Genomic DNA, 144,179 nt, shown 5'->3' on the forward strand with positions numbered 1-144,179 from the left:
TAGTTTCCAAAACTTGCAGATCATAATATTTACCTGAGAAGTTTTAAAAAGTAGAAATGTCTAGGTCTCACTCCCAAGAAATTTAATTCAATATACATTTGGGATAGGTCCCAAGAATCTATATACTTAATTTCCTGTAATATAATAAAAAAATATTGATCCTTATCCCCAGTTCTTGGCAAAGAACTTCCAAAACTCATGGGCTGAGGGTGGGTGTGATAAGAATGTCTTTTGTTTTGCATAACAAGTTCGTGTCAAAAATACCTGAATTTGTGTTAAAGAGGTGAGTCTCAGTGAGCCCCTAGATAGCTTCAGATGGGAACTTGGTCCAAGGAACCAAACCCCATGAGAAGAAGATTGGAATTTTCAGCATCAACTTTAGACCCAGGGAGGGGAAAGGGCCTGGAGATCATGTTCAGTCACCAACAGGCAATGATTTAATCAATCATGCCAAAACAATGAAAGCTCCATAAACCCCCTACCTGATGGGGTTCTCAGAGCTTCCAATTTGACAAACATCCATGTGTTAAGAGTAGGTGTATCTTGACTTCATGGAGACAGGGTTCAGGACCTTTCCAAATCTTGGGGCTCCTCTTTCATCCAGCTGTTCTCTTATATCTTTTACCATAAACTTCAATATATAGTTTTCCTGAGTTCCGTGCATTACTCTAGATAATCAGTCAACAATCTTTGACTGGAGGGGGGATTATGGGAATTCCATCTTTATAGCAAAGGTTGACAGAAATACTGATACCCTGAGGAACTGAGAGTAGGAATGGCACCTGAAGTGTGCCATTGATTTTATGTGTGCAGCAATTTTATGGAACTGGGTTGTCAAATCTGTGGAGTCTGATGCTAGGTATATGAATTATAGGACACCCAGTTGGTGTCAAGGAATCTGAGAATTGGTTAACTTAAGGGGTTAAAAAAAGAACTTGACTCTGGCTGGCGATATATCTGTCAGTAGTGTTCTTGCCATGTATGCACAAGGCCCTGGGTTCAGCCCCAGCACCACCAAAAAGAAAACCCGATTTTTGTACCCCAAAGATTCCTATGATCATTGGGTTTAATGATTTTTGCTGAAGACATTCAGTTACCTGGAAATTCTCATAAAGGGTCATATGCCAGACTTTAAAGCTTCACAGACCCTTGAGACTGTTGAGTAGTGACTGGGTAACTTGAGAGGAACCAAATACCAACAAAATAACACCTACAACCGCCCCTTGTTCTGGTTATCTATTACTGCATAGCAAAACTTAGTGGCTTAACAAAGCAACAAACACTTAATTTGCTCAGAAATGTGCATTTTGAACAAGAGCTATTCTTGAATAATGTGCTTGAAAAGGGAAGGTTTCAATGGAGCCACTTTTCAGTTGACTCCAAAATGTAGTCTGTCTGCAAAGGCTGTGGACCAGGGTTCTCATCTCTTCCCTACCTGCATGTCCTACAGAGCTACTTAGGATTCCTCACAGCACATCCTCTCAGTGCCAGGCATCATACCCAGAGCAGGAAGTGGAAGCTGCTGGGCTCTTAAAAATGGAGACCAGAAACTAGCACAGTGTCATTTAGGCAGGCTAAGAAGAGCTACACAGATTCAGAGGGACGAAAAGGGTATCTACCTCAAGGTGGGAGAAGGGCTAAAAAATTGCAGCCTACCCTGCCCTTTAGTTCTCAGGCTTCTCACCTGTGAAATCAGAGTCAATTTGGATTATCTTTAAGGTCTCTGCCAATCCCCAAAGGCTGCAGATCACGGGTTCTGATGTATAATTTGCTGACTGACAAAGAAGCCCAAATGTGAAGCTATGTCTTTGTACACTTGTATGTGGTGACAGCTGAACTCAGTCATAGAGATACATGGAGCTCATGGGATGGCATCCAAGTCCTCTGCATTTCCCTCCAAACTCACTGCTGTCTCTTACAAAGCAAAAACCGTATTCTCATACCTGGAACCTGACAGTAGCTACCTTGAAGCCTTCCTAACTATCTATATCAGTCCTTATTTTATTTATTTATTTATTTATTTATTTCCTTACTTATTTGAAATAAATTTATTTTATTGAATTAAACAGAGATGTGCTTTACCACTTAGCCACATTCCCTTTTATTTATTTATTTATTTATTTATAAACCCAGGGGTATTTTACCACTGAGCTATAACCTCAGCCCTTTTTATTTTGAGACAGGGTCCTACTAAGTTACTTAGGGCCTTGCTAAGTTTCTGAGAATGTCTTCTAACTTGCCATTCTCCTGTCTCAGCCTCCTGAATTGTCGGGATTAGGCATGCGCCACTGTGCACAGCTGCATCATTCTTTCCCTACCTCTTGGGCAGTAGCTCAGAAGCTAACCCCTCAACAAGTGGACAAGAAATTTCAACAAGAAGCCAGCAAAGCTCACAATGAAGGGGTTCAAGAGTGGACTCGAAATGCTTATCATGTGGTTGAAACATTCCCAGCATCATCATCTAGCTATTAGGCCTCAGGCGGAATGACTTCACCATTTTTAATTTCATTTTTTTCTATTTTTAAAATGATGAAATAAACAGCACCTCCCCCAGAGAATTGTGGCAAGGGTTACCCTGAGATAATGCAAATAAAACACTGAGCACAGAGCTCACTCCATAACAGGCACTTGATAAATATCAGCCATTGTTTTTATTGTCATAATGCAAAGGAGACTCTGGTCATGACTCCTCTTGCATTCCCCAGAAATAGAGAGGATAGATTTTTCTGGAGCAAGCAGTAAGAGGCACAAGAGGGTCATTCTGCAGTGGGTCTGGCCACTGGCCACAGGGAAAAGAAGCATCTGCTGTGAGTGTCTCTCCTGCTCATCCAGCCACATGACGCCAGTCAGGCCTTTCATGATCCCAGTGTGGACAAGTGTCTCAGATCCTAGGCCATCTAGACCTAGGAGATAGGTGTTGAGTGCTACCATGAGCCAACTGGACGCTGGGGTACACTGGTGAACAGACCAGTCAGGCATTTGTCCTCATGACAGCATGTTTTGTTGTTCCACGCTACTTGAAAGGCACATCTTCAGAGACCAGGTCCTCTGCTGGACCCACTCTGGTCTTTACTCACCTTCAGTCTCACATTCTAGAATCCACAGCTTTCTCTGATACCTGGAAGCTGACTTGGCAGCCTGTCTCTGGTGGGAGTGTGGGATAGCAGGGTAAGTCTATATACACCGCGGACAATGCTTGGTGTGACCATGTAGGGATATTTGGGTGATGCACTAAAGTGCAACTCCTTAGTGTTATTATAAAACGGCCAGCTCATTTCTGAAGAAACACAAAATACAAACAAGCCAGCCTTGTTTGCTTCATCAATGCCACACTGTAGTGCTGAGTTTAGAGAGGCGGCTGCCCCAACAACATCTTGTAATAACCCTGCTGACTCCTTTGGGAGATGCCCTCAGGGCTCCAGTGCTTCCTGCATAAGGGAGAAAAGCAATTCTGAATATGAGGCCAGAAATTCAGAGGTGAAAGAAGCAGGCAACAGAAAGCACAGAGCATGAGTCACTAGTGCGTGAAGGCCAGGTCCCAGAAAAAGAGGGATGCAGGCTGATTCTGTCACAGCTGTGTGCACAGGGTCCCTCGAAGACATGCACACTCTGGCCCTTTCTTGCCTGTTGCCTCCTGAGTGGGATCCTTAACCATGACTGCCCTCATCTTTCCCTTCTCAGGTCACTTACCTACCTGCCATGATCAGCCCATGCTGTATCTTTGTTTGCAAATCCTAAATAAAGATAAGCAACCCAGACCTCTCACTGAGCCCTCCCCACCAACCTCTCCAGAGGAGGCCTGGACATCTCCCCCTAAAGGTCTCATGGCTGTTTATTTATTTATTTACTGTGGTACTGGGCATTTAACCCAAGAGTGCTCTACCACTGATTCACATCCCCAGTCCTTTTAAACTTTATTTTGAGACAGGGTTTGCCTAAGTTGCTCAGGCTGCCCTGGATCTTCCAATTCTCTTGCTTCAGTCTCCAGGGATTATAGGCATTCACCCCAGAACCCTGGAGCCTGGTTTCCCATGACCTTTCAGATGCAAACTTCAAACTCTGATGGGTTGAGTTGTGTCTTACTTTTAAATAAGAAGTTGAAGTCTTAACCTCCAATACCTGAAAATTGGGATCTTACTTAAAAACAGAGTCTTCGGAGATATAGCCAAGAAGTCATTAAGGGATGGGTATGGTAGCACATGCTTGTAATCCCAGTGACACGGGAGGATGAGGCAGGAAGATTGCAAGTTCAAGGACAGCCTCAACAATTTAGCGAGGCCCTGAGCAGCTAAGCAAGACCCTGTCTCAAAATAAAAAAATAAAAAAATAAAAAAGGGCTGGAGATATGGCTCAGTGGTAAAGTACCCCTGGATTCAATTCCTGGTACCCCCCCCCCAAAAAAAAAAGTTTAAAAAGAAAAAAAGAAACCATTAAGGGTAGGCCCTAATCCAATATGACAGCAGACTTGTAAGAGACGTATGCCTATAAAGATGAAGACTGCAGGGAGGAGTCCACATTGGACCAAGGTAGAGCTGGAGGCTGTAGCTCCACCAAGCAGCCAACCAGTACCAGCCATCACCAGGAACTGGGCAGAAGACCCCAGAGAAGTGGGCAGAGCAGGGTTAACCCTGCCTACAACCTGATTTTGAACGTGAAACCCCAAACAGAATGAGAATAAATTTATCTTGTTTTAAACCATCTAGTGTGTGCAACTTTGTTTTTCTTTGTTCTAGAAAATGAATACGTTCAGCAGGGTCCAAGTCAAGTCCACTCTTCTCTACTTTTCTCAGACTGACTTCTCGTCCAATATTTCTTGTTATATTAAGTGGGATAAGTTGCCAAATCAGAAATTTAGGGGGTCATTTTGATGCTCCCCGCCCCTCCAGCATCACATCATGTCAACTGGACCTCCCGTGCTTCACCCGTCCCTCATGCCTGGAGTCCATGGTCCCCACCCTAGTTCACCTGGTAACCTAGTGTTGGGGTTCAGATGTGATGTCTCCCCAAAGCTCACCTGCAAGGTTTGGAGGAGAAATGATTGGTTTATAGCCTTAACCTAATCAGTGAATTACTCTCTGATGGGATTAACCGAATGGTAAGTGGAGGCAGGTAGAGTGAGGCTGGAGGAAGTGGTTCATTGGAGGCATGGCTTTGGGGTATATATTTTGTATCTGGAGAGTGGACTCTCTCTCTGCTTCCTGATCACCATGTGAGCTGCTTCCCTCTGTCGCACTCTTCTGCCATGATGTTCTGCCTCACCTTGAGCCCCCAAGGAATGGAGCCAGCCACTTATGGACTGAGGCCTCTGAAGCGTGAGCCCCTGAAAAAACCTTTCCTTGTCTAAAGTTGTTCTGGTCGGGTCCTTTGGTCACAACAACAAAAAGCTGACTAAAACACCTACGTAGCAGGTAGTAGCCTTCTCTCTGCTGTGCTCCTGGGAAATCCCCCTTATCTGGTATCATCTCCTGTCCCCACCCTAACTCATCCTTGTTCTTGGTCTGAACCTCTCTGGCCACACCCTGCTTAAAATCTTCCTGGGCAGATCTCTCTATCTGCCCACCTATAAACTCTGAGCTTGTGGGCATTGCCTGCAGCCCCTTCATGAATGACTTGATTTCAAACTGCCTCGCTTTTTATCTTTCATATGCTCCTTTCCCCAACCTTGAACTTTGTGTTCAAGCAATACTAAATCTCTCGAGGTTTTCAGAATAAGTCACGCTTTTTCATTCGGCTGTGCCCCTGTAGGAGTTGATCCTTGGACCAGAAACATTACTTCATCCCTTATTTTCCTGGTAAATGTCTGTTCATCCTTCAAGATTTTGATTAAATGCTTCCTCACTTGTGAAACCTTCCAGACTTTCTCCAGGCAGTTTTAAGTAGCTTAAGTTCCTTCTGTCCCATGACAATAATTATCTTGTATTATAACTGGGCTGTTCACATGCCCTTCTCGCCACCACACCATTTTGAGGGCAACAGACTGTGTTTTCTTTGTATCTCTAATGTTTGCATTCATTCTTCATTCATTTCTCTCTTCTTTAGTTTATTCATTTAACAAATGTTTATTGTATTTAGCTCTTACAATGAACTAGACAAGGAAGGCCCTGGGGACATTCTGAGAAACACTATTCTGCCCTTGTGGAAGTTATGGTCCAGTGGGAGATAAAACTAAAAGAAACATGTGATTATGGGCCAGCAATGCCACCCAGAGACAGACAGAAGGTGCTGTATGAATAGGTAAGGAATAGTTCACCAGCCTCTGAGATTCCCAAGAGACTTGAGGACAAGGTGCACAGGGTGGGAGCCTGGTGCCAGAATGCCCCTAGTCCTGCACAGCTGGAGTACCGAGGGGAAAGAGCAGAACAAAGGGAAACACTGGTGCTGGATGTGGAGGCCAGATCCAGGGGCCTTGGAAGTCAGCTAAAGAGAGTGGGCTTTAATCTGAGGACCCAGTGAGTCAACGGCATATTCTAACTACTTTGTCTTTTTTTTTTTTTTCCTTTAAAATTGACTCTGTCTGATTGCTTTCAACTAAATAATAATAATAATAATAATAATAATAATAATAACAAAAAACCCTTGCAATAAAAAAAACAGCAAAGATTTTAAAAAAGCTAAAAATTATTTCCTTGCATTTCTACATCCTAGAGCAATTTATGCTGTTAACCACTTTTCTTGGAACTAGTATAAATATATGCAAATAGGAACAGGCACATATATCATGTTTTATTTTTCTCATTCTGCTTTTTAACAAAATGGAATAATAGTATACACATTTTTCCACAATTTTATTTTTCACTTAATATATTAGTAGCTCTCCATGTAAATACATTGATACCTAGAACTAACTCATTCATCTTTCCTTGTCCCACAGCATGGAGGTACCATGTTTATTCAGTCATTCTGTTATTGATGGATTCTCCTTTGCCCAATATTTTGCCAAAGTGGACAGTGCTTCTGCAAAAGCCTTATCAATATCATCAAAATAATCTTAAGGATTAGGCTTTTATATCTACTGAAATGATTGCCCCAAATGAGGATGCTAAGCTAGAGTATACATTTTGAACCTCAGTAGATATTGCTAGATTATTCTTCCCTAGAGGTTTTAGCCATTCCTAGTCCTACTAGCAAGGTATAAAAGTACTCATTCCTCTGTGTTCTAACACAGGATGTTAATGGCCTTGAAAATTGTTGCCAATCTGAAAAATAATTAATTTTATTTTATCTAATCCTCTACTCCATTTAAATTTTCTTTTCTGTAACCTGCCTGTTAGTATTTTTTCCTATATTCCTATTACCTTTTAACATTTTAATAACATTTATATGAACTTTGGACATATTAAAAAGATAATATCCACTCATTTGTGCTGAAATATTTATCTAAATCTATAGTTTGTCTTTTGACTTTGCTTAAAGTGTTTTCTTTCCTTATGATCTGAAAAAAAGTGTGAAAACATGTCGCTTTTCCCCGTCTTTAGGGTTTTTAGAAACTCCTTCCATTATTGAAAATATTCCCTCTATTCCAAAGTTATACAAACTTTCCAGTAGATTTGTGCTCTCTCTCTCTCTCTCTCTCTCTCTCTCTCTCTCTCTCTCTTTTTCTCTCTCTCTCTCTCTCTGCAATACTGAGGATTCAACCCAATGTCTCATGCATGCTAAGCAAGTGCTCCACCACTGAGCTACATTCCCAGCCCTTTTTCACTTTTATTTTTTGAGGCAATGTCTTCCTAAGTTGCTAAAGCTGGCCTTGAATGTGCTATCCTCTTGCTCCAGCAAGTAGCTGTGATTATAGGTGTGTGCCACTGTGTATACTATTTTTTTACATTTAGATCTTTAACCCAAGCCCATCTGGGATTTATTTCTGCATATGGTATAAGTTGATCTCCCTCCCTTTTGTCCCAGAAGGAGAGCCAATTAATCAACACCATTTCTTGAGTGAATCATAACTTTCCCACTGAATTGAGAGGTCCTCTTTATCAGATATTAATTATGTGAACATACTGTGTCCATTCCTGAATTCCAGACTGTTCCAGTGGGCCATTTATTCATGTGCCAGACACATTCTTTTGATGACAATCACTAGATCTTAAATTTTAATGTTTGGTAAGGCAAATGTCCCTGATTTCCTTTCTCAGAATTATCTGTCACAGTCTACAAAGCTACATTACCACACAAAACTATAATTATGCTTTTTAATTAAATTAATCTTGTGTTTCATAGAGGAAGTGGTTGAGAGTCTTGACTAATCCTGGGTGGCTGCCTGAATGAACGCCCAGTCACTCATGCAGCCAGACTTGCACCAGGCACCCCCGGTTGCACAGAACTGCACTTTGATTCCTGCCTACCAGGCGACCCCAAGTCCCCCAGAACACTGGTCCCTGATTGCAATTTTCCCCTCTTCTGCAAGTGCCAAGGATTGCTCCACCAGGTCCTGATGGGTCTTCAGCCTCCTGCCTTCCTTAGACAACTTATCCCAGGCCCTTTGATGCTGACCTCATGGGGTTTTCCTCCTTTCTAGGCCTCTGCTGTCTCTGACCACGTGGGACAGGACCAAGACTGCACTGCTGCTCACCCCTCTAAGATTCTACAGCTGGTCATGAGAGGTTCACATGCCATGCTGCTCTCCATCTCAAACCTTCCAACCTAGATATTTCTTTGCTTCCAGACCGTCCTTTGGTTCTCTTCGGGGACACTGTTCCCCACCCTCCCTGAGGTGGACCCATCTCTCACTTCCTTCTCATAGGCACTGCTAACAGCAGCAGGAGGCTGATACCTTCAGAATTAGTTTTGTGGGTTAAGTTGTGTCCCCTTAAAATTCATACATTGAAGTCTAACGCCTAGTACTTCAGAATGTGACCTTACTTGGTTGGGGCACGGTAGCACAGATCTGTAATCCCAGTGGTGGGAGGCTGAGGTAGGAGGATTGCAAGTTCAGAGCCAGCCTCAGCAATTTACGGAGACTCTCAGCAACTTAGAGAGAGCCTGTCTCAAAATAAAAATAAATAAATAAAAAGCACTGGAGAAGTGGCTCTGTGGTTAAGGGCCCTTGGGTTCAATCCCTGGTACAAAAAGAAAAAAAAAAAAAAAGTGACCTTATTTGGAAATAGGCTCATTTCTGATACAATCAGTTAAAATGAGGTCATTAGACTTGGTCCTCATCCAGTATAACAGATGTCCTTATAAAAATGGTAAATTTGGACACAGGGAGAATACAAGAAGATGAAGGCAGAGACGATAGTGGTGCTTCTAAAAGCCAAGGAATGCCATGGTGAACACCTGTAATCCCAGCAATTTAGGAGGCTGAGGCAGGAGGATTTCAAGTTTGAGGTCAGCCTCAGCAATTTAGTATAAACCCTGTCTCAAAATTAAAAATAAAAAGGGGATGGGGATGTAGCTCAGTGGTAAGGTATCCCTAGTTTCAATTCCAGTACCACACACATACAAAATAAAATAAAATAAAATAAAATAAATCAAAGCCAAGAAATTCTACAGATTGCCAGCACACCACCGGAAGTTAGGGAAGAGGCATGGAACAGAATCTCTCTCATAACTCTCAGAAGGAACCAACCCTACTGAGGCCTTGATCTTGGACTTCCAGGCTCCAGTCTGTGGTACTATGTTCAGCAGCCCCAGGAAACAAATACACATAGCAACCCAGTGCAGAAGAAGGCAGCGTCTTGCCTTACCTGAGCCCTTCTCTCAGCACTGCAGTGGTTCAGTAGGAAGTCATATCACAACGAGTTTCAAAAAGGGTTTGTGGTGCTAAGAACTCTGGTCTCAGTGCCTTGCCTGTCACCTGGTATGAGCTTTAGTAGAGTAACAAAGGGTTCCCATAGCCACCCTCAGCCTGGTCCTCCATGAAGAAGCAGGTTGAGGACTCTGCCTTCCTGGTGGCCAGCGTTGTGCCCAAGCTGTAGCAGTTCAGCAAGAAATAATCAGTAAACAACTGCTCTGCAAACTATCTAAGTAGGACATGCTGAGGTTCCCGTGGCTTATCCTCTGATGCACACCCCACCCCTGCATCCTTTTCCATCACACAGGTATCCTCACTTCTCTGAAATGTGCAGAGATGACCTGTGGGCGTTCATTAGGACTGGGTCCAAAGGTTCCTCCTGATGCCCAGTGCTGAGTATAGTGTCCATTTCACAGTAAGTCAATGCTCAGTTTTGTCTCTTGGGTGGACGATGGCCAAACACACAGGAGACTCTTCAGACTGTGCTTCCCCCACATCATGAGTCAACAAAGCAGCCGTGAAGTCATCACCTAGAGGAGCTTCTAGAAGCGAAGCCAGAGTGGAGTTGCCGCTGATCCCTGTTCTTGCCATATAAACCCTGCATTCTTGCTCATTCTTTCTGGGATCAGAGCTTCCCAAGTGCCAACCAGCACAGAAGGCTTCCAAGTCTCTTTCTATTGCTGCTCCCTCCCTGCAGCTCTTTACAGACACCTTCCCACAAAGGAGGTTTAACAGCCTCTGGCAGGTCTCCCTGGAATTCACAACCAACCTCCCTCACTCCAAAACCTTCCAAAGCTTCAGACAAACTCAGAGGGGAAACCCTGAACTCAAAAGAGGATCTCTTTCCCTGATGCTTCAACAGGCCTTCTTTTTAGAAAGCACAAGCACATCTTGAAATTATTGTCCCAGGGAAAACACACAAAGGGCAAAAAACCAAACCAAAACAAAACAAAACAAAAACAAACAAACAAAAAAAAAAAACCCCAAAAAACCAAAAAACGAAAAACACCCTAAGATTTCCATGTCATTATGTACCAGAAACTTTCACATCTAGGAACTGCACTGGGGAGGGCAGCTGCCAGAGTTGGGGAGAAACGTGTAGGGACAATGAGGGCTTGAAAGTGGGAAATGGCAAGAAAATGCCCTGAACTCTGGCCCAACTTGGCTCTTAAAAAGAACCCCACCACTCGTTAACTGGCCCTAAAACTTGCTAAGTGAAAAAAGAAAAATAAATGAGCTCATTAAATCCGGAAGAAGGGAAGACCTGGAGGCTTAACCAAGGAAATTCCCAACACCCACTCAGAAAAACAAGGGGGTGCTGGGCACAATTAGACTCACAGCCAGGAGTAGGGACTGGCCCCCAAATGAGGAGTTGAGTCATGCCCAGCACAGCACCGGGCCACCTCCAGCTCTGTAAGCAGACGCCAGAAGAGGGAACCGCTGCTGCTCACAGGGCGGCCGGGATGGTCACGGTGGTTTACCAATTCAAGTGGTCCATGTCTCTGGTCACGCTGATGGTGAAATGCGTTGGGAAATTCAGTGGGAAGTGCCAGGGGCATGATGAATCTTTGAGAGAATTATGACTTCAAGCAGACCGTAGTAATAACTGCCTGTGACAAACGCAGCCTCAGGTTTGGCTTAATAAAGGCTGTTCATCATCCTCCATCCATTCCTTTCCCATCCATCACCCACTTACTGAGGACCTTCTATGAGCTGGCCCCATGCCAGATGTCATCCATCCCTTCAGGACCGACTCACCAGGGTTGTTCTATCACCCTGTTGAGGGTACTGGCTCCCTGTCCCAGCTTCACTCCCTGATCACAGTCCTCTTTGGTTTTGGGGTTCTGCAGATTCCCTTTGTATTTTCTGGTTCTGATTGGGGCTCCAATCACTCCTGGTATCAGCTTTGATTTTGAGTGAAAGCAAACTCCCCTCCCACCAAGGAAACCCCAAGGCAATGCCTGTAGCTAAAATAATATCTGCACAAGATCAAAAGAAAGGTAAGGACAGGTGCCTAGCCCACCTGTGTGTGTGCAGAGGATCCCTTGGAAAGAAATCCTTCTTCAGAAGAGGTACCTCCACTGTCAGACTTTCCCCAGGTAGAGCTGGGTGGGGAGGGATGTAGGCACCTCCAAGTAGAGGAACAGTAGGGGCAAAGGCACCGACGGATGACAGGATTAACAAGAAACCCACCCACTGTCAGGGAAAAGAAGTGGTCAATTTTGTGATTTGTGCTTCCGCCCCTTGATTCTCTTCCCCCTGGGGACAGTATGTCAGAATGATTTTCATGATGACTCATAGACAGTACCTCACAAGGAACGCTGCAAGATGACAAGATGCATTCCCAGCTAACTTCTCTTCATCCTCCTCTTCCAACGTGGACACCATTCTCAAGAGGCAACATAAAATTGTGGGAAGAGAATGAGGTTTAGAGTCCAAAGATCTTGAATCTCAACTCCAACTAACTTCGTGGCACTGAACTGGCTAATCAACCTCTCTCAGCTACATTTTTCCTCATCTATAAAATGGGTGTAATAATATCTACCCAATAAAGTGATCATAAGGTTTAGAAATAACATACAAAGCATCCTTCAAAATGCTCTGCATGTAGCCCATGTTCAGATGGCAGCTGATATTTTCCCAAATTGTGAGCTGTATTGTCACCTTTGGAATCCTCTGCTCCCTGCAAGTAAGAATGGGTAGACCCTGGTGTGAGAGCCAGGTCTCTCTGTGACATTCAGCTCTGCAACAAAAACACCAGGTTCCCCACTTGGCATCTCCATGAAGTCTACCCTTTGCTCTTGAAAGCTTTGAAAACTAATTGTCATGCATGAACAAGCCCCTGGAATCCAAAGTCACTTCCTTAACAGGCAAAGAGGTCAAACTGCTACATGGATTTCAAATGTGCTCCCCGAGGTCTGTTCTCAAGGTCAGGGCTATGGACTGTTCGCTATATTAAAGCAGGTTAGACAGTTTTTTCTCTCTCTGAGGCAGCACGACTTACAAGATTAAGTAAAAGATTAAAAATCAAGTTTGTAGTTCCCTTCTCTGGTGAGAAAAGTGTCAATTACTTTGGTTTATAGACTAGGACAGAAAACCAACTTGACCTCAATAAAACCGGCTAGCCCGGGGTGGAGGGGGAGGGAGGGATAGAGGTAGGGCATCCCGGAGTCCCCTGGGGAATCACAGAGGGTACTTTTTCCAGAAGTCCAGATAGATGGCAACTAGCCCTGTTGCCCAGGAAGAGGAGGTGACAACTGGACCTTTTGTATTTGGGGTTGAAAACAAAGGATCACTGGGATTCCCGGGAGCCTGCGCTACCCTGGGACTCCTGGGACCAGCTGGCACCTGGAAGGCGGCTGTGAACGGAAACTGGCGGCAGAACTCAGCTGAGCTGCAACCGCGTGAGCTCAAGTGGGGGTTACTCCTGGCTGAGGTTACCGCTGAGGGAATGGGGTCATCCTCTCCCAGCGAACCTCAGCGGCTGTGCGGGACGCGGACAAAAGCCGCTTTGTAGAAGACCAAGGACCTCTAACAGCGCCACCGTGTGGCAGCCCGGGCAGCGGCGGCGGCGGACAGAGCGCATCGCATTCTCTCACGCACTGGGGGAGGCTTGGGCAGGCAAGAGGAGAGACGCAAAAGAGGCAGATTTTGTGATAACAGGTAGATATTTGCCACGCAACTGAAAAAATGAGAGAGATATGTCCATATTTGAACCCCAAGTGTGGAAGTAACTACCAGCATACTATGTCCATACTCTGTTGGTACTCTGTCGATTTGGTCCCAGCCGGTGTCACTTCCCACCGCTGAAATTCTTGACTTAATGATAATCCGAACTGTTGGAATAAGGACCGCTTAAGCATTAGGGATGTCCAGTCTCTGATAGGTTTCCAGGTCCCCGACCCAAGGAACAAGTGTCTGGTGAGTACTTGCGTGAGCCAGGAAATGGATGAGTAAATTGAGGATTTCCAATCTGACTTCCCTTTGTGCAAGGTGTGTACTCACGCTGTGACATTCTCCTTTCAGATGACTTTTCTTGTCTCAGTTTCAACCAAGGCACTGGTACCACTGAGTGAAAGCAAGCTCACAATATGTAGAATTTGTAAAAAACAAACAAACAAACAAAAAAACCCACTTTTGAACCCTGGTTCTATGATCCAGAATTACTATCCCTTACTTGAGAATATGGAAGGATCTATTAATATGGAGAGGAGAGAAAGGAAAAGAGGTGTGAAATGGTTTCTTGGGAGGGTGTCAAGTCCCCACTTCCCCTTTGAGGAGTGCAGAGGGGCTGCTCCTTCACTGGAGCCCAGGAAGGGAGCCTCTTGGGAACGCAGAGATCTTCCACTGCATTCCACGGGAGGGGTTCAGGCATAGGCAACAGGTGCCTGGCTCATACTGAGATGGCCTGGGCAGCAGAAGAGAAGAAGCTGCCCCAGGATTGGGCTGCAACTACCAGAATTCTTGAGAGCAAAGATGTGTGTTTCCCCGACCATCCAAAGTAGAAAAGCCAGGCTGCAGCTATTTTCAATTCTGGCTGACAGCTAAGCCTGGTCGACCGAAGGAACCCCAACAGTGAGATTGGTGCAGAGTGGGCCATCATCAAACCAAGAACTCCAGGTAGGAGACATCCAGAGGGTCAGAAGGCACTCCCCACATCAGAGGGACTATTGTCACCTCTGATCATGGCCAGAGGCAGGAGCCTCTGAAGAACCCAGGAAAATTTCACAGGGAAAGAGTCCACTTCAGATATTTGCCTCACAAGGAGCTACATCAGATACAGGTCCCCACTGCAGCAGAAGCTGCCCTTGCTCCTTAACAAGCTCAGCTCCAGCCCAGTTGCCAACCTCCTTAACAAGCTGGTGGGGCACAAACTGAGAATATGAGAAACTGACCATCAAACCTTCCCAGAAAGCAGCTTTTACCTGCCTTCCCCAGTAAGGAGGGGATAAGCCTGAGTTTTTATTATTACACAAACTAGCCTTTCCTTTTGTGCAAGAGATACTGTTTGTAATAAAGTGATTGCAAGATTATTGTTACCTGAGTGAGCAGTAAAGTCAACAGTCCAGGGAAAATATATTTTAAAAGGAACAAAATTAAAGATGTGTTTTGATTAAGACCCACTTGAGTTTATTCAGTACACTGGCTGCAGCACATGCAAATGTTATGTTATTAGACATTATATGCCCTTCCCGCAAAGGGGATGTATTAAAGACTTGGTCACCATCCTGTGGCATCATTGGGAAGTGGCTTTAAGAGATGGAACCAAACAATAGGAAGCTAGGTGATTGAAAGTGTGCCATTGAAGGGACTATTGAGATCCTGGTTCCTTTTTGTCTCTCTTTCTTTTTGCTTTCTGTCCACCACGAGTAAACCGTTTATTCTACCACACACCATCATGATGTACTGCATCACCACAGGTACCAAAGTAATGTGACCAAGTGATCACAGGCTAAAATTTCTGAAACCATGAGCCAGAATAAACTTTTTCTCCTTTTAGTTGATTTTTCTCAGGTAATTTGTCATAGCAATGGAAAGTTGACTAACACAGCAGAAAATCTTTACCTATACAAGTTTGTTGAGCAACCCTTTCTGTCAAACTCTACATACATGAATGTCCAGTCAAAATGCAGGGTGAGCACAACAGAAGAAAATGAATACAGAGAACTAGTTCTAATGGTGTAGGAAAAGTAAAAAACAAAACAAAACAAAACAAAAAAAAAAAACAAGCAGGAAACAGTAAAGCAACAGAGAAATAACAGGAGCAGGAAAGCATTACCATCCTCAAAGATGAAGGAACAGAAGGAAGAAGTGATATTATCAGAGCCAGAAGTAGTGACCACTTGGCAGGAACTTGAACCCTGAAAATGAGTTATCCAAAGAGCTGAAACCTTGGAGGACATATTGTCAGTGGTGCTACTCAAAGCAGAGGAAGGAAAAGAAATACCCTGGTCTGTCTCTTTTCCCACTAGTGCCTCTCATTGACTAAAGCTAGCAGAAAGTCAATTGGCAAGTGATCCTAAGAAGTGTAATCTGCAATGAGTGGCCTCTGTGGTGCAAAGCAGAGAAGCTGCAGGGATTTGAAAGAAAACATGCATCTCTCCAGCACAGACTCTGCTAGGAACTGGGGTGGAAAAAAATCAAACAGGAAGATACAGCCCACAAGGCATCCTAGCTATACAAATTGTTACAGTGCAGCATGGTCAGGGATTAAGAGATCTGTGCAGTCTGGGAAGAGCAGGGTGCTGGGAAGAGCATCCAAATCTGCCTGCCAGGAGGCAGGTAAATAGGGAGGAGGTAACATTCAAGCTGAAGCTTGAAGGATGAATCAGAGTTAAATAGATTAAAAGAAAGGTGGGCTTGAGGAGACTATTTCAGGGTAGAGTATGCTTGAAAGCAAGGAACTAGGAAAGATCATGAGCAATCATACCATTTCTCCACAAAGAATCCTTTGGTGGTTCCTTATTGTGTGTGTGGAAGACAATCTAATTCTCCCTCCAGGTACTACAAGGCCTTGCTCATTCCAGCCTCCGCCCCACCTTCAGTATGCCCTGAGACTTCAGGTGCCTTAGACCTTTTCCTGTACATACAGAGGTCATGATCTCCCCCTCTGTGCCTTTGTACAAGACTTTTCCTCTCATTTTCTGGAAAAAAAATTAGTACAAACATCAGCTGCTCTATAAACTTAGCTCTGCTTTCCCCAAAGTTACACATATCTAAGACCTATGTGTATCACCTGTACATGAACCTTATCAAATTTGTTCCTGTAGCTTATTGCCCCAAGAAACCGTGAATAAGGTCCTCACAGGTGACATCTGTATTCATCCATTAAGCATCCACAGTGCCTGCAAAGCACCTGGCAGAAGGCAGACACTCGAAAAACAGAAAGGGTGGAGAAAAGAGGAAGCAAGAGAGAAGCAGCCAAGATATGTAGATTTCAAGGTCACACTGCTGGGACTCTTTAAAGTACTCAGGTTTATGTTGGAACTCAGAGAACTTTGTAAGGTTTATTGTATAAGCACTTGACACTTTTGTGGATATAAATTTCATTTCCAAAGTAAATATTCTATTTTTTTTCAAGGTTGTATTACATTGCAGAATCTACACCAATGATGAACTCATCCTCAGGAGGATGGAAAGTCTCATGTTCCCCCTCTCCACCTGCTCCTAGAGGCCACTTCAGCAGCCTCTGAGATCTCACTGCAGGAACCCATTTCTCCCTTGCAGAAGGTACTTTGGCTTATTTGTTTTTCTTGCAAAATACCCAGATTAGCTCTCAAAATCGCAGCTAAATCTAAAGCAAATAACTTACAAGAAAGGCAGGCATGGACCACTGAATAATTATTACCTGATTCGTCCCCAGTTGCCTCTACCTCAGCCACATTCTCCAGCTCAGCTTGGCATAGCTTCAGAATCGCTCAGTCAACAGCCTAAATGTCCACCCACAGGGCCTCAGTCAAATGAAGTGCAGAGCAACCACATGACTGAACACTTGGCAAGCATTATAACTGATGTTGAAGGTGCATGTTCACTGAGGTGGGAGAACATTGATGACATCTTTAGTTTTAGGCTGATGTGTACTTGTGTTCTAATGCAGAGAAAAAGGTTTCTGGAAATACATAAACTGAAACTGTTATTTTTCTTCACTGGGTAGTTTCCAAATTTTTAACTAATTAAACTAAAATTATGAAAAAGTAGAAATTTTTAAATTGTAAACTTAATGAAGACATAGAAGATCAAATATATGTATTTTAGTAAGCTAATTGTGAGTCACCCTTACATTTATGACAATTTGGCTTAGGAGGATTTTCTAGTGCTTCCTTGCGTCATCTGACAAAGGGCCACTCCTATTTCAAGATTTAGTTGAATTGTTCTTCTTTTGGGGACCCTTCCCACCCAGATCTGTGTTAAATGCCATTCCTGACTGTTCTCCCAGCCCACTCGGACTCCAGCAATCACTGTATAGTATTTTTAAATGTTTTACTCAAACTGGGCTAAGCATTTTTCTTTCTTTCTTCCTCCCTCCCTCCCTCTCTCCCTCTCTCTTTCTCTCTCTTTCTTCTTTCTTTCTTTCTTTCTTTCTTTCTTTCTTTCTTTCTTTCTTTCTTCCTTCCTTCCTTCCTTCCTTTCTTTCTTTCTTTCTTTCTTTCTTTCTTTCTTTCTTTCTTTCTTTCTGCCTGGGATTGAACCCAGGGCCTTGTGCATGCTAAGCACACTTTACCACTGAGCTGCACCCTCAGCCCACACTAATCCTTTTGAGGAGGATTAGCTCCTTTGCCTTAGGTATAATTGACACACCATAAATAAATGATCCACACATTGATGCGTGACCTTGGGCATGTCATTGTCCTAAACCTTAAATTGGGGATAAGTGTGCCCATCCCTTGAGGGGTTGTAAGGAGTCCACAACATAGCTTCCTTCTTCCACCCCAAACTGTGGGCAATTTGCTAAGAAGACAGAACATTCACTTTAGAATGTCTTTGTACAACCAGTGAAGAAATGTGGGCATGCGTTTTGGTTTCATTGTGTTAAAGAGAAGATGGTGGCGCTTAAGCCACCAGCACTCCTGAGAGGACCCACCAACTGACTGCCTAATCAGCCAAGTGAGCGTCTGCTTTTCTGAGCCCCCACCTGGTTTGAAGTACTGGGTTCTTCAGATCACCACCAAGTACTGGTTTGAATAACAAAACTGTTTTATTTTGATTATTTCCAATGAAAAGCTTTCTGAACTGTATTATAAAACAACACAAAACTGTAAATAATTTTAAACCATTTCACACAAATTAATTTACATTTCTTCTGTTTTTTTTTTTTTTTTCTTTCTTTCTTGTTTTCTTTTTTGTTTGTTTGTTTTTTGGATTGAACCCAAAGGTGCTCTACCACTGAGCCACACCCCCAGCCCTTTTTTATATTTTATTTTGAGACAAAGTCTCCCTGAGTTGCTCAGGGCCTTGCTAAATTGTTGAGACTGACCTTAAACTTGTGATCCTCCTGCCTCAGCCTCCCAAACTACTGGGATTACAGACAGGCATCACTGTGCCTGGCTGTTTTGTCTTTCTAAATAATAATTTCAGATACAAATCTATTGATAGTTTGCATTCACTTTGGCCTTAGTATGATGCAGACACCCTTGCAAATATTGTGCATGCATTTGGTCATTAATCTGGCAATATTTATGGGAGATAGATGCTACTTTTACTCCATTTTCCCAATGAAGAAACTGAGGCCAAGAGAGGTTACGTGGGGTGCTCAGTCACAAAGCACAGCATATAAACCCTAGCACCATGGCTCTGGAGACCACATACTCAACACTGCACTACAGAGAGTCTGGTGGAGAGAAAGATTGGGTATGAAACAATTGGGATAGTGTGTTCATTTCCTGAACATGAGGTTTCCTTTATGATCTAAGCATAGATTGATTATAGAACATATTAAAAATAAAATAGAAAAAGGGGGAAACCCTAGGTCCACCAACCACTGTAAATAGTCCTCATTTGCTCATAATTATCCAACAGGAGAATATGGAGCAATCATGCATGTCAGTCAAACCTCCAGTTGATGTCTCGGTGATAGTGAAGTCAGTGTGGTAAGATTATTGGGGAAATGTCTAAAATGTCTATTAAAATTTTAGCCAAATTATGCTTAACAAGGATTGTGTGCTTTACTCTCTTTCCCTCCCTATCCCCCAGGAGATCACTGTGGGTAGTGTCCCCCACCCATAAGCACCTAAGATCATCCCTCAAAGATCCTAAATCTCCCTCTCTCATTTTCTCTGTCCCTGGACACACTGAGAATGCTCTCATGGTGCCTGTACAAAGAGCTCCCCCCTAGACTGCTGCTGCTGCTTGAAAATGCCCTCATGAATGCAGATCTGCCAAGTCACTTAGGAATATTGGAGGACAAATGTCCACAGTGCAGTGGTCACTCCTCACCCCGGCTCAGCACTCCTCACTCGGCCTAAGGTGCTATGCATTGGCTTTTGCTCATTCATTCATCCTTTCAGTGAATGCTTATTGAATAGCTACTGGGTCTCATGCCCTCAGCCCTCAAAGGCCCAGGGCCTAATGGAAGAGACAACGTTAAAAGGTGATGACATTGTACAGACACAGCTGTGAAGGAAAAGCACAGGCAGCTGTGAAAAAGACCTGCAGGGAAACCAGTTAAGAGAAGGGTAAGACCTCAAGAATGGGGAATGGGAAAGGGTGGAAGTTCTGGCAGACAGGAGGAACACATCTGTCAATCAAGAGACCCACAATGTGGCTACTGAAAAGAGTGTGTGTGGCGGGGGTGGGGGGTGGGGAGAGCTTGTAAAGAGATGCATCTGAAACAACAGCCAGGGGTGAGCACCTGGGGACATGGGGGAAGGCACAGGGCCCCAGACAGAACTTGGGATTTCCTTCTAGCTGCAAAAAGCAGCCAGTGAAAAGATTTGAGCAAGGAAGTAACATGAGAAAGAAAACACCATCCTACCCTCAAGGAATTCACAATGGCATAATTAGATTAGGAGCTCCAAAAACTTTAATTAGGCCTGGGTAAAATGATGAGAACACAGAAATCACACTAATATTTTACTAGAGGGCTTGGGAAGATGTAATCGTGTTGACACTAATGACTGAGAATCCATGTTCTGTCTGATTGTTACCTTTCTCCATGAAAAGAAGTACAGAGCAGGCAGGGGGATAGTTACGTTCTGGGGTCTGTCAGAGCAGAATGAAAAGAATACATGGGCCAGAAGGGGAAAGTTTTCCTTTAAGTTTAAATGGATATAGGTCGTTTCTTATTATCATAAATAAGTTTCTCTCTTCATGTTTACTGACAAGAATCCAGAAGCTTCGTGAGATACTCTGTATTCACTCTTACTTCTTATAGCAGCTAGATGTTTGGTATTTGACATTATCTTTGTTCTCTGAGCCATGTGTTGACAAATCTACAGTCCACGGGCCAAAGCTGTTCACCACCTGTTTTTAGACAATCCATGTATATTAGCCATGTGTTTTCTTTTCTTGGTTCTGGTGTTTTCATATCTGGGCTCTTGCTGACCCTGGAGGACTTGCCCCTCCAAGGATTAGTCAGTTCCTAGAGACAGCACACATGTCACTCAGGAGCATGCTTTCCAAATACAACCAACCAAACCAAACCAGGCCCACAGCCCAGCACCCCAACTGCCTCCTTCATTGAACTCTCACACTTCAGTCCTGCATGCATTTGCCTTAACCGCCCCAGGGCCAGATCGCAGGAAACCAGGGGCAGCCCCCAGGTCATGGTTCCCGAGCCCACTGATACCATTCCAGCTAGTGGAAACTTGTTTGCCCTGCCTTGCCTACTTCTTCCCACAAAGATCACAAAAAGACTCCAGCCTCCACTTTCCCCCTTTCCCTTTAACTCCTATCCAACTCCAATCCCCAACCCTCCCCACCAAGATGTGACATGCCCCCTCCTCTTTGGAACGATAACACCTATCTTTATGATGGCTATGGGCTTCACATCTGTTGGCCTTGCCAGACCTCAGGTCTTCTATTTAATACCCAGTATTTAAAACACTGTGAAGTCAGGTGCAGTGGTGTACATCTGTAATCCCAGCTACTTGGGAGGCTGAGGCAGGAAAATTGCAAGTTCAAAGCCAGCCTCAGCAACTTGGCGAGGCCCTAAGCAACTAAACAAGATCCTGTCTCAAAATAAAAAATAAAGAGGATTAGGGCTTGGGATGTGGCTTAGTGGTTAAGTGCCCTGGGTTCAATGTCTGGTACCAAAAAACAAAATACCATGAGTCAGACATGGTGGCACATGCCTGTAGTCCCACCTACATGGGGGCTACATACAGGAGACTGCTTAAGCCCAGGAGTTCAAGGCCAGCGTGGGCAACACAGAGAGACATACCCTGCCTAAGTAAAACATTGGGAGCTAAGAATGGTTTTTACATTCTTAAATGGTTGAAAAAATCAGAAGAATAATGTTTCATGATACCTGAAAATTATATGAAAGTCAAATTTCATTTGAACTCAGTCATACTTCTTCCTTTACATGTGGTCTATGGCCACCTTGGGGCTACAGTGGCAGAGATGGATGACTGTGACAGAGTCCACAAAGTCTGAACTATTCACTATTTTTACAGAAATGATTTTCTTATCCCTGTCTCTACCCACAGAAAAATTATTGTTATTTCATTTGCACATTTAACTAAAAGCTTGTATAACCCAGTGTTCCCTGTATCTGGTATAGTCTGAAAGTCTCAGAATCTCTAGTTCTAGCTTTCTTCCTTGAGTTTACCCCAAATAATTGAGCTTCTAGTGTTTTCCTGACTTTTAAAACTGATTCTCAGAATATTTTACACTGTGACTCGTGACACCCATATAGGTAACAGAAACAAATTTCATACATTATTCATTTTTATAATGTGTGGATCACTTCGGCGACTTCTGTTCTTTTCTACTTCATTTTAAAAATATACTGGCTAAGCTCTACTGATTTCACAACCCGCTCCTGGGTTGATGTGTACATGTTAATGAACATCACAAAGCTAACAGATTCAAATGTAAACAACGTGAAATGTTTCTCTTCTGCAGCCTCCTGAGGAAGACAGACAGAAACTCATGATAGCAAAAAAGCATAAAATACATGAGTTTTTTTTTTTTTTTAATGAGAGCTAAATTTTTTTGTTGTTGTTTTTTAGTTGTTGAGTAATTTAATCACAAAAGTAGGATTTGAAATGAGTCTTGAAAAATGGCCAGGAAATCCCTGGTAGAGAATCAGGAAGAAGGCACAATTCACTTCATGTCAGGATGACACGTCTGTAACATTAACTCCACAGGCTAAGGCTAGATCTTGTGCAACAATATTTTAATTTCTAGTTCTTAACATAATGTTTCACACCCAGTAGGTTTCTAGTAATCATTTGTTATGGGTCCACACAGAATCACCTCAGGATTTAGGTGGGCCTCACTCTGCCTCTAATTGTGTAAATTTGCATTCTGTGTCCTGTTTGTTTTTCACCACTTTTCACTTCTCTTTTTTTTTTTTTTTTTTAACGTCTACCCTGTCTGCCATGTTTGATTCTTAAGAAATTAATTGAAGACACCCACCAGTCAAATCCACATGGTATTGCAGTTTGTCTTCCACCTTGAATCTCTTTGTCTGGTCTACCATTTCCAGCCTCGAGGACCCTTCATTTGTGAGTTTATGGCCTAGAAGGGCCACATCAGATCTGCCTACTCCTCACTTTCTTTCCCAGAGCTTACCTGAGCTTCTCTCTTACTTGCCTCTTCTTATTCCTCTGAATCCAAAAAGAGGGAACAAATGAATTTCTGCCTCTTCACATTCATACCCAGAAGTCTTCGCTCCTATGTGCTGCAGTATAGAATTCAATGCCCTCTCCAAGATTCCTTAAGATTCTTCATGCTCTCTCTCTTTTTCTTCCTTCTTTTCTTTCTTTCTTTCTTTCTTGGAGTACTGGTACATGAATTCAGGACCTAGTACATGCTAGGCAAGCGCTCTACCTCTGAGTTACATCCCCAGACTCTTTAACTTTGAGTCCTGTCATTCCATGAACATGTGTTGTTTACTGAAAATTACCTTTTTTATGCAGCTAATTTTAGATTTTCTCTCCTTTCTAATTGTAGGCCTCTCTCTCTGCCTATCCCAAACATTCATCTGTTCTGGACCAAAAAGAAGAAGAAGAAGAATCAGGGGAGGGGAGGAGAGGAGTAGGGGAAGAAGTTGTTCAAATGGGGAAAGAGACAAAAAAGGGCCAAACATTCTATAGCAGAATTTTGTTACTCCATAGCATGTGGAAGGTTTCTGGAATCTTTTATTTATTTATTTATTTTCAACAGAACTTAAAATTATTTTTTTAATTATTTATTTTTCTATTTTTTACAGACTGCATTTTGATTGACAGAGGTGGGAGTGGGTTTCCTTGTTGGAAAGGCAAAGAGGATCAAGGAAAAAAGAGACCTACCACTGTGGGCTCCTCCGCTATGCTTGGCTTGATATGGGTAACTCATACATCCATCCCCCAGATAGGATTTGCTCTTCATTTGTGCCCAGCCTTACATGTGGCCAGCTACAATGACATGAAATGTGGCCTGCTCATCCTTGGTTGGATTCACAAGCTGCCTAATGACCCAGTGTCCATCAAAGACTTTATCCAGAGATGTCCACAGTACTTGCAGCACTGTGGGCAGGCATAGAGTGCAGGCCCCAACCATGACACCTGGGACAGTAGCCCTCAGTATGTCTGGTATCTAGGACAGAACAGAAACAGAGTAATGTAGCCCCTCTATCACCTACACTCTAAATTGTAGGAAAAGTCTAAATACTCACACTCTGGCACTACCAAGGAAAGGAGCTATTACTTCCAAGATCTGGAGGTGGAACTTTCCATACCTTCTTTATCTTCTGTAAGTTTTAGCATTCAGAGGGAAAAGGGCATCACACTCTCTGACCCAAAATGCAGAGGATACCCAAGGTCCTTCCAGAAGTAAACCCTCAGAATTCATTACAGTCTACTCCAATTCCACTATAGGATGATGAATTCCATGCATTATCTGGCCACATTCACAGCTCCCTGCCCTCTTCTCTGACTTTCCACTAATATCCCCCTTCACCTGAGTCTGAGCATAGTAACATAAGTCCCTGTTTGGCAAAACATCACCAATGTACTGACCACCAGTCGGGTAGAAGGTCACAGTCAGTCAACTACTAAGTTCCCAAAATCAGAGACTGCCAGGTTGCTGAAGGGAAATTAACCTATATCTTTGGATGCTGTGTTAGTCAGATTTTAAACACAGTGACCAAAATACCTGAAAAGAACAACTTAGATGAGGAAAGCTTTTTCTTGGCTTATGATTTTAGAAGCTTCAGTCAATGGTTGACTGGCTCCATTGCTTTGGGTCTGAGATAAGGCAGAACATCATGGTGGAACGGTGTGAACAAAGAATGCTGCTCAGCTTATGGCAGCCAGGAAGGAGAAAGAGAATAAGGGAAGAGTCAGGAACAAGATGTAGTCCCCAAGGCCATTTCCACAGTGACCTAATTCCTCCAACTCCACCTGCCTACAGTTTCTACCACCTCCCACAGTCCACTTAGTTATTCATTGGTCAATCCAATGATGAGATCAAAACCTTCACAATACAATCACTTCTTCAACCTCTGTACATTGCTGTACTGGGTACTAAGTCTTCAATAGGTGAGGGGGGGATGTTCTAGGTCTAACCCAGTACAGATACTCTAACAAGATAGAAAAGAACACCCCAAGAAATGATGATAATATTAAAGGTGTGTTTTAATTAGATACTCAGAGAACATTTGTAAAACTCTAGGGATGAGGAATCCTTCTCATGCAGACACAAAGTTCAGAACCAAAAAAGAAAATATAGATGTATTTGATTATTACTTTTTAATGCTTATGATAAAAGTTATCACAAAGAAAAAAAATTTTAAAACCAATAGAGTGAACAAAATGGGTGAGTTATTTAACATGACAAATAGGTTAGTGTATTTAATTACAATGACTGCCTAAAATTTTATTTAAAAACAGACTAATGGAAAAATGTTATGAACAGACAATTGATAAAAGTAAGAAGTGAAAATAACTAATAAGCCTAAAGAAAGAAATTCAATCTAATAGGAAAATGTAAGTTAATACAAAAATTAAATATCACTTTTCACACACAAGATTGACCCAAATTTTTATAACTTTAAGAAAATGTTCAAAAGAGCTACATGCAAAGAAGGAAATAGAAATGCTTACAATCATTGATGGAAAGTGCAGCTCTATAACACTTTGAAAAGTGATCTGATGATTTCTAATAAATCACAAATCCACATATCTGTTGGCCAAGAAATCTCATTTTGGGGATCTAGTCTACAGATACAAAACAAGCAGTGTTTAGATGCAAAACACCATTGATTTTAGTGGTTAAAAAAAAAAAAAGTTAATTGTCCACTTACACTTGTCCAGGAGATGAGAACACTGCTATTTCATCCCAATTCAATAAAGGACCATGAATTTGAGTGACCCTGGGAAGACAGACCTAGTTGATCTTTTGGAAGATCTTGGTTGACCAGTGAACACAGAAGAAGCATCTGGACTCATTGAATCCTTAATTAGCATACCAGTGTGACCTCCTTCTTTCTTAGTGCGTTCCCTCTGTGAAGTCGTAGTGAATTTCTTCTCTGATCTGTACTCCTTGTCTGGCTATATAATAAACTTTGTATTTTTCAATGCTCTGGTGCATTTTTATTTTATTTTTCAACAGGGAAAAAAAGAATGTTTGGAGATGCTGAATTCTAGTATGTACAGGATGTGTCCTGGGGTGATGTGGCCAGCAGTTCTAGGTCTGTACCTGGAGCTAACCAGGTGAATGAGGAAGGAATAGGTAAGATGCCATCAGCAAAGAAGTTCAAGTAAGAATCAGACCCTGACCAAATGGAATGTGTTTCCAGGAAAGATAAGACGACTTGGGTAAGAACCCTGAAATTTCTAAAAGATGCAGAAGCAGAAAGTCTGAGTGGTTGTGTGATCTTCCATTGAGGGTTGTATATTCATTCTCTGTGCTCAGTCAACCTCCAGTGCCCAGGGTCTCCTGATGCTTATAGTTTACACTGAGTGTTTCATATCTGTATTTTTTTCCCCAGGCCTCATTCAGGAAACAAGGGATTCATGATGAATTAGACAAGCAAAGATGTTCTGAGAAGTTTCATTAGTGAGCAGTATTGATAAGGAAACAAGACCTGTCTTTGTTTCAGGGAGGAATCTTAGTCCTAAAATTCATGTAAAGGGGATACATTTAGATTTAATTTGATTTCTATGCGGAGGCCCAATGCCACCACCTTTGCCACCTTTCCATGGGAACAGTTCGGGTTCATTCCTTCTCCACCCTGCAGAGGCCACCTTAGTCCTTTCAGGTGGAGAAGCAGCTCTCTGTGCCTTGGTCCAGAAGGAATTGATTCTCCTCCTGACATCTTGCTGCCTGGTGCCTGAGCTCCGTTCCCCTAACATCTCTCTGGAATCCCATTGCCCTTTGATCTACCTTTGTCTCCCAAGAACTCTGTTCAGAGAGCTTTCCAATGCTCTGGGACTTGGTCACTGGGAGGTTGTGATTATTCCTTTCCTAGATCTTCCTAACCCTAAAGACTTCAGCACTAGACTTCCTCTCAAACCCTCCCCACCCCAGGGAACTTAGAATATGATTTTAATCACAAAGGCACCCCCTTGATGTAATGTTTCCCTTCAGGGTATCTAACACACTCTCTTGGTGAGTGCTGACTTTAACCAGAGACCAGCAGCTGGGGCTCAGGCAAGTGTGTGTGTGTGTGTGTGTGTGTGTGTGTTGGGGGGACATTAGGAAGAAAAGAAAAGAAAATACACAAGAAGAAAAAACATTAATTAGTGCCTCAAAATAGTATTCTAATAGTTGGGTTTATTTTAAAAACACAACTCAGTCCAAAAATAGGTATGTTTGTGTGTATTTCCTTGGAAGGGAGCCTTGTGTCTAGCCCAGATCACTCCACTGTATCCCAAACTCATACCAATTCACCATCTCTACATAAATAAGAAACACAACAAAACAAAATTTTTGTCGTTTTGAGCATTAAATCTCTGTTGACACTGAATCCTGTCACAAAAGTATTAGAAATAACCCCCAAACTGCTTGTGAACAAAGTGTTCCTTACTCCAGTGGAACAACACCAACTTTCTGATACCTGCACCTCAGAAAGCAGCCCTCTACCAACTGGGACTCTGGGTGGAGTGAGGTGAGAGCTGAAGAACAAGGAGTTGCTCCCTGCCAGGGCTGGGGAGTTATCAGCTGGGTGATAATGGCTTCAGATGGTAGTTGGGGGAGGGGCTACTATGCTACAGGAAATTTGTGACTTTTCTTCAGAAATAATACTTAATGAAGTCCAGTGTTTTGTTAAGTCTGTGGAATGTAGTTACAATATATGTTTACATATAAATATAAAAAATATGTATAAATATTATGTAAGTATATCTTAAGGTCAGTGGTAATGGGAATGCAAGAGACACCTCCACCAACAAAATAAAAATAAACTTCTTAGTCCCAACGGAAGTCAATGGCAGGCACTCAAGACTATCTTTTGAGAGGTCACTTCTGTAGTATGTTTTTACAGAGTGTTCCTCAACTTGGGAAATAGCAATGAGCCGCAGAACGTCCTCCTGAGCAGAAAGTTTGTGGGTGGTGCCACCTACTGGCTTCTGCTTGCTACTGCATATTTCTCTTTTCCTCCTTTGGGAAGAATTAAGAGGGAAAGTAAAAAGCAGAGCTCTTCTTTCTGAAATAATTGCTCATGTTTTTTCGTCCTCTTGTGGTTTGCTCCCTGCACTTCAGCAAAGGGAAGTATCTAGCAGCTTCCTTTACTGAAATTTTCTTATATCAATATTAATGGCTTATTTCATATCAAAATTCTCAAAAAAGTACATTGAAGTTTTAACTCCTTTGTGGCTGTCCACCCTTTACCAAAAACTTCCTTTCTCAAGCCAGTCAGTTCTTTTTTTCTCCGCTTATTTTTTATATAACAGTATACGAGGACAGTTATTTTTGAACCTGTTATCTTCCCTCTGAATGTCCACGTTTGCATATAGTTATTTTTTTCTGCTGTGCAATTATTTTTTTGTTTTTTTTCTTGTGTAGTATCTTTCTTAAGATATGAATAAACCATAGCATATTTAATTCTTGACCTGTCATAGTATATTAACTATCATGTTCCTTTCTATATTAAGCAATGTTTGCAATGAACAGTCTCCATGTTTTTACATGTGTGAGTTTTCCTTGGGGGTAGATAAGGTGTGGAATTACCACGTCAAAGAGTATCCCTACTTTAAGTTCTAAGCTACAGTCAAATTTACCATTGATATTTTATACCCTGTTTACAGTGTGTGAACTAAATACTTTGTCCCTACTCCCACACTCTCTCCTGTTTCAATATGAAAAGAAGAAATAATGTCTTATTACTATTTTAATTTTAATTCCCTTGATCTAACTTGATTGATTTTTGTTTTGGTGTTGTGACTCAGATTTGATGAAATTGCTTTCATGTTTCATAGTCATATTATTTTCTTGTGCAAAAGATTATTAATATGCTTTAAAAAGTTCAATATTGAATTATCCATGTTTTTCTTTTCCATGTGGAATTCTTTGTATATTCTGGATATTGATCTTTAGTTGGATCTTTTAGTCTAGTCTTTAATTTTATTTGTGGTATTTTGTGTCATCAGAAGTTATTAATAGCAATAAAATCAACTTCATTGATTTTTTTTACTTCCACGGTTTTATTACTTTTTTTCCTTTCTTTGGTACTGGGACTCAAACCCAAGGGCACTCTAAAACTGAGCTATATCCCAGAGTCATTTTTATTTATTTATTTTGAGGCAGGGTCTCACTAAGTTGCTGAAGCTGGCCTTGAACTCACAGTCCTCCTGCCCCAGTTTCCCAAGTCACAAGGACCAGAGGCATGTGTCACCATGCCCAGTTTCATTTATGCTTTAAGAGGACTTTACATATCATTTACATTTTCTGTTATGCCTTTATAATTCTTACATTAGGTTTTGATCATTAGAAATCTATTTCTATAAATGGTCTAAGAATATATCTCAACCTTTTCCCACATGTTCAGAACATTTGTATAATAGTATATTTTCAAGTTAATTTGAATAATCACTCATTTCTTTAATGTTTGTTATTTTTAAAATTTAAATTTGTTTTTAAGCTAATACATAAAAACATAAAAATTGCACATATTTATGGGGTCCATAAGATGTTTCAATACATTGTGTAATGTTTAAATTGGGTTAAACACATCTATTTGCTCAAACATTTTTCTTCTCTTTATGGTAAAACCATTGCAAATCCTTTTTTCTAGCTCTTTGAAATATACAGTACATTATCATTGTCATTATCTACAGTTACCCTACGTGCCAGAATTTCTTATTTCTATCTAAGTATAACATAGTACCACTGGTCCACCTTTCCCCATTCCCCCTCCTACCATCCCTGGCCTCTAGAAACTACCATTTTACTCTCAATTTCTATGAGATCCTCTCTTTTCGATTTCACATGTGAGCAAGACTGTGTGTTACTTTTCTTTTTTTGCTTGTCTTATTTCACTTACTGATCTCCAGTTTCATTCGTGTCACAAATTTCAGAATTTCATTCTTTTTATGGTTGAATAGTATTTCACTGAGAACCGCATTTTTTAAAATATCAACTGATGGACACTCTTATGGTTTAGATATTAAGTGTTCCCCAAAAGTTCATGGGTGGGACAATGCAAGAAAGTTTGGAGGTGAAATGATTGATTGGGTTGTAGGATTCTTCATCTAATTAGTTAGTCCCTGATAGAGATTGACTGGGTGTTAACTGTAGGCAGGTAGGATGTAACTGAAGGAGGTGGTCCCTAAGGTCGTGACTTTGGGGTATATATTTTGTTTTGTGTGAGTAGAGCTCTCTCCGCTTCTTGGTGGTCATGTCCTGGCCTGCTTTCTTCTACCACATCTTTCTGCCATGATGTTCAGCCTCATCTAGAGCCCCAAGGAATGGAGCTGGCTGTCTATGAAATGAGACCTCTGAAATTGTGGGCCCCCAAATAAACTTTTCTTCCTCTAAAATTGGAACTTACATTTCCACAAACAATGCACAAGTGATCCCTTATCTCCACATCCTCAGCAGCACTTGCTATGTTTTATATTTTATTTATTTTATTTTATTTTATTTTATTTTATTGAGACAGAGTATTGCTGATTTGCTTAGGTCCTCGATAAATTGCTGAAGTTGGCTTTGAACTTGTGATCCTCCTGCCTCCGCCTCCTGAGTTGCTGGGATTACAGGAATTGTCCATCATGCCCAGCTGCTACTGAATTTTGGAGTTCCTTATATGTTCTGAATATCAACCCCTTGGTCAGATTTACATTTTCTCCCATTCACTAGGTTATCTTTGCATTCTGTTGTTTCCTTTGCTGTGCATACTTTTCAGTTTGATGTAATCCCATTTGACTATTTTCACTTTTGTTTTCTATATTTTTGGGGTCTTGTCCAAAAATAAATTCTTTCCCATTCCAGTGTCCTAAGGTGTTTCCTCTATCTTCTAGTAGCTTCACAGTTTCGGGTCTTGCATTTAAAACTTTGATCTATGCTTTGGTTTGGGTATGCAATGCACCCCCCAAAGCTCTTATGTTAGTACAAGCATATTCAGAGGTGAAATGATTAAATTACAAGAAACTGTAACCTAATCAGTCCATTCTTGTTTGAATGAACTAACTGGGTGGTAACTGTAGGTAGGTGGGGTGTGACTGGAAGAGTTGGGTCACTGGGGGGTCCAGCCATGAAAAAATTCATCTTCTCTGCAGCCACTTCCTCTTGCTCTTTTTGTTTTCTGACCACCAAGAGGTAGGTTCCTCTGCCTTGGCCTTTGGTCATGATGTTCTGCCTCACCATGGACCCAGAGCAATGCAATCAGCTGAGACCTCTGAAACCATGAGCTCTCAAATAAACTTCTCCTCTAAATTGTTCTTGTCAGGTATTTTGGTCACAGATATGAAAAACTAACTAAAACAATCCATTTTGAGAAAATTTTGTAAATGGTGAGAGATAGGGATTTAAGTTTATTCTGTGTATAGATATCCAACTTTCCCAGCCCCATTTATTGAAGACTGTCCTTTCTCCACTATGTGTTCTTAGTACTTTGTCAAAAATCAGTTGGCTGTAGATATGTGGGTCTATTTTTCTTCACAAGTTTTCATTTTGCTCTGTGCTTCTATAAACATTGTTTGGATCAAGTATTACTTTTTAAGTGATCCTATGAGACCAGTAACAATGTCTCCAACTATAGCTTGCCCATATATTCCATGGAATTCTTTCAGATTTTCGTTATTTCATCTTGTTTTCAGATTCCTTGTGTCTTCAGCACCCTGTCAAAATCAGCCTGCAGAGGTGTGGTGGCAATGTCGAGTGCTGTTGTTCTCTTGGTGTTCCTAGTCACTTTTTCTTTTTCTTTTATATTAAAAGTCTAAATATTTAAGGGTATTCGTCTCTTAATTTGGAGATGAAAGTTTGGGAGAAATTGCTATTTCTATATTTGGAGCTTGTAAATGGCATCTGTTTCCTAGGGATATTGTGTAGAATGAAAAGAGGAAAACAAGAAACCAAAAGGACGAGGCCAGACCTGGGGGAGAGATGGGATGTCTGATGTGTCAAAGTTCCCAGGGGGACCTATGTTCCTGCCAGAGGAGGGTGTAAGATCCCCATCAAGGGAGCAAGCTCCTGCCTCCAGATTTGGCTCAGATCACCTGCAGTGGTTCTGGTGGCTCCACGTTGCCCCTTGACATCATGGTTCTATGACCAGAACTGAGCCTCTTTCCAGCATCACACAGGGAAGAGAGGTTGGTTCTCACAACTAGAGGGCACTATTGGCATCTTATGTGAAGGATATGGGAAAAGGAGGAACAACCCCCAGGGGGAAAGGAGGACAGTGGGTCCCAGAGGGAGAGGGAAAACAATGAACTTTGGACTTTCACCATTTCCTAGCAACAATGAGCTTTGAACTTTCACAACTGCTTCCCCTGACTTGGGCTTTGAACTAGCACAGCTGTTCCCCCGTGACTACCCAACTGACACATTTGGCTATGATTAAGTGTATATGATTAAGTCTCACTACACATTCTGCTGTGAAGATCAAGTCTCCTTAAATCCTATAAAAATCAGACCCCTCTTGTAACCAGTCACCATTTTCTCTTTTGAAAATGTTCCATTCTGCTGCTTAATAAATAAAACTTGCTGACCTGTTGAGGGCTGTTACCCGTTTCAGTTATTTTTGCTTTCATAATGTACGCTGGCCACAGATGCAAAAAAAGAAGAGAGAGAGAGAGATCGATCATATAATTTCAGAACTGTTTGATCTACCCCAAATGCCAATAACATCTCCTTTAAGAAACCCTAGAAAAAAGATTGGTAAGGAAGTGATTTCAAATCTTCTGGAGAAATGAGGAAGACTGAACTAGGGCAGAGGTGAAGGCCCAGAGGTGGGGCTGGGCTTAAGGAATGTAATGAAGAAGAATCAAGGGCACGTGGTGAGATGATGTAGCATGAGGAGAGGGCGGAGTTAGTGGAGGTTCCCAGGGTTAGGGCTTAGGCAACTGGGTGGCCATAGCACCCATCTCACCAAGACTGAAATACAGAAGCAGGTCTGTGTAGGTGAGATGATTACAGCAATTCAATTTCCAATATGGTGAAATTGAGGTCCCTATTGAGGAGACTGTGTTTTTAGAATACTCTACTGGTTTTAGAACATTCTAAACTGTTTTTAGAACATTCTCTACTGGTTTTAGAACATTCTCTTTCCTCTCTGAATCTCCCATTCAACATTTTCCTGTGTAAAGTCCAGGCTCCCTTTTTCCTCCTCCTGGCAGAACCTACTCTCTTTCCAGCTTCAAAACATGGAAGAAACCCATGATCTAAGACAAGTAGCTTGGTTGGATCATTCATGGACAGGTTTTTCAAAGAGGGTAGCATTTATAATGGATGAACATGATTAGACTCCTTTTGGTGCTCCCTGCTAAACATGTTTTTTCAAAATATCTTTGAAAAAAAACTATGCTCAGTTTTTCAAAATGCATTCTCTTACCACCTGCATCCAATTTTCCTGGGCACCTGTTTAAACTGCAAATTCTTATGCTTACTCCAGACCTATTCAATTCAATTTCTGAGAGTGAGGTTAGGAATCTCCAGGTTAAACAAACACCCAAGTTGACTCTTAAGTACATGAGATTTGAGAACCACTGTTATAGACTGAGAGTTTCAATAATAAAAATATTAACATCTGGTCTTATTTAATTCAGGCTCAAAGTATCTGAGTTGCACAGTGTTTCTTTTCTCTTTCTTTCCTCTCCTCTCCTCTCCCCTCTCTTTGTTCAAATGTAATCTCAGGCAGATGCTCAAGCTATGCTCAAGCTATGAAACGGAGCTGCTCTGTTGGGAGGGAAGCAGTACTGGTTGGTATTCCACCTGCTGATTTCCACCTTTTGCAAACTTTCTCTCTTCTTTGCCCTGAAAAACACAAATCTGGAAACTGGAAAGACCAGTTTGAATCACTCATCTAGTTGAATGAAAGTGACCTTGAACAAGTTGTTAAACTTGGTGTTCTTCCTGTGGTTGGGAACAATGCTATCTAACACAGAGAGTCCCGTGAGCATGGTCTTGACCTGGACATGCTCCCTGGTTGGCTGGGTGCTCAGGCCCATCAGACTGGGACCCTCATCTTCTGACTCCCCAGGGAAAGAAAGGGCAGGGAACAGCCTTAATTGATTGCCGTTTAGTAATATTTATGCCACTTCAAAGGGTTATCACTACATAATTCTGTCCCTACGATCACCAGCTTTGAGGCTAAGAGCATATGACTGGGCTGGGAAGAACTGAACGGCTGTCACACTGGAGACTGTTGTCTTTTTCCATTGCATAAGTGAGAGGCAGAGAACACAGGTCATGGTTTAATCTTGTTTAGTTAATTGTTCAATCTGGATTTTTTTTTTCTTTTTAAAAGATTATCAGGGTTGGGATGTGGTTCAGTGGTAGAGAACTTATCTAGCAAGTGTGAAGCCCTGGATTCCATCCCCAGCACCACACAGAAAGAGAGAGAGAGAGAGAGAGAGAGAGAGAGAGAGAGAGAGAGATTTAATGATTTTTTTGTGAAACTTTGTTTAACTCATTTTCTATTAAATTTTTAAAAACATAAGTACCTCTTTGCTCACAATTTCTAGCATATAAATATATCAGTTTTCTTTCAAGTACTCTGTACAGATTAAGCAATTATTTTTCCTGTAGACTTAATTTTGAATGGCAATATGATGTTTTGTTTAGCTTCTTTTTTGTCATTTGTTTGCTTGTAATGGACATTGAACTCCGGGGCACTCGGCCACTGAACTACATCCAGCACTGAACTACATCCCCCACCCTTTTTATATAGAGACAGGTTCTCACTAATTTGCTGAAGCTGGCCTCAAATGTGTGATCCTTCTGCCTTGGCTTCCCAAATCACTGGAATTACAAGGTTTTTATTTTTTTAATGCACACATAAATTTTATAACATAAGTAACTCTATCATAGTAAACACTGGTTTGTTTCTATACAACATTCTGGTGTTCATATAAAAAACACTTGTCTGAGGGAAAGAGGTATGTCCACTCATTGCCTAGCAGAGTTCCCAGACTAGTAGCAACTTAGTATGTATTCAGCAAACTGAATGCAGAACGTTTTGATAATGAGTACAAACTGAAACAATATAAGAATATCAAAACACAATTTGGTGAAGAATTAAGAATACATATGTAACAATATAATGAGAACTGAAACACAATACAGTTTGAGAGGGAGTTTTCTCAGCTCAAAATTAGAGGTGCATGTACCACTGTGGAGGTCAATTATGATTCTAACCTGTTTTTTGAGTCTTGCTCAGAATAGAACACAGGGGAAGAGGAAAAGTTTTGGAAGCAGACAATCTTTAAAAGGCTCTGTATATTCATTCCAAGTTTTCTGAGGCATCTCCATACTGCTTTCTATAATGGTTGGAGCAACCATTTGACCCAGCTATCCCACTCCTTGGTTTATACCCAAAGGACTTAAAATTGGCATACTACAGTGACAGAGCCACATCAATGTCTACAGCAGCTCAACAATAGCTAAAGTATGGAACCAACCTAGGTGTCCTTCATCAGATGAATGGATAAAGAAAATGTGATATATATATATATATATATATATATATTCATATACATATATATATATATGAATGATAGAATATTACTTAGCCTTAAAAAGAATGAAATTATGACATTTGGTGGTAAATGGATGAAACTGGAGAATATCATGCTAAGCAAAATAAGCCAAACCCAAAAGACCAAAGGCCAAATGTTTTCTCTGATGTGTGGATGCTAATACACATTGGGTGGGGGGTGCCAGGGAAGAATAGAGTTACTTTAGATTAGGTAAAGAGCAGTGAAGGGAAGGGAAGGGATGGGAGTAGGAAGGATAGTAGCATGAAGCAAACATTATTACACCACATACATATATGACTGCATGACCCATGTGATCCTACAATATGTACAATGAGAAAAATGAGAAATTATACTCCATTTATGTATGATTTATCAAAATGCATAAATGCATTCTACTGTCATGTATAACTAAATAGAACAAAATTTAAAAAGACTATATTCAGAAAATACACTCTCTTTAAGACACTTGAAAGATAGTCCTTGAGAATTTGGGGGATGGAGGATGGGCTGCTCAGTTACCCCCAACTCAAGGAGTAATCCCAATCCCAAGTAGTGAGGCCAAAAGTGCATGCTGTGCTTCAGCTGTCCTAACATGGCTAAGTCACAGTTTCACAAATATCACCTGAACTTCAAATGTGAGTCTAACAGTTGTTCATAAACCTGGCTCAACTCTGGATCCAGTGAGTAGGACTAAATTAACCACTTTTAGTTTTGGGGCAACGTAAGTAGAAAGTAGATCCAATCTGGATGTTTTCAAAGCACACTCAGTCTCTTCCTAAAAAATTGCTTTTTCCATCCCCAATCTCAGCAGATAATGCCACCACATTCACCAAATTCTCAGGAAGGAATCCAGGGACTTCTCTCACAACCTGTCCATCACCAGGGTTTGTTGATTCTTGACCTCAATTCCCACTTCAACTGCCACTTGTCACCCCGAGGCACGTGTGTCCAGAGCACTGTCACATCTTGCTGGGATTCCAGCCCTCCATCGTAGATCAGCTCCCTGAAATGCAGCTCCAGGTCATTCTCTACCTTGTAGTGACAGGGAACTTTCTGAGGTGCAAGTCTATTCTTGTCATTCTTTCAGAAAAAAAAAGAAAATCTCTGAACACTCATCAGTGCTCTAATCCCTTCATGTTCTGCAATCAGCCCACTTCCCACCCTTGTTTTCTGCTTAGGTAAAATGGAAATGAAAAAGACAAGTCCAATTTCTGATTTCAGAAATAGTCTAATGGAGGAGGCTAATGAAAACCATTGAAAGAGTGTCAACTCTTTAAATGTTGTGCAAATGAGAAAAGAATTAACTGAGGACTCCATTAGGGAGGATGGTCAGTGAGTTTTGTTTGCTATTTCCTGAGACTGAGAACCAGGAAGAGGAACAATCTAAGCAAGATTATAAAGATCTGTTTTTGAAAAAAATAAAAAGATTTGTTTGGATAATATTTGTAACACATTTTAAAAGTATTTTCTGCTGGTTTAAATAGGTGTACATTGTTCAAAAAACTAACCAGAGAGCTCATTGTCCAATACGGTGAAAACTGGAAATGCCAAACAATGAACACAGTATTCTCTATTTTGAAGGGTGGGCTATCATTCTTTAATCTTTTAATCCTAATCCAATTTGCTCCATTATATGTGTATCTTTAAGTCTTAGTTAAGTCTGCTTTCTTCTGGACAACTTGCCCAGCTGCAGCTAGTCTGGGCAAAATGCATACCCATGTACCACAGCAGCTCAGAGTGTGCACATCCAATCCCGTATCCATCATTCTGTATTATAAAGGTTTCTTGAGAGTAAATTATTTCTATTCCCACCACCCGCCACCCCAGGGATCAGGGATTGAAACCAGGGTGCTCTACCACTGAGCTACATCCTGAGGCCTTTTCATTTTGAGACAGGGTCTCATGTGTTGACCTGCCTAGCCTTGAACTTGCAACACTCCTGCCTCAGCCTCCCAAGTAGATGGACACACAGTCATCTTCCCATTGTATACCAGGATTTCCAAGATCTTAGAAAGAACAAGACCCAGAATTGTAAGTCCAATAGAACATCATTTATACTTTTTAAAAAACTCGATAAATTCTACATAATTCCATAAGCAAATAGTCTCTTTGTCGGACATCTCTCAACTTGGAAATAGGAATGCTCTTCTCTCAGGTACTCCCATGACCTGCTATCTTATGTCACTTAGTTTTCTGCTGAAACTAAACACTTGTCTCTTGCTCTTCGGTGCCACTATTCCCATCACCATTTTATACCTATTATCTGTGTCCCCAAAACAGTGCAAGCTCAATGAGGGCAGGGGATTTTATGTTGCTTACTACTACATCTTGTGCCTATAACAATTCTTAGAACACAGGAGGTGATAGGAGGTACTCAACAATTATTATTTTGTTTTGAATTTTTTTCCCCTGGGGATTTAACCAAGGTGCTCTTTACCACTAAGCCACATTCCCAGACCTTTTTGTTAATGTTTATTTTGAGACAGTGTCTTGCTTAGTCCTTAGGGCTTCACTAAGTTGCTGAGGCTGTTTTTGAATTTGCAATCTTTCTGCCTCAGCCTCCAGAATTGCTGGGATTACAGGTATGCGCCACTGCACCCAGCAGTCCTATATATAATTTTAAAAGCATCCTCATCTGAGTACAGTGTGGGAAATTTTGAGTCTCCTTGAACTGGCTATAAAACTTCTTACTGCTTTCCTTACTCACTAATGAGCAGAATGAAACCTCTGACGTGTGCTCTTTTTATATCTGTGAGTCATGATTTTACCTTTTGAAAATAATTGTCCTTTAACACTACTAACTTAATAGAAAAATGTCAACAGATAGCAGAGAATACAATGGAGTTCTTCAGTTGAAGGAAACGCCTTGCATTTTCCTGATGAAGAGAATTTTCCATCATCTGACCTACGAGAAAGAAAAATATCCTACAAACACCCGCTTCAAATGCAAAGATCAACAAGGTATCCAAATGCTGCTGAGAATTAGTTCTTGCCCTTTAATGAACATATTACTGCTCCACAATCAATCACAAGTTGACCTCTTACAGTCCATAATCCCTCTTCAGCAGAACTTTCTGTTTGCAGCTATGGATATATGCATTGAGAACAAGAGTTAGGGGAAGACACTGAATTAATTTGTTAGTAAGAATTGTTGGTAAGAATCTCCTAGAAACTCTTGCCAGAGACACTGACATTCAATTTCTTTCATGTTCTTCTAATCTATAGATAAATTATGCATATGTATATATATGTTATCTCTCTCTCTCATCTATTTGTATCTATTCTTTCTTTTCTTTCTTTTTTTTTTTTTTGGTAGCAGGATTGAACCCAGGAACAGTTAACCACTGAGCCACATCCCCAGCTCTTTTTGGTATTTATATTAATACACAGTCTCACTGAATTGTTTAGGGCCTCATTAAATTGCTGAAGCTGACTTTGAACTCAACATCCTCCTGCCTCAGCCTCCTGAGCTGCTGGGACTACAGGCATGTGCCACCAGGCCTGGCTTCTATCTATTCTTATAAAGAAAGGTAGCATGTAGTAAACGAAGCCTGGTACCTTTCCTTTTGCAATGCTATCCCTTGGAGACAATGCATAGAAGTGGACTTATTGGGCTCATTTAAGGATTCCATAATATTCAGTTGCATAATATTGTAAAGTGGTTTGTTTAACTGGTCCACAAGGATGGGTTTTTGTTTTCCTATCTTCTGTTCTACAGTGTTTTGTATATATATTGATTTTTAAAAATTCCTAAAACAGGAAATGTCTCCAGGGAAGAAGGGAATGTTAATTCTTTTGATCAATACTGACACATCTCTTTGAAGAGAACATGGCAATCAAGGAGTTGCTGGGGGCCACTCACTCATACAGAGAGAACCTGTTGTAGGTAGTACAGTTTGCTGAGGGTCCTTAATTGCCTTGCTTCTAGGATCTGCAAAAATCAAGCTCAGGCCCTGCTCTCCGGGATACTTCGAGCCAATACCTGTGTGTGACAATGGTACAGTGATGGGTTACTCTTGTCCAGTGCTGGATCCCTGACAGACACTCTTGACCCTGGGGTTTTCCATCAGCCTAGTCAAGATTCTCTGCTCTTCCTATGCAATCTTCTTTCCTCTCCTATCCTATGGGACCTATATTGCATTCTGAAGGTTCTCTCCCATCTCTCCCTAACCTTTTTATCTTTTTCATAAATTGTGCCCCCCAAATCTCTTGCATTTCTAATTCAGTCATGGTGTCTGCTTCCTTGAAAACCTGAGTTGACATACACGCTCTAGTAATTTTCCTAACTTCCAACAGTCACTATCAACACAGGTGATTTTACAAATGAATTGTCTAGGCTTTTAATTTCTTTATTATTTTGAGATGGGGTCTCCTTCCATTGCCCAGGCTGGCTTTGAACTAATTGCCTCAACCTTCTGAGGGCGGGGACTATAGACATACATCACTGTGCCCAGGCTGTCTCTATATTTTTTGTCAGAGCAGTTTGCAAGAGCTTTATTTTGATTCCTACTCCTTTATCAGCTGATTCTCCTCGATTCTTAGGAAGTTCCTGGAGAAACCCAAGAGTAAACATACGCAGAAATATTAAGAGTCATTTTGATTCCCACCCCGCCCCTTGCACTTTGCCCATCTCTCCTACCTGGAGCCCACTGTCTGCGCTGGTTCAGGGTAGAGGGTAGAGGTTTCCTTTCTGTTGTGTCCCTGGCCAATCTCCTTAATCATCTCATCTCCCCACCCTAAGGCATCTATGTTCTGCCATGTGATCTAAACCCCTTGGGCCTCACCTCTGCTTATAACTTTCCTGGGCAGCTTCCCCTGTCTACCTTCCTATAAACTCTAAATCCGTGGGCATCGCCTGCTGTCCCTTCATGCATGATGACCTTTCATGTACTCCTTTCCCCAACCTTGAAATTTCTGTTCAAGAAATACTAAATCTCTCGAGGTTTTCAGATTGTGTCATACAGAGGATAAAATAAGGATTTGCCTCTGTTAACAAATTTCAAAGAGAAATATGTTTCCCTTTTTAATTTAATGAAGTAAATCGGAAATATTTAAGAAACTGCTCTGCCTGTGTTCTCTCTCTTTTTCCCAAAAGAAAGGAAACCCAATTATGGAGGAGAAGAGGCAGCTGCCACCAGGCAACACCACAGGCCAACCTGTGCTCAGGAGGAAACACTGTGCTCATCTTCAAGGTTACCAGGAGCTTCCACACTCAGAACACTTCAGCAGTAACAGATTATAGAAATGATCCCTGAAAATACAGTCTTGGCCTGAAATCAACTCATGTTGATGCAGAAAAACATACACACTTTGTTGAAGATAAGCTGTTTTTCACAACTTGAAATTGGGGGAAACTTAAAACTTATTATCTTTCAACTGACAATATTAATGCTTCTCATTCATAGAAAGAGAAATGGAAAAGGAGCATCCAGTGTGTTGCCTTGGCACTGGGAAGTGCCTTCAGGCCAAGACCTGGAAAGGAAAGGAATGATAAACTCTGAATTAATCACTGTCCTTAAAAAGCCCCAAACTGAGAGGCCTGGGACAGCCCCAAGCTGTCAGGGAGATGTGGAGGGATCCCAAGGCACATTGTTATTACCTCATTTTACTGTTGACTTCCAGTATAACAACACGAGGAGCTCACTGACACAGTCCTCAATGAGACTAGTGAAAACTTTTATGTGTATTTATATATATCTACATATCTCCATTTAGGGCCTCTGAAAATGGCCTCGAGGACAAAGAACAAATAAAGAGCTGTCCAAGAACATCTATGAAAATCCATTGAGAAACATGAGGGTCTGTGGCATTGAAATCTAGGTAGCCCATTTCCTCTGCCCTCCCAACTTAGGCAGTGATTCCACTCTGGGCATCTATAACCAAGAGCACAGGTTCCCTTTCCCCTCAGCACCCAGAAGGAGGGCTTCCTCTCCAGGAGGAACAGGACCTCAGCATCTGATTCTGACCTCAGCTGTTGCTTAGACTAATTCCTGAGCAAGTGAGGTAGAGATATGGGGTTATCCTGCTTCTGCACAGTCTCATCTCATAGAATGGAAGCTCAGTTTATGTGCAGCTCACTGAGAATACTGGGGCCCTGCTCACTCTTGCCCTGGCTTTGTGGGACAGTGGTTCCATACCAGGAGAGGGAGCAAGGCAAGAAGGCCTGAGGCTACACCCTCCTTCCAAAGAGCACATAACTCCAATAGGGTTTCACTCAGAAAGAGCTCACCACTGTCCTCACTCTGGGATCCACAGGTGTCTCAGAGATCTGCCTCAGTAGAGAAATAAGCCATAAAACAACTTCTAATCTCTTCTCAAAGGAACTGACTTTGAACAGAGAATGTTAGGGCAGTCTGAGGCGGCTGGATGGGGTAGGGCATCAGGCAGCCTGCCTGCCGAAGAGCAACAGATCAGATGCAGACAGATTAACCCTAATGGTCTCTCACACTCGCCTGTCACTCAGTGGGCTCCCCAGTCTATCCCAAAAGGACATAGGTCCAGCAGGGTCTTGGACCAACTTCAGAAAGACGCATCCACCCCTGACCCTTCCCCCACCTACCCCAGAGTAGAAAAATGCTGCACCTGTTGTCCACAGCGCGACTTCCTGGGCTCCTTACCTTGGTGGACCAGTGAACCTCGCCAGAGAGCCTATCCCAATAAAGCTTTGTTTAGTTGCTTTTTGGTTTGATTCCTTTTTGGCCAGCATCCCATCTTACAGATGAATAAAAAAGAGAGAATAAAGAAGTTTGAGCCTATGAGTGCTGTCAAGAACACAGAAGTTTTCCATAAATGGCAAGTAAAAGGAAGTTTGAGGTAGAGGTAAAATTTGGATTCCTACTACTGCAAAACCAAACCAAACCAAAAGAACAAACGAAAGCAAGCCTTGGTCGTTATTTTTTTCCACTTGTGCTAGAGATGGAACCAGGTCTTGTGCATGCTAGGTAAGTGTTTTACTATTGAGCTGTATCCTCGGTCTCCTGGCCAGCATCTTGATTTCTTGATGAAAAATTTCTTGATGAAAATTTTTCTTGTGAAAAATCAGGAGTAAGAATGACTCAGCTTTGCCATTTCTGGATTCCTGATTCATAGAACCATGAGATAGTAAATGTTTATTGTTTTAAGCAACTGAATTTTGGAGTAATTTATTAAACAGTAAATCAAGTATGTAAATAGTGAATACAGGTGTGTTCATGTACATCTGTGTGTATGCATAGCTTTTTAGGCAACATCAAGGTCCTTTATGCAGGCAAGATGTATAGCTCAAAGTCTCACATCCATTATTTTTCACTTTGGAGAGTTTGTCATGCCATGACCTTGGCTCTGTCATTGGTTTTGGAAGGCCAATGCTTGATTAGTTAGCACAGCATAAAATAGAGTCACCTTTCTAGGCAGCCTCACATGAACCAGACTTATGAGACTAATATGACAAAATGCTAGTTCATTAATTTATAATGGAACAAAAAATAATTATGTTGACCAGAATACCAGAACATTTATGTCTCTGTGACCAGTACGTTTCTCTCTCTGAAAGCAAAATTAAATGCCACATAATAAGGGGGTGTTAGATGAACATAGAACAATGGGAGTTTAATATAGGTTTCAAACGTTTCCTGCCAACAGGTTAATGCTCACCCTCAGGATCATTTCATTAGTTGAGTCAGACACCTTGACAATCACTGGCTTCAACTCCCTTTGTCTATCTTTGCCCCAGGATGTGCTCATCAATGGGCCTGGCAATTCCCCAAACCAATCGGCCAAGTCTCCTTTTTCTGGCTAGTCACTGGCTAACTTTTCATGTTGTAACTAGTTTTCTAGACTACCACAATGACCAACCCCTCTTTGTAATGAGAGATTTTTTTATGATGTGTTAAAACCTGGATCAGATCATAGTCTCCTCTTGCTGATATCTGTAAGGTAAATTAGAATAAAACTTTGTTATGGGTAACTATGTGATGCATATGTTAATTAGCTCTATTATGGTAATGATTGCACAAAGTATATGTATTCAAATCATCACATTGCACACCTTAAATATAGATAATTTTTACTTTCAGTCATGCTTCAATAAAGCTAGAAACAAAGAATTTATTGTGAGTCAGACATCTATCCAAGAACTTACTAATTCATTATCTCAATTTTACTTAGAAGATATTAAGTAGCAGATACCATCCTGGGCATAGAGGATGCAATAATTAGCAAAACTGACAAAAATCCTGAAGTCACAATAACCTGACATGGGGAGTTTACCTAGAACACTGCATTCCCTCAGGGAACACCATGTAATGATTTCCAAGCTCTCCTTCCTATGGCTATAAAATACAAAAATAAATAATTAAAGTTCTCTTCCTGCAATCAGTTCATGAAACGGTTGAGCTAACTCTGTGCTGTTTGAGTTTGCTCTTTGAAGTTGTATGGTAGAATAATTAAAACTATGGCTTGTTCTTTATGCTAAGGTAAAGTCAAGAGAGGTGTGAAATGTTGGGTAAGTAGGAATATGGGAGGAGACTAAATAAGATTCTTTAGGTACAGTCTGTCAGTTTTGTAAAACTCTATAAAACTATTCCTCATCCTTACATGGGTGAGGCAGCAGGAATGATTTGGAATTGTTAGTAAATTCTGCCCTCCTCCTGCGAAGGTCTATCATTTATTCTCTGCCTCATCCATAGGACTAGTCCTAGCAAGGGTGAAATTCAAGTTGTTCTGAGTAAGTAAATATAGAAAAATCCTCACAACCATTCGTCCCGATTATCTTTGTCTCTTCTCCCTTTTACTCTTCCTTAAAGGTCTGACATCTTTTATGGGGTGGGGGCATTGGAAAAATAGAAAAAATTTAGCCAATCTGAAATTTTTGTATGATTCCTTGTTATTTTTAGGATATGTTCTTGTTCTAATTAACAAAGTTGTAGTTTAAATAGAAGATCCTGTCTTTCCTCACAGTACCTTGAATTCTGTCCTTAAAACATGGTGTTCTTTCTCAAGATCATGTATCAGCTCATGGTGTTTAGGACGGCAAACTAGAGAATGTGGGGCAGGCAGCAAAGATTAGATGCTTTTTGAGAATTTCATTTTTATGTTTTCTGTTGAGAAAACTGTGGAAGGCTTTAAACTGGGGAAAAACAAAACAGAGGTATGCATATCTGAGTTATCTTTTTTGGTTGCTGTGAGGAGAATTACTAGAGTTAATGAGAGACCAGACAACCAATGAAAAAGTAGTTGTTACTTGCAGTGATCCTGAAGATAAAGTCTGGTAACATGTATTAGAGATATGGTTGGGAAGATGAGAAAGTATAACAATTCTTGAGATATTTAATGGTGCCCAGCATAGTTTTAGTATATTTACCATAGAGAGACAGGGAAGAACTAAGACAGGAAGGACTGAGATTTTTGACTGGAGCAACAAAATGAATGCTGAAGTCAATACTGGGAAGTAAGTTTGAAGATGATTATGATGAATTCAGTGTGGACATGTTGAATTTGAGGTAGCTTTGGGACACTAATTCAGTGAAATGACTAATAATTACATCAGTTTACATGCTTAATCCTTCCAGAAGAAACACAAATTTCTTTTTTTCTTTCTTTCTTTTTCTTCTTCTTCTTTTCTTTTTTCTTTCTTTCTTTTTTTTTTTTTTTTTGGTGCAGAGTCTGTGCAAGCAAAGCACTTACTCAACCACTGAGCTGTACTCCCAGACTCTCAAATTCTCTAACAAGACTTAAGACTTAAAATTTACACTTTTTAGCTGTATCTTTCCCAGTTGCCCAGTCCAAACTCAAACTTAGTTCCTTAAAAGGGTAATGCTGTCTGTAATCTCAGGGACTTTGGGCAAGCTGCTTTTCAGGAAATATTTTATTCTCTTTGCATTCACAGAGGGCCAGGTAGGTGCTAAGTTGTAGGACAGAATGGTAACAAATGACAATTTTAGCTCTTCTCTTGTGGAACTTGTAACAGAAAAGTCAAATACTAATCTAATAATTACACAAGTAAGGACAAATTGCAAACGAGATTAGAGCAACTAATAAAAGGTACCCAGTAGGAATCAGAGTCTATTTGGGGGGCGTTTAATATAGGGAAGACTTGCCTAAGAAAGTGAAAATTCAGAGGGAAAGAAAAGAGTTTTCTGGGCTAGAATAACAACACTCCTGTGGGGATATGTATCTTGGTGTCATGGAGAACTTGGGAAAAGAATACACTTTTCCTTATCTAGCAAGGAAGAGTTGGGTAAGAAGAGACTCTTGCCTGTTTTGTCCCACAACGGTAACCATCTGGCTGCATATGGCTACGGCCTCATCGCACTGGTTTCTGGGAGTTGTAGTTTCGACCTGAGCGAGGCGGCATGGCGGCTTCCATCGTAGGGGGTTGTGGGGCTGCCATGGCCTTGGCACAGAGCTTCCGAGCCACCAGGGCGCTGTTCCCTGCACCTGCCTCTGTTGCCTGCGGTAAGTGGAGCAGGACTTGAGTCCTGAGGGTCGCGAGGGCCATGCTGGGGGGAGGTGTGCAGGGGCGACTTGGTTGTTTGTCTGCGGGTTGGAAAAGAATGCCGGGCTCTGCCTATCTATGGACACAATATCTTTTTACGTCTGCTTCACTAGGGATCCGCGCGGGGCCCGGCAGGCAGCAGAGCACTGGGCCTTCCCAGCCTGGCGAGTTCCGGCCGCCGCCGAAACCCGTCATCGTGGACAAGCGCCGACCCCCGGAGCAGGAAAGGAGGTGAGGCCACCCTGCGCGGGAGGCGGATTCCCTTTGGAGGTCTTGCTGGCCAACCCCGCCCGGAACTCCCATTGCACGTGCGTGTGTGCAGCCTGCCTGGGTCCGTCTACCTAGAGTGCGCCCAGCTCAGTTCCGACTTCATCGCTTCTCCCCAAGCCAGCATGAACTTTTTTTTCCTTAAGTAAAATTCTGGTTCACTTAAATCGACATGTAACCTTGGAGGTACATGTAAATTTAAAAGTAATATTTATAGAAAGTGTTTCTGCGGTGTGAAATCCTTTTTAAAAGCCTCCTTTTTAGGAGGAAAAACTTGGTGTTACTAGAGGCTTTCTGAAGGGGCTGTATGTTGTTTAGATTATCTCTTGGATTTATTTTTTAAAAACAGTTAAAATATTCTGTAGTTCTAAATTGAAATAAACTTGGATTTAGGGAACTTGGCAATTCAGAAAAAGATTTTCTTATAATTTTTTTTTTTTTTTTGAAACGTGAAAAAAGGAATTTCTTAGTGGGCCAGTACTTAATAAAATTCATCTAAGGATGTAAACTATATACTTGGAGCAATTTGGTGAAATTTAGTGAATTTGAAGTTGTGTATAACTTTCTACCTAGAAGGCACACAATTTAAAAATACTCTTAACACATATGTACAAGAAAACATGTACAAGAATGAACATGACATTACTGTAACAGACTAAAAATCAGAGGTGGCCTAGATATCCATCAGAAGGTGAATAGGCAAATATAATCATTCATTGGAACTGGAATATTGCATAGTAGTGAAAAATTGGATGAACAAGAGCAAACAACACATAGATTAATTCTACATTATTTTTTATTTCTACATTTATTTTTACATAATTTCTACATTTATTTTTACATAAATCAAACATGATTTATGTAAAAAGCAACCTTTAGAATAATTGATATAGCATAGTACCATTTTTATAAAGTTTAAAACCATGTTAAACATTAATATATATTGCCCAGGCATACATGCATATGTAAAGTATTAAGAAATGTGAAGGGGACTTACTTAATCAAACCTAATGGAATAGTAGCGTGAGCTGATATTATTAAGATGTGCCTCCTAATGTGACAGAACAAGACACTGCCATAATTTCCTTGTAATATTCTTACCAAAAATGCTTAACCTCAGTCTAGGCATGTGAAGAAAAAAATCCAGGATCCATTGATGGTCTATAATATAGCCGACCTTGACTCTTTTTCTCTCTTTTTAAAAATACCCCCGCCCCCCAGGCCTTGCAAATGCTAGGCAAGGGCTTTACCAACTGAGCTACATCCCCATCCTGGCTTTGACTTTTCAAAAGAGTCAATGTTAACAGAAATACAAAGCTGGGGAATACCAGTTTGAGACTAACAGCCACATATAATGTGTAAAGCTTGATTATATTTTGAATTAGGCAACAAACAAATATAAAAGTTCTTTCCATGATAATTAAATACATTTGAGTATAAACTATATATTAGAATACATTATTGAATTAATGCTAATTTTCTTAGGTGTCCTAAAAGTATTCTGATAATGTGGAGTAAGTCCTTGACCTTCTCAATTATTGAGAACAATATGCTGCTATTTGATATTTTCAAATGTTTAGGAAAAAATATGCACATGTAAAGCAAGTATAGCAACATTTTAGCAGTTGGTAAAGGTACATGAAGAATTTACAGTGTATTATATCAACTCTGGTTGGTTTGAGAATTTTCAGTTGAAAATTGAAAAAAATGAAAAAATTTATGGGAATAATAACCAAATTTACAATAGTAGAGTAGGAGGGATGCTCAGGAGCTTTAACTGCATTGATAATTTATTTGTTAAGATGGGTAAATATTAACTTTAATGTCATTTATGCCTTTTCTATATGTGAAATATTTCAAAACAAGTTTGAAATCAGTTAAGAAAATAGGAATATTATTTTTAAAGTCAGTTTTAATTGGTGTTTTATATGTTTATATTTTTCAACATAATTTATTGTTACAACTTAATGTGAGGCTTCTGGTTATGGACATAGGCTTTGGAGATTGACAGACATGTTTACATTTAAATATTGACTTGATAAATTTGTAATTAATATAATAATGGATCAGTTACTTACCTTATTCAAGTTTCAGTGTCTTCATCTTTAAAAAAGAATTGATGACACTAAACCCATCTAGTGGCTAAAAAGATTAATTTATGCTACCGTGTTCGTCAGCTTTCTGTTGCTGTGACAAAACACCTGAGATAATTAATTTAAGGAAGAAAAGATTTATTTTGGCTCGTGGTTTCAGAAGTTTCAGTCCACTGTTGCTTGGATGTGTCCTTGTTGCTTTCAGCCTGTAGCACAGTACTTCATGGAAGGATTGTGTGGCAAAAAAATACCCTGCTTATTTCATGGTAGCTGGGAAGCAAAAGGAGAGAGAAGTCAGGGCCAGGGTCCAAAATAACCCTTAGAGACATGCCTCCACTGACCTGACTTCCTTCTATTCGGCCTCACCTAAAGACTCCACTACTTCCTGAAAGCACCAACCAAACCTTTAGCATATGAGCCTTTGGGGGTTACAGTTAACAAGTTAACATCCAAACTATATCAGCTACTTAGATGTTTTATAAAACTTTTTAACAAAATTCTGGGTGAGTATTCAGGAATTGTTAGCTATTTTTATGAGCATTAACAGTTTTAGAAACCACAGTTTTAGAAAATAATATTGCCTTCCTAATTTAGGGAGTGAAAAATAAAATATGTTGATACCATATCCTTCCATTTCTTTATAAAGCAACAGTATTTTTTCTTCTAGTCTTGTAAGTTTGCTTTTGATTTATGATTTTTTTTTAATTTATATTTTTCACAGGTTCTTGAGTCCTGAATTCATTCCCCCAAGGGGAAGAACAAATCCTCTGAAATTTCAAATAGAAAGAAGAGATATGTTAGAAAGGAGGAAAGTACTCCACATTCCAGAGTTCTATGTTGGTCAGTAAGTGCTGGATGCCTTTATTCTCAGTAGTCGGAAGGTTAGTTTTCCTTAGTGCAAAGAACACTATTCTTCACATAACGGGGTTTTGCCCTTAGGAGGTACTTATTCCTAATGTTTTATTAAAATGTTTAGGAAGGTAACTTACCTAGAACTGTTATTTGTTTCTGCATCTCATATGCAAGTTCACTGCTCTTTTGAATTGGTAGGAAGCATACTACGTGTTACCACAGCTGACCCATATGCCAGTGGAAAAATCAGCCAGTTTCTGGGGATTTGCATCCAGAGATCAGGAAAAGGACTTGGGGCTACTTTTATTCTTAGGAATACTATTGAAGGACAAGGTAAGCTGAATTTTATTATTTTAATTGTCTAGAAAATGTAAGGATTCCTTTTTACTTTCTGCTTCCTGGAATAAGACATCTGAAATTTAAAAGTGAATTGGTGGGGGTTGGGGGTGAGGGGCATGAGGAAAGATAAGGAACTCTGGCCTTAGAATGGATCAGGGATTGTGAATTGTGGTTACAGCCTACATACATTTGGTGTTCTGCTTTTTCTTGACGCTTCCTTTATAATAGGGACAACAGCCATTGGAAGTGTACTCACTATAGCAACATGAGGGGAGGAAACAAGTGACTATAAAGCAGTGTAGTGATATTCCTTTTAGGAGCAAATAACCTATGAGAACATGAAAACAGACATAACAGTGTTCTTATGAATTACTTGGTCCCAAAATGAATGTTCTCATTTTGCTTTACATTATGACAGAAAACAGTCACCACAATTATTACCGTTTTATAAACCTTGAAGGCATTTAAAGTAGGCAAAATTGTGTTGTATACTATGCCTAATAAGGTAGAAAAACACATAAAATTCTAGGAAGATTATGAATTTAAATGGCAGGACAAGTAAAGTTTTTGTACTTAAAAGTGCCAGTGGTGAAGTATTATTTTCAGAGAAGCTGATAACATGAGAGGGTTGCTATCTTGTTTATTCTTTAATGACTGGTGGGGTTTTACACATAGGAATTCAGCAGGACTTGATGGATTACAGATACTGGTACCTTCCATCAAGTCATGTTCCTGAAATGTTTTTTGATTTTGTTTTTTTGTTTTTGTTTTTGTTTTTTTGTTTTGTTTTGTTTTTGGTATTGGGGACTGAACTCAGGGGTACTTTATCACTGAGCTACATCAGCAGCCCTTTTCAGTTTTTATTTTGAGACAGAGTCTCACTAAGTTGCTTGGGGCCTTGTTAAATTGCTGAGGCTGTCCCTCCAACTTGCAGTTGATTCTCCCATCTCAACCTTCTGTTGTTCACCCCACACCTAGCTTAAAGTCTCGTAATAGAAATAAACATAAGTGTGAGCCGACAGAAGGGTTTGATTTTCTTCTCGAAGATTAAAATGTTAGTAGTTTTTTTTCCTCACAGTGTTCTAGTTAACCAACCAGTTGTTGAGATACTGTACATGAAATATTGGACATTGAGCACTCAAAAAGTATTAGCTCCCTCTTGCCATTCTCTAAAACATGTCTGACTATTGTAATCAGCCTTGACCTTTCCCATCAATGCTCCCTGAGGTAGTAGTTCCTTCTAGCCGGTGGCTTTATGTACCATCCCCTAATTCCCACACTGGTATCTCCATTACTGATCCTTTTTAGTTCTGGATGTGCACATGCAGCTGCCTCTTCAGCTCTCCATCTGAATGTCTTGTGTGCATAAATCTGTTTGAATACAGAGCTCCTTATTTCCCTTTGGAGTGTTCCTCTTGCACTCTTTTCTCTTTCTGTAAATGGTACCACTGCCCACACATTTACTTAAACCAAAACCTAGGTGCTATTTTTATTCTCTTTTACATATTCAGTCAGTAAGTTTTCTTGACTCAGTCTCCAAAATATATATCATCATTTTGTCCGTTTCTCCCTCTTCATTGCAACCACAGTTATCCATGTCACCATCATTTCCTGACTGCAGTTGTGCAGTCTCTAGTTTACATTCCTGGTTATCTTAACCTGTTTGTGCTGCTATAACAAAATGCCCAGACTGTGTAATTTACAAAGAACAGAAATTTATTTCTCACGGATCTGGAGACTGGGAAATCCAAGATCAGAATACTGGCAGGTTCTGGATTAGGAAGGCCCCATTCCCTGGCTTCCAAGGTGGCACCGTGTTGATGTATCTCCGGAGTAGACAAATGTTGGGTCCTTACCTCGTAAAAGGTAAAAGAGTAAAATAGGCCTAAGTTAGTTCCATCCAGCCCATTTATAAGGTACTATTACAAAAGGCCCCACTTCTTAATACCACTCAAGATTTTCAACAAGAATTTTTGAGGGACCTACAGTACTTTGCTTACCAAGTTATTTGCTCCAGCCAAATGGGCCCTTCCCTGTTTTTACCAACATGACAAGTTTTTAAAACCCTAGGACTTTTGTATTTTGTTCTTTTTGCCTGGAGCCTTCTTAGACCTTTATACCATCAATTCAAATTCATCTTCTCAGAGAGGCTTTTCCTGATTGCTTTTTTAAAAGTTGTCCCTCCTAGTCACAGTTCATCACCCTGTCTTGTCTTCGTTGCATGAAATTACCTTATTGGCTTGTTTCTTTATTTTTCATCACCCTCTAGTGTGTAAACTTTATGAGAGAAGAAGGATCTTTCCTGTTTGATTTGCTATAGTGCAGCTTCTAGATATTGACTGGAACAGAAATGGTGTACAGTAAATATTGGATTGAATCCTGATGCTAATGTTGATTGTATATAATAGGATTCGTATTTCTTTTGGAATTATTTCAGAAAATATTAGTGTTTGTTAATACAGATGGCATAATTAAATGATTATTTGTGGTTAACTTGACATACTCAAAGCTGTTCCTAGCTTGTTTCACTGGAAGACTCCAGTGTGTTAAAAAATGTAGATCATTTGCATAAAACAGAGCTTATCTTTTTTGGATTTGATGTTTGTCATTGGTTTTACAAAGTATCTTGTATTTTCTACATAATATAGTAAAATGTAGAACAATTGCAGTGCATCAATAAAATATGCAAATTTTCTGATTAAAGAAAAAGTCCATCCTTAAGAGAGGCTTCTAAACCAAACTTAAAATTTACTCTTTAAGATCAGTAATGTTACTACTCTTGATATTGATTATTAATTTTTAATCAGATAGTTGGTAAATGAACATGACAGAGATCGCATTTACTCAGACTTTCTATAAATTAATGCATGTTATCAGAAGTGAGCAGATTTGTGACAACATATTTATAGAAAATTTTTTTCTTTAGATTTTAGTATTCTCATTCAGGTTTTCTCATTTTTTTCTATGTTCTTTCTATCTCACTTTTTATTTAAATGGATTTTAGTTAATTTCTTTTTTTTTGGTACTAGGGACTGAACCCAGGGGTGGGCATTTAACTGCCAAGTCACACGTATCTGTAGCCTGTTTTTATTTTTTATTTTGAGACAGGGTCTCACTAAATAGTTTAGGACCTCCCTAAGTTGCTGAGGATGGCCTCGAATTTGTGATCCTCTTGCCCCAGCCTCCTGTGTCACTGGGATTATAGGCATTCTCCCCATACCCAGCCTCAATATTCTTCATTTTAAAAATTATAAATCTATGTCACATTTCCTACATGCAAAACCTTGTGCTAGTTCCTTATGAAATAGCTTTTACTGTAGTGTGCAGCATTTGCAGGAATCATGATTTAGATTCTAAGAATATTTTCTTTTTAGGTGTTGAGATTTGTTTTGAACTGTATAATCCTCGAATCCATGAGATCCAAGTGATCAAATTAGAGAAACGGCTGGATGATAGTTTGCTTTACTTACGAGATGCCCTTCCTGAATACAGCACTTTTGATATGAATATGAAGCCAGTAACACCAGAGTCTAGCAAAGAAATTCCTGTTAATACGGTATGTGGTGTACATTTGGAACTTTAAGTAAAATAAGAAAGAATAAAATAAGAATCATCTTAATGAAAACTTTGAAGAATTTTTATGTATGTATTAGTCTAATTCTTTTTTTTTTTTTTCCTTATCTTACTTAGATGAAAGTAAAAATGAAGCCTAAGCCTTGGTCCAAACGCTGGGAACGTCCAAATTTTAATATTAAAGGAATCAGATTTGATCTTTGTTTAACTGAAGAACAAATGAAAGAAGCTCAGAAGTGGAGTCAACCATGGCTTGAGTTTGATATGATGAGGGAATATGATACTTCAAAAATCGAAGCTACAATATGGAAAGAAATTGAAGCATCAGAAAAGTCCTGATTCTGAGAAAGCATTTGGTTACTTGCTAAAGATGTATTGGTTGTCAGAGGATTTATTTTAAATCCAATTTAATTTCATTTATAATAAATAGTCATTAAATTAACTAAGCATTTATTATTTTATTAGTACTTTAAAAAATAAAATTTGCACACCAGTTTATTACTCTAAAAAGAGAAAGGTATTTGTAAAATGACCCTTTGTAATGTAAATGTTCCTTTCTTTACTGGAAACAAAGCTACATTAGAAGTCAAGAGCAGTACCAGAATGTTCTTTAGTTAGCATGGAAGGGCAAGGGGAGTGGGTGTTTTTTTGTTTTTTTTTTTAATAGTGAAGTAAATCATTAATACAGAATATTGTATGATTTAAGGAATAATAAAATGAACATTCATGTACCTACCATTGAGTTAAGATATAGAACATTTAGTAACACCTATGAAAATTAAGACACAGGACATTTACTAAGAAACCTCCTGTTTTGTGTGCAGTCGTAGCCCACCTTCACTCAGGTGTACACACCATCCTGACTTGGTTAATTATTCCCTTGCATTTCTTTGAGTTTATTGCCTACATATATACTCCTAAACAAAATAGTTTTGAAAAACCTGTTAGCAGGATTTTATGTAGGCAATATTATGTAATATTGCCATTGTTACAAAATTAAGGATTCAAGGAGAACATGACATTCTTTGTGTTGTAGTCTGGCTTCAGCTTCCCTGAGAGTTTACAAAAGCTACTTTGAAGAAGTTCATGGCTAAGGTTATAACTGGGTTTTGCTAACCAAAAGACTTAACCTCAGGACATTTTGCGGGATTATAGTGTGGCCTGGGCAATTGATATCCAGAAGAAATATGGTCAGAAGCAGCAAACCATATTTTTTGATTATCAGTGTCATGATGAATCAAACTCCAGCTCTTAGTCATACATCGAAACAATACTTATGTGGGCTGACAAGTGTGTTTACTTCCATGTGAGCTGAGTATGGGTTGGAAAACTTTACTGTAGGTATTGCATATGGTAAAGACTAGCCTGTACGTAATACAATACAGTACTAACCTGGGTCTTGAAGGCAATCCTGCACCTGTCAGTTGAATCATGCTCAGATCTGCTCTTTAGTGCCCAGCTGTATTGGGCCTTTGGTATATTGAACTGTTTTTGTCTACTAACTCATTTTGATGAAGCATATTCTTTCGTAGGTTCTAAAGAATCTGTGGACATAAAATTTTTAAGACCTTGTGTGTCTATATTTTTTTGTTACTTTGTAGAATTTTGTTTGATTGATTGATTGCAACACTGAGTATTGAACCCAGTGCCTTTGTACATGCTAAGCAAGCACTCTACCACAGAGCTACACCCCCAGCCTTTTTTATTTTTCAGAACCGAATCTTGCTGGGTTGCCTAAACTGGTCACAAACTTGCGACCCTTCTGCCTTTGCCTTCTGTGTAGCTGGGATTACAGGTGTGCATCCTGTGCCTGGCTAGCATTTTAGATGGGAAATAATTTTCCTTCAGGATTTTGAAGGTACTGCCCCACTGTCCTGTTACCAGTGCTGTTGAGAAATACAAAGCCATTTTGATTTCTGCTCTGTGCATATGACTTGAAAGCTTGTTATACTTTTGGGGTATAAAAGTCTAATTTTCACTGCTTTGTTCATACATCGCTTTCCTAATTTCTTTTAGTTTTTTGTCATGTTATCATTTTCCTCTGAGAATATTTAAGATGAATGTTTAAAGTCTGTCCAGTAAGCTCAATGTCTGTTTCTTCAGGGATGGTTTCCACTTATTTTGTTCATTTGAACAGATCATACCTTCCTTTCATCTTTACATGCCATGTGATTTTTGTTGTTGTTGAAGACTGGGCATTTGAACATATAATGTGGTTACTCTGGAAATCAGATATTTCCTCTTCCCTAGGGTTGACTTTGTTTTCACTATTGAAGGCTATAGTAGTCTTTTTATTTTAGTCTATTTGATTAGTTAGTGATATTTTCAAACATTTTTCCCCCAAAGATTATATTCCTTGCTGTATGTTTTCATTGAAAAGTCTGTTCCTTAGCTTGTTGACAGCATCTTGACAGTGTGACCAGGGACTACAGCTGCTAACTTTATGACCACTGTCACACCAAGGAGGGAAGAGGGAATGGCAAGCCGAAAAATGTCATCATGAGTTCCTGTCATTTTAAAGTTGCTTTTTTCTTAATTTTTTAAAAACTTTTTTAGACCTCTAACAAAATTATGGCTGTTCCTGCTTGTTTTTCAATGTTTCTATAGGAGGACAAGAAATTGGATTTGCCTGTTCCACTATTTTGCTCAAGTGTGTGGCTTATAAATTATTCTTCAGTATTATTATGGGACAGTTATAACCTAAAAAGTAATAACTCCCTGAGTCTTTTGTACAAATTAAAGAATTCAAAAGGTTAGGGGTCTCTTCTATTAGAAGGATGAGAAAAACAATACATAGTCATCACCTGGTATCCACACCTACTACAGTGTAAATGCTATGAAAATAATTGTTATGTCATATTTAGGGAATAATGCAAGGAAAAACAAGTGTACATGTTTAAAACAGATGCTCGCTTATTTATATTTTTACTTATGGCACTGGGGATTGAATTCAGGGTGCTATGAGAAGACCCCAAGCTCTTTTTAAAACGCTTTAAAAATTTTGTTCTTTTTAGATATATGTGACGGTGGAGTGTATTTTGACATATTATACATACATGGAGTATAACTTTCCATTCTTGAGGTACATGATGTGGAGTTATACTGGTCATGTGTTCATACACGAACATAGGAAAGTTATGTCAGATTCATTCTGTCTTTCCTATTCTCATCCCCTTCCCTTCCCTTCATTCCTCTTTGTTTAATCCAATGATTAAATTTAAATTAAATTTAATCAATTATTAAATTAAATTTTCCCTCCCCCCACCCCCCCTTATTGTGTGTTAGCATACACGTATCAGAACATTTGGCCTTTGGTTTTTTGGGGTTGGCTTATTTCACTAGCATGATAATCTCCACTTTTATCCATTTACCATATACTGATTTTAAGTTCTTTGGGTATATACCAAGGAGTGGGATAACTGGGTCAAATGTGGTTCTATTCCAAGTTTTCTGAGGAATCTCCATACTGCTTTCCAGAGTGGTTGCACCAATTTGCAGTCCCACCAACAATGTATGAGTGTACCTTTTCCCCCACATCCTCACTAAAATTTATTGTAACTTGTATTCTTGATAATTGCCATTCTGATTGGAGTAAGATGGAATCTCTGTAGTTTTACTTTGCATTTCTCTAATTGCTAGAGATATTGAACATTTTTTCATATATTGATCGTTTGTATTCTGTGAAGTGCCTGTTCAGTTTCTTTGCCTATTTATTGATTAGGTTATTCGGTTTTTTGGTGTTAAATTTTTTGAGTTCTTTATATATCCTGGAAATTAATGTTCTATTAGATGCAGGTGGAAGAGATATTCTCCCATTCTGTAGGCTCTCTTCACATTCTTGATTGCTTCCTTTGCTGTGAAGATTTTCAGTTTGAATTCATCCTGTTTATTGACTCTTGATTTTACTTCTTGTGCTTTAGGAATCTTGTTGAGGAAGTCAGTTCCTAAGCTGACACGATGGAAAGTTGGGCCTTCATTTTTTAGTGGTTGCAGGGTCTATGGTCTAATGCCTAGGGCCTTGATCCACTTGAGTTTTGTGCATCGGGGTTTAATTTCATTCTGCTACATATGGATTTACAGTTTTCTCAGTACCTTTGTCTAATATGAGATAACTATATTTATGTGGGTTTGTCTTTGTGTCTTCATTGGTCACATCTGTTTTGGTGCCAATACCAGGCCATTTTTGTTATTATAGCTCTGTAGTATAATTTAAGGTCTGGAATTGTGATGCCCTCTGTTTTACTTTTTGTGTTAATGATTGCTTTGGCTATTCTGGGCCTCTTATTTTTCCAAATGAATTTTGTGACTGCTTTTTGTGTTTCTGTGAATAATGTCATTGGAATTTTAATAGGAATTACATTAAATCTGTATAACACTTTTGGTAGTATGGCCATTTTGACAATATTAATTTTGCCTATTCAAGAATGTGGAAGCTCTTCTAAGGTCTTCTTCAATTTCTTTCTTTAATGTTCTGTAGTTTTCATCATAGAGGTCTTTTACCTATTTTGTTAGGTTGATTCCCAAATATTTTATTTTTTTGAGGCTTTGTGAATGGGATAGTTTTCCTAATTTCATTCATTTGAGTCATCATTGACGTAAACACGATTTACGGGCGTTAATTTTGTATCCTGCTACTTTGCTGAATTCATTTATGAATTCTAGTTTTTCTGGTGGAGTTTTTTTGGGTCTTCTAACTATAGAATCATGTTGTTGGCAAAGAGGGATAGTTTGAGTTCTTTTCCTATTCATATCCTTTTAATTTTTTTTTTTTTTTTTTTGCCTAACTGCTCTGGTTTATACCCTCTTTTTTTTTTTTTTTTTTTTTAAACTTTGAAACAAGGTCTTCCTAAGTTCCAGAAGCTGGCCTTGAATTTGTGATCTTCCTGTCTCAGCCTCCTCAGGATGGATTTCTTAAAGAAATTTTTCTGATCTGTGGTTGGTTGAAACCATGGATAGTAGAACCTGTGGATATAGAGGGCTGAGCATATCTAAATTTTAATTTTTTAGGAATAGGCTCTTTTAAGCCCACTTAGCAGGGCATCTTTATGCTGGTCACTGCAAGGCATTTCATGTCTCAATGTTTACAACTTGTGAGATAGGTGAGTTATTTACAGTTGTTAGCTTTAAAGAGCACATCTAAAATAAAACTCAGAAATATCTGAGAACTCTTTAAAAACCATTTTTAAAAAAGTGTTGAGATTAATTATATCAGAATCTGTGGGAAGATGCAAGTGGGTATTGATATTTTTGCAAGTTCTTCATGTGATTGTAATGTTCTGCTAGGTTTGAGAGCCACTGCACTTAAACATCCCACCTGCTGTATAAACAGCAGAATGGAAGCTAAGTTCAAGGCTGGTCATTTTGCTCCATGTGAGTTAATTGACCAAAACGCCCAGGGAACGTATTCAACCAAGGCATCAGTGACCAACTGTTGGGGGCTGTGCCATGTGGGCTGTGCTGGGATGGCGCCTGGCGGCCAGCCAGAGGTTGTTTTGATCACATCCGCCGTGAGGAGGTTGATTAACATAAGCACACCCAGGTGATTTATCATTGGCTGTATTCAATTAAGTCCATGCACACAACGCGTGCACAGGTGTTCCCGAGTGTTCCTGCTTGGGCCTGCTCGTTTTGACCTTTGCCGTGATGGGGCAGCTGGCTCCTCCACTGATGGCAACTGGCGTGGCCCCGCCCTCTGCCTCCTGGAGGGCAGTAGGCAGAAGGCAAAAAGCAGCAGCTAGCAGAGAGAAGAAGCAGCAAGCAGTAAGCAGCAGGCAGAGGCAGAAGGCAGATCATAAAGCGGAGAACTGAGAACATACCTCTAGGTTGTAGATCACAGATAGACAGCACCTAGTTCACAGGATGCAGGACCTACCTCTAAGAAGCAGCAGAACTCTAAGAAGAAATAGATCTCTGATAAGCGTAGAAGCCTCTTTCTCTAAAAACTTCCTCTAAAAGCAAAGTCTCTCTTCCTCTCAAAGCCTCTTTTCATCTAAAATCAAGCAAACTTTTCTTCCTCAATAAGCTAGGGAATGAGAAAGCAAGCAAGGAAGTAGCATAGGAATAGAAGCAGTTTATTTCCAGTCTACCTCCGAAAAATACCCACACAATTGTTGCTGCAGGCGGTAGGTAATAAATATCTGCGGGATTGTTGCTGCGGGTGGCGACAACCAACTTTACCTGCTTTACCCAGGACCTTCCCAGTTTTAGCACTGGAGGTTCTTTGTCTTAGGAAATCCCTCAGTTCTGGTTGAACCAGGATGGCTGCTGGGACTACAAAGCAGTTTTTTGTGGAATTTATCTGTTACAATGTTTGATTCTTTAAACATCCTAAATGTGCTTCTAAAAATTAGAGCACAACAGAGAAGAGGTTTAATGTGCATTTAATGACCTATTTTCAAGTTTGCTTATTTTTTTCATGTAATTCAAATATACTAAGAACTCTACTTGTTTTCATTTCAGCTATTGTACTTAACTCCTAACTTCTGTTTTGTTCCTTTTTAAAAAACAATTTCTCATTGTTACTACAAAGAGATACTGTTTCTCTTTGTTCTCTATTTGATACAATGCTATTATCTTCCTTTCTTAATCTGAGTTTCATTTAGTTCTGTGAATGTTTGCAACAGTCAGTTTTTTTCTGATACATCTGTCCCGGTTGCTCTGACAGGTCTTTGTGGTGCCTGCTTTTCTACTGGCATTTGGGTCATATTTTCCTGTTTCTTTCCATGCCTCTTTGTATGGCAAGTCAAGGTTTAACCTCAATAAGAACTGATGATTTATCTTCCAAAGTAGTTACTACATTTTTCACTTTGTCAATATGAGTTCACGTCTTTTTCAATATTATAGTAGATATGAATATGGTATATTGCTATGGTTTTGATTTTTTCCCCAGAAATCCTAAGATGCTATAGTTTTGTGCAAATTTCTAATTTTGATGAAGTGTAATTCTTTTTTCAATTTTCCTTTCATGGTAAATTCTTTCTGTGACATGACCAAGAAATTTTTACCTGCTCCCAAATCAAAGATTTGTCTCCTGTTTTTTTTCTAGAAGTCTGTTTCTTAGTTACATTTAGATCTATGGCCCACCTCTATTTTTATGGGGTGTACGTAGGTATGTGTGTGTGTGTATGTAGATGAAAAGGAGTCAAGGCTTTTTTTAGATATCTAGTTATTCCACCAATATGGGTATGTTTTCCCCCATGGAATTCACTTGGCCCCTTACTCAAAAGCTGTGTAAATGCAGGTCTTTTTCCTAGACTCTTTATTCTAGTCTATTGACATATTCATCTATTCTTATTCTAATACCATAGTGTCTTGATTATTATAGTTTTGTAGAGTCTTGAAAATCAAATATTGCAAATTTTTCACTGTTTAAAATTGCTTTGGCTATTTTAAGGTCTTTGCACTTTGAAACTTTAAAATCAACTAGTGTTTCTTTCCTTCTTCCTTTTTACTCCTTTTCTTTAAAAAAAAAAAAAAAAAAAAAGCATAGCGAGGGCTGGGGATGTGGCTCAGTGGTAGAGTGCTTGCCTAGTATGTGCAAGGCCCTGAGCTCACTGTTTAAAAAAAAAAAAAAAAAAAAAAAGTTAGTGAAATTTTGGTAGTTAATGCATTAAATATACCAATCAATTTAAGAAGAACAGAAATCTTAACCTAAATGAAGTTTTCCAATTCATGAACATGCTGTATCTCTCCCTCTAGTTTGGCCTTTTGCAAAGTGAAATTTTAAAAACAGCAGGGTACGTAGCTCAGAGGTAGAACACTCCTGGGTTCAACTCCCAGTACTACACATGCATATACACACACACAAATTGTTTCAAATTAGATCACTAGTTTCTAATCAAATCACTAGCATGACCTAGCTTTGATTCTTATAATGATCTTGCTAAATTTACTTTTTAGTTTGGTTGATCTTGTTAAATTCATTTTTTAGTTTTTCTTTTCCTCCTTTTTTTTCTTCCTACATAAGATCTTCTACATAAATGGTCATATTTTTTATAAATAATAACTATCATGGCTCCTTTCAATGCAAGTTTCTTTCTTTTTCTTGATTGATGGGCTAGAATCTCAAACAATGCTGAACAGAACTGCTGAAAGCAGACATCTTACTTTATTTTCTTACCATTGTGTTTTTCATGAATGGCCTTTACCAGACCATGTAATTTTTATTTTGAGTTGGCTGAGAGGTTTTTGTATTTTAAGGGGGTGCTGAATTTGTCAGATGATTCTATAATCATTGAGATGATTGGTTCTGTAGTCATCTAGATGTGGTTTTTCTCCTTCATTCTGCTTATGGGTGAACTGCACAGATTGGCTCTAAATTTTTTATTTTTTAAAATTGTTTTGGTACTGGGGATGGAACCTAGGAATGGCTCTACCACTAAGTACATCCTTAGCCTTTTATTTTATTTTTTTAATTTGAGACAGGTTCTCACTAAATTGTCCATCTCTTGCCTCAGACTCCCAAGTAGCTGGGATCATAAGGCATGGGGTCTCAATGTTAAATCAAACCTGACTTACTGAAATAAATTCTGTTTAGTCATGGTGTATTTTCTTTTATACACACACTATTAGGATGAATTTGCTAAGAACTTTTCTCCTATGTTTAAAAATAAAGTCCTTGATAAATGTTTAATGACTTTACTCGTGATGGATGGAAATATTGGGCTGATATGTTCTATCTTTCTCAAGTTCTGTATCACATGATATTTCTTAATAAGTCATTTACATACATAAGTAACATTTTGTCAAGGGCCTAAGAAATGCAAAAATCAATTGTGTTGAGGTGGTTTTTCATCATGATAAACATAAAAGTCATCTGTCTAACCTACAAAAATTTCACATTCTTTTATTTTTTGCAGTGCTAGGGATTAAACCCAGGGTCTCACACATGCTAGGCAAGTGCTCTACCATTCAGTTACATCCCTCTTCATATTCTTTAAGTGAACAAAAAGCTGTAAAAATCCAGGAAAAGAATTAAGATATGAGATGATTATTCAAATCCATGCTTTGTTCTTGCCAGTTGTATCCTCTCCATTCCAACCATTTCACAGGAATAGGAAGAAAAAAAAACAAAAACAAAAACAGAAGTTTACACTAATGATTAGGTAAGTTCCACAAAAATTTATGAATTATATGATAGATAAAACTTTGAAGTTCAACTCTAGGCATAATGATATTTACTTAAAGACTTAGAATAGTTGAAAGTTCTAATATATTTCATTCTATGAAAAGCAAGAGAAGTATTTATAATTAACAATCTTAAGGTAACACATTCAAAATACTTCTAGTTAAAAATACAAAAGTCAGGCTAATTTCCAAATGTACACTTTAATAATAAAAAATTTACACATTTCAAATGCAAAAAAGTCTCTGTCATTTATGCAAAAACAAAACTTTATGTACCTACATATACTTTTATAAGTAGAGAAAAATGCCTGAAAGGATAACATTAAGATGAAAACAGCATTTATTGCTGGGGATAGTCATTGTGTGAGAATGCTAAGTGCTTTTTAGCAACGGTTTGACAAAAAAAAAAAAAAAAAGAGCAGCAACTTGTTAAAAAGAAATGACTTAGCATATCTACCAAAAATCAACTTACACAAAATTTAAAGAAAAGTGACACTTAAAAAAAAATCAGTATTTTTTTACAACATAAAGGCCTTGAAGCCCATAAGAAAAAAATGAATGGGTATTTCAAAAAGAATTACGAATGGTCAAACCCAACACATGTTCACTCTCTTAACATCTAAAATAAAATAATTACAATTCTTTCAACCTGTCAAATATGCAGTGAATTTAAAAAACATAATAACTTTCTGCTGTGGATTCAGTGACACTCTTATGCTTATTTGGTCTTGGTACAAGAAACTGGTACAAATCTGTGAAGGACAATCTAACTATTAGTTAACCCATAATTCATTCTAATTAAGATTTCCTTTCTTATTTGTAAACAGGAGTAGTTAAAATAAGTACAATTTAAACACATTACCCTCCATTAGAAGGAATAAAAAGGCACTGGGCTTTTATTTGTTTTTTTCCCAAGCAAAGGAAAAGGAACTGAGTGTACTATATTTTAATATATAAATCTTATTTTAGTATTTTTCTATAAAGCTTACTCAAACTTCTTTAATTAGAGATTTAAGATGGTCTAGGTGATATTCTTCTATGAGGGATTCTGCTTGATTCAAAGCTTTTATTTTCACCAGAATAAGAATTATTTCCTTGACTTCATTCCTGAAAAACAAAAGAAAGAAACATGGCCCTCTTTAAAAATGTGTCAGGGCTGGGAACGTAGCTCATTGGCAGAGTATGCTTAGCCTGCACAAGGTCCTTGTTTCAACTCCCTGAGCAGCACCACGACCACTACCAAAACTACCAAAAAGTGATGTATGAAGGCCCAGTGATCAACTCAGGACCCACTTATTAGTCATTACTCCAAAACAAAAACTTAACCTTAAGTCAATACCTAATATAGCATGAAATACAGAGATGTTGCCTTTTTTGCCTACACTGCATAATATTTTGATCAATGACAACCTGCTGAAAATTCCATTGCTGAGTGACATTACAGTCATCATAACATCATATTTCAATGCATTACTCACATGTTTGTGGGGATGCTGGTGTAAACAAACCTACTGCACTGCTAGTTGTATAAAAGTATAGTACATACAATTATGTCGTACACCCGATGATAAACAACTGTTAGTGATTTACGTACTTACTACGCTATATACATATTTTTTTAAATAACACTAGGGATTGAACCCAGGGATGCACTACCACTGAGCTACATTCTTAGCCCTTTCTAAACTTTTTAAAAATTTTGAGACAGGGTCTGGCTGAGTTGCCCAGTTTGGCTTCAAACTCGTGATTCTTCTATTTCAGACTCCTGAGTAGCTAGGATTATAATAGGCACCATCACATCTGGTCTACTATACTTTTTAGTCATTATTTAAGAGTGTATCCCTACTCATTTTTTTTTAAGTTTACAACAAAACAGTATGCTGTGTTATGCCAGCAACAGCCTCAGACATCTAGTGCTTATTCTATCTCTTGATTGCATCATTTCCTCTGTGCTTAATCTTATGTTGCTTAGTTTATGATGGCTCAAGGAGTGATAAACTATAAAACACACACACGCACCAGACAGCCCAGGTGTGTAGCAGCTAAAGCATCTATATTTATGCAAATACATTCTATAATGTTTTCACAACAAAATTTCAATGATTCATTTTATAATGAATCTGTCGTTAAAAATGTGTAACATTATGGTTCAAATATAGACAAACAGTGGGTGTATTCTGAGAAATTTCAATGTGGATGACTACAAAAAAGTAGAAAAGCACAGAAAAAGTTTATTAAACATCTTAGTAGCGCTGAGCAGCCCTGCTATCAAAGCTTGTGTGGGCCATTATGGTCGAAGTCACAGTGGGAATATTTATTCCAGGCATCAGCAAATATTACAAATTTGGCTTATATCATTTAAATTTTTTCAAGAGGCAGTTTACCAGAACAATACTATATTTAATTCTGTAAACATCTGATGCTGTGACTGAGACATTCAGAACAGAGATCTAGCAACTGCTGGGTAAACAACAGGATGCACACTTGTACTGAGTGTTGAATTTTTAAAACTGGTCAAGAAAATTAAAAATACATAGAAATTGTTTTTCAGGGCTAGAGATCAAATCCACGATCCCTTGTGTGGTAGGCAAGCAATCTACCACTGAGCTATATCCCTAGCCCTCATTTAAAATGTTTAATAAGAGGTTTTTGATTTAGAGTTTTGATTCTAAATTCCCATATGTATTTTTTGGAAGTGTTATTTTGGAAGAGATTTTGCGTTTAAAAATATGAATATGCATGAGGTGTGACTACAGTGAGCCATTTCAAAGGTAACCATAAAAATATCTACTAATTTTACCGTCTTAACAGATTTTTAAAAAGTACAGTAAAAGTACAAATCTTTCTAAAATCTGTAAAAAATTTCTAAGAATTGCTGAGATCATACGAAATTCTCAACTATGCTTATGGAAGTTAAAATGAAACATGCCTTACCTGAATTCATCCTTAGACAATTTATGTGCAGACTGCAATAAAAACTGAATGAAATTTTCTAGTTCAGGAATAGATGTCCTCGTAGCACAATTTTCAAACCATTTTTCTGGTAGACATACTGCTACCTGTTAATCAAAACACATGGCTGGTTTACAATAATGGTAATTATCTAAGGACTCTTGCTAACAATCTCACAGTGATTATGCAAGTTGAGTATTATTCTCCTCATATTATAGTTTATGATTTAATAAAAATTTTGGAAAATTTCCCTTCTTTTGTGAAAGGTTATATATATCATTTTAAAAATTCATTCTTTATTACTATGAGCTTGAAATAGACTACTTTTATGAACGTTGTCTAGTAGTGCTTGTAATTCTTTCTATCTTGTATATTCCTGGGCCATAGAATAAGAATAAAACATAACTTGTAACTAACAACCATAATGCCTAGAGATAAAATACTTTCAGTCAACCAAACTATATTTCACCTAGTAGTACATGACCTACATAAACAAATTAGAGTTAAGGAATCAACTGCATGATTCTAAGATACACAGGGTGAAAGAAAAATTGTTTTGATAGTCTACCAATTGCTTTAAATGTCCAAGGAAGTTGGGCTGGGGATATAGTTCAGTTGGTAGAGTGCCTGCCTCGCATGCACAGGGCCCTAGGTTCAATCCCCAACACCACCACCCCAAAAAAAAAAAAAAAAAAAAAATGTCCAGGGAAGCAAAATGAGTCAACACAGTGCACTTGATTGTTCTTTTGGAATAAAACAAAACAAAAACAAAAACAAATAGCATTTTATAATCATCCTCCTAAAGATAAAGCATGATTTGGGGGAAAGTTTTAGTGAAGTCAGAAAAATGTTTAAAAAAATAAACAAAATGATTCAGGTGTGGCTCAATGGTACAGGCTTGAAAAAAGAAAATTGGGAGAAAAACTAAAGTGAACCAAATATTATAAAATATCTTCAATAAAAATCCCAAAAAGTACTATCTAAAATAAATATGGTTGGTCAGCATTAAAAACAGTTAAACAAAACAGGTATGTGTGTGCTGAGGGTATAGCTCAGTGGTAGAACACATGCTTCATCAGTGTGAGGCCCTGGGTTTGAACACTAGCAGCAGCAAAAGTAACAACAAATTTAAAAAAAAAAAAAAAAAAAAACTAAACTAAAAAACTATGCTTGAGCTTGTAATCTAAAAAAGTATGGTTATAGTCATAATGACCTTCTTTAAATAATTAGAAAAAAAGGAAAACTCTTTGGAATTGAAAAAGGCCGAAGGGCCTATAAAATTTGTTATGCAAACTACCTCTTTTCAAAAGTTTCAAAATTAGCCTTTACTGGTTTGAGATTTAATGTCATTTGTACTTGCTTTCCCTATATCTTGTACCACAAGTATCAACAAAATTCTCATGTAATCAAGAAGTGTGTACATAAATGAGATCAGAACTTAAACACACATTTCGTTGGTCTGCTTTTCTAGTCACATATTGTGGAAAGAATGTTTTATAAACATATTTCATCTTCTCTACTTCACAATCTTGATAGTTAAAGGGGACTCACTAAACCTGAAACACAGCACAGATGACACTTTAAGTTTTTGATAAGAAATGTCCAAATCCGTACACAATATGAAAACTATAGTCAGAAAAATGATGGTTGGCTAGAAAATGATACATAATTTCACATGCAGTTTTTTTTTTTTTTTTAGAAAGTACAAAGTATATATTTTCTCATACACTTGAAAATTCTTCAACTACATGACTTTTCTTTTTGGACAGAAAGACCAAGAAGTTTTTTGGGACATTTAGGTAGTTTCTGACTATCTTCTATTATAAATAATGCTATAACAACATAATTTACATTTAAAATCTTTATGTACATCTCTGATTTTTTATTTACGATAAATTCTTAGAAGTCAAAATGTATGACCTTTAAAAGTTTTGAACCCTTCATGCCAAAATATTCCCCATAGGGCTGTGTACCTCCTCCCACCAGTGTGGGAACCTTATAGAACCACTGTGCTGTTCACTCTTGTTATAGTGCTCTTGTGTGCTAGCACCATTGCTTCCCACGCTTATGCCAACTGGGAATTACAGACAAAATAGAAACAGCAAAAACATGTATCTCCACACTTTTTTTTTCTTCTTCTTCTTCTTTTTGCACTACTGGCAACTGTTTCATGCGTGTGAGCAAGTGCTCCATCATTGAGCTACAACTCTAGTCATTTCTAAAATAATATTTTTATGTTGAGACATGTTCTCCCTGAATTGCCCAGGCTGGCCTTGAATTTGTGATCCTCCTGCCTCAGCTTCTAAAGCAGCTGAGATTATAGGTGCACACCACTGAACCTGGCTCTAAACAACTTTTACAATAACTGTCTTTGCTATACAATAATTTTTACTGTTAGTCTTTCTCACATATTTGTTGGTTATTTTTACATATCTCTTTTGGTAACTTGCATATTATTGGGTCATTTTTAATAAGAACATTTGAATTGTTTATTGATTTGCAAAGGGATTTTTTTAAATTAATATAGATCTTAATCCTTGTTATGTGTTACAACTTCTTTCCTACTTTTTCCTTTTCTTCAAATATAAACAGGGATATGCACAACTTTTAATTTTTCAAATGGAACTTGATTTACCATTATCACAGGAAATGTTTCCATTCACAAAAATCCAGTCAGCTACTTTGACAAAGAGATAGGATAATAGGCTACACTAACCACAGTTTTGCACAGCTCCTTGCCATTAAACTGAATCAAAATTCATTTTTTCTGGCTGAATAACAAATTTAGCTAGTGCCTGTGTGATGCCTCCCTGACCCCTATGACTTTGTACATATGAAAGGTAACTTTTTTCCTGGCATAGCTTCACAGAGCAAAGTTTAGGGGTGGTGGAGAGCTTAAAACATTTCAGTGAAGTTAGAAAGCTGACACAGACTGTTAACAGAAATATCTGTCACTTTTGCTACCCCAAAACAGCCTGAGAACTGAACCCCTATGTCTGGGCCCTTTCTCTGGATATAGGATGTCTGCTGTATTTATAGACTCCTAAAATTTGAAATCCAGCATCAGGGAGAGAATTAAAATACTGATTGGTGAAATAAAAAAGTTTAGGCATTGTTAAAAAATAAATAAATAAACAAACAGGAGAAAGAACAGGGAATGAACATATTCCCCAGTTTTTACAATTATCAATTAATCTCAATGTGTTTTCTTATCCACTGAAGTTTTATAATTTTGTCAAATCTATTGCTTTTTCTTGTTTCTTCATTTACCTTTAAGTTTAGAAAGGACTCTCTCACCCTTTATAGTCATTTACCTCTATAGCATATTTTACAACTTCATTTTTTACATTTAATTTTTTATTTCAACTGAAGTTTACTTATTGACTGATTGAGGTACTGGGAATTGAACAAGGCCCTGAATGTGCTAGGCAAATACTCTACCAATGAGCTATACCCCTAGTCCTTGCATGAAATTTTTATTGGTATATAGTGAGAGGCGAGAACCTAGCATTCTTTGTGTAAAGAGCCAATTGTCCCAAAATTATTTATTAAGAAATTTTCCCTTATTGGTGATATTTCAAACCAGTATACTAATTCTTAAATAAAGAGGAGCTGCTTCTGGGTGTTTACTATTAAATTAATTTACTGATTTGTCTTTTTCTGAGCATCACAATTTTATTTATTTTGTTACAATTTTAATAGCTATATTTTTAAAAAAATGATAAAATCATATATGTTCCTACACAACTTACCTGGTTGCACTTTTTCACAACATCTGGTCCAGGTACAGCATTAAGAAGAGCTATAATAAGGTAGCGATTTAGCAGCTTCCCTAGTCCTAGCTCTTGCAAGGTTTCATCTGAAAGAAGTTCATTCCAAAGAAGAATATTGCGGAAGAGCTAAAATAAAACATCAAACATCAAATGAATATGCAAGTGTTTTCCTTTTTTTTTGGTACCAGGGATTGAACTCAGGGGCACTCAGCCACTGAGTCACATCTCTAGCCCTTTTCAGGTTTTATTTTGAGACAGGGTCTCACTAAGTTGCTTAGAGCCTTTCCAAGTTGCTGAGGCTGGCATCAAACTTGCAATCTTCCTGCCTCAGACTCCCAAGTCACTGGGATTACAGGTGTGTGCCACTGTACCTGGCTTATGCGTGTTTTTTCTAAGTCTCTGACAAACATAAAGTGTCAAACTCTTTAACTCTCATTACAAAAATCCTCATTGGAACTGTCAAGTTTAGAACAGAAAACATCTCTGAAAAATACCTCTTTCTTCACCTCTATTTGTTCATCCCATTTTCATTTTCTAGTATAACCACTTCAAATCTGTTTCAAATAACTTCAGTAGGGCCTTTCCAGATCACCAATCTCCCTCCTCAATACATCCTATCAGAGCCCGGGGCACTGCATACAAGGCTGCAGGATTCCAGGATTCATAAAGGACCACTGTTAAAGCCCTACCATGTTGCCAAGGTGTGACCTTAAGAAGTCATTCAATACTGAGAGCTTCAATGCTGATATATAAAGAAAAAATAACAACCTGGGCATTTGGTGAAGTCCCCAACACTATAAAATAAGTACTAGCTGTCTTTCTCTTCTTTAAATCCAGATCATTCTGTGAATTTTATGGCATGCCCTACTTTCTTTCCAGTATTTTATTTACTACTCTGAGTGTTGACTGATATGCAGTTTTACTACTGTCATGCTTTCCATCATGATTGATGTTGTATCCTTGACTAGAAAGTCCCTTCTCTGACTCAACCACATGACAAACATTATTTCACTATTGAAACTATGCTGAAGTGATCTATGTCTTTTTAATTGTTAAATCGAATAAACACTATCAGTCTCTTTCCTAATTTTTCTGGTGGCATTTAACATTCTGGTCTTTCACTTTCATTCTTTTTTTATTTTTGGTAACAGGTATTGAACACAGAGGTGCTTAACCACTGAGCGACAGCCCCAGCCTTTTTATTTTTTCATTTTAAAATTTTGAGACAGGGTGTTGCTAAGTTGTTTAGGTCTTTGCTAAGTTGCTGAGGCTGGTTTTGAACTTGCAATCCTCCTGCGTTAGCCTCCTGAGTCACTGAGATTATAGGCATGCGTTGTCACACCTGGTTTGTCCTTCATTTAGCTTCCTTAAGGTCACTGTCTTGTGAGCATTCTAAAGTTTTTTTTAAGACACTAATTTCCCTGTCCCCTCTTCTGTCAATGTTTTCAATGTTCTGTCGATAGCCTCTTCATGTTTCACTTTATCTCCTCAAACTGAATTTGTCATTCATGACCATGGCTCTAAATGCTGCCTATTATGTAGTTGACTCGCAAAACCTCAACACAGATCTGTTCCCTGACATTTGGATTCATATTTCAAATTTCCTCCTAGACTTTTGCATTTGTCCCAGAGCTGTGTTCAATTAACTATGTCCAAAAGAGATCTTATCTTCCCTCCCCAGCCTTTTCTTTTTCCTTTGTCTCCTACAATGTTCCCAGAGAATGTAATAAGCCACAAGGTTGCCAAAGTCAGAAACTTGGCTATGACTTTATGTTCCTCACATGTAAATTAACTGAGTCCTTTCAGTGTTACATCTCACATGTCTTTTGAACACATCTTCTTACCATTCCTATTACCACTGACTTTGTGTTTACTCTTTAGACCAAGGGTTAGCCAATTATGATCTGGGGGTTAAATTCAACCTACTGCCTCTTTCTGTAGGGCCTGTTTTTAAAAAACAACAGAATATTTTATAACATGAAAATTATGTGACATTCAAATTTCAATGACTATAAAGTATTACTGAAATGCAGCCACATTTTTTTGTTTACATATTATCTGTGATTCTTTTGGGTTACAGTAGCAGAGTTCATTATTTCAATGGATACTTATATGGCCTAAAATATTTATGATGTGAGTCACAAGAAAGTCTACCATTCTGTTTTATACTGAACCCTATTAAAAATAAATCTGCATTTTTATTTTTGCACACCTTTAGAGCTGACCAGAACTGCCTTTCTTGGAACTTTGAATGTGGTGATGTTTCATTTTCTGTAGTGCTAATTTGAAACAACAGAAAGAAAGGAGAAAACACAAATTACTCTTTCAGAATCAGAATTTTGAAAAACGTTCATTTTAAACAACCATAGTAAGTCTTAATGGAGTATAAATGGCAGTAACTCTTACATGGAGATGATCCGATGATATCTATCCAAAATTACAAAAGCACCCACACTCTGACCCAACAATTCCATTTTTGAGACTATCTCTCGTACATACATTTTCACAAGTACAGAATGATATGCCTACTAGATTATTTGCAATTTCATTGTTCTTAAGTTCAGCACTTTGACGTCTATCAGATACAGTACATCTACATGATGGCCTACTATAGGTCACTTAAAAAAAAATAAACTCGTGATAACATGAAAAGATCTCAAAAATGTAATATGTGAAATAAGATTCAAATTGGATGCAACACTATAATTTACTTTGTTGTAGAAAAAAGGGGAAAGTAAGGTTATGGCATATATAAGTATTTGCTTCTATTTGTATGATGAAAATCTGGAAAGATAAACAAAAACAATTGATCATTGCATGCATGTATGTGGATAAAGAAAGAAAGGCAAAAATCTGAGTATATAGAGGGCAGATGGGAGTAAAACTTTTAATTTTAAGTGTAAATAAAAAAATAAGCAAATAAATCACATGCAGAAGGACTTAACTAAAACTTTATAAAATGAACCTTACCAAGGCATAATTTTTATATGCAGTTATCACTTCTTGACTCAAGAAAGACAGAAAGCCAAGTATTCCTTTCCTCCCACTCCACAAACTCTTCCACCTTGTGACAACTTACTGGGTAGCTATAGTTTATAAATCATTGCTATAAATGAAGCCTTCTTAGAAAATATATGGCCACACACCTAATACTACTTGATTCATAAACTAATTCAAAGTAATTTCACAGAATTCAGAGCTGCAGTTTCTGGACATTCAGTGATGTTCTGAGCTTATACTATTCTACCTTTATACAAAATTTGGTTCTGATCTGAGCACATGTCTTGCCCTCCTAGGGTTCTGTGAAATAACCACTAACTTTATACTCATTTTACAGATGAGGACAATGATACACATAAAGAACCAAGATCATATATGTAGTATGGTGGATCCAAACTCTAGAACCTGTGTTTTTTATCATTCTATGCAACTGCTCATGTTCCTAATGTACATTTAAACAAACAAACAAAAATCCAATGTCCAAGTGCTAAGCATCATATGTGGGATATAGCAGGTGACAGAAATACTTGTTGAAATCTAAATTTGCATCTTAATAGAATATGTACATGTATGTTTTGAGAACACAATAGTTTCTTTTGCATTACATTCTTAAAACTGTATCATATGATGAGCTATTTTAAACAATCCAAAAGATAACAGCTTTTACCTCTTTGGATACAGAGGAATAAAAACATCATCTTCTATCGCCTTTTTCATTCTTGAAGCAACGGAGTTAAGTAAATCCTATTATTTAAAAATTGGAAAAGTATCAGCAATAGTCATAATTGGAAATATATTTATCAAAAACCATATTTTTCTTTGACTTCTGAGCAGTTTTATTCTCAAGTCATGACAGTGTTCAACCAGTTCAACATATAAAGATAAAAGATGTAATAGTAAACATTGGGAAGCATACGTTCCCATTCTGAAAGAAGACAAGTTACACACACAGAAAAAATATGCAGCAAATATTAAGGTATTCAAAGTGATTTTTGACACTTCAGATGTGACATATTTACAAGAAAAGTGTTTAAGTTTCAAAATAATTAAATAATCTCCATAGACTTATAAAAGAATTGAGATAAATACTAGGAGACCCTGACAAACACAAGAACATTTTCCAATGCTATTGAACAAGGGTAGTTCTACAAAAAGTCTCAAAATATAGTTAATATTTGCCACTATTAAATATATCAAATTACCCATACCAAAATACGCTAAAATGAACATGCAACGTGGAAGCTATACCATAGAAAACAGCCTCAGGTTCCTGAATATTGCAAACTGTCTATACAAGTTTTCTTAGGTGTGTCTGTGAAAAAGCAGCGTTCCTTCCAAAGGGACATTATAATGAGTAGATAGCAGAAAAGTGTAATTATTTAAAACCCTTTAATTCTGTCTTTTTCAAATATAGGTACAAAAGAGAAAAATCTAAATATAACTTTAAAAAACATTAGCTTATGAATAAAAAAGGTGAGTGGAACATTCTGATGCATAAAACTATAATTTTAATGGTCGAAATTTGTACACATTCACTCAGTTATAAAATAACTACCAATTGGGATCAGAGATACCTATTCATGCAGGCTGTTGCCTGTGGCTGTAGATGGGTCATTTTCGCTGCTGTATTATATTTTGTTGTTTAAATACTACTAGTAGTACACTTAGATGGTTTCCAGTTAAGGATCTCTTATGAACAATGATGCTAAAAAAGTTCTTGCAGATGTCTTTTAGTATATATAAGCACTAATAGGCACATATGTAGAAATGGAACTGCTGGAATATGCTCATGACCATATGTACAACTTTGTATAAAATGCCAAATTTTTCTCTAAAATAGTGGTATCCCATTTATATTTCCATGGCTGTGTATGACACATCCTGTTTCCCTATATCCTTATAAAACTTACTGCCTTTTTTCTAAATGTTCAGAATTCTGGTCATATCCCATTGTGCTTTAATTTTCATTTCCCTGTTGGGTAATGCTGGGCATCTGCTCATATCTTTATTTGCCATTAGGAAAGCATTTTTGCAAAGTACCTAGTTGAGCTATTTTGCAAAGTACCTAGTTGAGCTACTTGGCTATGTTTCTGGATTTTTTTTTTTTTGTATTAGGTTCTACATTTTTCTTACTGATTTATAAAACCATTTCATGTACTCCAGCTACAGGTACTTTGCTGGTTTATTTATGTCCTTGATATAGTAAATTCACTTTGGAAAATTAATTTTGTTTGTATACGAAAGATTGCAAATGACCAAAATATTCAATCATGGAATTTTAATGATATCATGTTATATCCATACACTAAATGAAAATATTAGCTGAAGTTTTTGAAGTCTGTATTAACATACAAATATATCCTTGTAATGAGATAATGTTAAGTGGAAGAAGAAAACATACATGTCTTTCGAACTATAACTTTGGGGAAAAAAAGGCTAGGTGAAAATATCCAACAATGGTACTGGTCCTTGATACCATTACTAAGATGAAAAGATGATGGGGAATTTCAAATATTTTTTCAAGTATAAGAAATAGTTCTATAGAGAAATATTGTTCTTAAAGAATCCATATTTGTATCTTCTCTCATTCTTCTGTCTCTCCTCCTTACTTTCTCTCTCCTCCTGGCTTTCACACTCTCTCTAGCACGCGCCCTTTCTCTTTCCCTCTCATTTTCTCTCTTACCCTGCAGCGAAACACTTTATTTGCTTAATAAACTCCCTTATGTGAAAAAAAAAAAAAAAAAAGAATCCATATTTGAATAATGAAATGGCATACTAAACACTAGAATGAAAGTTATTAAGTCAATGACACCATATGCAGCACAAATTAAGCAGTCACATACCCTATAATAAACTAAATTATTCATAAATGTAGAATTCAAGCAAATATATATATATATTTTTTTCATTTTTGTACTGGGGATTGAACTCAGAGGTGCTCAACCACTGAGCCTCATCCCCAGCACTTTTTGTTTGAGACAGGGTCTCACCAAGTTGTTGAGGCTGGTTTGAACTTGTGATCTTCCTGCCTCAGTCTCCCAAGTTGCTGGGATTACAGGCATGCGCCACCACCACACCCAACCATATTTTTTCCAAAGATGCATTTTTATATCTCTTTCGACTTAATTATCCATAACATATTAATCGAGTAGCTAGATATCATTTATAAAATTAAAAACAAACTCATTTCTTACACATTTTACATTGTTTTAAGAAAAAAATTACTTTCTAGGTAATATCTCCATGAAATAATACCTGAACCTATATAAATTGTTTCATTTCATTTTATTTACTTTTTTTGCAGTCCTGGGGATTGAATTTAGGGCCTTGCACATGCTAGGTAAGTGCTCAACCACTGGGCTATGACTCAGTTTTAATAAATTTTTACCTGTTGGCTTTTACTAACTTCATTTTCATAAGAGGAATGTTCTTCAAGAATCATTCTGCAGTGTTTTATTAAACTCGTTGTCTGTGAGGTTGACAATGGATCCCAAATGAATTCTACAAAGTCTGAAACAAAGATTTTTAGTGGTATGCAATTTATTTACTGGGGGAAAAAAATCACATTAAATTGATGACTATAAAACTCCAGTGAGTCCTTAATGCTGGTCAGCCATCATATTTTCTGATTCATTTTGCCTAGATGATTATTTCATACCTTCTCTCCTCACTCTCACTCTTCTCTCAGCTACTTATTTTACTTTCTGATTTGATTAAGAAAGAAAAAAAAAAAAAAAGGCAATCAGAAGAGAAGCTCCACAATGGCACCCACACATCTACCTGCACCTGTGCCCATATGTTCTGCCTTGTCTCCAATTCCCGTGGATGAAGCACTTACACTCCCAGTTAAGGCCATCTTTTGACTTATACTTGAGATCCCAACTACTTTGGTTTTCTCAAAGATACTGTTCTTGAAATCCTGCCTTTACACTTTGGTATTTTTATCACTTCTACTGGATCTTTCTCATCAGCCTACAAGGAGTTATTTCTGTTGCGTTAAAAGTGATACCCATCTTGGGCTGGGTCCAGTGTTGCATGCCTGTAATCCCAGCGACTTGGGAGTGAGGTAGGACCATAAAGTTGAGGTCAGCCTGGCAACTTAGCCAGATCCTGTCTCATAATAAAAACTAAAAAGATCTGGGAATGTGGCACAGCACCCTGGGTTTAATCCCCAGTACCAGGAAAAAAAAAAAAAAAAAAAAAAAAAAAAAAACTAACCTCTTAATTATATTACTCCCCTTCCTTTTAAAACAAAATTCCTCAAAATTCTGTCTAAGCTTCTATCTCCAATTTTTCTCTTCCATTTTATTCTTGGATTCCTTTTGCTTAGGCCTTATCTTCCATCATTCTACCTAAACTGCTTTTATCAAATCACAAGGGACATTCACGTAGCAAACTCCAATGGCTGACTCTAATCCTTACTTTACTTACTTACTGTCAACAACGACAACAATTCATTTTTCTTCCTAGAAACCCTTCCTTTACTTGGCTTCTGGGACACAACTCGCCTGGTTTCCTGCTTACTACTCTGGCCTTTGCTGTCTGCTTGTCACCTGACTTCTAAATGCTAGAAAACCTTAGGACTCAGGTCACTTCCCTTTTCTTTCCTATGTACATTCATTCCTTTAGTATTTAGTTATTTTATGGATTAACTGTCATTAATATGCAGATAAATTTCAAATCTATACCTACCTGGACTGCCCTGTTATAACTCATACATTCAACAACATAACTGACACTCTAATTTAGATGTCAGGCAACCCAAATTCAACATGTTTAATATACCTTCCTACCTAGACATACCCATCTCAGTTATCTCCACTTCAGGAAATGGCAATTTTATTCCTTCAATAACCATAGAATTATCCTTGATTTCTATCTTTCTATTTGCTCCATAACCAATCCATTAGAAACATTTGTTAGTACCACCTTTGAAATATATAGAGAATTCATCCACTACAGGAACCCAGCAGGTATTCATTTCTTATAAAGTGATTTATTTGTGGAACTGTTTAATCATAAGAATTTTAATTTTTCAGAAGAATACTTGGATGGAAAAAAAATCTTTAAAAATTTAATGGAGTTGGCTGAGAAACCATATAAAGGCAATGGCTTCACTTTTTTTCAAAAACAGAGTTGCAATCTTTTCTATCAAAATTGATCCTGTGGCAAGGTGAAACAGATCCCTGTCAAGTACAATTTTAGGTAAAACAAGTGTCTTCAGACTTTAAAGTCTGAAGTACAGGCATTAATACTAAGTGCTTATAGTTAGTTGCAAGTGGCAGATGCACAGGAAATGCAGTAATTTTTTTAATGAAAGGCAAAATACATAAAGAGAAAAACTATAACAGGGTAAGTTAAGAAAAAGAAAGACAGGTGAAGGATGGATGAAAATGTGTTCCTAACAAATGAGTTTGGGTGTCACAAAAGCAGCAGTAATGTCACAATGTTAAAGGATCAGAGTTTTAGAAGTTTGGTAGCCAACCATTTGCCCAAACAAGCATTTTTTAAACAGTTTAAATTTGGCATCTGTTTATCTTTACTGCATATAGCATTTCCTTTTATTATAAAACTTCTGAAAAAATATGACTGAAGAGAATGATTTTATACCGTCAAAGAGCAAGTTAATGTTAGCGAGATTAAAAGGGAGTACCTGTAATTCGAGGAATAACTGTCTTGTTGATGACTGAATACAAAATTTTTTTATCGGAACTATTGTCCCTCTTTGCATCTTCCACACTGTTATCCATAAATTCTTCTATACACGTGAACCATGGCATTTGTTTTAAACCTATGGAATCCAACTTAAAAATGGAATTACAAAAGTTATAAATAAATTCTTAAACAATAGTGTATTTTGAAACAGTTGTTGACTTTTCCAGTAATCACCAGAATTTTTCTAAGGATCAAGGAGAAAATAATTTTACATTTTAACAATATGTATGCAGCCTTAGACCACCACTTGGCAGATGACATGGGTAAGACACGGTGTCTATGCAGTATAACGAAAAGCTGCATTGCCTGCATTCATTCATACAGTAAACACTCAGCAAATGCCCACTGAGTGCCAGGGCCTTCAGAGCCTGTCACACGGCAAATGCTCTTGTAGAAGCAAAATACACATTTGTTTGGCATTTGAAATAACCATAAAACTTGCTTATAAAAATTCATCTACCTCAAGCAGAGCTTCTGTTTTTTTTTAATCTCATAAGCTTAAATATATAATTTGCATGCATTTTTAGCTTATTAGCAAGTAACAAATGACCAGTTATTACTTGTTGAATATATTAATGAAATTATCTCTGCTATCCAAATAAGTACCCAATTCAGTTTGAAAGAGTAATGATTAGGCTGTTTCCCAACTGACTACCTAGCACTTGTTTCCTTAATAGTAATGACTGTGCAGTCCTGATCCTAACCTGGAGTCTATAGGTATCATTACTAAGAAAGAGAGTAGAGTGTGGCCTTGGGTTAAGTCCCCAGCATGGTGGTGGCAGGTAGAGACAGGCAAAGAGAAAGGACATGGTTTTATCATTTATTTTCTTAAATCTTTATGTTCAACTCTCCTCTCTTCTAGAACTTCATTTTCTCATTTCTGTTTGCTCAGTAGGCATATCCCCAAGGATGTTCCCTAGTGTTTTATTACTTAAGAAGAAAAAACACTTCTTTAAAATCCTCTTCATTCTTTCTGAGAAGTCCCCACTACTATGCACGAAATGACTATTCTTCTAATATTCCAGGATCCAAAACTTGGGGTTATCTTTGTATGTAGAAGATACATTTCACTACATTTCACTACTTCTTACTTCATAACACCTCTTATAATCAATTCTTTCCTTCTCTTCCCTTTGTCACTATCACCCTAAATGAGGAATCAGTTACCTTGAACTTGGGTTATAACAATGGCTTTCCACTTCTTATTTCACTTTGATCCAACTAGATAACTATCAGGGCTCCCTAAAACATTACTTTTAATCTGTCGCTCCTCCCTTGTACTTACCAAAGTAAGTTCTTTTCTCTTAATTTCAGTGTAATCTCTAGCTACTGAACTAATAGTTCTCCCTTTATATCTTGAATCTCCTCCTGTTAAATACTCCTCCTCCTCCATTCAGTTCTCCTATCATCTTTTTCCAATATGTTTTCTCTACCTTCAGAGCCCTTGGAACAGGTCTTTATGTTGAATTTCCAAATCTATACTACCTTATACTTTGGAAGGATTTCAAATAATATATAAAAATTTAGTGGTGCTCAGGCTGAAAAATCAAGTCAGAGTCAAGTAAAGAAGAATGTAGCTTAAAAGTACATATTTCCAGACTATTGCTCCAAAACTCTGAATTTTAGCTCCAACTCTTAGGGTAAGGTGTTTTATAGTTAACCTGACAGCAAAGGCATTTAAGTAACTAATGTGACCCAGGATAATCACATGTTAAGCATAAATACCTTAAGAGGATTCCAATCAAGCAACTGGACTCGTATTAGGGGATTTAAAAGTTTTGGTATGCATAAGCCGATAAAAGCGTCATAATAGGAATCAGGAAATTTTTCTCTCCATTGCTGGAATTTCAATAAAATATTCTGGATGTTACAAAAATCATCATGCACATCTTCAAAAACTTTCTTATGATCCTGTAAAATGTCACCTGTAAAAAAAATCTTTAAATTATGCATTTAACTAATTTATTTCCTATAAACATAGCCACGTATGACTATGTAATCAACTGAACTAAAAACTTTCCTTTGATATTAACATATAATTTTTATTAAAAAATCACTTTAGCAACAACAGTGATAATATCAATACCAAGAGCAACTACCATTTATTGAGTCCCTGATGTATGCTAAAATACTACAAATACATTGTCTTATCTCATCACCAAGATGGATATAATCTACTCGTTTACAAACAACAAATAATACTGTATTTAGGAGGTCAATGAATTTGCCTATGATCACACAGAATGAAACCTTTCTTTGAACTCAAGCCTATTGACTCTAAAGCCCTTTAGAATCTCTCAACCACACACACTGAACCTTCTCATGATGTCAATAATAATTTCACTAAATTCAATTGTTTTAAAGTAAACATAATTTGCACTGGAAATAGGACTTAAAGAAATGAAACCAAAATATTCATTTGTAACAAAAGAAAGGCTGAGGGAAAAAACCACATAGATGAAAGAATATTCACAATGTTCCTTAGCCATTATTTTCCATTTTTCCAGAGGGTGGAAAAATCTTAAAGGACAAAATCATTTACCATTTTTCCCAAGTTTTACCAAATGTTTTCTATAACTTATGTATTTAAGGGCAATCATAGCAAAGCATTTCATACTTCACATAAAGTTATATTAGAAACTTGGTAATTGACCTTGGCTTTTTTGAAAGTCAGTCATCTCTGCAGAAGACAGTTCATCATCACTAGATGTCCCTTCCTGATGGTTACAGTTACCAGAAAGTGCTCTTGCTTGTCTTCTTTGTATCCTATAAATTTGTAATTGTAATGAATCACAAATAAATAAAAAGCAAATAGTTCTTGCTGAAATAAATGCTTTAAAATAAAAATAATTAATTTTATAATTTATAGATTATGGCCAGAAACACACCATCATATTAGGATACAATTTTATGTTACTATTTTTTGACCCTTTTAGCTTTTGAAAGTTTTGTGATGATGGTTCTTCCTTTTTTTCTTATAAGACATTCCTGGTAAGAACATCCCCATGGGCTCATTAGTTTCTGAAGAAGGGGTAACAATATAAACAGGACCTGTTTCTAGTTAAGAATAATTCCCAGCTTGATATAACGTCATTTTTTTTTTTACCCCTTTCTTTCAATGGATTCAAATACGCCTTTAAAGCAGGTGAGAACTGCTTAACTAAATTTTGGTCTTACAATACTTTCACAAATTAACATGTCGGGTTAGGGTTAATTAGCTCATACAGTTAATTCTATTTAAGTAGTGAAAAGTACTTGCTCAATGATGCTTTAAGTCTTCACATTCTATAGGTACCTTCGAGATTCAATTTGTTCTAAAATGTACTGAGTTTTTTCATCTACAGCCAAACTTCCATTTGTTGAAGTCTCAGTTTTGCCTGTTAATGAACAAAATTCATTTTGTACTGCAAATTCTCAAAAGAAAAATGGAACATCTTGAAAATAAAGGTAATATCATGATTGTATATACATATATATATATAAAACACATAAAATATGCTTATATTGCATATTTCATTATGCAATGAAATCTTCATGTTAACTCCCTATTACAATATTACTAGACATCAAGTTTCCTAGCCTAAAAAAGGTACCTTGGTTGGTAGTTTAGCACTTGAGAATAACAATATAATTTTATTTCCATGTATCTTTTCCTCATATTCTTTTTCAGTAATTTTTACTAATTTTCTCCATAGCCAAATACTAGAAATATTTTCATTGCTAATACCTTACTCATATTATTATCTATTTTAATATAGATCATTATTTATGATTGAAAAAATGTGGTTTAATCCCTTTCACTATTCCCTGATAGCACTCAGAGGAAGACATCTCTGAAAATACAAAACCAGTGTGAGAACTAAAAGAAAGTATACAATTATATACAGTGAAATTTTACAGATGAATCTATACTAAAATTCACCATAACCAGTCTGTTGAATAGTCCTTAAAACTACAAAGTTAGATCTCTGACAGTCTTTAGATTTATAAAGTCATCTTAAAACATTCATTAAATGGCCATATAAATATTTTGTTTACAATACTAAGGGACTAGAAGTTATAATATTTGTTTTTTAACTCTAATTTATTTTGATATTCTACCTCTAAATGTTTTGTTTTTGGAAGGGTAGGTGAAGAATTAGTGGGAAAATACACAAAAAGTATTTTTAAATAAGAATAAAACCATTTTTATTCTCCAAATGAGAATGTAGCTTCATGAATAATAAACCATATTAAACATAAAAAACACTAACGTGATAACTGTTGTAAGTATGCTGATTCATGTTTTAATTCATCTTGCCTGCGCTTCATTAAAATCATGGCTTGCTTTAAAAGAAGTGCGTGCATGGATGATTCTATTTCTTGGATGGTGATCATCTGAAATACATATATAAGTAACATTTGCAGGTCACTGATAACAAAAGTATAAAAAAGTAATATTTAGAAGATATATAACATATGTATATGTTAAATTTTCACATGAAGAGACATTTCCAATACCACTGCATTTCAATTATAAAACTATGAGCAAAAGATCTAACTGCAAATACTTTTAATATTAAAAACCAGAAAATCATCTTTTTCTACTCAAACAGGTATAATAAGATAATGAAGCCAAAGGAGATGGAGTGAGGAACATGGATGTGCGTGATAGGTAGAGAAAGGAGTCTTTTTTGAGATAGGCAAGTGGGAAGAAATCAGGAGTACAGATGTTTTTCCAAGGCTTCTTCCACTTGAAGAAACTGGTAAAATCTGAAAAAATTAGAAAATGAGAAGAGAACTAACCAGGGATGGGCATAAAAGTTGTGATGCAGAAACATAGGCTACTTGAAATTGGAACTCCTATTTCTTGGGCAATAGTTGCATTCCAGTGATGTTCCACATCTGCGGCCATCGTGGGCTGATAAGATTTTAAAGGTGTAATTCTTCAAGGATGAATGAAGAAAAAAATTACATTTTAATGAATACATCAGAAAGTAACTACCATGTGATATATGAAGGTAATCAATTTAAAACAACAGAGGACAAAGCATTTAATTGACATTTTAATGATTTAAGTACTATGGAAAGTAGAGCAATAATTTACTTTTAAATAATCTACCTTTTTATATGGATAACTGAAGATCTCAGTGCAAGAACTTACTGTGTATAAAACAAAAACAAAAAGTACAAGATGAAAGATTTATAAATCTGATAATACAAAAATTTCAAAACATGAATATCAAACAACCATGGCAATTTTAAAAGGCAAAACAAGATGGAGAGTTTATATTGAATAGGAAAAGGATTAAAAATTTTAAGACATAAAGTATTTCTCATTTTATCTGGGCATGGTAGGGTGTGTTTGTAATCCTAGTGATTTGGGAGGCTGAGCAGGAGGACAGCAAGTTTGAAGTCAGCCTCAGTGACTTAGTAAGACCCTGCCTCAAAATAAAAAAAAAAAAAAAGAGGTGCGGATGTGGCTCAGGGCTAAAAGACGCCTGGGTACAAGCTCAGGCTACTTCCACTGTCTGTGCCCCCCACATAAGAGGAATTGTTCAACTTAAGAAAACTAAAGGGTGGGGGAGAAGGAAAAAAATTCCCACCAAGAACCAAAATAATAGCAAGGCAAAGAGATAATTCACAAACAGAAAAACTACACATAGCTAATAAAATAAAGGGTTTGAGATCAGAACATAATATAGAAAAACAAAATTCGTTTTTTATTCATTTAGTAAAGTAGTAAAACTAACACATCTTTCTGGAGAACAGTTTGGCAATATGTTTCATAAGCCTTAAAATATTTGTACTTAATAATTCCTTTTCTTTGAATTGTTTCATTTTCTAGAAATTATTAAACAGATGAAACTTCAATACAAAATTACAATATTTTATAGTGTTACTTATAGCATCAAAATGAGTGCAAATCCCCTCAATGTCCAGCATTATGGGAATATGTTAAAAACCTATAGGATGCAAGGATAAATAAAATGTGGTATATATACACCATGGAGTTTCATTCATGAAGAAGAATGAAATTGTGTCACTTGCAGGAAAAGTGATGGATTTTGAGAGCAATGTTAAGCAAAATAAGCCAAAATCAGAAAGTCAAAGGTCGTTATGTTTTCTCTCACGTGAAGCTAGAGAAAAAAGAAAAAAAAAAAGGTGAGGGGAATCTCATGAAAACAGAAGGGAAAGCAGGAGAACAGAGGAAGGGGACCTGTGAGGAAGGGGGAAGGGGAGGTACTGAGGAATGAAATTGACAAATTACATTGTACTGTGCACATATACAAACAGGAAACAACGAAACCTAGTATTATGCATAATTATAAGACACCAATAAAAATAATGTATCAAGAACTCAAAATAACTTAACACCAAATAAATAACCCAATCAATAAATGGGCAAAGGAACTGAACAGGTACTTCACAGAAGAAGAAATACAATCAATCAACAAATATATGAAAAAATGTTCCACATCTTTAGCAATTAGAGAAATGCAAATTATAACTACACTGAGATTTTTATCTCACTCCAGTCAGAATGGCAGTTATCAAGAGTACAAGTAACAATAAATGTTGGTGTGGATGTGGGGGAAAAGGTACACTCATACATTGCTGGTGGGACTGCAATTGGTGCAACCATTCTGGAAAGCAATATGGAGATTCCTCAGAAAACTTGGAATAGAACCACCATGTGGCCCAGTTATCCCACTCTTTGGCCTATACCTGAAGGACTTAAAATCAGCATACTATAGTGATGCAGCCACATCAATGTAGCAGCTCAATTCACAACAGCTAAGCTATGGAACCAACCTAGATGCCCTTCAACAGATGAATGAATGAAGAAAACATGGTACATATATACAATGGGATATTACTTGGCCATAAAGAAGAATGAAATTATGGCATTTGCTGGTAAATGAATGGAGCTGGAGAAATTCATGCTAAACAAAATAAGCCAATCCCCAAAAACCAAAGGCTGAATGTTCTCTCTGATATGTGGATGCTAATACACAATGGGAGTTGGGAGGTGGGGGACAGAAGTTCAATGGAATAGACAAAGGGGAATGAAGTGAAGGGAGGGGTATGGAAATAGGAAAGACAGTAGAATGTATTGGATATAATTTTCCTATGTTCACATATGAATACATGACCAGTGAAACTCCACATCATGTACAAAAACAAAAATGGGAAATTATACCCCATGCACGTATAATATGTGAAAATATACTCCACTGTCATGTATAACCAAAAAGAACAAATAAAAAATTTTAAAAAGTTCCCAATTGCCATAGCTGGGACAATTTGAGAAATAAATTAGGTATAATAGTTCTTAACTAGGCAAAGAGTCTGAAAAATAACCTATAATCCCTCATTGATATATTATTGACTAAATAAATGGGACAATAGAAAAAATATGTACGAAAAATACTTACAGATAATCAAAATCACATCATAAATAGTAAGATTTAGAATATTTTTTAGTTGTATGATAAAGGTGTTTTTCCCAGAAGAAATGATAGATTTATATGTACCTTTTCATTAAGACAGTCAATTATATTTTCCACGTAGATTTTCATGTTTTTATAGAACTTATAATTTACAGCTTGACTTGATGAACTCTCCAGGTTCTCGACTGTACTCTTTGATCTTTTGACATCTTGAATATATTTTTCATATTCTCTCTGATGTGCACGATGAGTATCCTGTAGTAATGTTAGTCTAAATAAATAAAATAAAAATGCTTTATTTTTCAAGCTTTTCTCTGAAGTAGCAGTCTTGCAAACATTTTTAAAGACAATCAAGGGAACTGATAATCTTATAAATCTGAGTTATTATACTTGCTAAGTAAAGGGGCTCATCACAGTTATAGAGCTCTTAAGGGAAAAGGGAATACAGCACTGATAAGTTTTTTAAATTTAAATTTAATTTTAATTTTTACTTCTAGACATATCTTAATTCTTAATCCTTTCTCCCCAACTTTTTAAAACTGGTGTATTATAGTTGTAAAGACACTGCTAGGTTTTTAAAGGTGAGGGCTAATTCATAGACTAATTTTAGATTAGAAGTTAAAGAGTATGGTTTTAGGCTGGGATTGATAAGAATTTATAAACTACATGAGATCCAGGAACAATCAATCATTTCAGATTCAAACCCAAGGAGGCCACATGGAGTTACTGTTACATAAGTTTGTGCCAATGGAGGAACAAGAAACCCATTTCTTTAAAAACATCTGGGATGTATTTTCCACTAATATTTGACTCTGCTTTAAAATGAGAGAATTAACTAAAAATGAAATAATAATTTCACAGTATGTGGACTTGAACCAGGATTAAAATATTAATCTATTCCTGCTAACCTGGTCCATAAAAGACACTCTAACACTTGCTTAGGCCAAATGTCCTCTCCCCAATTTACCTTTTTCTTTCAGACTATGTAAAGAACAGTGAGAGTTAAGATATAAATCAATATAATAATGTACAGCAGGCACTGTTAATAAAATATTTTAATTTTAATAAAGTATAATATTATCAGTTATAGCAGTGAATTTGTAAGTAGGTACAATGTGAAAAACTCTAGATACACCAAAAACAGCGTGCTTTCTTTTTTGTATAACAAAATGGGACAATATATAAATATATATGTACACAAAGGGGAAACAATTAGCACTGTGAAGAGATAACCTACAAAATGCAAGAAAGTATTTGGTAGGTACTCTTCTGACAAAGGATTAATATCCAGAATATATAAATAACTCAAAAAACTTAACACCGAAAAAGAAAAAAAAAAAAAACCAATTAATAAATGGGCAAATGAACTAAACAGGCACTTCTCAAGAGAAGAAATAAAAATGACCCACAAATATATGAAAAAATGTTCAAAATCATTAGCAATTGGGGAAACGGAAATCAAAACTAAGCACTGAATTTTTATCTCATTCCAGTCACAATGACAGTCGTAAAGAATACAATTAATAAATGCTGGAGAAGATGTGGAAAAAAGAGAACACTTTTACACTGCTGGTGGGACTGTAAATTAGTGCAACCATTATGTAAATCAGTGTGAAGGTTGCTCAAAAGACTAGGGATGTCACCACCACATGACCCGGCTATATCCCTCCTAAGATATTAACTAAAGTCATCACACTACAGTGGTATGTGCATACTCCTGTTTATAACAGCACAATTCACAATAGTCAAACTATGGAACCAGCCTAAGTGCCCATCAACAGATGGATGCATAAAGAAAATGTGGCATAAACACAGCAGAGTTTTATTCAGCCATAAAGAATGTAAATATGTTATTTGCAGGAAAATGGATGAAACTTAAGAATATTATGTTAAGTGAAATAAACCAGAAGTAACTCAGAAAGTCAAGGGTTGTATGCTTTCTCTCAACTATAGAAGCTAGAGAGGAAAATGGAAAAGAAAGGTGGTTGGGGGGAATCTCATGAAAGTGGAAGGGAGATCAGTAGAATAGAAGAAAAGGGACCAGGGGGAAGGAGGAAGAGAGGGATGGGGGAATAATGGGGAAGGATATTAGCCAAATTACATTATTATATTCTGTGCTCTTAGGAATATATAACAATGAATCCTTCCATTACATACAACTATAATGCACCAATAAAAAAATAGGAAAAAATATACATGTATTTGTACAGATACAGACCACTTCTGGAAGGAAACAAGAAACTGGAAGCAATAGTTCTCCTTTTCTATGTATATCTTTTGTACTGGTTGGTTACGTTTTTTAACCATGAAGGTTTATTTTCTTTTTAAAATACAGAACCTAGTGAATAACAAAGTTGAATACAACAATAAATTTAAAATAAAGTATCCAGATTAAATGAAATGCTAATCTAAACCAGTGATTCACTGTCTTTCTTCTATGTTATCACTCTTGCAAAACAATTATGAACAACCATATAGGTTCTGGTTTACATGCATGCAATTCTAGAAGCAAGAGTCATTCTAGCTGTTTTCTTTTAAATAAGGAAATTGTATCAAGATACCAATAAATAATAATGAAGTTATTTTAGAAATATCTTGAATATATAACAGTAATCTCACTTAACATAACTATTTTTACTTTTATTTTTTTTTGCAGTGCTGGGGATTGGGGTTTGCAGTGCAAGGCCTTGTGCTTGGGAGGCAAGCACTCTACCAACTGAGCTATATCCCCAGCCCTTAACATCACTATTAGAAAAACACTGAGCTGGGCGCAGTAGCCGCATGCCAGCAGCTTGGCAAGTTCAAAGCCAGTCTCAGCCATTTAGTGAGGCCCTACGCAACTCAGTGAGACCTGTCTCTACATAAAATGCAAAAAAGGGCTAGGAATGTGGCTCAGTGGTTAAGTGCCCCAGGGTTCAATCCCTGGTACCAACCACCCCCCTCAAAAAAAAAAAAAAAGCCAAAACAACACTCCCTCAAATACTGATTTAGAATAGGTATTGGCAAACTTTTTCTGTACAAGGTCAGAGAATAAATATTTCAACCATTTTAAAGGCTAGATGGCTGCTGTTGCAATTGTCCACTGCACTGTAGACAAAAGTAGCCACAGACAACATGTAAATATATAAGTAAAATTGTGTTCCAAAAAAACTTTACTAACAAAAGTAGAAGGAACTGGTAGTTTGGCAATTCCCTAGAAAACAGAAATAACTTAATATCTAAAAACTTGTACATGTAAAGATTCTCAAATATTTATTTTCCTATAAAATACTACTAAATGTCCTTTCTACATCAAATCTTCATTTAAATGAACAACTATGACCACTGTTTTAGTTGCAATGTAATAAAGGAATGAATCCACTTTAAAGTTGATTTATGGAAAAGATACTTGGAAGGACATTTTGCACTTATTCTTAAGTACAGAAACAAATACACCCTGAAAAGCACTCAAAATGTTCTTTTAAAGGCAGGAGAACCAAATCCTCTCCTTGTATCAAACTGTTACAAAGATTAAAACTTACCACATACTCCTCTCACACACCTAATAATGAGCATCACTGGATCTCACAGTACAATATAAAATATTTAAAGCAATATAACATGATGGGGTTTGCCTGAGCTTTAACATAAATAACACATTAAGGTTAGTCTATTAAGGAGATAAATATTAATACTCTTAGAATAAAAGATACCTTGCTTTAGAAAGGCATTTTGTACCAAGAGCCATAAAAATATGACCTTTGCCGTGACTGACTTCCCCTGGAAATTTATTTTAAGGGGGGGAAAAAAAGTCAGCAGAGCAAAAGGCTTACAGAATACAGTATTCATTATCTGTATTATTATCTATAATAGAGAAAATTTAGAAGTCAAAATGTCCTGCAGAAATACTTAAGTAAATTATGGTATGTTAATTATATGGACAGATAAGATACATCTTTTAAAAAACTAAGAGTCATGTAGAATAATAATTATAATCATTAAATAAAAACCCAGAATTTAAGAATTACTGATTTTAACTATGTAATATATATCTGTCAAAAAGATTAAGAATACAAACATAATCCAAAGCAGGTGTGTTAGTGCAGTTAACAGAAATGGTATTTTTGTCCTGTAAATCTATTTGGTATTAATATTTGATAACCAAAAAGAATACAGTGCTTTTAAACTACTAAGTGTCTAGAACAAATGTAAATTTCAAAGTGAATATTACTTACCTGGTATTTAGTCGTTTCTTTATAACTTCTAAATTTACTGGTGGAAATGAAATGGAAGTATCAAACTTCTTCACTGTTTGAGATTTACTACTGTGGGAAAGGTCTATGTCTCTTCCCTAGAAATAATATTAAAATTTATTTAAAAAAATGTCACTTACTTTACAAATGTTAATAGCTTAAAAGGAGACTGCATACACCAAGGTCCCTTCCAGCTCAAAAATTCCCTGCCTTTGTAACTTTCATTTTCACAACAGAATGTTTTCTAAATCCTCAGTTCTAAATTTTAAGACTTAAATCTACAAGAGACAAATTTTAAAAATCAAAAATTTCCCAGAAGTTTAGTTCTTAAAGTTTTTAAAGCTAACTTTGGTTACAGTCTAGTGTACTCTGAGTCATATGGTTTTTGAAGAAGCAACAGTCCTTCTTGGAGGAATGCTACCTGGCATGGGATCAGAACAATGTGATAGAAGCAGCCATTTAAATGGAAGTTTGGGGCAAGGTTTCTAGGAAAAACTTTTTTATCTTGCACTGTTATTTGGGTTTTCTGATATTTGCAGAGAAATGCTACTATGGTTTGGGGACATGTTCCCCAAAGACCCTGTTAAAGGCTTGGTTACCAGCCTGTGTTACTATTGGGAGATGAGAGAGCTTTTAATAGGTAGAACCTGGTTAAAACTGGAGGCATGCCCCTTGTAAGTGATATTGGGACCACAGTCTTTCTCTTCTCTTTTTCACTTTCTGGCCACCATGAAATGAATGGGCTTCCTCTGCCACTGTGTGCTCCTATGAAGATGTACTATGTCTCCACAAGTCGAAAGCAATGGGGTCATTTGGTTGTGAATGGAAACCTTCAATACTATGAGCCAAAATAACCTTTCTTCTTTACAAATTGATTATCTCAGGTATTTCTTACAGTAACAGGAGGTTCACACAAATGCATTCTTAGCTAACACATCTTATAATATAGATATCTGGGTATGTATTAGTATCCTCTGACTAATCACAACTCATCACCACAATGTCTAAAATGTTCAAAGGTTCTGAAGACTCTCTAGATCAGACGAGGGCATGTGAAGAAGTGGATCAGATATTTAGACAACTTATTAGCTTACTTACTCATTTATAAGCACCATCATGTCTCAAATCAATTTTCACCAAGCCTTCCATCCACCTCCAACTTACCTGCAAATTCCCAAATCCCCTGATTGAGTTTCAATTCCCTTACATAATAAACATCTTTCAATAATTCCATTTTAAATATCACCACTTCTGTAGAGACTTTTCCAGACCTCCCTGTTCACCCACTGTTCTATAAATCTGACCACTCCCTTGCTTCTTTGTGCTATTTTTTGCAGTGAGTTCTGGCATAGAACCTGTAAGAGTTCACTGTAATTATTTTGTTTAGCTGTCTCTCTTCCTGCAAAGATTGTGCATCATTCTAAGTGGCTGTAGTAGATTAATGGAGACCGTATAGGATAAGTTCACATTCATGTGAATAATATGACAAAACATGTGATTAAGTTAAGGATTTTCAGAGCAAGTGCTTATCCTGGATTATGTAGTATCCTCAACAAAAAGATGGAGAGGGAGTTTGGGGACATAAGAGAAGGAGCTAAAGTAAAGATGGCCAAGAGAGAGATGTGGCCACAAGTCAAAGAACACTAACTAGAACCTAGAAGAGTGAAGGAGTAGATTCTTTACTACAGCCTCTGGAAGACATGCAGAGCTACTAACATCTTGATTTTGAACTTCTGTTCTTCAGTAAGGTGGGAGAACAAGCTTCTGTTATTATAAACCACCAACTCTGTGGTAATCTGTTGTGACCATCACAGGAAAGTGATATGAGCATATGGTGAATCTTCAATAAAGAAACCAATAAGTGTGCTTATATTAGTAATAAAAATGCAAATCAAATAAGAAATTCCATTTTTGGCAACCATACTTGCATCTAAAGCTGGCAAGCTGGTGAAACGTTCCAAAATCAGTGGCGTTATAAATCGACCTAAAGTTTCTTTAGAAAGCAACAGAGAAAATATACATAAAAATGTTCATCTTGTTTGATTAGTAATAACACTCTTGGCAATTATCTTAAGGAAATAGTTGAAAACCACACATTTGAACAAATCAAAGGAGAAGAGGAAAAAATAAAATATTCAATCATTATTATTTACTAATAGGAAAGTAATTCATATTGCAAATAACCTAAAATGTTCACCAAAATAAGGAATGGTTACAATAATTATTCATTCACTCCACTGAATATTACACAGCTATTAAAATTAGTTGTTATTTTAACTGCATTGAAACAGGGGAAGACATTTGTATGTCAATCAGAGAAATGAGAATTGAGCAGAGAGTGGTGACCCACACCTGTTAATTCCAGGGACAGGAGGTTGAAGCAGGAGGATAGCAAGTTCAAGGCCAGTCTTGGCAACTGAGCAAGATCCCCAGCAATTTGGTGAGATGCTGTCTCAACTTAAAAAATAAAGATGTGATGTGATGTGGCTATGACATCTATTACCCCACTGATCTCCAGGGTTGATTCAGTTGATCTCGCTGCCTAGGTGGGTGTCCCCTTCCCCCCTCACCACTCCATGTCCATGTCTCCAGAAGCTGTGTGCTCAGTGGAAGAGGATTATTTTCCCCAAAAGAGGAGAATCATTCTCCTATTAAGGGTATACGAGTAGCTGCACTTCTCTGCTAGGACCTCCAAATAAGCTCTCAAGGTTCACATTAAAAAACAGAAAGGAACAGGAACATAGCTCAGTGGTAAAGTGGTCTCTGAGTTCAGTCTTCAGTACCCAAAACAAAACAGAACAAACAAATCATAAATTAAAATTGTAGGTAGACTATAGTTCCCAAAGTATGTGAAGGCATCCTAGAGGATTCAAAGGAGTGAATATTTTAAGATTTTTAGGGAAACAGAGCAACACTCTATTGAACTGCTACCTCTAATTAGTTCAGTTTGCAACCTCAGACTGTACTACATTCCTTTTGATGAGTCAAATTTGTGGAGCTGGGTTTTAGGAGGATGCTATGATAAAAAGCAAGTATTGAAGTTTAATATGGAAAAGAGAGAGGCAGTGTCCAAAATGATTCCAAGGTTTGAGAAATCATTTCAAGTCAAACAGGTGCACACATTCTATCAGTAAGCAACTGTGGGTTATTTAAAAATGAGATAAAAAGATTTTTCTTCAATTTATCTGTATTATTATTCTTAAATGGATAAGTTGTTAGCACATAAATCTCATTAAGTTTGGACCTAACTATTTAATAAATGGAACGGTTTGTACTTTTTTTTTTTTTTTTGGGTGCTGGGGATCGAACCCAGGGCCTTGTGCTTACAAGGTAAGCACTCTACCGTCTGAGCTATCTCCCCAGTCCCTGGTTTGTACTTTTTTCACATTTTTAAAAATTTTTACAGATTTTATTTTGATTCATTGTACACAAATGGGATACAACTTCGTTTCTATGGCTGTGCATGATATAGATGTTTGGTACTTCTTTTGATTCAGGATCTCCATGTTAAAATTACTGAGATACTAAGGGCTTCATTATACATAAATTTTGGAACCTCTGATGGACAATATGATAGCAATTAGTCTGAAAAAAAAAAAAAAAAGCATAACAAATACAAAGGAATTATGTAACTGAGCAGGTAGAGTAAGGACTGGGATATGGTTTCTTCTGAAATATTTTTTAAATGATGTTGTTAACACTGATTTTTACCAAAAAAGTAAGGGAAAACATCTAAGCCTATTATAATTATAAAAACCACCTGCTAAATCATTTCTCAGGTTAGAAATTCTAAAATTACAATCACGAGTTTAGCTTTATATTTAGCTTTATAGTTTTAATAACATGAAAATCTTACAAAACTTTCTAAGTTAAAATAACAAATAACAACCTCTCAAAGAATTCTTAATATAAAACCTTTTATATGTATATTATTATAGTGTTTATAAGCACTTTGACTTTAATTTTGAATCTTACAGTCATCATCTCATCAGGGGTTTAATATTATTATTATTCCCTTTATTATTGAGAAAAAAAACCCTGAGGCTTATAGAAACTTAGTGTTTTACTCAGAGTTCTTTTCAATATTTATTGAGCACCCACATTAGGTGCTGCTGGATACAACCCTGAACAAAACTGTTAACAATTCTTCACCTCATGGGGATTATATTCTAGCAGGAAGACCTGAACCAAAATCCAGGACTTTTGACCCCAATGGCAATTTTAGTTTTTAAATTTTTTGTAATGCTAGGGATTGAACTCAGATCTTGTGCATTTTAGGCAAGAAATCACCCCCAGCTCTTTTTTTCTTTTCAGTTTTGTTTTAAATATCACCATAAATATTGGGTTTAACTTTTAAACACCTGTGTTTAACATAAACTGTTAATAGAAAATTAAGAATGAAAAAATATTTTTAATTTTATTGGAATAAAGGTCTTTGTGGTTATATCCAAGTGAAAGATCTTGAGATGAAATCATCCTGGATAATCTGAGTGAATCCTAAATGTAGACAAGTGTCCTTATAGGAAACACAAAGTACAGACACTGAGAGGGCATGTGACAGCAGAGGCAGGGAAAGGAGCTACACAGTCACAACTCAAAAGAAAACCTGGAACAACCAGAAGTTGAAAAAGACAAGAAATGATTCCCCTATGGGGCATTTAGAGGGAGCACAGCCCTGCCAACCATCTTGATTGATTTTAGATTTCTGGCCTCCATGATGTAAGAGAATAAATTCTGTGTTGTTTTCAGTCACCATGTTATAGTAGGCACAGGAATGTAATAATATATGGTATAAAAAATAATTACCTCTGTGATTTTAACTGCTTTCCTCATTTGTTGCTGTTCCCAAATATCTTGATTTTCATCTTCTTGACTGTCTTCACTTGTTTCTTCATTTCTACTTGCTGCAAAAAAAAAAAAAAAAAAGTTCACACATGAACACTCAGTATTTTTCCATTCCAGTTGCAGCAGCCAACATTTCTAGGGTGTACTATATGCTGACTTAGCACTTTACATGTTTATTCTTCTTCACTATAATTTGGGAAGAAGGTGTCTCTATTGCCTTCAGTTTACAAATGAGGAAGTTCGCATAGTAGGGGACACTTAAATTATTTGTCTGAAGGCTATGATGAAGCTTAAATCCAGCAAGCTGACTCCAGAACCTGCACCCAGGTCACCCAATTGTCCCACTCAAGGCAACCTTTTACTAAAATAGGGAAGATTTTAATATGACATCTAAAAGCTATGTAGACTCTTCCATATTTACAAAAAATAATTTATAAAGGTGACAATGATAGCTTGTAATATTTCAAAATTAAGATATTGCATAATTTCTTCAACCTGCCAAAAAGCAAGTAGGGTACAGGCCTTAGCAAACATTATTACACACACCCTTTAATATTAATATTTTGATACAGATACAGCTTTTAGAGGCTTATAGCATTATATGTCATGGACCAAATTGACAGTAAATAAAAACCAACATTAACACTCTCTACAATGTGAAATACTACATTACTTTTTATGGAAATTTTATAAAATATTATAAGGAAAAATGCCTTAAAATTCATAGAATGTAAATAAATTAAATATATACTTGTTTCTTTAGTCATTCTTTGTCTAAGTGTCTGAGGCTTTGGGGCAAATGGTATTCTCTTCTCATGGTCATCAGGCTCGCTCTCAGGATCCTCATCACTGTTCCTCTTCATATCAGGGGTGATAGAGTTATGTTTTACATCCAAAGAAATATAGTCATCTTGGGCCCTGGCCAATTCACGTTTTCTGCGGGCTGCCTGAATAAAAGCTGCATTGGGGATCTTAACTGAAAGAAACAAAGGAGGAGGATGAAAACCAAACACCAACAGAAATACATATTCCTCACATTAAACAAAGAAAAAAAGCCCTATGTTCCTAAATTTTTCACTGTTTTGATATATGCATGATTTTAGTAAATGGCTCAAAATCTATATCAGTAAAGGAAGAAATTTAATTAATTAATTAATTAATTTAATAGAGACTAAATACAATTTAGAGAAATTAATGCTATCTAGAAGTATCAGGAAATACACTCAAACCATCATCTTTTAACTCTCTTACTTATCAGGTTTTGCTGACTTTTTGATGAGGGCTAGTTACCTTGTGCAAACTCTTTGAGTGTCAGGGTAGGATGTGGAAAAAGCTGAGCCTAGAGTTCCTGTCACTGAGAACTGAAGAAGTTAGAAAGATCTATCACGGACTAGTCTTACCAATTAAGAAAGAGTTGACACTAGGACACCCTACTTCCCTGTAGACACCAATACAAAAGAGGAAGTGAGAAATGCAACACAATTGGTGCAAAGTTAAACCAGACTGGAGAGTTCTGGGGTAAGTTCTACCTGAATAATTGTAAGAAGTTAAAAAGTGTAAAGGAAATAAGTATTTTTCAACCTGATTAAATGACAACAATTAATAGAGGCTTATTTTATTTTTTTCTTTATTTGCACAGAAAAAAATACATTAATATAACTCTTCCAATTCAAAACAGGTTTCTTCATTCAAGGTAAGCTAAGCTGAAGTTGATCTTTATTTTATGCTCTAGAAAAAAAATCACTTTTTTTTTTTTTTTTTTTAGTATCAGGGATTGAAGACAGGGTTCTTAAACACTGAGCCACATCCCCAGCTCCTTTTTGAGACAGGGTCTCTAAGATGCTTAGGGGCCTTGTTAAGTTGCTGAGGCTGGCTTTGAACTAGCTATCCTCCTGCCTCAGCCTCCAGAGCTGCTGGAATTACAGGTGTGTGTCACCGTGCTTGGTGAAAAAAATGGTTCCTTAAGAAAGATACCACAGTAAATAAAATGGCAAGAAAAATTCTCCCCATTCCAAGCACTTGAAAATATTAAAGAGATAACAAGCCCCTAAGGCTCAAGTAAAAATTTCTAAATCTTTCCCATAAATTTGATCCAAATTCTTTGAGGAAGAAAACAAGTCACTGGCTTAGAGAGGAACAAATGCTTTGGTGTCTGAAATAAAGATAAAAAATGATAGATTTCAGAAACTACAGATTGGTCTATAATTACAGACCAGACTGACTGGCAGACATTAGTCCAGGGAAAATAAAAAGTGCTTGAATCAATTATGAAACAATACAAGGTGATCACAAGAAATCAATAAATATTCACTGATAATCAGTATACAAAATCAAGTGACTGCTTTTTTATAGACTAGTATTTATTTATAGACTACTATAAGAGAATGATAAAAGACAGGTGTTTCTATATCCTCACAAAGGATAAAACAGTTCAATTCCTTCCTTGTGGATAATTTTACATGGGGTAAACCAAATAGTTCACTGAATTCTTAACTAGATGAATAACTACTAAGAAAAGAAAAATGCTGATTACAAAGCCAAGTAGGACCTGCTAGAGAACTTTGTATTTTGCCTTGTTTGATTTAATGATTTTATTGTAATATGAAAGAAGACAAGATGACATGTCTTTAAAGCTGAGAAGTACAATGTAATCTAAGGCAGAATTAAGATTTAAAGCCATCACACAGGGTTACATGAGCAATTGCCAACTCTGGCTACACATCAGAATTATCTGGGAAGCTTGATAAACTACTGGTACCCAGGACCCCATCCCAGAGACTTAGGCACACTTGATCTGAGATAGAGCTCAGTCAATAGTTTGTTTTTATAGCCCTCTTGGGGATTTTAATGTGTAGTCAGAAGACAATACATTTAGGTTTGAATATTCAAGTGTTTGAATATGGAAACAGAAATATGTAGGTTGCAAGCAATTCACCTACAATTAACTTGGGTTTAAATAAGAAATTACAAGAAATGAAACTCACTAGTAAGATACAAGTACTACATAAAGCCAATACTCAAACTACAATAAAGAAGTAAAAGTTCAAGGAAGAGAAAAATATTCTATCTGTCCTGTTTCATCTAGCTCAGTGGTTCCCACAAAGCAGATGCTGTGCAGACACAGAATGAATGCATAAAGTTAACATCAGGTTGTTACAGAAAACTCAAATAATTATCACATACACCATTCTACCTGACACACAATCATCTAAGATGCAGAGGTCAACCAGCATCTCCCTTTGGTAGCAGTCTCTGCCACAGGGACTATTCCAAGGCAGATACTCCATTACTGATTCATTCTCACAGCTCTACCATAGGAACATTAAAAAAATGCACTCTTGCTACACAAGTCCTTCAAATCGTCACATTCCTCCACCTTTTAGTACATGTCTTCCACTTCCAAATGCTCCTCACAAGCTTAGATTTCAACTTTTCATCGGTTTTCTCAATGGGGCATTGGGGAGAAGGATAACTGTTCACTGTGCTGAACTGTTCTACCCTCTGCAGGACATTTATCATCCCTTGCCTATGGGGCACTACATGAGAACAACACCCTGATCACCACAGTTTTCAAAACTATTCCACACATATCCAAATACTGACTTCTTAGGTGGGGAGTGTTGCCCATGTTTTACATCCACTCCATTACACTGTTTAATCCACCATCTTCTATAGCGGCACAGTTCAATGCAACAAACGCCAGTCATAAATGACCATGTAAATTAAATTTTGCATTAGTCACATTTCAAGAGGTTGACAGCTACTATAGCCAATGGCTACTGTATTGGACGATGAAGGTACAGAATTTTTCCATCCTAACAGAAAATTCTATTGGACAGTGCTATATCTTGAATCTATATAGTTTTAATTATTTACCAGGTTTCGATTCTTAAATTTGACTTTCTCACTTAATACTTCTCTATCTTGTGGATTTGTATAAGAAAAAAAAGGTTACAAGGCTACAGGGATACTAGTTGATAGGGTTAATAAAGAAGCTCTTTTTATTATAAGACTTTTTTTTTAGTGGCGCTGGAGATCAAACTCAGGACCATAAACATGCTAGGCAAGGGTTCAACCAGAGTTACATCCCTAGCTGTATAATACAAGACTTTTAAAACACATTTTAATAATTATCTTTCAATGTAGTTTCCTTTATAAAGCTACATATACTACTTTATTAACTTTCTTAGAAGGTCTTCACTAGAATAAAAAAGGAGTTCAGTCCACAGCACAGGTTATAACGAATTAAAGGGCATGATAAATATTTACTGATGGCCATTTTTTTCTCTGCTAAGGGAGAGTTGAGAACTGTACAGCTGCACTGGGTTCAATACTGAGCGTGCACATGCACACATGAATACATACATCATACATATTAATATATATTAAATAAAAGTATTAACTAAAATCACAAAAATTACAAACCTATTGATGAAAATTCTTTTTCTTCTGGAGAGCTAAAGTTGTCAGAAGATGAACTCTGATCATCTTTACTTCCTGAGGAATGATGTGCTCCATCCTCTTCATCTGTTGAAAGATCAACTGTTCTGGATTCTAATAGGACATTTTTTAAATACACAAATAAATAAAAATATTGGAATCAGTCATTTAAATTCTGACATATGTACTATAAACACATGTATGTAGAATATGGCATTTTAATCCTGTTCCACATATTTAAAGCACACATACAGATCTGTCTTCCAGTCTTTCTGAAACAACTGAACAATCTAACAAAAAAACAAAGACTACCTTACTTACATTATTTATATATCTAATAAAATATTCTAAAAGGACACAACAAGAAGAGAGACAGGAACATTGGAGAAAAATAAAAGGACTCAAATTGAAGTCATATTTTGAAAAGAAAGACAGTGGTAGTAAATAGAAAAAGAAAAAATATCATTTACTATGTGCCTAGGTACACTGAAACCTGTTTCACATGACTGAATACTCATAATTCTATAAGGTAAATGCTATTACTGGTGAAGTACTAAGGACTGGAGAGTAAATAACATAAAACAAGTAAGAAGCAGGGCTTTCAACCTAATAAATCCATCCACCTTTAGAACAAAAGCTGTCTATAATATGTCATGTTTCAATGGCTGGTGGCAAGAAGTTCTATAATGAGTACTCTGGTCAAAATTAAAGCATGGGTCTGTTTTTTCTTTGTGTGATTTGGGAAAGATCACTTGGTTTGTTAAGTTCAAATATATAAGACAACATTAAAAAAATCCACAGTGGTGCTATAAGAACTGAATGAGCAAAACAAAAAGGAATTCTTGATGTTACTGACAATGAAGGATTTTTTAGTTCACAAGACTGCGATCTTTATGAATAACATTAAAATATAAGATTTCCCCTTAATTAAAAGACCTACATGAAGTTTTAAAGTTTGGAGTAAACCCAAACTTAAAAATCTAAAGGAATATAGCTGTGGCTCACATCTTTCCTAGTTACTGCAATTTATGATAGCCTTTACCTATTCCCCAAGTGAATTAGAAAAAAAAAAAAAATCATTCTCAAATCACAGTCTGTGAAACAAAACTATTTTAATATTAATATGAACATGTAGCAATGGTAGGTAAAACTGCTGACCCTTTAGTATGAATCAAGGTAGTCACACTAACTTTAACAAACATTTTCTCAACAACGAGCCAAGATATGACTATAATAACTTCAAGAATTAGAGAGTCTAAAGTCCAAACTGGAATTTGGAAAAATTCTCCACTGTGAACTTGACAGTTTTTCAATAAAGACTGAGAAGATTGGTGGTAATATTGAGTTACTTTACTTGCAAGGTACAAAAATTCAGTGAACAAATATTTTCCAAATGATCACTGTAGGACATTATCAATCAGGCGTGAATAAAAGATCTTCAAGTCTACAAGAGGATTTTAATGTAACAGTACCAAATTTTTCTGACATGATTTAAGATTTCATGTTGCAACTCGCCTTTAAGAAACTATTATTTGTTGAGCTTTGTTGTAATATTAAAGCAGAACACCCTTAATGAGCTAAAGAAGCAATTTAAGTACTCCTCTTAGCCACACATCTGTGAGGAGTTGTATTTTCTTTAAATACTTCATCCAAAACAACATAGCACAACAGACTGAATACAGATGCAATTATGAGAATTTAGTTGTTTTCAGCAGACATTAAGGAGATATGCAAATTAAACAATGTCACTTCCAGTTTTTTTGGAAAGTTATTTTTTTCACAAAATTTTCTTTAACTGAATAAAATTTTCTTTCAATTTCAAATACAGTAAACATTCATACTGTTATAACCCACAGAACTCTTTGGGATCCTTAGCCATTTTTAAGAGTATAAAGGGAATCCAAAGAATAAAAAAAAAAAGTTTGAAAACCGAAAGTTTGAGAACTACTCTGGAAGGCAGGAAAAAGGCAACTCTTGTCCTCAATTTTCCCTACTGAAGTTTAACCATATTTTAGGGTACAAATAAGAAAAGTCATCAAAACTACACATAAACAGGTCATAAGAATGACTAGGATCATGAACCTGAAAGACATTTGTTAATTGAAATAAGTCAAACACAAAGATACAAATATGTGGAATCTAAAAATCTGAGTGGAAATCACAGAAGCAAGATTCATAGTGGATATACAATTTTATCTTATTTATTAACCTATTTTTGTGGTACTAGGGATTGTACCCAGGAGCACTCTACCACTGAGTTACATTCCAAATCTTTTAAAAAATTTGATATAGGGTCTCACTAAATAGCCCAGACTGGCTTCAAACTTATGATCCTCCTGCCTTGACCTCCCCAGTAGCCAGGCATAAGCCACCTTGCTCAGCTCAAAGGATACAAAATTTTAGTTAGAAGAATTAGTTTAACACACCTACTGTACAAGAGGGTAACTATAACAATGTACTGCAACACACTATATAATGTACTTGAAATTGCTGAGAAATTGTAAGTGTTCTGACCAGAAAAAAAAAATGAGATAATGCATAATTAGGTCAAGCTAGCATTCTACAGCATATACATATTTCAAATCATGTTGTATACCATAAGTATGTATAACTTCTCTTTGTAAATAAATAAGTATATAAGAAATCACTAAACTCACTTTAATGGGACTTAAAATAGTGGGGAGAAAATTCTGGGCCTCAAGACTAACCAAAACTGTATTCCTTGTTAAGCTCTAAACAATTATATGATGCTGGAAACCTATTTAAGAACTCAAGCAAGGCAGTGGCACACATCTGTATCTCAGCTACTCCGGAGGCTGAGGCAGGAGGATCGCAGGTTCAGGTCAGCCCTGTCTCAAAAACGAATACACAGATAAATTAATTTTTAAAAAGGTGGGGAGAGGGGCGGGGTTTGGCTGATGATGCAGCTCACTGGTAAAGCTTGTCTAGGCACCAGGACCTGAGATAGATCCCCAGTAACTCAAAGATAATTCAAAATGACTACATAGTATTTAATACCATTACTGGTACAGTTCAGTGTTATCAATCTCTATTGTGATAGTGATATATATATATATTACTTTTAATCTGTTTTTGTAAATAACTGATGAAAGACAAAAACGAGAAGGTTTCAAAACTTGTCACTTAAATTCTTTTAATATACTCTTTTTAAGTATACTAAAAAAAAAAAAAAAAAAAGAACTGGGCAAATTTCCAAAATGTACCTATAACTTTTACTTAACAGCGTTAGGATTTCACTCTTTTGGGACGACTTGGAGTCTTCATAAACATTAATTACTGTACTATAGTTGTACATGGTGAGGGTCATCTGATGGTGCAAGGATGAGCCACTAAAGAGTACAAGATTCTTTTAAACGCCCCCTCCCCAAGGAGCCCGGTATGTAGATGCAGGCTGTGGGCTTCTGCTGGAAGGGAGGCTGTCCGGCTCACTATCCTGCGACTCTAGCAGCTAGTCAGCAGCAGGTCACAGGAATCCCCAGAGAAGACCCCGCGACCCCTTCCCGCCCCTCGCGAGCCCACAGTTCTCCCTCTCTTCACCTTGGTCCCCTGAGCTCTCCGCAAGAGGACCGGCTCTGGCAGCGCGCCGGGAACTCGCCCAGACCGGACCCCGGCCGCGAGGACCTCGGGCCCGGCGGGGCAGTTCCGCCACCTCTGCGCGGACTCCTCCTGAGGGCGGGCCTTCCTCCTCCCGGCCAGGAGCCGCCGGCTCCCTCGGCGCCCCGGATTCAGCGGACGGATCCTCGGCGTCATCGCTATCGCTGGACTGCGCCTGGCGCTGCCGGAAAGTCCGCTTGGGCCTGTGAGCCATGCTGGAAGACCGATCTCCGCGCGCGCGTTCGCTTTCTGTGCGTGCCCAACCGGGTCTTCGGCGTCCACGGCGGCGCGCGCTCCCGCCTCTCCTTGCTGCCGCGTGCGCGCGTCCGCGCCGCGAGCCAACTCGCGCTTCGCTCTACGCATGCGTGATGTGCTTGCTTGGTTCTGCGCGGGCCACAGGGCTGGCCTAGGCACAGAGTTCACCGTGCCAATCTGGTTCTGCGGTCTGTCCACCAGAGGCTCCCGCACACTCTCAGAGCTGAGTCCCACGAGGAGCAGCCTCCCGTGCAATGGGATTCTTGTCTTTTTTCCGGAGAGAACTCACACAACCAAGATTTAAAAACAAACGGGAGTGCACGTGTTGGGTTGAGAGATGCCAGTGAAAGCAAAGCAGTGAAATCTTCACATTCAAAATAAGATCACAGAGAAGCAATCATCGAATGATTGCTTTTCGGCGATGGGACTTAAGAATAAAGGGTGTATCATTAAAAAAAGAAAGAAAAAGCATTACTTAGAAAGATGAACAGAGATAAGACAAATTGTTGAGGTAAATTTGTGATAACGGGGATGATACCTGAGATGAGCTCTCTTACCAGAAATTGTGTTGTGTCCTCGGCTCTTGCATGAGAGGACTTCAAGCAGTTCACCAGACTTTGTAAAAGTATAGCAAAGTTTATTAAAAGGGAAAGAAGCAGGGGAAAAACATTGTTAGGGCAGGCCCAAAATTCCTGCAGTTAAGCTCTCTCCACGAAGCTTCCGGTGGATTGTTATGTTTTTAGTGTATAGCCAGGGCTGGGAACTGGCTATGTTGTAGTTAGGCAAGGCCAGAAATACTCTGATTTAGGGTGTATATTCAAGGCCATAAACATTAACTTGTGGGCATGGGTTCCCTTAGATGACCTGTTGGCAGACTTGAGAGCCAATGGGGCCAAATGGGAGCAAAATGAGGATTAAAATGGAACTGGTTGGGAGCTGAAGCTGAAGCTGGAGGTTGGAGGCTGTGTCCACCACTGAATACCTGCTATCTTAACTGCATCTTGCATTTTCTTCCACCAGCGCCCAGAACTTTGCTTCCTGTTTCAGAATCCCTGAATGACAGATGTTCTCAAAACAGGGAGTGGGTCTACTCAGAGGAGACAACTCACTCCTTTGTGAGCTAAGTTTTATTGGGATAGGAGGGGAGGTTTCTGGAGAGTGTTCCCCAAGCACTACCTCTAAACTTTTGAATGATAGTAGAATTGTATTGATTTTTAGGAGTCCCTGTGGTGCATCTTTCTATCTAAAGGCAACTCTGCAACTCTCAGTCATTTCAGTCTCTCAGCTTCCATATTTTTGGTATGACTGATCTAAGGACCCTGCCATTCATGCTGCCTTTCCCCAACATAATCTTTCTCCACCTGCTGCCTCTTTTCTTTCCACTCTTCCCATAATTCTCTGTCTGAAAACCTTCCACAGTCATTTAATATTTTGTTGTCAGAATAAGAAAGTAAATTATTGTAATGTTTGCTTTTCAATGGTCTTGCAAATTAGTTGGTTTCCATGTCTTACTTTCAACAAAATCAGAATACCAAACACATGTGTCAGTGATACTGAGCAAGGGCTTCCTACTGAGGCTCATAGAAGCCAATTCAAAGGAACAAGGGGTTTTGCAAAAGAAAAAGGTTTGTTGTAGAGCTAACCAGCAAATAGGTCAGGAAAGGTAAACTCAGATCTGCCTCTGCCTAGGGTAGCAGGGCAAGAAGAGAAGCTGCTTGCTGATTGGCTGGTGAGAAGAGAGAGTTTTAGTTTTCTTTGCACAGGCTAGCCTCTTATCATGGCCTCAATAGGTCTTAGCTGACTTCATCAACTGACAATGCACAATAAATTTTGATGGTGGATTACTGAGATTTTTGCATGTAATTCAGAAGAAGTTCTAAGAATTGACATTGAAAAAAAACCCATTTGTGGAGAGCTTTCTTAATGTATACATACATAATATTAAATAGGAATATAATAATACAATTGGCAATGAACAATACACTATTGTAGAAATAAGTAATAGCTCTCTAGGACCCATGAATGTGGGGAGGTGTCTGTTTTCATCATCAGGAGATGCATTTCCCCAAAATAATTTTTTTTTGTTAAAATAAGTGACATATTTATATTTTCTCCATCAAGGGTATAACCATATAGCAGAAACACCATATGATGTTGCAGTGCCAATTATCACCCAAAGACACAAACCTGAATATTAAATCCTGAAAGAACAAAGTCCCTAATGTTCAAAACCTGAGAATCATTACCTCAATAGGTTGAACTGGATACAAAAATTCTGAAATCCAATATCCTGAAAACTGCAATTCCCTTTGAAGGAGAAAAACTTATAAGAGAAGTAGAAAACCGAATTCTGGGGAAAGGATTAATGTGCTTTTGATTGATGAAGAATAGTTACATGATGTTAGATGGAAATAAAAACTAGATACCTGGTAAGCATTACTTTGAGTGTGTCTGGGAGAGTGTTTCTAGAGTTTAGTCTGAGTGAACTGAATGGACAATACCCGTGAATAGATACCATCCAATCTGGAGAGAAGGATGACAATACAGAAGGCAAATGGTGTCTCCCTGAGAGCTGTAACAGTTTTCTTCTGCTGCATTGAACATCAGAATTTCAGGCTCGTGGCCTTTGGGTTCCAATCCCTAACACAAGCAACCCCCAGGTCATCATTTTTGATAAATCTTATCTGAAGATTTAGGTTGTCCATCAAGGTATTTCCCATGACTGCAGCTGTAAAGCTGGGGGACCTTGTAACAGTATTATATACGTGTTTGGACATCTGCTCTTAACTGTTATACCCATGACACTGTCTTTAGTATACCTTGAGTGTTTTTGCTTGCAAAGATCTCTGTGTTATTACTACCTATTTTGTTGTATAAAGGCCAATGAAGTGTTCTGTCATGCTTTTACATGTTTCTCCATCAATTCTCATTTAAGAATGGAAATAAATACCTGTTAAAGAAATTTAAAATTACTTTTTCTGGAATTACATTGCTCAGAATTTTGTGTTTTTGGCATTTTAGACTTTAGGGATTTTGATCTTTTGGGATTTTGACATGAGGGATAATGGCATTTGGGATTGTGTCTTTCAGGATTGTTAATTAGATTTCCATCACTTTAATAAATCCTTGAAAAAAAAAATCAAATTTTAGGGAGGAAAGGTTTATTTTGTCTTACAGCTTCAGAATTTTTAGTCTATGATTGAGGTCCATTGCTTTTGGGCCTGTGGTGAGGCAGTACATCATGGCAGGGAGCATGTGGAACAGGGCTGCTCACATCATGGCTTCTGGGAAGCAAAAAAGAGAAAGGGACCAGGGTCCCAGCATCCCCTTCAGAGGCATGCCTCCTGTGACCTAACTTCCTCCCACTAGTCCCACCATCTACGCAGGCTGGAGACCAAGTCTTTTACACATGGCCCTTTGGGGGACATTCCATTTTTAAACTTCAGCAAGGATTATGGCCCAAATGCTCAAATCACCTGAGAATCATGTGGACATATAAATACTGATTAAGCTGTTCTGTGGAAGGAACTGAGATGCTTCCTTTTTAACAAGCTCTCAGGAAAGCCAAATGCTGCTCCTGGAGGATCACACTTTAAATAGCAAGATTCTACAGCAGGTACTAAGAAAAATGATTCCCACTTAATAAGTAACGTTATGATTTGGATATGAGGTGTACCCCAAAACTCACGTGTGAGATGATGCAAGAAGGTTCAGAGGAGAAATGATTAAGTTTTTGAGAGTTTTAACATAATCAGTGAATTAATCCCTGATGGGATTAACTGAGTGGTAACTGGAGGCAGGTGGGTTGTGGCTGGAGGGAGTGGTTCATTGGGGGTGAAGTTATGGGTATATATTTTGTATCTGAAGAGGGGAGACTCTCTCTGTTTACTGATCACCATGATGTGAGCTGCTTCCCTCCACCACCTTCTCCTACCATGATGTTTCACCTCACCTGAAGCCCTGAGAAATGGAACTGGCCTTGTATGGACTAAGACCTCTGAAACCAGGAGCCCTCAAACTTTTCCTCCTTTACAATTGTTCTGGTCAGATCTTTTAGTCCCAGCAGTGAAATAGCTGTCTAAAACAAGTAAAAAAAAAAAAAAAAAGTTTAATATCAAATTGTAACTGCATGTAAATTCCATTAATGTACTTCAAAATCTGGAAACTAAGTTGTCCTTAAAAAGGAAAACTAATAAGAACCTACTCACAGTGATTGAGATTATCTAAGGATGGCAGTTATTCACTGTGTCTCCAGAATGGTTCACCACCAGTTTCCGAAATCACTTCGGGTGTTTAACTTAGTTTGAAAGATGGTCAGTAGGACAGAATTCACTCCCAGTTTTGCTCAGAAAGGATCAGTTTATTTAATGATAGTCTGAATGTGATGCTGGAGTCCCAGAAGACTGTGCTTTCCCTTCAAAAGTAACCAAATCATGAACATGTCCAATGTGAAAACACTAGGTAGAATTCAATAATCTGAGTTCAGAACCAGCAGGGAAAGTTGGCTAGAAACTTACTCTTCGGTTGCAAAATAGCTGATTCCCCAGACAGGGCTCTTCTTTTACTCATCTTGATATCTCCATTCCTGATCTGGTGCACAGTATGCATCGAATTAACAAGAACACAATGAATTAAATATGCAAATGGAGTGAGCCAGAGTCCAAAACATATGTGTTCAATCACAATAATGAAACTTGAAAACAAATCACTTTAACTTGCGGATGCAGGTGAGTGGGCTAGAATGTAGCTCAGTGATACACCACTTGCCTAGCATGCACAAGGCCCTGTGTTTGATCCCCAGCACAACAAAAAGAGAGTAAGAGAAAGCATGCATGCTTGTGAGAAAGAAGTGACACGCTACCGAGATAGATAGAAAGAACACTCTCTGCTATTTAAAGCATCAACCAAATATTTGTTCTAAGGTAGAAAAATAAGAATTGAGTTTCTCTAGGTGCTTGGGTGGGAGAGGATCAAATAAAGAGAAATTATTTAATACAGAAGCAGGAATCCTGAGTTTTCTTCTCTGATCCCAGGAAAGGCAGACTGGAGGCTATGGGGAAAAATTGCCAAATTTAGAAAAAAATACAGGATGCCAAGTTATTTCAGATAAGCAAGGAAATCATTTTTTACTCTAAGTACATCCCATACAGTATTTGGGGTATAGTTGTGTGAGACATTTTGGAACTCTAGGGTAAAGAGCGATGTGCAGAATTTAAAATGATAGAGAAAGACTTCATAATCTGGTGTGGAGGGTGGGGTTGGTGGTGGTTCTGGAATCTGTAGAGAAATGATGGTCAGTGAAAAGTTCCCAGTTACAGAGAGTGAAGGGATTAGGGACTTTTAAGATATAGTGGTGTTTTCTTCCAAATCCTGAACAAAACTATGCCCCATATCCCATATGCAGTCTTAACTGCTACTGGGAATGAAGGGGTTGGGGGCTGAGGTCAGGGTGGGCGATATGGAAGGGCGGGTGACTCCATAGTTTTTGAGCTGTGAGTTTCAAAGGAGTTGAAGTGGATTACAGGAGAGAAGCAGGCATTGACTCAGGAGTGACTATGACAAAGCCCCTTTCCTCAAATGTACCAAACAAACAAGCCAGTAATTAAAGGGGAGGTTGCCCCACTTGGTTACACATGGAGACGGGAACAGAGCAGCCAGAGAGCAAGCACTTTATTTCTCCAAACAGCCTTCTCAGGTACAGTACCCATATTTGTCGCTGCCTTATATAAATTCTTTCTTGTGAATACTAGAACTTTTCCCCCAAGAGGGTAAAGATAATGCCATCTCTTATCTGTCTTATCCTACACTTATTTACAATGCTACCTTATTAATCGATTGGCTTGTTATAATATTTTGCATCATTCTTTAATGTAATTTAGAATTACACAGTTTAACATTTGGAGAAAATTGGCACGTCAAAAATTCCCCAACTTCTGCAGATTCAAGGTTGTATTTACCCAGATTGAATTCCCCTAAAGCGAAATGACATTTTATACAATTTGTCTTGCCATTTATTGGTGGGTGCTGAGCTCCCTCTAGCGAGAAATGTGCTACTTACAGAAGGATCTTATTAAATAATCTTGGAAATTGCCTCCTTCCAATTATAGAGCAATAATTTTTTCATTCTCTTATGAGCAATGGATATATTCTCATTTTTAACCCAGCATATTTTATACTTTCTCAGAGGACAATAAGTTATGCCTTATCCATAAAAATTTAGAACTAATTGATAGAACTAATTGTGCTTTCATTTTTTTTTTCCAGAATATATTTTTTCAACATTTTTTACTACATTAGAAATTCTGTTCCAGGACCAGGAAGTCATAAACCACATGGAGTCTTGATCCAAAAGATAAAGTACTAGTAGCCAAATTAGGTTTAGGAGCTGACTTATTAGAAATACTTCATGAAATCCTAGAATCTCAAGTATTGAGAATTTTCTCAATTACAGATATAACTTTCAGGATGAGTAGAATCTTTAAGCTGTCGCTCTTATGTGCCTGGACAAATGTATTGATTACTGTCAAACACCCCAAAACCTCTAGAAACAAACCTATTGATGACACAAAGTTAATAAGATCAAATGCAGTAAGGGAGAATGGACTTCCAAGTGTCTGAAAATGAACAGGACACTGCATACACAGGGTTTTAAGGTCTGGGCAGAATGATTTCTATAAATTTTTATTTTATTGTAGTAAGAACATAACATAAGATCTATGCTCTTATTAAATTTTCAAGTGTACGATGTAATGTTGTCAACTATAGGAACAATGTTGTATAAGCAGGTCTCTAGAACTCACTCATCTTGCATGATAGACTTTATATCCACTGATTGGCAACTCCCCATTTCTCCCTGCTTTTAGTTGGCTTATGGTCTTGCTTCTAGAAGCAGGCATTGTTCAGTCCCAGTATGTTTTCTGCCGAAATTGTTTAGTACAGTGTCTCCACTAGGGATCATCGTTTGAATTGTTTTTCTTACTATGAAATGTAACACACATACAGAAAAGTACACAAATAAAACATACAGTTCAAGAACATATCACAAAATAAATCCCTCTTTAAGCACCACCAAAGTCAAGAAATAGAGCATTCCCAGCACCCCAGGAATCCCCTTATTCCCCCACTTGAGCTGTCACTCTCCCTGACCCCCCAACTAAACATTGTTCTGAATTTTACAGTAATCAATTTCTTTTTTAAAAAATGTTTTTTGACACTTAAGCATGTATATTTAAACACAATGATCTAGGTGCCTCTCTTTTTTTTAACTATAAAATGGAAATATACCATGTATACCGTGTTATGTATGGCATATTTTATTTCATGTGTATTTGTGTCATAATTCCACCTTGTCTGTATATCTGCCGTTTTTATTGCTGTGTGGTATTTTATTAGGTTACTACACTATAGTTTATTTACCTATACTTATTGACCTTTGGTTATTTTTAGTTTTTACCATATTACATATGATATTATTATGGACATTCCATATCTATCTCCTGGGGTCCCTTGTACACAATTCTGTTGAATGTAAACCTGAGATTGGAATTATTGAGTCCTAGAATATGCATATTTCAACTTCAGTGGAAAAATGCCAGCATCCAAAGTTGTAAATGACTGAATTTACACTCCTATCAATGATGTACTAAAATTTCCATGACTCCTTTTCTTTGCCAACACTTGATATTATTGACAGTTCTCTTAGCCATCTGGATGTATTTTCTTGTGCTTTGAGGTTGAATTTACTTGATTACAAATGAGGATGATTTTATATATGCATATATATACACACATATGTACACACATATATATATACACATATAGAGATGTGTATTTATATGAAAATACACACACACACACACACACACACACACACACACACACACGTTCTACCATAGTTTTTCTTTTGTGAATTGCCTGTCCAAGTGACTTACCCATTTTTCCATTCAGTTGCTTGTTTTTACTTAATGATGTGGTAACTCTATATATTCTGTACACGGTTCCTTTGGCTAATGTGTGCATTGCAAGTATGTTCTCCCACTTTGTGGTTAGTCTTTTCATTCTCTATATATCCTATATAACCTATATAATTTTGGGTGAAGAAATATTCTTAAAGTTTCGATGTTAATATAATTTAACCTTTGCTCTGCCATTTGAGCTACATGTGTCCTATTGGAGAAATATTTCTCGACCCCACGGTCAATAAGATATTTTCTGGTATTACATTATAGACATATATTTATAATATACCTTCAATTGATTATTCTTTTTCTCCTCCTCCTCCTCCTTTTCCTGTTCCTTCTCCTTCTTTTGGTATGTATTGATGCTATAGTTTGGATCTTAAATGTCCTCAAAGGTCCATATATTAAAGGTTTGGTCCTTAGCTTGATGCTTCCAGAAGCTTGTGAAAGTCTTTAAGAAGTGTGGCCTAGTGGTAAGTTTTAGGTCAGTGAAGGTATGTGCTCAAAAGTGGTTTGGGGACAGTGGTCTCTTCTGCCTTTTGTTCTTTCTATTAGGTGAATTGCCTTCTTTTATCTCATGTTCCTGCCATATGCCACCATAAGCCCAAAGCAACAGGGACAATGCTCATAGACTGAAAACTCCAAAATGGTCCCCATAAACCTTTCTTCTTTTTAAATTTATTTATCTCAGGTATTGTTACCATCATGGAAAACTGACTAATACAAGTGAGATGTCAGTCAAATTTTACTTTTTTCAATATGGATATTCAATTGATCTGATTTAATTAAAAACTATATTTTAGAAAATTCATAATTATATTTATTAAGTAGGCAGAACAGTTAAATGAACTTTCATCACTAGCTTTGACAATATGTGACTCATGGACAACATGATTAGTGTTTACTTCCATCCACTTTCCTCTTCATTGTTTTGAAATAAATCACAGATATAATGTTTAACTCATAAATATTTCAAGCATCTCTAAAACATAATGACTATTTGAAAAAAATAAAACATTTTCACAATATAATTATAGCAAAAAGCAATTAACAATAGTCCTTAATATCATAAAGTATCTAATTAGTGTTCAACTTTCTAATTTTCTCTTAAACTTATTTTTTAGTTTATTTAAATCAGGATCTAAATAAGACCCAATAATTAGATTAATTTAAGTGCCTTTTAATAGTCTCTTAATCTACAATAGTCTATTTCTGTTTCTTTTTCTTCTACTCTTCTTCTCACTTTCCTCCCTTGCATTCTTGTAATTTAACTCTTGAAAAAACACTGAATATATTTTCCATAGTCTAATTTTTGCTGATTGCAGTCATATGATGTTATTTTTAACATGATTCTTTATCTCCTTTAAATAGAGGCTTCCTTAGATTCAAGTTCAAGTTTTTTTCACAGGAGAATCTCAGGGGAAGTTTATTTTCTTTCATTAAAAGGCATAGAATGTCTAGTTTGCCTCTTTGTGTGTATGTGTTATTAGATGCCATTAATGCTTACTATCTAGATCTAATATATATATATTTTAAATTGGTGCTGGGGATTGAACCCAGGAATACTCTACCACTGAGATACATCACCAGCCCTTAGTGTTTTTTTTTTCCTTTAAGTTTTGAGACAGTACCTCGAAACCCCTTTTCTTTAATCAACCAAATAACTCAGATTAGAGGTGTGTTCCACCACACCTGGATGATAATTCTTTAAGGCTTAAAAATTAGTGCTATGCTATTTCTACCATTCTTTTTAAATTTACTATTTGAATTGCTTTTTTGTGTATTTTTTAAAACAGAGCTCATTATGTTGCCCAGGCTGGCCTTGAACTACTGGGTTCAAGCATCCATCCTACTACCTCAGCCTCCTGAGTAGCTTCTGAGTAGCTGGGACTGGAGTTGTTTTTTTTTTTTTTTTTTTTTTTTTAAAGAAAGTTCTTATCATTGATTTATTCTGTGGTATAATTTATGTATAAAAGGAATTATAGTGGGCACAGTGGCACATACCTGTATTCCCAGTGGCTCAGGAGGCTAAGGCAGGAGGATTGCAAATTCAAAGAAACCTCGGTAACTTAGTGAAACCCTTTCTCAAAATAAAAAATTTAAAAAGCTAGCAAGGGGGCTGGGGAGATAGCTCAGTCGGTAGAGTGCTTGCCTCTCAAGCACAAGGCCCTGAGTTCCATCCCCAGCACCGCAAAAAAAAAAAAAAAAAAAAAAAAAAAAAGCTAGCAAGGCCCTAAGCAACTCAGCAAGACCCTGTCTCTAAAGAAAATATAATTTTGGGCTGGGAAAATGGCTCAGTGGTTAATTGTCCCTGGGTTCAATGCCTGGTGCCAAAAACAAAAACAAAACAAAACAAAAAAGACAAATGTTTATTCCTTTCATTTTATCTGTTTTCAAAAATAATAACTTCTTTCATAGCATCCTCCAATAATGACAAATTAGTATTTCTCCTAAGTTACATGTACTTATGTAATCGTTTAAACTTGTATTTTGAATGATTATCATTATTCTAATTGATAATCAAGTTATTGCAACATTGACCAATGGGAACAAATAGCATTCCTAATCCAAAGTACTTAAATAAAATAAAACTACAAAAAAAGATGTATTTTATAAGACTATAGAGTATTAAAATATATAAAATAGGCAGGTCTTGGGCAGGATTGAAACTGGACAATTCTATTTCTCATCTTCCAGGTTCTTGTTTTTTTTTTAGTTTTTTCTTGTACTTGGGATGAAACCCCAGGCTTTGCACATGCTAGGTCAGTGCTCTACCCTTGACCTACATCCCAATCCCTTATTTCTTGTCTTTAAATGTCTGCTTGTTCATTTCTACCTATCTACTCATTCCACTTAACTCCACTTTTGTTGTTAATGTAGTTTGAGGTGGGGTCTTGCTATCTTGCCCGTACTAATCTCAAACTCTTGAGCTTAAGAGATTCCCCTACTTCAGCCTCTCGAGTAGCTAGAACTACAGGAGTGTGTACCACTCCCAGCTCTCTTCCTTCTTTTTTTTTTTTATTGTAAACAAATGGGATACATGTTGTTTCTCTGTCTGTACATGGCGTAAAGGCATACCATTTGTGTAATCATAAATTTACATAGGGTAATGTTGTTTGATTCATTCTGCCATTTTTTCCCTCCCCCCCTCCCCTCCCACCCCTCCCCTCCATCTATACAGTCCTTCCTTCCTCCATTCCTGCCCCCCTCCCTAAACCCAACTCCAACCCCAACACTAACCCTTCCCACCCCCCATTATGTGTCATCATCCACTTATTAGCGATATCATTCTTCCTTTGGTTTTTTGAGATTGACTTATCTCACTTAGCATGATATTCTCCAGTTTCATCCATTTGCCTGCAAATGCCATAATTTTATCATTCTTTATGGCTGAGTAATATTCCATTGTATATATATACCACATTTTCTTTATCCATTCATCAATTGAAGGACATCTAGGTTGGTTCCACAATCTGGCTATTGTGAACTGAGCAGCTATGAACATTGATGTGGCTGTATCTCTGTAAGTCCTTTGGGTATAGGCCAAGGAGTGGGATAGCTGGGTCAAATGGTGGTTCCATTCCAAGTTTTCTAAGGAATCTCCACACTGCTTTCCAGAGCGGCTGCACCAATTTGCAGCCCCTCCAGCAATGTAAGAGTGTACCTTTCTCCCCACATCCTCGCCAACACCTGTTGTTGCTTGTATTCTTGATAATCGCCATTCTAATTGGGGTGAGATGGAATCTTAGGGTGGTTTTGATTTGCATTTCTCTTATTACTAGAGATGTTGAACATTTTTCCATATGTTTGTTGATTGCTTGTATATCTTCTTCTGTGAAGTGTCTATTCATTTCTTTAGCCCATTTGTCAATTGGATTATTTACATTCTTGGTGTAGAGTTTTTTGAGTTCTTTATAGATTCTGGAGATTAGCGCTCTATCTGAAGTATGATTGGCAAAGATTTTCTCCCACTCTGTAGGCTCTTTCTTCGCATTGCTGATAGTTTCCTTTGCTGAGAGAAAGCTTTTTAGTTTGAATCTATCCCAGTTATTAATTCTTGCTTTTATTTCTTGTGCTATGGGAGTCCTGTTGAGGAAGTCTGGTCCTAAGCTGACATGTTGAAGCTCTGGACCTACTTTTTCTTCTATAAGATGCAAGGTCTCTGGTCTGATTCCGAGAACCTTAAACCATTTTGAGTTTAGTTTCGTGCATGGTGAGAGATATGGGTTTAGTTTCATTCTGTTGCATATGGATTTCCAATTCTCCCAGCACCATTTGTTGAAGAGGCTATCTTTTCTCCATTGCATATTTTTGGCCCCTTTGTCTAGTATGAGAAAATTGTATTTATTTGGGTTTGTGTCCGTGTCCTCTATTCTGTACCATTGATCTACCTTTCTATTTTGGTACCAATACCATGCCGTTTTTGTTACTATTGCTTTGTAGTAGAGTTGAAGATCTGGTATTGCGATACCCCCTGCTTCACTCTTTCTGCCAAGGATTGCTTTAGCTATTCTGGGTTTTTTTTCTTCCAGATGAATTTCATAAGTTCTTGCTCTATTTCTGTAAGGTACATCATTGGGATTTTAATTGGAATTGCATTGAATCTGTATAGCACTTTTGGTAGTATGGCCATTTTGACAATATTAATTCTTCCTATCCAAGAACATGGGAGATCTTTCCATCTTCTAAGGTTTTCTGTAATTTCTTTCTTTAGTGTTCTGTAGTTCTCATTGTAGAGGTCTTTCACCTCTTTTGTGAGATTGGTTCCCAAATACTTTATTTTTTTCGAAGCTATTGTGAATCGGGTAGTTTTCCTAATTTCTCTTTCTGAAGATTCATCGCTTATGTATAAAAATGCCTTAGATTTATGTGCATTGATCTTACATCCTGCTACTTTACTGAATTCACTTATGAGATCTAAAAGTTTTCTGGTGGAATTTCCTGGTTCCTCGAAGTATACCATCATATCATCAGCAAATAGGGATAGTTTGAGTTCTTCTTTTCCTATTCGTATCCCTTTAATTTCTTTGGTCTGTCTAATTGCTCTGGCTAGAGTTTCAAGGACGATATTGAATAGAAGTGGTGAAAGAGGGCATCCCTGCCTTGTTCCAGTTTTTAGAGGGAATGCTTTGTTTTTCACCATTGAGAATGATATTAGCCATGGGCTTAGCGTAGATGGCCTTTACAATGTTAAGGAATGTTCCCACTATTCCTATTTTTTCTAGTGTTTTGAGCATGAAGGGGTGCTATATTTTATCAAATGTTTTTTCTGTATCTATCGAAATAATCATGTGATTCTTGAATTTAAGTCTATTGATATGGTGAATGACATTTATTGATTTCCTGATGTTGAACCAACCTTGCATCCCTGGGATGAAACCCACTTGATCATGGTGCACTATCTTTTTAATATGTTTTTGTATGCAATTTGCTAAAATTTTGTTTAGAATTTTTGCGTCAATGTTCATTAAGGATATTGGTCTGAAATTTTCTTTCCTTGATGTGTCTCTGTCTGGTTTAGGAATCAGGGTAATATTGGCTTCATAGAATGAGTTTGGGAGAGTTCCCTCCTCTTCTATTTTCTGGAATACTTTGAGAAGTATTGGAATGAGCTCTTCTTTAAAAGTTTTGTAGAACTTGGCTGAGAATCCATCTGGTCCTGGACTTTTCTTTGTTGGTAGGCTTTTGATGACTTCTTCTATTTCATTACTTGAAATTGGTCTATTTAAATTGCGTATGTCCTCCTCGTTCAGTTTAGGCAATTCATATGTCTCTAGAAACCTGTTGATGTCTTCGAAATTTTCTATTTTGTTGGAGTATAGATTTTCAAAATAGCTTCTAATTATGTTTTGTATTTCAGTCGTGTCTGTTGTGATATTTCCTTGTTCATTCCGAATTTTAGTGATTTGGGTTTTCTCTCGTCTTCTCTTTGTTAGTGTGGCTAAAGGTTTATCAATTTTGTTTATTTTTTCGAAGAACCAACTATTTATTTTGTCAATTTTTTGTATTGTTTCTTTCGTTTCAATTTCGTTGATTTCAGCTCTCAGTTTAACTATTTCCTGTCTTCTACTACTTTTGGTGTTGGTCTGTTCTTCTTTTTCTAGGGCTTTGAGCTGTAGTGTTAGGTCATTTATTTTTTGAGTTTTACTTCTTTTATTAAATGCGCTCCATGAAATAAATCTTCCTCTAAGTACCGCTTTCATAGTGTCCCAGAGATTTTGATATGATGTTTCTTTGTTTTCGTTTACCTCTAAGAATTTTTTAATTTCCTTCCTAATATCTTCTGTTATCCATTCATCATATAGTAGCATATTGTTTAATCTCCAGGTGTTGGAGTAGTTTCTGTTTTTTACTCTTTCATTAATTTGTAACTTCAATCCATTATGATCTGATAGAATACAAGGTAGTGTCTCTATCTTCTTGTATTTGCTGACATTAGCTTTATGGCATAATATATGGTCTATTTTAGAGAAGGATCCATGTGCTGCTGAGAAGAAAGTGTATTCGCTCTTGGTTGGATGGTATATTCTATAAATGTCTGTTAAGTCTAAATTATTGATTGTGTTATTGAGATCTATGGTTTCTTTGTTCAATTTTTGTTAGGAAGATATGTCCAGTGGTGAAAGAGGCGTGTTAAAATCACCTAGTATTATTGTGTTATGGCCTATTTGGTTTCTAAAATTGAGAAGGATTCATTTAACATTCATGGATGAGCCACTGTTGGGGGCATAGATGTTTATGATTGTTATATCTTGCTGATTTATGCTTCCCTTAAGCAGTATGAAATGTCCTTCTTTATCCCTTCTGACTAACATTGGCTTGAAGTCCACATTATCTGAAATGAGGATGGATACTCCAGCTTTTTTGCTGAGTCCATGTGCATGGTATGTTTTTCCCCATCCTTTCACCTTTAGTCTATGGGTATCTCTTTCTATGAGGTGAGTCTCTTGCAGGCAACATATTGTTGGATCTTTCTTTTTAATCCAATCTGCCAGTCTATGTCTTTTGATTGATGAATTCAGGCCATTAACATTCAGGGTTATTATTGAGATATGATTTGTATTCCCAGTCATTTGGTTCATATTTAAAATTTTTGACACATCTTGGTTCCTCCTTCATTTGACAGTTCCTTTAGGATAATTCCTCCCTTTGCTGATTTGCTTCTTTATTTTTTATCTCTTCCTCATGAAATATTTTGCTGAGAATGTTCTGTAATGCTGACTTTCTTTTTGTAAATTCTTTTAGCTTTTGTTTATCATGGAATGATTTTATTTCATCGTCAAATTTGAAGGTAAGTTTTGCTGGGTATAAGATTCTTGGTTGGCATCCATTTTTTTCAGAGCTTGAAAAATGTTGTTCCAGGCCCTTCTAGCTTTTCGGGTCTGGATTGAAAAATCTGCTGATATCCATATTGGCTTCCCCCTGAATGTAATTTGGTTCTTTTCTCTCACAGCCTTTAAAATTCTGTCTTTATTTTGTATGTTAGGTATTTTCATTATGATGTGCCTTGTTGTGGGTCTGTTGTAATTTTGTGTATTTGGAGTCCTATAAGCCTCTTGGACTTGATTTTCCATTTCATTCTTCAGATTTGGGAAATTTTCTGATATTATTTCTTTAAATAGATTGTTCATTCCTTTGGTTTGTTTCTCTAAGCCTTCCTCAATCCCAATAATTCTCAAATTTGGCCTTTTCATGATATCCCATAGTTCTTGGAGATTCTGTTCATGATTTCTCACCATCTTCTCTGTTTGTTCAACTTTGTTTTCGAGGTTAAATATTTTGTCTTCAATATCTGAAGTTCTGTCTTCTAGCTGTTCTATCCTACTGGTTATGCTTTCTATGGAGTTCTTAATTTGGTTTATTGTTTCCTTCATTTCAAGGATTTCTGTTTGGCTTTTTTTCAATATCTCTAACTCTTTATTGAAATGATCTTTTGCTTCCTGTATTTGCTCTGTTAACTGTCGATTGGTGCGATCGTTCAATGCCTGCATTTGCTCTTTCATCTCATCGTTTGCTTCCCTAATCATTTTAATTATGTACATTCTGAACTCCCTTTCTGTTATTTCTTCTGCCATGCTGTAGTTGGATTTTATTGATGTAACATCTAGATTTGTTTGGGGCATTTTCTTCCCTTGTTTTCTCATATTGTTCAGGAATCAGTGGGTCATTAAGATATTGCAGATTTCCTCTATCAACTTATAATGTCCCTGAAGATTGCTAGTATATCCCCTCTTATCCTTCAGTAGCCTGAAGTCTTGGAGGAGGTTGATAATGAAGAGCTCCACGAAGAAGCTGCCTCTCTAGGGGTGGTGACCCTCAGGTGGCGTATATTCCCTGCTAGTGGGCAGAGGTGCCTCCACTTGTTGACCAATGGTCATCCAATGGGGAGCTAGACTGCGAACTGAGGCAAGGCCTGTTTGTGCCTGTGTCTCTGGTTTTACCGTCCCTGTGGGAAAACCTCCCCCGGCCGGGAAGACTCACTTGGTGGGGACGTCTCGCTGGTCAGTTGCCCTCCTAGAGGTTCCCCTCAATCTACAACTACCACCTGGGCTGGGCTGTCTTCCTCTGCAACGATCCCAGGGGCCGGGACCTACGTCCTGGGCCTGGGAGCCTCACCCTTCGCAGGCCAGTCTCCTTAGGCTGCCTCTCCCAGAGAATCTGCCGGCCGCCCTGGAAACTTCACTCCGCCCCTAGGCGTGTCTCTGTGCAGCTCTTCCAGCAAGAAGCCACCTAGCTCCTGGGACCCTGCTCTGCACCAATCGCCTGGCTATGCAGCCCCTTCTCTGAGCCACCACCTGGAGCCCCGTACAATAGCTCCGAGACCCAGAGACCCGCCACACACCTCCTCCTCCGGACAGCTGCCCAGTTTCCAGCGCAGTCACTAGGAGTCCAAACAACTCACTTCGGGTCTCCTCCTCCCGCCAACCATCCGTAGCCCTAGGCAGTCACTCCAAGTCCAAGTGACCCGCCCTGTTCCTCCTCCTTCTCCTTGGGGTAGCCCCCCGGGTGTTCAGGAGCGGTGGCTCCGAGACCAAGTGACTCACCACGCTCCTCCTCCAGGTAGGCCACCGGTGTTCAGGAGCGGTCGCTTTTAGTCCAATCAACTCACCACTCGCCTCCTCCTCTGGCAACTGCCTGTGGCTCTGATGCAGTCACTCCTAGACCAAGCGTCCCACCGCTCTCCTCCTCCAGGCAGGCCACCAGTGTTCTGGAGCAGTTGTTCTGAGTTCAAACAGCTCACCACGCAGCTCCTCCTCTGGCAACTGCCTGTGGCTCTGATGCAGTCACTCCTAGACCAAGCGTCCCGCCGCGCTCCTCCTCTTCCTCCGGGCAGTCCCCCGGTGTTCAGGAGCACTCGCTCTGAGTTCAAACAGCTCACCACGCAGCTCCTCCTCTGGCCACCGCCTGTGGCTCTGATGCAGTCACTCCTAGACCAAGTGACCCGCCGGGCTTCTCCTCTTCCCCCGGCAATCCCCCGGTGTTCAGAAGCGGTCGTTCTGGGTTTAAACAGCTCGCCACGCAGCTCCTCCTCAAGCAGCCGCCCGGAGCCCCAGTGGTTGCTCCGAGTCCAAGCGCTGTGCTGAGCCGCCTCCTCTACGATGATCCCAGTTGTCCGTGTTTACCGCTCCAGCGGGGGGGAGGGGCGTTTCGCCGAGCAACTCCACTTCACAAATTCCCTGCGTTCCGGGGCTACCGCCCCATCCGGGACGCCTCCCCAACAGGAGAGACTCACCCGGAGGCTTTGAGTTGGTCCCAAGTCTCTCACTATCTCCTCTTTTGAATCTTGCGTCCTGGAGCAACATGAAATTCAGCCGCCCTCTAGTCCGCCATCTTGGCCCTATCTCTTCCTTCTTAATCTTCACAATGAGCAGAAGTCCTCCTGAGTTTCACTTGATTCCAATCCATCTTTACCTTTTACTCAGAACTTCCACCATCCTTATCATCTATCAACTTCAGGAAAAATGAAAAGAATTCAGGAAATTCTAAAACTATAACTATCAAAGCTCTAAGAAACCTCAAATATCCAGGGACCAAGTTATTGCCACTGGCCTAAAGACAATAAGATCAGTCCCCTCTGGGAACATTCTGAGTTACAACGAGGGTGTATGTGTACTTGAACATACATTGCTTTCAATTCTAGATTCTTCTTCTTTTTTTTTTTTTTTTTTGTTGCAAGTTGGTATGACCAAACATCATGAGAGCTTTATAAAATGCCTCTAATTTCATGCTATGGTTTCTATATGACATTTCCTTCAAAACTCACATGTAAGACAATGCAAGAAGGTTCAGAGAAGTGATTGGGTTGTGAAAGTTTTAGACCAATCAGTGAATTAATCACCTGATGGAATTAATTGAGTGGTAATTGAAGGTAAGCAAGGTGTGGCTGGAGGAAGAGGGGCATTGGGGTGTAGCTTTGGGGTATACATTTGTATCTTGCAAGTGGAGAGCTCTCTCTTCCTGATCATTATGTTGCTGCTTTCCTCTGCCACACTCTTCCACCATGATGTTCTGCCTCAGCTCAGGCCCTGAGGAATGGAGTCAGCCTTCTATGGACAGAGACCTCAGAAACTGTGAGCCCTCAAAAAACTTTTCCTCCTCTACAATTGCTCTGGTTGTCTTTTAATTGCAGCAGTAAAAATACTGACTAACACACTTTTATCACCAGTGAGCAGTATTTCTATAGTTCCTAAGCAGACTCTCTTCTAGAGAAAAACTGTACTTGAACCTTCATAGAAAAGGCCTTATTTGGTAATGGTAACAACCAACACCAGCAAAAGTCCAAAGTGTCCTTCTCAATGTAAGAGACACACAGTACTTTCTTCAGGCTGTTGGATGGCCATTTGATTTTAAGACCTTAAATTTAGGATCTGTGGGATTTGACCAGAAGCCTCTGACTACAGAGGAAACAATAGCCGCCCCAGGAAATGGAAAAAATTAATTTGCGTGTGTGTGTGTGTGTGTGTGTGTGTGTATGTGTTTCCAGTACTAGGGGTTGGACCTAGAACCTCTTAGATACTCCTCAAGCGCTCTACCACTGGGTTACATCCCCAATCCTAATTTTCAGATTCTTCTTCACCCATTTGCCTTTTTTTTTTGGGGGGGGGGGGTACTGGGAATTGAACCCAGAGCCTTGTGCTTGCAAGCAAGCACTCTACCAACTGAGCTATATCCTCAGCTACACATTTGCCTTTAATTTACCATCAATTTGTTATATTTTGGCACTCTCTATTAACTAGATAAAAGACTTTTCAACATGATCTCCCTTATCTTCAGTTTATTACGTTGAATCCTTTATAAGAAAGACGAAAACTTTCTAATGTGGTTTTCTCAGATCATAGCTCTGGCTATGAATTTAACTGTCTGTTGACAAAATTTAATAACTGTTCCGTCAAACACTTCAAAAGGTAGATTATCATTTATAGGACCCACTTCAACTTAAATTTCCCTCACATCATTAATCCCAACCTTTATTTAGTATTTTAAAAATTAAAGTTTAACCTTCCACTGATTCTCACTAAAAGTCATTATGACTGAATCAGCAAAATCTGGCCTTCCAGGAATGAGAACCAACTTTGGGGCCATTCTTTCTACAACAGTCAGTTTGTTCTCCTCAAAGACACACAAGGACTATCTAGCTCCCTCTAAGGAATCTTCCTAACTTGAAGGAAGAAAAATTGGCCTGCTTCTCTGGTTGTTCTAAAGTATACTTACATTCTCAATAGGGTCTGTACCTTTGTGAATAACAGGCTTATGCCTGTCTGCTATACACTAACATAACGTGTGTATTCAGGATAATTGTTAGATTTTTTTTTTTTTTTTGCGGTGCTGAGGATTGAACCCAGGGCCTTGTGCTTGCAAGGCAAGCCCTCTACCAACTGAGCTATATCCCCAGCCCAGGATAATTGTTAGAGATTTTCTAATATTTGAAAGTATCAGCAGATCATGTTTCTTTGAAAAGAATTTCCAGAAACCTCCAAAAAGATCCAGGCAAGTATAGGCTACTTAGAAAAATTTCCTGTAGGGAAATAGACTATAACTTCCATAGTAAAAGCAAAACAAAACAAAACTACTGGAAAAAAGTTGTCAAAAACTTGTACCTGAACCTAGAAAAATTTACAAATTATACAATTTATTCTCCAGAAGGTTGATAAACCAATTTAAATTTAAATTTATTAGCTGGAATTATAAATACTCACAAAACTGTTGAATTGTTCTTTTTTTTCCCAAATGTTTTTAGCATTTGAGTTATTCTTAACAAGTCAAGGAAAAATTTAGGCTAAAATAATCGTGTCTTGATATGCTGTTATACTGGAGTATAAGCAAAGCAGTCCTTGACAAAGCTAAAATAAAAGTCTACCTGACTCTCTAAAAGAGATTCTGGTGGAATTGGAGACATGTTTTCATTACCTGGGTTTTTCTATTCTAGGCCCCTGGCTTTGAGATTTATTATAAAGGTAAGAAATAATTTTTTTTCAGGTTATTGGTTTTCTTTTTTTACAGTTGGCCAATATATCCTGTCTACAGTCTTAAATGTTACTTCACAACCATAGCCATGTCTATGTTGTTGATTCAAGAACTCATCCCTGGACAGAGCAGGAAAAATTAACCCTAATCCAACTCTGGACACTTTCCATTCTCAATCTCTCTTTCTCTCTCTCTCTTTCTCTCTCTCTCTCTCTCTCTCTCTCTCTCTTTTTCTGGGGATTGAACCCAGGGGCAATTTACCACTGAGCCACATCTCCAGCCCTTTTTATTTTTTATTTTGACACAGGGTCTGGCTAAGTTTTTCAGGGCCTCACTAAATTCCTGAGACTGTCCTTGAACTTGTGATCCTCCTGCCTCAGCCTCCTGAGTTGCTGGGTGTGTACAGGTGTGCACCATCACACCCAGTTACCTTTCCAATCTTGAACAGAAAAATCTCAGCAATGGGAAAAATTTGGATATTTTCTACTCTTGGTGAAGAAGGGACTAAAAGAAAAAGAAAAATGGTCCCTGATGTTCAGAAGCTGACCTGACATTCCCATGTAGCAATCATGCTGTCAAATTCTGACCTGGCATTCTTAGCTAGGCTGTGTGTTTTCTGTTGAACATAAACAAATTTCTAGAATACCAGCATCCAGCAAGGTCATTCTGTGGCCATGATGAATCAAGACAAAAATGAAGACTACTGTGCAAAGTTGTCCATGAACATTGTCCAAATCACGAAAATGATCGGATATCCCTCATCCTGGCTAATATGAGTGAGTGCTGCTCCTCTATCAATCACAGTGATAGCTTCATTCTAGTCTTCTCCCGACGAGTTTTACTAAGATAACAAATGATAGATTATCTTCGGTTTCCTGATAGCATCTAATCCTCAGCAAAGTCCTACTTCCTTAACTCTGTCCATCAATCATCTAAGACAAACTTCAATTCTGTATGTTTTCTAACATCTTCCTACTGAGACATTCCACAGTGCCTAGTAGTGTGGGTTCTCCCTCATTGCAGTGGACAGTAAACCCAACTTACTTAACTCTGGGTGTGTTCATGGTAATCTGGCTGGCAGGTAATGATAGATGAAGTGACATAAATTTGCCATCTTTATAAGTCACGAGTGTTTGCACACTGGTCATTTCATATGGTTCAACCTGATTCTACACCCATGACAGTTCTGGGTGAGGTCCACTTCTGAGAGTGGGTGACAATTCTAAGAAACCCTCCTACTGTTTCTTCTACTCAATACCTTCTAGTCATCAAGAGTTAATAATAAAATGTGGGAGAATCAGATGAGTTTTTAAATTAATTTTCTCTGGAGAGCGAGAGAGAGGTAGAAGGTAAATAGGTATTGGATAGGCTTGAAAAGCTTTATAAGCCAAGACAGATGAAATTAAAAAAGAACTAAAAATACTGCAGTGAGAAAATAATCGCTGAAATCCCAGAAGCATGGAAAGTGTTGGGATTTAGTCCTTGGGGAATAATAGACCAGGAAATAATTGCAAACAGGGATACTTATGGTGCACTTAACTGTATAAAAGCCTGTTCTAAAAGTCTTGCAAGTCAAATCTTGAAAAAGCATGCTAAATGAACGAAGCCAAAGACAGAAGAACACAGTGCATTCTTGCTTCATATGAAATGCCCAGAAAAGACAAATCTAAAATACAGGAAGTTGATTAGTAGTCGCCAGGGGACTGTAGGGAGAGGGGAGATAGGGTGATTGCTAGAGGATACAGGGTTTCTTGGTGGCAGTAGGAATGATAAAGATATTTCAGATGGAGATTGTGGTGCTGGTTTTATAATTTTGTGAATATATAAAAGCCAAGGCACTTTGTGCAGATTTTATGGTGTGTGGATTACATCTCAATAAAGACCTTTAAAAATGCTTTTCAAAATGTGTTTTTAAATCATTATGTAATTTATTTAATACTCACAAATATCCCCATGAGTTCAGTATTATTATCCCTATTTTACAGATAAAGAAATTCACAGTGAAAAAGGAAAGAATCAGGAGTGATTCTTTAATTAGAGATAGAAGAGGAAGTGGATGTAAATCATTTTGTGACCATGAGATACTGAGAGAATTCCTGTGCTATGGTGTCTATTTAAGCTTTTCCTCTTGATGTAGGAGGTGAGGTTACACAAAGGTGTGTAGGGAAGAGTAGTGGAGAAAAACCAACTTTTGGAAAGTGGGTAACTTTCAGAAGTGCTAAGCCGGCCAACCAACCACAATGAATAAATTTCCCAGAAGAACTGGGGACACTTGAAGGTTGTATAACACAGATTCAGATGATTCCAACACTTAGAGTTATGAGATTTTCTCCAGGAATGCTTTAATCCCTTGAGGTAGAAGAGAGAGGAGTATGATGGGATGTATTCATGGCTGGAGAATTTTAGGTGGGGTAGGCTAGGATGTTAAAAGTTCAAGCAGCAGAGCAGTCATATGGAACAGGGAGTCTAGGGAGGATGTGGAAGGAAGTGAGGACCCCAGAGGGCTTCCAATCAGAGGAGACAACAGGAGAAAGGAATAAAAATATAGTGAAGAAGAGGGGTAGCAAGACAAAAGAATGAGTGCTTAAATAATGGTGGATAACAGGAGCAGTAGTGAGTTGGTAAACCTTTAACATCCAGCACTCCAGGAGAAAAGCCATGATGTGTAGGGTTTCCTGTTTTACATGGTAGAGATGTCCTAGCTGGCAAGACCCTGCCACATGTCCTGGCTACAAATTCTGAAAAAACAGGGCAGGCCTTCAGTTTTATGGAGGTTTGGATCCTCTTTCTCTTCCTCCCAACTTTGCTTTTGCTTCCAGAGAGGCCCTCTCCACTCTCTTTTTCAGAAGCTTCACTTTCAGGGAACTGAGCAAAGAACTGACTCAGAGCCTGTTGCACCCAAACACTAGTGCTCCTGCCAATCTCAGAAAACAAATAAAAAACTGGTGAGCATGGGAAACAGTGTTGCTTTCCCGGTGGGTATGGCTATGGTTTGAACCCAGTGGAAATAAGTAGTTTGCTGGGGAGAATTGATAATTTATTCACTTCAAACTACATTTTTTCTGTGTGTGTAAATTCACCTTTATTAGAGGTGGTGGTGGGACAGTGTTTCTATGAACTACATGTCATATTTACTTTGTTTTTAAAATAAGTTGGTCAGTTTGGTTGAAACCTAAACAACTTCTTGAGTTTAAATTTTATGATAAAGTTAATTATTGTTCATTGCACATAATACTTCATGTGGTATTTGGCTTTAAAATTTTAGCCATCTTGTTCCGAGGGAGACTGTCAGCCAGCTCTTGTTGGTAGAGTGTAACTTACCTCTATTGCATGTTTTTGAAAAATACTTGGCTACAGTTCATCTGCAGGAGTTTGCTTTCTTTAAAAAGATTTTTTTTTTTTTCCACAGGAGGGCAGTGTCGACTTTGGCTTTGGCTTTGCCAGTTCCGTAAGAGCATATTTTTCATTTTGCCCATTGACGTAGTTCCATTTCTAGATCTGTTTAACTCCACTGCACCTAGAAATGTCAGGCCATAATTTTACGTGGGAACTGAAGCATGGTGAGTTCTTTGCCTGGTAGAAAAGGAGAAGTCTCTAGTACCTTTCTTCCAGCTCTTGTAGGCTGCTGAAAAACAACTTGAACCTCCAACCTGATCCAAGCCATCTTTTTCATGGTCTGGCTTGTCACAGATGGTCAACAATGCCATCCACTGTCCCTGACAGGGCTTGTGTGAGCAGCAATCTCTATGGGCATCTGTAAGACTCAAAGGGTGAAGCATAGCCAGAGTTTCAGAAGCCTTCTGAATAAATATATTCATTGCAAATTGTGGAGCATATCTGGTTTCCTGTCTATGATTTCCTATGGTAACTGTCCTGGGACCTCTGTCCTACCCAGCCCCCTAATTCCTGTAAAGTAATGTGGCAAAGCATGTATTCAAATGGGAAAATTAGTTCCTCCAAGGGTGCTGATGGTGGATGTTTATTCTGCTGGAGGAGTTAATGCTCCCAAATTTTGTACCGCACCCTAGATTCTGGCCTTAGGAAGGGATGCTTCATTGGATTCAGTGTAGTAGGCTTTTGCTTTCGCAATTAAATGATGAGGGATCCAGGCTCCCCATAGCATTTTGACTCAAAGCGCGAGTATCCAGGAAGCTGCCCGCTTTGAGACCAGTTATCTCAGGAGAAGTCTGATGCTACTGACATTGGGGATGCCTGAAGCCTGCCTCAGAAGGGCCTGGCATGCTACAGCGCATATGCAGCCACCAAAGCTTGAAGCAGCCCAGCCAGGAGAATGAGACTCAGACCTCTAGGGATATATCTTTTGAATGCTTACTATTCTTTGCCTGTCAGTCTCAACTCTTGGCAGGATATAATCTGTCCTGGAATCTAGGGAGCTACAGAGCCAAGCAGAGAGAGATAGTCTAAGAAGGCCTCTCCCTGAGAACCTTGCAGCCTGGCTGGAGTAGTGGGTAGACAACTGCATGTGACTGTGCTATTCTAAGAGTCAGTGCCCCAGAGCTGGCAGGATGGGCACAACAGTATACGTAGGTGGTTGGTCTTAGAAGTTTGAGACTGTTCCTTGTGGGGTATCTTGCCCAAGTACTTTGTGCCATGACATCGCCTAGCCATACAAGTCACAAATGTTCTGTTATAGTTCGGTTATGGAATGTCCCCAAAGGCTCACATGTTGAAGGTTTGGTTCCAGCTGATGGAACTATTTGGAGGTGGTGAAACATTAGGCAGGGGGGCCTAGTTGTAGGAATTAGGTCACTGGGCCTGTGCCCTTGAAGGTGTGCCCTGGGCATGTATACCTGATCCTGCCTCTGTCTCTGCTTCTTGGCTGCCATGAAGCGAGCAGCTTTATTCCACCATATGTCCTTCAGTACCATGTTCAGCCTTATCTCAGGCTTAAAGTGATGGGGCCAAACAACTGTGAATGGAAACCTCAAAGCCTGAGTCAAAATAAATATGTCTTCATTTCAACTATTTTGTTGTGGCCATGGAAAGATGACTAATATGTGAACCAAGTGGGGTTTTATTGTCCCTACACTTCACAAAAGTGTTTCAGAAACACCATTTCTCTGGAAATAGTGGTACACACCTGCAATTCCAGTGACTTGGGCAGCTGAGGCAGCAGGATCCCAAGTTCTAGGCCAGCCTCAGCAACTAAATGAGACCCTGTCTCAAATTAAATAAAATAAAAAGGACTGGGGGTGTGTCTCACTGATAAAGTACCCCTGAGTTCAATCCCCAGTACCAAGGGAAAAAAACAAAAAAGGAAAAAAAAAAACCCCAAAACATAATTTCTGCCCAGCATGGTGGCACATGCCTGTAATTCCAGCAACTCAGGAGGCTGAGGCAGGAGGATCAAGTTCAAGGACAGCCTCAGCAACTTAACAAGAGACCCTGAGCAATTTCGTAAGACCCTGTCTCAAAATAAAAAAAGTAAAATAAAAAGGGCCGGGGATGTAACTCAATGGTTAAGAACCCCTGAATGTAATCCCTGTTACCAAAAACAAAACAAAACAAACATACAACAACCCATAATTTCTGCTATTTACAACAGGTATAAAAAGACCTCTGTATTTAAAAGAACCACTGTGTGCCCTTGAGATGATCTTGCCCTAACAGAACATCCCCTTCTCATATTCCCATTCATATCATGTTTGGGAGAGACGAACATTTCTCAGAGGTGGAACACTATTGATCCTGTGCCTGTTCCCACTGGCATCCTAATATCCACCTGTTACCTGCCTTCCCAGACTGCCAGTTCCCTTGGGATTTGAAGCAGCTCCTTCTTCGTGACCTGTTTTTTTTAGGGCATCATGCTCAACACAACTTCTAAAAACACATAAGTCAATAGGACGTGTCATTGGAACATTTTAAAACAATCTAAATCAGACAGAAATATTAAGTGTTCATTTTCTCCAAGAAATACAACCTTAAATTGGTCATGAGTTAGCAAGACAAAGAGGTAGAGAAGACCACTGTTCAGCAGAGGGAACCCTGTGGTGGGAGAGGGCTGGAGTAATCAAGGAATTGGGTGAGCCTGGATATGACTTGCACAGAGAGAGCTGGGGGAGAGTGAGGGCATGATGCAGGGGCAGGCCAGTCAGAGAGCACAGATGATCTTACAGGCCCTTAGGAAGAGGGACTTTTTAATAATGTAGTAGGACTTGAAGATAACGAATATTTTTGTTGCTCCTTCTGGTAATACATCCTTCAGTGGAATCTGTATCTATGTTGGAAAGGAATGATACTATTTTAAACACAATTGACTCTAGCAACTTTTTTCTTGTAGGTCAATGACATAAATTCAGGAAAACTGTTTTTGTATTTTTTTGTTGTTGTTGTTGTTAAAAAAAAAAAAACACTATGAGGCACTGAAGCCTTCTCTGGTCTTTTTCTAGTAGGGTCAAAGAAGGATGAAATGAAATGGCTAAATTGACCTACAAAATAAATAAGAATATTCTGTTGAGGTCTTTTATCTAGAAGTGCAATTGCTGATGATGGGGCTGCACATTCTCAAGTTTACCAGAAACCGTTCAATTGCCTACTGAAATGGTTGTTCAGATTCACATTCCCATCTGCAATATCCAGGAGTTCCTGTTACTCCATAATCTTACTAATTCCTAGAATCATCAAACTAAAATTTCATCAACCTGATGTAAATGTTATGTTGCTATTGTTTTCATTTTAATTTTCCTGGCCACTGGTGAGGTTGACTGAGGGCACTGCTGCATAAGACACGGGTGGCTTCCTTTACATCCCTCTGGGACAACCCTGCTGTGCACGACCCTCCCTCCTCCCTCCCTCTCCCCTCCCTCTGCCCTCTGCTGAAGCTGCACATCCCACTGCCTCTGCGCAGATGTGGTGTATGTTTAATAGCCATTCGTTTCTTTATTTGGTGTGGGATTTTCCTTCTCTATGTCTTCTTTCTCTATTTTTCTGTTAGATTTTTCATCTTTTTCAAAACTAATTTTTGGGTACTCTTATGTATTCCCAGATTTCTGTTTTTCCTTACTTTATCATTATGAAGTTCTTCCCCAAGCCTGGAAAGTATTCTTAAATTTTATGTAATGTTTTCTGTTTCACAGAAGTTTTACATTTTAGTGTAGTAAAATTCGTAAACATTTACCTTGTTTGTGCTTTTTAGAATCTTGTTTAAGAAATCTTATTTGAGAAGCACTGCCATAAAGTTATTTTCTTATAAAGTTTTAAAGTTTCAATTCTCTTCTTTAGATCTTTGAGCTAGTAAGAGTATATTTTTTTGTGTAGGTGTAAAGTATGGCTCTAATTCAAAAATTTTTTCATACTATGAACTTGGTGTCATAAATTGAGCCGGGCATTCTTGCCTTCTGTTTTGTAGTGCTATGTTCATCACATACCGTGTGCTGTATACTGTTCCTTTGGACATTTGTCTACTCTTGCATCAATGTCACACAATCCCATTACCATAGTTCAAAATAATCTTTAATATCTAGAGAAACAAGTTCAACTCTTTTTCCTTTCAACAATTGTCTTGGATATTCCTGACCTTGAGGGATTTTATATAAATTTCATACAATTTTTTATTTTAAATTCTTACACTTAAGGTGTGAGATTGGTCTGCAAACTTTTTTTTCTTTGTACTAATCTCATCCTGTTTTGGTATCAGGGTTCTAAGTCTCATTAAATAGATAGGACAGTTTTTCCTTTTCTGTTATATGAAATAGTATCTGAAATAGAGATTCGATTTGCACAGTGCAATATGGTAGACACAAATAAATCTCTCACTTGGCTTTCACTGAGTTTTATCCTTCATAACAAGCCAGCAATAGCAAGTAATGCTCTTTCTTGAGTTCTGTGAGTTGTTCAAACAAATTATTGAAACAGAAGAAGGAGTCATGGGAACTCTCAACTTTATAGCTAGGTGGTTAGAAGTCATGGGACCCTGCAGTTGAGATTGGCATCTGAAATTGGGGCAGTCTTGTGGGACTGAGCCCTATATCTGTGGGTTCTGCACTAGATCTGGGGTGCTTAGTTAAATTGCTAGTTCAGTCGTAGGCCATCTAGCTGGTGTCTGGAGAATTGGTTAGTTGGCATGAGGGAAAAAATTCACACATACGGTGCAGGCAGTGTTGAGTAGAAATAGCACACAATTGTTATTCCAACTTTCTTCTGGTCATTTGCCAGTACATCTGCCAACATCCCTGCCTTTTGTTCCTCATTTATTTTTAAGTGTTTATTTTTATCAAAATAATAATAATTATTTTTCTATGATAGTCTATGAGGATTATTTTAAAAACCTAGTAATCCTCATTTCTCTCCCTCTAGCTTAAAATGACTTTAAATTATTTTAGATGAATTTTTAAAATATTAGTATCCATTAATATAGTAAGTTTATACTGCTATTTTTCTCTTTCTAAAATTAGAATTATCTGTTAACTTACATATAATATATAGGATATTTACTTAGTGCCTGGCCCTTCTCTATTACTTTACATATATTGCTCATAAAGTCTTAAAGCAACCCTATGAGGGGACTTGGAAAGCTCCTTCTTCAACGCTTTCAGTCATTCTTTCTATTTGAAGCATAATTTTTATTATTTGACCCATTCCAGAGTCCCTGGTGCCCTTTGAGTCCACACTATAAATCTTGTTGTCTTTTTGCTTTTTCACTACTACCTAAGTCAATTGTTAAGAATCCACTTGCTTTACAGTTTTCAAAATATCATAGCTAATATCTCTTTCACTGTTGTCTTTTTTTTTTTTTCTTTTTCTGTTCTTTTTTTAGGACTTAAAATATTAGCGGTCATTCTAGAGGGTTTCAAGGGGATCATAAGTACACTCTGTGTTCCATTTGTCTTTTTTTGCCTGTAAGTCTCATTAAGGTTTCCATCTATTCACATTTAACCTATGTTTCATCCTCACTATATTTAGGCATGTGTCTTGGACATGAAGTTGCATTAAAAAATAATATGATTTTGTCAATCATTAGAAATATTTGTGTGCATTATGAATTATTTCTACTACCTTATTTTATATTTTTTCCTATTATCCTTTTTCTTTGCTCTGTTTCCTCTGGCACAGGTGAAGTTTTCCATATTCTCTCCCTCTCTTTTCACTATGGAGGTCTATAAGCTACAGATTGTATTTTTTAGGCTTTTGATGGTTATTCTTAAAACTTACTCCTATGAACTCATAAATAAAATAAGGATCATATCAACAGTCTCTTTATCCATTGAACTCTTTCTTCATTTGTTGCCTAAAATTTTAGTGTCACATTTTTAAACATAAATTAGTTCTTGAACTGGGGAAGTGACTCAGGGCTGGAGTGCTTGCCTAACATGTGTAAGGCCTTGGGTTCAATCCCCAGCACCAAAAAGAAGAGAAAAAAAAAAAAAAAAAAAAAAAAACTAAGAAAGAAAGAAAGAAGAAACAGCTAACAAAGTTTAAAATTAATTCTTATATTTTTAAAATATTACATTTTGTTGTTAATTACATTTTTCAATACATTTTATTAATCTCTGTGTAATCACTATATTATGTACTCTATGCAATCTCTGTGATTTTATTCCTCTTGTTACTAAAGCATTTTTTTCTTTTTTCTTTTTTCTTTTTTTGGCCAGGGAATGAACCCAGGGGGCACTTAACCACTGAGCCACCTCCCCAGCCCTTTTTATTTTTCATTTAGAGAAAGGGTCTCACTAAGTTACTTAGGACTTTGCTCAGTTGCTGAGGCTGGCTTTGAATTCGTGATCCTCCTGCCTCAGCCTCCTCAGCTGCTGGGATTACAAGTGTGCACCACTTTGAGGCCTCTCTAAAGCATTCTTCAGCAGTTCTATAAATGAGAGTTTGTGGGGAGTAACTCCTATAGTTTTTGTTTATTCCATAAATCTTTTTATCACTTCATTTGGAATTTAATATTCAACCCACCTCACCCCTGTTTTCCATTCTTTTAACCAGTATCACAACTGGAGCTGACTTGTAATGGCTCATGAAAGCCAATTGTGCCTGTCAATTTCCAGCTCCCTATTCGGACATGTTAGTTGAAAGTAGTTTTATTAAGAGCACATTGTCTCTGTGGTTGAGCACTGGGGAACCACGTTGCTGAGACGGGTTCTCTGGCCTCTGCTGTGATGGTGTCTCTGGTTTTCTTGGTCATCATTTATTATTCTGGCATCTCCTTCTGCTGGAAGCAGTTTTTCCTTGCTTCCCTAAGCATATAATATAATAGACTCCAAGGAAGATGATTTGGGAGAGAGAAGAATGGAAAGTATCAGTTTATTATTTTTGAAATGTTGTGCCGATCATGGAATAATTTGACTACAAAAGCCTCCATAAACAAGTCTAATTTAGGGGGATACCAAGATAATATTTTGTAAATAACACACATAAGAGCATTCCTATGGAGTCCTATGGAGAATCCTTTTTCTTCTGGCTATATACAAAATGTATCTTTGGGAAAAATTTTGTTGTTGATGATCAAATTGTCAGAATCAGTCTCTGGTAGTTGTAAAGAATTACATAAAATAACATTTTTTTTTGTTTACTTCCCCAAAATACACTTTTCTTGCCAAATAAATTTAATTATGTTAAAAAGAGTACAGGGAAATTGAAAAGTTCTGCAAATCAGGACTGTGTTTTGCTTTGCTTTTGGGGAGCTAGTCATTAAATATTTACCAACTGTTCATTGAGCACCTGTAATATGCCAAGGCCCTGTTTTATGTAATGATAAGAGTAAGAAAGAAAACATAAAAATCCTTGCCAGTGGAGCTTACATTATAGTGGAAAAAGACATCAATCAATCAATCAATAGTATTTCTGATGAACATAAAGTTATGGTGAAATTATGAAGTGAAGGAGGGACTAAGAAGTGTGGGGTTGTGAGCAGCATTGCAAACAAAAACTCACTGGGAAGATAATGATTGAGTAAAGCTCTGAGGAGAGGGAGCAAGGTCTACAGATATTTGCTGGATTAGACATTTGTCTGATTAGAGGATAGCAGTGCATAGCCCCGAGGTGGGAAGACACCTGATATCTGGTGTTTTCAAGGAACATCAAGGAAGCAATTTTGCCTAGAGTGAGGTGATATCTTGGGAGTGGGTCAGGAAGAATAATTTGATATGAAGTCAGTGAAGAATAAAAGCTTATATAAGGTCATGTCATTCACTGTAAAGAGTTTGGTTTTTATTTTGAATTATATAGGAAGCCACTGGAAAGTCAGGGCAAAGAAGTAACATGATTTGACCGAGTTTTAAAATAACCACTCTAGCAGTTGTATTGAAAATATAGTCTAAGGCTTAGTGATGTGCTGACCTTAGAGAACGTGGCAGAAGTGATACTCTAAGTGATAAGAACTCCAGCAACTTTTGCCTGAGCATCAGTCACCAGGTTGTAAGACTATCTACTACTTGCTGTGATGAAATGAAAACGCTTTGTAGAGGTAGAGATGGCTAATTGTTCTCACGTGTACCAGTCATCCTAGCTCAGGAGCCTAACCTGTAAAGGAGTATGCCTCCGTATGCCTCCCACCTTAGCTATCAGCTGGCTGCAACCCTATGAGGGACCCCCAATCAGAACTGCCCAGCTGAACCTGTCCACCCAAAGAACAGATGATTAAGAGAGAACAATAAATTGTTTTTAAACAATTTAAAGCCACTAAATTTTGGAGAGGTTTGTTATGCAGCAACAGGTAAAAAACAATTTATCAATATATAGATGTCACATAAACTATGAGGCTTGTTGAGCTCATGAGAGAAGAGATAAAGAAAAGAAGACATCTGAGGATTGAAAACTGAGAGGTTCCAACATTCAGACACTGGAGACAAGGTGAAGGAAAAAACAAAGTCCCCTAACAGCCCTTCCTGCAAACCCAACAACAACAAAGGCAAGACTAACAGTTATCCTACAGTGCTTTTAAGATTTCACACCTTGTGTGTATGTAAATACACCACAGTGAATCTCAACATCATGTACATCCACAAGACTGGGATCTTAATTAGATTAGGATATATGGCATGCTTGTATAAATATATCAAAATAGTCTACTGTCATGTGTAACTAAAAAGAACAAATAAAATTTAAAAAAACGTTTTACACCTAGAATCTTTTTCTGCAAAAGAAATCTGTGGTTATCTCAATGATTCTTTTAAATAATGTCTTTTCTCGGGTAGTTTTTAAGATTTTTCTCTTCTTTTCTTGGCATTCTATAATTTTACTCTGATACAACTTAGCATACATTTATTTTTATTTATCCCATTAGTAGTTGGAATTCAAATTACTCTAAGTACATATGCTTTTTACAATTCTGAAAAAAATTCCAGCTACTAATTTGTTAAAATTGGTTGTCTACTTGTCCCTCTTCCAGAGTCTGGAAGAGTCTTTTTAGATGTATGCTGCCATTTTCCAATTTTTTCTTCCTGTCTCTTATTGTTATGTCGTGTGTATGTGTGTGTGTGTGTGTGTGTGTGTGTGTATGTACATATGTATTCAATTCATTTTACTGTCTTCAGTAAAATCTCCAGACTACCTTCTAATTCTTTCTTCCACAGTGTCCTCTCTAGAGTTTAATTCTTTCATTAATTTTTGATTTTGTATTTTCATGATCAAATTTTGATTTTTCAGATTTCTCATTAGCTCTTTTCCATATTGGCTGTTCTTTTAAAATTTCTGCTTGCTTTTATTTTATCTTTTTTATTTTATGTTATTCTTTTCATGGTTGTATTTCCTTCATTTGTGTCATTGAAAGATCTAAAATATTCATTTTAAAGTTTTAGTTCGACCATTCTAGAAACTTAACTTCACTTAGAGTGAATTTAAGCTCATATTTTTAAGTTGTCCTAGGTAGAGTTGAAGTAGTTTTCTAAACCTACTTTTGTGAATTGAAGTTCTTCATCAAACTCTGTCCTGGGCAGTGGATCTTTTTCTGATTATCTTAGCAGCCTTGTGGATCTTCTTTTCTTTCCTTTTTTTTTTTTTTTTTTATTGTGGTACCAGGGATTGAACTCGGGGGCACTCAACCACTGAGCCACATCCCCAGTCCTATTTTGTATTTTATTTAGAGACAGGTTCTCACTGAATTGCTTAGGTCTCACTGTTCTGAGTTTGACTTTGAACTCAAGATTTTCAGCCTCTGGAGTCTCTGGGACTACAGGCATGTGCCACCGTGTCTGGCGTGTGGATAATTTTTATTTCCCAGTATTTTATAGAAGCTAAGCTCCTAATAGTTCCTGTTTGGCTCAGAGCTTAGCTCCATTTTTTCATTTCTTTTCCATATCTGATTCATGAAAGTGTTTATCACTTGTTTTTGAACACAGTTTATTATTATTATTATTATTATTATTTTGTTGGTTTTCTTTTCACATTTTCTTTTCATCACTGCTATGTGTTTGGAGCAGGATTGTTTTAAAATGTGCATTTTCTGCTTTGTCCCCCCTGAGCTCCTGCTTTATATCCTTTTGTTTGAGGTTAGAGAAGAGTTTGCTACCTGAATTTTACTAGTTGTCCCTGTTTCTCAGAGGGGGTCTTGTAGATGAAGTAGAGCCCCAAATGAGTCTGAATGCAATATGTTCTGAAGAACATACTACCAAATAAAAATGATTAGGGAACTTGATGAGGCCTTTTCTTCTTTTAAGTCTTAGACCTTGGGATCTGATAACTCTGACTTCCTATTGCTCATCCCACCCCAGCCCACTTGCTGGTGGAAGGTTTCCAGCAGCAGTCATTCCTCATAGAGGTGTTGATACTGGTGGGATACTGTGCCCTGTTAATCTTACACCAAGAGTTAAGAGAGTCAGGAGGTCAAAGGATGGAATGTGCTTCATAGCAACCACAGGAAACCAGAGGTATCAACTCTTCTCTAGTTCTTCAATCATGTCAATCATTCTGCTTATTATGGGGAGATCAGATTCAGGGTTTATTCAGGGTCTGAGACAGTTTGTACCAGGCTTCTCTAGGCCTTACAAAAACACCAGAAGCTGAGAATACAGGTATTCTCTCCATGCTCCTGATCCAGTAATTCTTTTTCTGGAAATTAGTCCTAAAGAAACAATCAGAGATGTGATCAAAACTTTTATATAAATATGCTTGCCTTACTTTTACCTACTATGCTGAAAAATTGGGATAAGACTCCTTAATGTCCCCAAACTATAAACATTTGGATAAAGTATGATGGAGTATCAGGTAGCTTTTTAGATTTTCAAATTTTTCAAAATGACATGACACATGTTCATAATGTAATCTTAAATTTAAAAAAATTAGGATTTTAGTTTGTAAAACAGAATAACAAACATAGAAAAATGTTTTTAGGAAAAGAGAATTGGAAGAAAACATATCAACATATTAATAAGTTACCCTTTCATATTTTCAAAAGTTTCTTAATTACATTACCTTTAGAATAAAAAATGTTATTAAATTAAGACCCCTGTGTCCTAATATTTATGATTACTTTAGACAACTAATTTTGATATAGTGATATCATCTAAAATGAGTTACTTTTTAAAAAAAAAATTTATATGTAATATTTTTAGTTGTCAATAGACATTTATTTATTTATTTATTTATGTGTGGTGCTGAGAATTGAACCCAGTGCCTTACAGGCCAGGCAAGTATATGTAATATTTTTAGTTGTCAATGGACCTTTATTTATTTATTTATTTATTTATGTGTGGTGCTGAGAATTGAACCCAGTGCCTTACAGGCCAGGCAAGCACTGTAGCACTGAGTTACAACCCCAGCCCTAAAATTAGTTACTATTAATGTCTGTATATTTGCTGTTAAAAAAAAAGTACCATCATGTATAACTTTTTTTTCTAAACAGCTAGTGTAGAAATAAGGAAAAGGACATGAATTATCATGTATAATTTTCAAAGTTTGCTTGCAGGCATTTAAAAGAAATCTTTAAAAATATTAGATCACATACAATCTTTTTATAGCAGGGTGACAAATGTCTCATTAGGTAAAGTGCATGTTGGCATAAAAATGAATGTAATTTATATTTGAATTTTTGGCTAATCAAATGACATATGTTTTATTGTCTTGCAAGTTTTATTAATGAGCAATATTTAATTAAAAGCTAATTGAATATTCCAGGCGGCAATTATCTTGCAATAGAGATGCCAAATCTGACACGAGGAGGCAGGTGAGCAGAAAGCAGAACTTGTATAATTATTCCTCTGGGAGATGGAAAAGAAGAGACCACACCAAGCGTTGCCACCGTGAGAGATTTGTGAAGCTTTTGCCCCAAACTGAGCAAGTTCCTTTGTTGAACTTAATTTAAACTTTCTCCATCAGGTAAACCAGGTGCAACTAAAGCAAGTGGAGCCAATGTTCATTAGTTCACCAGTGAAATTCTATAGACATCATTTGAACCCAAGCCAGAAATTGGAGAGTGAGCCTTGCTCCATTGCATTAATTCAGGCACAATTGTGTATGAGGGAGCCTGGGCAGACATCCTTTAACACATGAGGTAAAAGACGAAGAGAAAAATAAAAATACAAAACAAAAAAAATTCTTTTAAAATCAGAAGAAAATTGGGCAGAACTCACTGTTTTAACTTAAGTAGAATCTTTTTATTTTTGGAGGCCTTTCAATATTTTAGATATATATAATATAATGATATGCATAAAATATATGTACATATTTCCCTGATTTACTGAGGCCCAATTTACACATGATAAAAGTCACTCATTTTTAAGTGTACAATTTAATATGTGTTGCAGTTGAATACAACTATGTAACCACCTACCCAGTCAAGATGTGGGTCATTTCCATCACTTCAAAATGTTCTCTTGTGTCCCCAGGTCCCCAGCATCAGACAACCATAACTCTGTTTTTGGTTACTATCCTTTAGTTATTTCTAGAATTTCGTGTAAAGAGAATCATATGGTACATAATCTTTTTTTTAAACTTTTTTTTTTTGTGTGTGTGCATGATGCTGAAGGTAAAACCCAGGGCCTCATACATGCCAGGCAAGCGCTCTATCCCTGGCCCATCTTTTCTCGGTTTGAGATTCACTCATGGTGTTGCATATTTTATGCAAGTGGCAGTAAATTATTACTAATGAGTATAGTTTTTCCCTTATTCATCTGCCTATTAAGAAGATGCCAGTGCGAGTCATTTCAGGAGAGTTCATTATTATTATGGAATGAGTGTTCCTCCATACAAATGTTGAAGGCATAACTCTGAGATGATGATATGTAGAGGTGGGGGCTTTGGGAGTTAATTTCATTTTAAATCAGATCATGGAGGATGGGGCTCTTCTGATGGGACTAATGGCCTTATAAGAAGAGGAAGAGAAAAAGCCAGGAACAGTGTTGCACATCTGTAATCGCAGCTACTCAGGAGGTGAGGCAGGAGAATGTCAAGTTTGAGACCAGTCTGGACTACATAGAAATTCCCCACCCTATCTTAAAAAAAAGAAAAAGAGAAAAAAAAAGAAAAAAGAAAATAAAAAGGAAGAGAGACAGCACTTTCTTTCTCTTGTCCATGTGAGCAAACACTGAGAAGGTAACTACCTAAAACCAGGAAAAGAGCCCTCACTGGGAATCTGAATAGACCAATGATCTTGGACTTCCCAGCCTCCAAGACTAAGGAATAGATTCTTATTGTTTAAGTCACTAGGTCTATGGTCCTTTGTTATGGAAGCCTGAGCTGAGATAATTATCTTTTTTTTTTTTTTTTTTTTTTTTTTTTTTTGGTACCAGGGATTGAACTCAGGGGCACTCAACCACTGACCCACATCCTCAGCCATATATTGTATTTTTTTTTTAGACAGAGTCTCACTGAGTTGATGGTGCCTTGCTAAGTTGCTGAACTGGCTTTGAACTCCTGACCCTCCTGCTTCAGCCTCCTGATGAGACAGTTATCTTTTAACCTTGTATTTTGGGGGCAGAAAATTGGGAAAATGGAAAGTGTAAGATGGACTTATCAAGGAAAAAAGGAAACAGGAAGCTCCAACCAGAAAGGTTAAGATAACTTACATCACTGGTTCCCAAAGAGAGAACCCTGGACCATCAGCATCACCTAAGAACAGTAGGCACACAAATTCATGGGTGCTCAGAGTTCAGACTTCCTGAATCAGAAACACTGGGATAGAACCAGCAAAATCTGTATTTTAACAAGTCCTAAGGCACATTAAATACTTTACATAATAAAGTACTGAGAGAAGCAGAAAGGAAGAAGACAAAACAGGTGGGCTGGGGGTAGAAGTTTCAGAGAAGCCCAGAAGCAGCTGTGGCATATGAAGAAAGCAGAGATTTCAATTAGCATTTCTGTCCATTTCCAAGGACTCTATCTGGTTTCCAAGGCACACAAGTAAAGGTTTTGTGTCATTTTGAAATTGATGGTGATGGCGATGGTGTGCATGTGTAGTAGAACTTTTCTAAGCCTGAGCATACCAGCCCTAGATTTATGAACGATGTACCCATACATTATTTATTCTCTACTCCACAAGTATAATTGTTCAAATGGGGAGATGAAGGTATTAAGAAATGAAATCCATATAGAAATCAGAATTTAGAATAGAACTTGTCATTTAAACTTTGATTTGGTGTTTTTCACAGTATTTATATAATTTTTCTAGGCTTAGGAGCTATGAGGAAGAGAGAAAAAAACCTTGTGAGGCTCTGACATTATAGAGGAGGGTGATGGAATTTCAAGTGTTTTGAACATGTTATGTATGAACCATGGGTTCACAGTCCTGAACAGATACGTGGTGGAAAGACGCAGAATAAAGATCCAATAGACCCAGAAGGCGAACACTGAGTTGCTCAGTAGGACCACAGCTGGAGTGTTTATAGATGAAGTGGCAGAATGGCAAGCAGGTATTGCATTGATTTTATTTTAATCCACAATGTAAAAAACCCAACAAAGAAGAACAAAACCAGAAAAGAATGAAATTTCAGCTAATATGTGCTGTAGACTTCTCAAAGATCACTGGGGAATCTTGTGTCAAACAAACAAGCTGGTTTATTCATGTGATTGCAGACAAGGGAGAGAACTACTAAGAAAAGGGTCTCAATAGTATCTTGAAAAATTCTCTGGGTTTTTATCAGTCTAGGATTGGAATCCAGTTTAGAGCTTGGATGGGAACAGATGGGCCTAGATTCAGGATTAGGTGAAACTGGTAGGTTGTAGTCACTTAATTGACACAAAGGCAAAGAGCAGGGATTTCAAGCAGTTGTTTATGCTAAATTTTTTGGGGTCTTTGTTTTTTCTTTTTTTGTTTTTTTTTTTTTTCCAGAGCAACTTGTGGCAATAGGGATTGGGTCTTGTTTATTTAAAGTCTTGGTAAATTTCCATTTTTAGTTTGCTAAATTCAGTTCTCATTTCTCAATCCTTATTTCTCATAAGAAACCATAACAACAGACTATTTTAAACTTTGGTATTTTTTTACACATTTGCATATCATCTTCAGAATGATAAGTGTATGTTAAGACTATTTTGTACTGTGCTTTGACAAATTTTAATCTGGGATTAACAATGACCTCCATTCCTCTCTAATCAACCTCCTTTAGCTCAGAATTGAACTACATTCTAAATTTCTCAAAAAACTTCTTAACTACTTTATTCATAGTCATTATAACTTTAGAGGTTTTAATTGTATTATTATAAATTTTTAAAAATCAGATACAAAAAAATTTCCAATCTTTGTCTCTTCAAATAAGGCAATTTTCAATCCCTTTATTGTTTACCTGTCCCTGGGTCTTTAAGAGATCTATGAACAGTGGGAGATTAATTAATATATTTCCCTAGCTGATTTAGTGTAAACTATGCCAGTTATCCGTGATTTGAGAAATTCCTGCTAAGAAAAACATTGCCTCTATTTTGTAGTATTGATGGCCTGTCCAAAGAAATTAGCAGCGAAAACAGCATTCAGTATTTAATCTGGGGATAAAGCCAAGAATTAGGTAGAAAAGCTTGCAAAACAGATTAGATTTGCAATCTCAAAACCCACACAGCCAGCTGGGTAAAGAAATATTAATTGTGTACTGAAATGTGATTTCTGACATTTCTTTTAGTCTCAGGGATGAGCAATGAAAACATGATCCTCTTTGAGCTCCAGAGGAGCTTACAGTAAATTCCAAAATATGAGAAGAGATGTGGTCTTTTTATTACCACTATATCATTATCTTGCATTAACAGCTGTAATTAGTCTGAGCCAAACTATCATCTGCTATTGAAATATCTAAAACTAATTAGACATGAGATACATTACTGGAACAAGATTGGGAGACTGAAAATTTACACAAATGAGGCTTTCTGAAATGATGAACACAGGTCATAATAATATTTATGGAATAAATAAAAAATAAGACAAAAGAGAGGATGAAATCAGAATAGAAACTAGAATCCTAGCACTTCAAAAAGTTAATCACCATACTTTAAAATTTTATTATGGTAAGGGCCAAAACAATTTTCATGTAATGACCAGGGCTATTTCTTATTTAATCTAAACCACAAATGTATTAGTCAGTTTTCCATCACTGTGACAAAATATCTGAAGTACTCAACCTAAAAAGAAGAAAGGTTTATTTTTCCTTATAGTTTCAGAGGTTTCAGTCCATGGTTGACTAGTTTTGTTACTCTTAGGCCTGTGTAAAGGCAGCACATTATGGCAGGGAGCATATGGTGAAACAAAGCTGCTCACCTCACCGCATCTGGGAAATGAAAGAGAGAAAGAGGAAGGATTGGGGTCCCAATATCCACTTCAAGGGAAACCACCCCCAACACCTGGGCCCCAGTGACCTAACTTCCTCTACTAGGTCCTACTTCTTAAGGTCCCACCACTTGCCAACAGCAACATAGGCTGTCAACCAAACATTTAACAATGAGCCTTTGGGGACACTTATCCAAACCATAGCAGATACTATCAATTGAATGCAGATTGCATTCGACTTTCAGAGTTCCTATAACAGTAGCCAAGGAAGTTTGCAGAAATTCTCTTTGGGATGCTATGTTGCATTTGGTCTGTAAAGCACAGTGTAGGAAACACTTAAGAAATGCTTACATTTTTTGTGCTTCTTTAATTTCAAGTAGTCTTCTGTCCCACAATCCTCTCCTCTCTTGCATTCCTCCTCCCCAATGGTGTTCAACACTTGAGTCACTACTGTTAGCCCTCCTAACCTCCCATCCTTTCTTGTTTTTCTCCTTCCTCTTCTCCTCACCCATTCCTCCTTCCTCTTAAGCCAGTGGCCAAACAAGTTAGCAAATCCTCAGACAGAAAATCAGATGTTTATCCAAACAAGACAAATTCTAATTTATAAGCATCTAATTTAGCAATTATAAATAAATATCAGTAATAAGTGCTCAACAATTTTTATTGATAAAAGTTGCTTCATTAGAAGGTTAGAGTCCATTGCTTTATGTTTAATGAACTTTTTGTTCATTTACATAGCCTTTACATTGTATTAAATACTCTAAGTAATTTAGGAATGAGGATGTGAGTAGGTTACATGCAAATAACATACCGTTTTATATAAGAGACTTGGACATCCTTTACTTTTAGTATTTGGGGGTCCCAAAATCAATCCTTTGAGGATGCCAAGGGACAATTACACCAGAAAATGATGTGGTCCAGTGTCCCAGTTAGTCAGCTGTCCTCCCTTCTAGCTTTATATTTTGGACCACTTGCTTAATGTGTCCAAATCTTGTTTTCCTCTAATATGCTAATCTATTAAGTATTACATAAAATAGCACATGTAGATCCCTTGGCCCTATAGCAAAGTAAGATTTGACTGCTATTTCCAACCCCTTTTCTTTCTCTTAATAATACAAAGTAATACTGCAATGGTATTAATTTTTAACTGCTGCATATCAAATGATCACAGTTTGGTGGCTTGAAACAATATCATTATTATTGCACAGTTTCTATGGGCCAGGAGTCCAGGTACAACTTGGCTAGGTTCTCTCTTTAAGGGTCTCACAAGTCTTGAATTAAAGTGTCAATTGGGCTGTGTTCCTTTATGAAACTTGAGGTTCTTTTCCAAACTCTAATGGTTGTTGGCAGAATTCAGTTCCTTGCAGCTGTAGGACTAATGTCTTCCTTTTCTTGCTGGGGGCTGCTCTCAGGTACTAGAGGCTGCTCCCAGTTCCTTACCACTTGCTCTCTCACAACATGGAAGCTCACTTCAAGATCATCAGGAGAGTACCTGCTAAGGTGGAGTCTTATATAATGTAGTAATCATGGAAGCCACTGTCCCATTGTAGTTATGGGTCCCTCTTACACACAAGGGGAGAGGATTCTACAGAACAAGTACAGCAGGAGGCAAGGATGTT

General features: G+C 37.8%; 2 protein-coding genes and 2 non-coding genes across 12 annotated transcripts; 2 read left to right on the forward strand and 2 right to left on the reverse strand.

Annotated features, from left to right (window-relative positions):
* The first annotated feature begins 27,816 nt into the window (after window positions 1-27,816).
* On the forward strand, window positions 27,817-28,026 carry LOC124963767 (small nucleolar RNA U3). Its single transcript, XR_007104805.1, has one exon. It is a non-coding gene; the product is annotated as a small nucleolar RNA U3 (small nucleolar RNA).
* Window positions 28,027-40,569: 12,543 nt separating this feature from the next.
* LOC124963765 (small nucleolar RNA U3) lies at window positions 40,570-40,778 on the reverse strand. Its single transcript, XR_007104803.1, has one exon. It is a non-coding gene; the product is annotated as a small nucleolar RNA U3 (small nucleolar RNA).
* A 5,032-nt stretch (window positions 40,779-45,810) lies between these two features.
* On the forward strand, window positions 45,811-53,740 carry Mrpl19 (mitochondrial ribosomal protein L19). The gene is made up of 6 exons (XM_047523533.1): window positions 45,811-45,945; window positions 46,099-46,216; window positions 49,067-49,185; window positions 49,396-49,530; window positions 52,911-53,092; window positions 53,227-53,740. Exons 1-6 carry the CDS (start codon window positions 45,843-45,845, stop codon window positions 53,446-53,448), a joined length of 879 nt encoding a protein of 292 aa, XP_047379489.1. The 5' UTR covers window positions 45,811-45,842; the 3' UTR covers window positions 53,449-53,740.
* Window positions 53,741-61,736: 7,996 nt separating this feature from the next.
* Gcfc2 (GC-rich sequence DNA-binding factor 2) lies at window positions 61,737-102,531 on the reverse strand. Of its 9 annotated transcripts, XM_047523007.1 has the most exons (18): window positions 102,184-102,530; window positions 98,611-98,739; window positions 94,937-95,161; window positions 94,147-94,244; window positions 89,323-89,438; window positions 85,193-85,379; window positions 81,929-82,052; window positions 80,971-81,052; window positions 80,329-80,441; window positions 79,401-79,600; window positions 77,614-77,764; window positions 75,349-75,470; window positions 72,628-72,704; window positions 71,173-71,239; window positions 68,940-69,086; window positions 65,170-65,294; window positions 63,225-63,342; window positions 61,737-62,137 (listed from the first exon to the last, which is right to left on the reverse strand). In XM_047523007.1, exons 1-17 carry the CDS (start codon window positions 102,452-102,454, stop codon window positions 63,225-63,227), a joined length of 2,352 nt encoding a protein of 783 aa, XP_047378963.1. In that variant the 5' UTR covers window positions 102,455-102,530; the 3' UTR covers window positions 61,737-62,137. The 9 variants fall into 9 exon arrangements, 6 of the variants coding, with proteins under 6 accessions (XP_047378963.1, XP_047378964.1, XP_047378965.1 ...); XM_047523008.1 differs by lacking the exon at window positions 61,737-62,137 and having other exon boundaries at window positions 62,149-63,342; window positions 98,611-98,712; XR_007104715.1 differs by lacking the exons at window positions 61,737-62,137; window positions 63,225-63,342; window positions 71,173-71,239.
* Between the last annotated feature and the right edge of the window lie 41,648 nt (window positions 102,532-144,179).

Source organism: Sciurus carolinensis, chromosome 13, assembly GCF_902686445.1.
Source record: "Sciurus carolinensis chromosome 13, mSciCar1.2, whole genome shotgun sequence".
In the NCBI taxonomy this organism is placed as follows: Eukaryota; Metazoa; Chordata; class Mammalia; order Rodentia; family Sciuridae; genus Sciurus; species Sciurus carolinensis.

What these genes read in the sequence shown, in the direction of transcription:
- Mrpl19 (XM_047523533.1), top strand. Translation starts at nt 45,843, where the DNA reads ATGGCGGCTTCCATCGTAGGGGGTTGTGGGGCTGCCATGGCCTTGGCA. An exon ending in CCCCCGGAGCAGGAAAGGAG is followed by an intron (nt 46,217 to 49,066) that starts GTGAGGCCACCC and finishes TATTTTTCACAG; the next exon opens with GTTCTTGAGTCCTGAATTCA. An exon ending in AAGAAATTCCTGTTAATACG is followed by an intron (nt 53,093 to 53,226) that starts GTATGTGGTGTA and finishes TATCTTACTTAG; the next exon opens with ATGAAAGTAAAAATGAAGCC.
- Gcfc2 (XM_047523007.1), bottom strand. Translation starts at nt 102,454, where the DNA reads ATGGCTCACAGGCCCAAGCGGACTTTCCGGCAGCGCCAGGCGCAGTCC. An exon ending in AAGCAGTTAAAATCACAGAG is followed by an intron (nt 89,439 to 94,146) that starts GTAATTATTTTT and finishes TATTATTTCTAG; the next exon opens with GGAAGAGACATAGACCTTTC. An exon ending in AAGAAACGACTAAATACCAG is followed by an intron (nt 85,380 to 89,322) that starts GTAAGTAATATT and finishes TTATTTATTTAG; the next exon opens with ACTAACATTACTACAGGATA.